Source organism: Strix uralensis, chromosome 27 (assembly GCF_047716275.1).
Source record: "Strix uralensis isolate ZFMK-TIS-50842 chromosome 27, bStrUra1, whole genome shotgun sequence".
NCBI classification, from domain to species: domain Eukaryota; kingdom Metazoa; phylum Chordata; class Aves; order Strigiformes; family Strigidae; genus Strix; species Strix uralensis.
Genome location: NC_133998.1, coordinates 2171020 through 2273167, shown reverse-complemented (window position 1 = coordinate 2273167; position 102148 = coordinate 2171020). Strand labels below are relative to the sequence as shown.

General features: G+C 53.2%; 4 protein-coding genes across 12 annotated transcripts; all 4 read left to right on the top strand.

The window, feature by feature from the left end:
* The first annotated feature begins 4641 nt into the window (after nucleotides 1-4641).
* LOC141935307 (AN1-type zinc finger protein 5-like) lies at nucleotides 4642-15433 on the top strand. The gene is made up of 7 exons (XM_074851413.1): nucleotides 4642-4782; nucleotides 5283-5564; nucleotides 6685-6858; nucleotides 8336-8429; nucleotides 9174-9292; nucleotides 10933-11043; nucleotides 12836-15433. The coding sequence occupies exons 3-7, from the start codon at nucleotides 6708-6710 to the stop codon at nucleotides 12982-12984; spliced, it is 624 nt and encodes a 207-aa protein (XP_074707514.1). The 5' UTR covers nucleotides 4642-4782; nucleotides 5283-5564; nucleotides 6685-6707; the 3' UTR covers nucleotides 12985-15433.
* Nucleotides 15434-16388: 955 nt separating this feature from the next.
* On the top strand, nucleotides 16389-23939 carry ABHD17A (abhydrolase domain containing 17A, depalmitoylase). Its single transcript, XM_074851559.1, has 5 exons — nucleotides 16389-16510; nucleotides 18605-19098; nucleotides 21011-21205; nucleotides 21853-22032; nucleotides 22954-23939. The coding sequence occupies exons 2-5, from the start codon at nucleotides 18785-18787 to the stop codon at nucleotides 23177-23179; spliced, it is 915 nt and encodes a 304-aa protein (XP_074707660.1). The 5' UTR covers nucleotides 16389-16510; nucleotides 18605-18784; the 3' UTR covers nucleotides 23180-23939.
* A 7116-nt stretch (nucleotides 23940-31055) lies between these two features.
* Nucleotides 31056-71973, top strand: REXO1 (RNA exonuclease 1 homolog). 9 transcript variants are annotated; one of them, XM_074851965.1, is made up of 20 exons: nucleotides 37306-37395; nucleotides 38320-38442; nucleotides 38904-39089; nucleotides 39426-39601; nucleotides 40169-40264; nucleotides 44385-46168; nucleotides 49445-49546; nucleotides 51932-52133; nucleotides 52802-52965; nucleotides 54855-54992; nucleotides 55984-56107; nucleotides 57195-57308; nucleotides 58482-58619; nucleotides 60492-60605; nucleotides 61237-61310; nucleotides 64730-64840; nucleotides 65218-65333; nucleotides 65506-65644; nucleotides 68209-68329; nucleotides 69033-71973. In XM_074851965.1, the coding sequence occupies exons 5-20, from the start codon at nucleotides 40246-40248 to the stop codon at nucleotides 69119-69121; spliced, it is 3549 nt and encodes a 1182-aa protein (XP_074708066.1). In that variant the 5' UTR covers nucleotides 37306-37395; nucleotides 38320-38442; nucleotides 38904-39089; nucleotides 39426-39601; nucleotides 40169-40245; the 3' UTR covers nucleotides 69122-71973. The 9 variants fall into 9 exon arrangements, 8 of the variants coding, with proteins under 8 accessions (XP_074708062.1, XP_074708063.1, XP_074708066.1 ...); XM_074851967.1 differs by lacking the exon at nucleotides 38904-39089; XM_074851968.1 differs by lacking the exon at nucleotides 39426-39601.
* Nucleotides 71974-81943: 9970 nt separating this feature from the next.
* On the top strand, nucleotides 81944-99741 carry ATP8B3 (ATPase phospholipid transporting 8B3). The gene is made up of 27 exons (XM_074851246.1): nucleotides 81944-81998; nucleotides 82619-82710; nucleotides 83277-83390; nucleotides 83872-83970; nucleotides 84442-84503; nucleotides 85123-85195; nucleotides 85301-85371; nucleotides 85940-86022; nucleotides 86637-86795; nucleotides 87319-87407; nucleotides 88259-88452; nucleotides 89121-89329; nucleotides 90648-90682; nucleotides 91103-91259; nucleotides 91688-91876; nucleotides 92300-92412; nucleotides 92791-92955; nucleotides 93255-93366; nucleotides 93684-93759; nucleotides 94225-94366; nucleotides 94823-95087; nucleotides 95569-95792; nucleotides 96324-96407; nucleotides 96712-96951; nucleotides 97161-97299; nucleotides 97573-97703; nucleotides 98354-99741. The coding sequence occupies exons 1-27, from the start codon at nucleotides 81944-81946 to the stop codon at nucleotides 98588-98590; spliced, it is 3609 nt and encodes a 1202-aa protein (XP_074707347.1). The 3' UTR covers nucleotides 98591-99741.
* The last annotated feature ends 2407 nt before the right edge of the window (nucleotides 99742-102148 follow it).

The following is a 102148-nucleotide window of genomic DNA, read 5'->3' as shown; positions in this document are numbered from 1 at the left end:
GCTGTCCTTCCATCAAAACAACAACAACAAAAATATCATTTTGTTCAGGAAATTAAGCAGTTTGCAACCAAATAGCAGCGTCTGAAAGGGCTCCCACGTCCGTTCTTTCCTCCTGGCTTCTGCGGCTGCATTGGGTTTGTCAGGAACATGCCCAGCGCCCCGGAGAGTCCTTTGTGTGCACCGGACAAGGAGAAGGTGGTAATTGCAAGGGGGTTTCTAACCCACTGAGCCTATTAAAAGGATTTTATGCCCCCCCTACACCTCTCTTCTTCCCCAGATGTGTGTCACGCAGGCAGGGAGCGCGGGGCACTGCAGCCTGGGGCTGGCGCAGCACTAGGTTAATGTGTTAGCTGTGCAAGGTTGGAGCAGAGCAGGGGGTGGGCGCTGGGGGAGAGGGAGGTGGTGATGGCCGTTGGGCAGGGCAGGGTGTTGGGGTTCAGGTCCTGCTCCTGCCCTGGGGAAGGGGCGATGCTCAGTGGTGAGAGCCAGCACAGGGCTCCCGAGTTGTGGGAGGAGAGTGGCTGGCTGGGTGGGGAGCACAGGGCTCCTGCCCTTGTCAGCTTCTGTGGTTTTCTGTTTAAACTCCCCCTCAGGCAATACGACCTGAGCCCAGACCTCTCCTTCCAGCCCACCGCTCTGGGAGCATCTCCTGGGGCGGCTGCTGGAGATGCTGCTCTCGAGCTCCAGCACAGCCCCGGGGACAAGGCTGGGATGGGGCTGATTTAGGGTCTGCTCAACTAGAGATTGATCCTGGGTTCGGGGTTGCCTTTGGGCATGGAGGCGTCTGCCCCTCCCGATGCTGGAAACCACACGTGAAGCTCCTGCCACATCTCAAGCCCCACACTGCAGGTATTGCCCGTTCGTAATCCACATTACCGCACTGGACCACAGCACACATTTTGTGCCGGGGGTCTGGTCCCTGCTGGCACCTTTGGTGCTCCCAAATGCTGCCTGCCAGCGATGGGATGGAAATAGTGTAATTCAGAGCTGTGTGACCCCAACGCTCATCCTGCAAGAGTGTAAGAAACCAAATACCCATAGGGCAAGAATCCAGCTGGCAGCTTAGGAGAGCCCTGGGGTGCAGCAGGGTTGGAGCCAGCCCTTGCATGTTGGGGCAGCAGGGAGGAGGAGGGAGAAGGAGGGATGGGCATATGGGGAGAAAACACTTTACGGAGAACCCTGAGGATGAGAAACGGGCCAAGTTCCTGCGGCTCCAGCTCCTCTTTGGGTGAGAGCCGCGGGCAGTGCTTTGCCAGCCATCCCCAGGGCCCTCCACCCTCCCTGGTCTCAGCAAGAGCCAGATGGAGACACATCTTGGCTGCACAGAAAAACGAGACAGTGAAGCGGGCTGGAGAGATTAACTCCGCAGGGAAAACAAGCTCAGCAGACGCTGGCAAGCTGAGGACGCCTGCGCAGCTGCGCGTGTGTGTTTGCACGCACATGTATGTGCTGCAAGCGCACACGGGCACGCGTGTGCAGACGTTAAGTACTTGCGTGCGTGCAGACGCGTGTGTTCAGCAGAGCTGATGAACCAGTGTCTTGCCTCGGAGGGGCAGGCAGGGTATTGGAAATGTGTCCTCATCCTTTAATTGCGCTGCTTTGATAACAGTGATAATTGGCTAGAAATCGATACTGTTTTGCTGCTGTTTCTCTCATCCTGTCTCACCCAGCCCTTCCCTCCCCGGACGCTTTGGTCGCTTTAGTGAGTGACATTTAATGTTCTGTCCTAGTCATTAGATAACCCAGGCAGAGAAGATGCTTGGGAGAGGGCTGATGCAGGCAGGCGGTGGGCAGAGATGGAGGCAGCTCCCCTCTCCGCTGCCACGGCTCAAGGGCAGATGGAGATGATGCTCCGGCAGCGTGTCCCGGTGCTCTGGGAGTGACAGCGGTGGGTGCCCGCAGCGGTTCTGGGCACGAGGGGAGAGCGGAACAGAGAAGGGACAAACCCAGGCTGTGTCAGCCCGGAGCTCCCTCCGGCTTTGGCTCTGAAAATTGTGCCACAGCATCACGGGAAAATGTGTATTAATAGCCCCGCTGCTCGGCCTGCCCTGCCCTCCGTGCCCCACCGCCGCCCTCGCCCCACGGCCTCATCTCCCAGCGAGGTGTCCCCTGCTCCTGCTGCGCTGCCGCAGCCACAGGCGGGATCTCAGAGCCTGCAAAGCCAGGGAGCTCCTGGTCTCCTTGCAACCGCCCTCGCAGAGCAGCCCCTGTGCTTCACCTGCCCAGCCAGGGCTGCTGGGGGCTCTGCCCCCCCAAAAGCCACCCTGACCCCCCCCCTCCCATCCTGCTGGTCTCTGTAAAGCCAAAGGGCCTGGTGAGCAGGAGGGTGCACGGAGAGCCCCCGGGGGCCAGGGGCACCCCAGGTGGTGCTGGTGACCCCAGGGCCCCCTCCGCATTAGCCGAGTGACTGTTGCTAGCCAAGTGACTCTCGCTAGCCAAGTGACCCTCATTAGCCAAGTGGGGCTCCAGTGCTGGAGAGAGACCCACTCTGCTCTGCGGGGCTGGTAGGAGTGTGGGGCTGGCGAGGGGTGCCCGGGAGGGTGCAGGGTACCAGGGTGAGGGGCCGCGTGGATGCGGGGGTACGCGGGTGCCCACCGTTCCGTGGGAGCCTGGTGCCACCTGGTGGCCACGGCCCGTGGCGAGCGGGTCTCGCCCGTGCTGGCCCCACGGCAACCGGCGCTGGGGTGGCTGGGGATGCTCGGGCAGCGACCTGCCCAGCCCCTCGGCTGAGTTTATTTCCCATGCCGGCCAGTGCGAATAAATCAAACTGCACGAAAATGCCTCTGCGCTGGCCCTGAAAGGCGTCCCGAGAGCAGAGCTGTGCCTCTGCCACAACCCAAAGACAAGCAGAAGCCTCGCACTGACAGCCTGCCCGGGGCTTAGGGCTAACGCACAAAGATTTTTGTAGCCCCCCAGGCCAGGGAGACGGTGGGGAGACGCCTGATCAGGGCTTGGCAGGAGGGGTTTTACTCCTGTTTCCCAAGCCCCAGCACGGCTGGGTGACAGGCACTATCTGCCCCGGGCACCCTACGATCGCCGACTGGCGAGCGCGGTGGGAGGCCTGGACATGGGCACGGACACATCAGCTTGGAGGCAAATCAGCCCCGTGACGAGCTGGGTCATGACAACACCTGAGCAAAGCTTTGACTAAAAGAAATATATCATCTAGGGCTTGGAAAAGAGTAGCAGGAATGGTTTGCGGTCGGGAATCCCTTCCAGCTGGAGATCCCTGGAGCATCCCACCATCCCTTTCCGTTTGGGATGGCAACGCTGACCCGCGGGGTCAGCAGCGACGCCCCGTGGATGTTCGGGCTGCAGGGCAAGAGTCTGGGCTGAGGCTGAGAATGAGTGTGCGCTTGGGTCAATAATTCTGTATTGGAGCAGAAATGCCGGCTCACCCCGGCCCCGAGAGCTGTGGGTGGGTATTCCCAGCCCCTCTCCTATAGCTGGGGTAGAGGCAGCTGCATCTTGGACCCTATAGCTGGGGAGGGGGAAGACTGTTGCCCACCCTCTCCTCCAGCGGCTAGAGCTGGGGACATTCCCAGTCCTCTGCCCTATTGCTGGGGTCCAGCCAATGTCTCAGCCCCTATAGCTGGGGACAAAGGTCCCAGCTCTCTCCCCTATAGTCAAGGAATAACTATATGCCAGTCCCTATAGTTTGGGGGACAGGGGTGTCATCCCCCTTCCTACAACCTGGGTCTGACTGTCCCAGTCCCTATAGTGGGGGCTCCCACATCCCCTCTCTATAGTGGAGTCTGGCTGTGTCCCACCCCTTATACCCACAGGGGAGTCTCAGCCCCCTCAGCTATAGACAGGGCACACCTATGCTGCCCCTATAGCCAGGGGGATCACAAATCCCTCCCCTATAGCGGGGGCACACCTATACCCCAGCCCCTGTAGCTGGGAGGTGGGGTGACAGCCTATAGCCCCTATAGCTGGGGCTCACCCATACCCCAGCCCCTATAGCCAGAGGGGGTCACAGCCCCCTCCCCTATAGCCGGGGCTCACCTATACCCCAGCCCCTATAGCCAGAGGGGGTCACAGCCCCCTCCCCTATAGCGGGGCTCACCTATACCCCAGCCCCTATAGCTGGGGGGAGTCACAGCCCCCTCCCCTATAGCGGGGCTCACCTATAACCCAGCCCCTATAGCCAGAGGGGGTCACAGCCCCCTCCCCTATAGCAGGGCTCACCTATACCCCAGCCCCTATAGCCAGAGGGGGTCACAGCCCCCTCCCCTATAGCCGGGGCTCACCTATACCCCAGCCCCTATAGCTGGGGGGAGTCACAGCCCCCTCCCCTATAGCGGGGCTCACCTATACCCCAGCGCCTATAGCCAGAGGGGGTCACAGCCCCCTCCCCTATAGCGGGGCTCACCTATACCCCAGTGCCTATAGCCAGAGGGGGTGACAGCCCCCTCCCCTATAGCAGGGCTCACCTATACCCCAGCGCCTATAGCCAGAGGGGGTCACAGCCCCCTCCCCTATAGCGGGGCTCACCTATACCCCAGTGCCTATAGCCAGAGGGGGTGACAGCCCCCTCCCCTATAGCAGGGCTCACCTATACCCCAGCCCCTCTACTCAGGCCTCTCCGGCCGCGGCTGCAGGCGGCGGCCCCGTCCCGTCCCGCCCGGGCCGGGCCCTCCCCGGGGGAGGGCGCTCGGGGGCCGCGGTCCCGCCGGCAGCGCCCGCCATGTTTCCCGGCAGCCCGCCCTGTCCGCCGCCCGCCTGAGCCTCCCGGCGGCCGGCTCGGCCCGGCCCGGCGGCCGCCCGCCTCCGCCGCCGGTGAGTGGGGCCCGGCGCGGCCCAGCGGTCCGGCCCGGCCCGGCCCTGCCCGCCGCCGCGCAGGCCGCAAAGCCTCGGCCTCGATTTCCACCGCGGGCGGGGAGCGGGACGCGGGGCCCGGCCGCGGGATGGAGGGAAGGGGGGGGGCGGGAGCGGGCACGGGCACGGGCACGGGGAGACGTTCCCCCCGGGGCAACGCCGGCCTTCGAGCGGGCAGCGGCTTGGGGCAGCTCGGCCGGAGGGCGAGGGGGCGGGCGGGCGGCCTGCGGGTTTCCCTGGCCGAGGGGGGGGGTTACCGGGCTCGGCCCGGCCTGCCCCGGCTCGGGGTGCAGGAGAGCAGCGGGAGAGGCAGCGGTTCGGTTTCCCCCGCGGGTCATTTCAGCCGGTGTTGCGGTGAAGCCGAGTGCTGTGGGCTCCCACTGCAGCTCCCCCCTGGGCTGCTGGCTGAGGGAGAGCTCAACTCCTCCAAAGTTGCAGCAGTCGTCGCCTTCTCTCTGCAGGGACACTCAAAATCAGAAGCAACTCCTGGAAATTTGTCAGTGTGTGGCAGCGGTTACCCAGCCCGTTCCCTCCGCGGGGATTCAGCCTGCCAGGTCCACTCCCAGAGGGTCGAGATCGGTTTGGACTGGGAAGGACTCCTGGCCTGGTAATGGGAACACTGGTCTGAGCTCTGCAAGGGGAGCCTCGAGCGCAGAACGAGAGATTCATATCGCCCAGCTGAGGACAAGGAAGAATAAACCAGAGCTGATCCACTTCCATCCCACGGGAGTGCTCCTGGGAGGGTAATTATTTCATGTTCCCATTGTTTTATTCCTTCAGCGAAGCAAGTTTTGTAGGAGTGTGAAAGAAAGCGGCAGAGTGAGCTGTGAAGTGGGGGATACTCTGTGCATCTGCCATGCTGGGAGAAGGGAATCGCTGCTGGGCACTCCCAGTAGGAACGTCACGTCTTTGTGCCCGAGCTGGAGCCACCTGCACCGCGTGGTCCCACAAACGTCCTCTCCCCTTGTCCTCCACCGAAGCTGGACCGGCTGCGGCCGCGTTGTTCGCACACAAAATTGGTATTTGTTGTTGGGAGTTATTGCTTATGGTTCTGGTTTAAAGGGGTGCAGTGCAGTTTGGTAAATGCTCTACCACGGGTGGCTGGAAGGGGCCGGTTCCTGGGCGTGTGATGCAGAGAGAAATTATTAAGATTCATTTTAAAAGTAGGTTTCAGTGTGTCTGCTCTTTCCCCTGGGAAGGTGTTCCAGAATCGCAGGATAAGAAACCTTATCCATATTTCCGGCCTAACTATGGTAACGTTCCCCTTATACACCAGCATATGTCGGGAAATATATGAGTATGTCAAAACTGAGAGTCAGTGGAGGTTTTTTTTGCATCGCTTACATCATCTTCCTGAGAACTAAAAAAGTAAAACGGGCTTGAAATGAAAACAAATGCTGCTAAGTGCAAAATGTAACTAATTAGGCTGGCTGCTGGCTGTTTGAGTGGCATTCTTTGTTTCGGTGTTTGCAGGAGTCATTAGTTGTGCTACAATGGCACTTCTTGTTACCATTGGAGAGCGGATCATTCGGATCTTATGTGCTTGTCTTTCACCAGGAGTTTAGGGAGCCTCGTGGTGTGAGGAGGGAGGTCCGGGAGCTGGTTCCTGTCGGCTTTTCAGCCTGGTTCTGGGCAGCCTCTTGGCCGCTGAGCTCCGGATGGCTCAAGGCCCCAGGACCTGGATCCTGTGACTGCTTACGAGCCCTGGGTGTCCTGTGCTCAAGGGACTCGGATTGCGTTGTCGTGCACGTGCAGGAACCGGACTCTCTCGGGATCCTTTGTGCTCCTTCCCGATCAGCTGCAGCGTACAATGAACGAGCTCTCCGGCCCTAACAGCTGTCTCATTTTTATTCCTGTTTGTAGCTTGGCGCCTTGCAGGAGAGAGGATGGCCCAGGAGACAAACCAAACCCAGGTGCCTCTGTTGTGTACCACAGGCTGTGGATTTTATGGCAGCCCCCGGACCAACGGGATGTGCTCCGTTTGCTATAAGGAGTTTCTACAGAGACAGCAGAGCAGTGACCGGATAAGCCCCCCAGGTAGAGGATTTTTGTCTGAGAAATCTGTCTTAAATGGGTACCTGGATGCAAACTGTGTTAAGCAGCTGGGATAGAGCATGGTACTGGTACAGGCCGCCAGCATATTTACTGCCTCCTAGAAAACTCATGTCTTTCCCTTTTTGTGTAGACCCAAGCCTCTAAATCAAAGACCTGAGCCTTTGCACGCTTCTGTTCCCTGTAAGGGGGGCGGTTGTTTTCTTCCCAGTCCCAGATGTTTGTGAAGTCCCATCCCAGTCAGCACCTTCCAATGAGCTGTAAAACTGCATTTGCACTAACAGTGGCCCAGATTTTTAGCTATTACTTGCTCCCTGAGTTACGTGCTGACTGCTGGGAACCGCGACAAATCCCTGAAATGAAATTTTATTTGGGAAGAATTTGGCCTTTTGGGTTTGTATAATTTTCTTATCTTAACAGCATTGACAGTCAAAAGCAGTGACATAAAAGGTTTGTTTCTTGCAGCTAAACATAGCTGACATATCACTGATCTGGGAGGCAGCTAGGTGCACAGAAAGGGTGCTCTTCCCATCATTAGTAGGATTTTCTTTTGCTGAGAGTTTGTGCAGATGCCCTGTGTACAGACTTTGCAATATCAGTGAGAAACGCCTTCTAGAGATCTTCCGCAGTTTTGTTCCTGAGTCTAATAATGGCTTCCCTTGAATTACCCACCCAAAATCTATATTAGGAACACAGCTCTTCCTGACAAAGGGTTTTTCCTAAAGACCCCGACTTAGATCCTTGGCTGACATAAACCAACATGTTTCTATTGAAGCCAGTTCCTTTCAGCAGATGAGGATCTGGTTCTTGTACCTTGGAGAAGTTGCAAAGTAACATTGGGTTCAAGGTACGTTGGTAACTGCAGCACTTTCGTTTATACTGATAGGAGGATATTTATGCTGATGCAGAGTTTGCTTTGCAATGCTGAGGAAGAGAAGGAGAATCAAAGAATGATGGAGGTGTCATGGGTGGCTGAAGTCAGGTTTTACCAGATGTTAAAAAAACCACACAGTAATGGAAGGCATTCAGCACGTAACTCCTGCGAATAAACCCTCATCCCTCAAAATGGAGCTCGCAGATCCTGAGGAGCTGAACAGATCCATACACGAGGCCCGCAGTTCTCAGGAAGACGAGCAGCTGATTTCAGAGGGATGTTACGATCCTGATACAAGGACTCGTTCCTGATCTAATGTAAGAATAGCTGTACTGGGTCATGGGGAGATCCATCCAGCCCTGGTGTGTTATCCCCACGGAGACCTGTGCACAAATTCGGAGGGGAGAGTACAAGAATAGGGGAGCTGGGAGTGATCCCAACAGGGGTGCGCCCTCCCAGCTCCTGGTAGGGAGCAGGAGGTTAACACCTGCTAAAAGTGTTCATCCTGCGTTCACCTTGGCTGTCAAGCACTCAAGGAAGTTGTTGACCTTTTTAAGAGTTTACCAAGACTGTAATCTTGTTTCGTAGCACCCAGTGGTCCCAACAGCAGCCCCATGGCTTCAGATTCAATTGCAGGGCAGCGTGCAGAGGGAGACTCCACACCTGAGGATGCAAAAGCCAGGTAGGGGCATTGTCTGGGGGAGGAGATCTGCGGCCATGCTAAAAACCAGCTCTGCGACACAGGGGTCCCAGAGGGGACCAGAGACTCATCCTTCGTCTGGCCAGGGGGATCTGTAAAGTGGGCTGGATCAAACACTGTTCATTGTGACCCTGGTTTGTCTGGAAGATTGAGATGTCCCTGATGATGATGACTGATGCATAGAGTCAGGTACCAGAGGGTCAGAAATAAATTAAAACCTGTAGTAAATTCAATGGCATCCTGGTTCTCTTGGAGCCAGAGCTTGTCTGTCACTAGCTGTGTTAAACTGTTTGGTTTCAACTCAGTCCTAAGTGAAAGGACCTGGAGATGATCCAGTCTGGAAGCTGTGACAGCAGGATTAGGGACCTCGGTCATGTTTGATAGGAAGGAAGATAGTACTGCATTGAGCTCTACCATTGCATTACAGTCCTGACTCATAACTCCGTTTTCCTGTCCCTGGACTTGTTTGGATAGGCTCTTGCCTTGCCTTTGAGTTATAATTGGGTGGAAAAGGAAACTGAGATCACTACCGATTCATTCCATTTGTGTCTATAAAGAACTTTGATCCCAAATGTTAAGGGGAATTGGCCTGCTGTACTCCTGAGCTACCTCTGAGTATAATGAAATTAATTTTATGGGTTGAAGATCTCCCCCACATAACTGTTCAGCAAAAGAGAATACTTGTGTCTGCTCTATGATTTATTTGTTTGTTGCAAATGCCCCCAGTGCTCAGACTCCTGTGACCCATCAGATGACGGCCATGAGCATATCCCGAGAAGAAAACAGCAATGAGACAGAAGAATTCATCAAGACAGAAGAAGTTGCAACAGCATCTTCCTCATCAGGTAGACTGATTGGTTTGGCCTTTGCAGAAGTCTGAATGACACCCGTGTCGCCAGTCGGTTTGAGCAGCAAGTACAATGCTGGCCACTAACTCCAGGGGACAGTTGTTACCCCCCGGCAGTAAAGGTACACCTAGCAAAAGGAGAAAACAGTTTGTCTGTTTCTAAAACAGGGATGAGAGAAAATGCTGTGCCTGAGGGCAGGCCGATAGAGATTGCTTTGTGGGTTGAGGGCTGAGTAGCTGCCAGCCCTCGACTCGCTGGCAGGAGGATAATCTTCCATGACGCCTATCCTAGTGAATGGCAGAGAGCCCGGAGCGGCCCACAGCCTGCTGCACGGCTGTTGCTGCCTGCAGCTCCTGCCGTCTCTCGAGGGAGGAAAGACGGATCCAGTGTATTCTTGGGAGAGAGGAGACGTGTTTGTGATGCTGCCCCCGGGGCAGCTACTGGCCTGGTTGTTGCCCTCCGGTGTGATGGGGGGCATAGCTGCCCCTCGGAGGGGAGCGTTAGCGCTGTCGCTTTGTTTGCAAAGTGCTAAAGGAGCAGGGGTGTCGATGCCCAGCGGGGTACATCCTCCAGCTGATGAGCTACGGGGTGAGCCGCTGTGTTGCAGTGGAGCTGTAACCAAGTGACACTGCGTTTGAGACACTCGCCTTTAGTTCAACTGACAGTTTGCTTGCATTCAAAGCTAAAAAAACCCCAAGAGCCATTGGTTGTTAAAAAAACAGGCTCTAGGCACTGCACATGACTGTGCATTTTGGATTTGGTAATTCCTTGCCTGCAAGCCCAGGAGACAATTTACGACAGGCAGGTGAGAGACTGTTTGGTGAAAGAGAGGCTTGGAAGAGCCTGCCCCTTTCTCCTGACTGTGCGATTTTTAGAAAGTTGTTTAGGGTCAGATCTACAAAGCTCTCTCTGACTGTTTGTCTCCTTAGCCTGATTTTCAGTGGCCTGCATTGCAGGTGTGTATCTGCTAGCAGTTGGAGTTTCTACCTCCTGTTGACTTCTCTAACCTGCTTAGGTACTGTAGGAAATCCTGCTAAGCGTCAGTGACCTTTAACAATCTGGCTTTCAGAGCTCAGTTTTCCTTTTGGTAGATTAGAGACAGTGATGAGTATCTGTGTAAAGCATTCTGAGACCTACATACGAGGAACACTTACATAAGAGTCAGCAAAAATAATTAGTAGTACTTAAAAGGGGTTAACTTTTTTTTTTCCCCTGCAAAGATTAACTCCAGGCTCAGCTGTGCAGTTGAGTTACTGTACATCAGCTAAGCACTACCCAGATGCATGCTTAACCTATGGCAAGCACCAGGTAATTCTACTTAGTATTACCTTTTCTGAGCGGGAGCTAAATGGCATCACGGTACCTTACCTGTGCCTTAGCTAAATATCTCCTTGGTGTTTCTGAGCCTTGGACTTAAAGAATTTGAAACAGAGAGAAAACATGAGGCTGTGTGAGGTGTAGATCTCTGTGGAACGAGGCAAATCTCACAGTTTGGGGTGTGTCGGTGAGGGCAATGTGCACACAGAGGTGTCTGGCACAGACCCAGAATCGTTAGGGCCTTAAGCAGCTCCTGTAATAAAACGAATGTGTTGCTTGGTTAATCAAGAAGAGTAGCAAAACTCTTGCCTCTGTTTCAGGTACCCTGCTTGAAATATCCCAGAACACAGCTGAGGGCAAGACAGCTTCAGAAAAACCGAAACAGAAGAAGAATCGCTGCTTCACTTGCCGGAAGAAGATAGGGCTAACTGGTAAGACCCTGGCTGTGGGAAAGCTTGCCGGTGGCCTAAGCAGTCTGGTTTCATAGCCCTGTGAGCAGATCTGCTTGCGCTGCGGTACTGCCTGGGTTCAGAGGGTCGGCGTGGGGCAGCAGCTGGAGGTGCCCCTCCGAAAAGTACTTTACATCCACAAGACGGGGTGCTGCAGGGAAGGTGGGAGGGGAGCTCTGGCCTGTGAACAGCGCTGTCCGAGGCGTAGCCTGGGGAATCTGCCGCTCGCTGTCGGGGTCCCTGCCAGCCCTGGGGTGCAGGGTTGTGGAACTGGATGGAGCCTCTCGGGTTATTTCTGCTGCTTGGCAGAAGCTGCTTCTAGAAGCAAAGGCAGTGCTCACTGTGGATCTAATTCTGCTCCTATTCAAGTCAACAGTAGAGCTTTCATAATAGTGACATGAACCGAGTTAGACCCACGCTGAAAATCCCACTCCAAGACTCATCCCGTTTGTTAATGCTACTTGACTTCCACCAGTAGCTTCCTGAGAGCAGGATGGCTCTCAGCGTTCAGCCTGCAAAGCTGAAGAGAGAGGTACTGAGATGGTGTCAGGTGACTGGTATCAGTGGGAAAACTGCCCCTGGAAAGTGAAGCAATTAACTTGGCTGTGGTTTGTTAATAAAAACATTTAGTGTTTCCCTGGAAGAAGTTAACTCTGGAGAGGTGCAGGTCACGCTGTTCTAGCGGAGCGCTCGCCTCTTTGGCCTTCTCTGTGCGTTCAGCAGCCAGGGGCTGCACACACGCTTCTGTTTTCATCGATGTCAGCTGCTTTGGCAGAGTCTGGCCCGGGAGGTTTGCCCAGCACCTGGCACTGTGGGCCCCAAAGTTGCCTGGAGATTTGAGGGCGCTGTCCTAGAATAAATCTGGGTTTATAAACCCAAGACTGGTCAGGGTACTCTGTGCCCAGCCTTCAGATCTGCAGGGAGGATTGTTTTTCTGGATGAGTGTTTGCTTAAGAGCTTCAAACTGTGAGAAGTTTCCTCTCCTTTAGGAATTGACTTGTAGAGAGCTGTGAATTCAGGGCATTTAGGATAAAATGAGTTTTCTCAAATAGGAGTAAACTGACACCTCGTAGCAAGGTGTTTGTGGTCTGTACGGCCTGTAGTTGGAAAGAGTGTGATTCACTGGTGGGGAGCTGGTCTGCTGCCCTGCAGCAAACCCCCTCCCTGCCTCAGTTTCCCTGTGTGCTGGGATAACAGCAGCACTTCTGAACAGCATTGTCTCCAAGCGAAGTGACTAAATTATGAATTTTGAAGCCTAAATAGCTCAAAAGCGATCCTAACAAGGTGAAGGTTTTTCTGCTTTGCTGGCTTACTGCTGGTCAGCCCAGATGCTGCTGTGTGATGCGTGGGGAGCCAGGCTGGCTCGGAGGGCTCAGCTCCAGCTCAGGCTGCTTGCTCGCTGCCTGGGGAGCCTGGTCTGGATTAGCAATCTGGCACTCTGCAGTCCCCGGCATGTCCCTTGTCCCTGGGGAGCGTGGAGAGCAGCTGCTATGGGAGCATTTCCCACTGCCGTGACAGCTGGGGCTGCCCAGAGCACGCGTGCGCTCATGGGAGCTGCTAAGCCAGAGGAGAGCAAAGAGCCACTCGTGAGCTTTCCCCACCCTGAGACTCCCTTTTGCCTGTTGGGGACGGCAGCCCCCTCCCTCTGCTGACCCTCTTTCTGCAGTAGTGGAGTTTCCTGGCCTGGCAGGAAGGAGCGGGGGCCCTGCCGCCTTCCTGTCCGGCTGGACGGGGACTGACGCGGCTTTGTCTCTCTGCTCTTCCTCCCCTTCAGGCTTCGACTGCCGCTGCGGGAACCTGTTCTGTGCCATTCACCGGTACTCCGACATGCACGCCTGCCCCTACGACTACAAGGCAGAAGCTGCCGAGAAGATCCGTAAGGAGAACCCCATCGTTATCGCTGAGAAGATCCAGAAGTTGTGAAGGGGGCTGAGAAGCTCGAACTGCAGCCAGGTGGCCTGGTGCTCCTCCCCTTCCTCCCAGCCTTCCTCCTCTTCCTCCCAGCCCCATCGGTGGTGCGATGGGGACTCCAGCAGCACACACAAACCAGCACCCAGACACAGGGACTCCTCGCACTTCTTTGGCAGACAGTTGGCGTTCCGTCTCTCCCTCCCCTCCTGTCTGACAGCCACAGCTCAGCTGATCCGTTCTCAACCAGCTTCCCAAAGGAAAAGGGACCGTCCCACCCCGCTGCTCCAGTGTTAAGACCTTCAGACTTGTCTTCCGCCGGGGCGGTTTGCGTGGCGCAGGCAGCAGGGCTCTGCCGGGCAGCTTTTCCCTTCAGGCGGCAGCTCCCGAGTCCTGCAAACTGCCTGGGACTCATGGCTGGAGCCCGTGAGCAGCTGCTGGACTTTTTTCCCGTCTGTCCCACTGTCTCTTTGTGGTGGATGTAAAACTGGGAGCTGGGGAATCTGGGCAGCAATGCTGCCTTCTGCTCCCGGAGAGGTGTTTGCTCTCAGACGCAGAAAAGATGATTCTGTAGTTTTAACACCCCCAATAGCCCTCCCTTCCCTTTGAGATGCTGTTGTTGAAGCACCGGGATGGTCAAGCAGCAGAGTACCGGCACAGTGAAGTTATTTCGTGGCTTGCAGCGACGTAGACACGCTCCAGCCGCAGGTCAGGACCTTTGGGAAAGTACCGCTCGCTGCCTCGTGCCTCTCGCCGCAGGGAGGGAGCCAGCCTGCCAGGTGCTGCGCCCAGGGACGTGGCTGGGCTGCGGGACACCCTTGCACCAGCCTCCCATGCTTCAACACCCCCTGAATAACCACTGGCTGCTTCCCAAGCGAGGTTTGTTGTAACCCAGCGGTGCCTGCGCCTCTCCTCTCCCCTCTGCTCCCTGCCTTCTGCCTTACACGATTCTTTCTCATCAGGGTTGTGCAAAAACTCAGATCGCCAAACCTCTGCTTTCTTTCCTGTCCCTGCTCGCAGGCGGACGGGGGGGGGACCCTTCCTCCCCATGGGCTGCGCTAATACTCAGTGAGAACCTTCCTCCCCTAACGAGCACGTTGGCTCGGGAAAGCCACCCAACTGCTCTGCTCCCCCGCCTCGCTGCTTGTCCCTGTGGGACGAGAGGCAGGGCCAGATCCCCAGGAGACACTTGGAAAGCTGGACAGAGGGATCTGGGGCACAGGGAAAGGCACGTGGGGGGCTGCAGGGTACGTGAAAAGTCACAAGGAGGGTCCTGGGGTGCCCAGAAGCACAAGTGGGGGCTTTCAGAAAAGCCCACAGAGAGCCCTGGGGAGCAGGGAGAGGCACTTGGACGGCTCTGGGCCCACTGAAAGACTCTGGAGTTCTCAGGGGTGCTGGGAGACTCAGGGAGGGCTCCAGGGTGCAAGGAGGGGCAAAAGGAGAGCTTTGGGGTACAGTGAACATGCTCAGAGGACTCGAGCGCCCCAAAAGACACCTGGAAGGCTCTGGGGTGCACATAGACACGCTCGTGGAGGGCTCTGGGGTGCAGGGAAAGCCAAATGCTGGGCTCAGTGGTGCTCCAGAAAAAACCTGTGGAGGGCTCTGGGCTGTTAGAAAGGGAAACGCAGGGCTCGGGCGCACAGCGCAAGGCAGGCAGCAGCTCGTGGGGCGCCCCAAAAGCCACCTCTGCCCCACGCAGGGTCTGCGCCTGCCCCGGGGGTTCCCCTCCCTGGGAACAGCGGGAGCGGGGCTGCAGCCACAAGGCTCTCGGCGGTCTCACGAGCAGAGAAACCCAGATGAGTCCCGGGGGAAAAGCAGCAGCCTCTGCCCCACTTGTGGCTGTCCCACGCTTTGGAAGCGTTTCCCTCGGCATCGGCTCATCCAAGGGCGGCAGAGAGCAGAGCCGCAGGGGCCGAACCGGCAGCCGGGGGAAATCAGCAGCTGCTTCCAAGTGCCGAGTTCCTCCCCCGCTTATGGCAGTTCTGTCCCTGTGATTGCGGGGGGATCATGCCAAAGGTTTTGATTTTCCTATCCAATTTCAACAAAAGCAGTGCTCGCCCATCGCGGAGGGATTTTCCTCAGGTTTTTGCTTCTGGGTAATATCAGCGCCACGGCTGGAGCACGCGAGTGGCGGCACGTTTTAGTGCTAGGACACACCCGGGCAGTAAGAGCGATGCCGGTGGGGTGTGGCGAGGCTGGGTTTTACCATTGAGGTTTTGGCTGAGAATGAGCCGTCACTCTCGGGGCGGGGGGGGGGAGGAAGCTGTGAGAAATTGCAACCACCCCTTGCTTTGTGTTCACACGAAGGTCGTGAGCCCCAGGGGAGGGGAGGCAGCTCCCATGGATGCAGCGGGAAAGCCTGCGTGGCAAAGGGACAGCCGCCTGCTTCTCCACCACCTACCTGTTCCCTTTTATTTCCTTCCTCTTCATAAGTGTAAATATGAATACAGTCTAGTTTGCTGGATGCCGTGGGTGGTTTGTTATGGGCATGGATGTGTCACAGCGGCGCCAGCTCAGCTCTGGGCTCTTCTGGGGTGGCTGCGGGGCTCTGTGCCTCGGGTGCTCCATGGATAATAACTACCCGTGCCTGGTACGCCCCGCTCCTGGCACCCAGACTCCCGGTTTCTCTTCCCACACAGGCGGTAGCCTGGGGCTGTATCCGGTACCCCTAGACCCTGGAGGACCACAGAATCATCTCGGTTGGAAAAGCCCTTGAAGCTCCCCCAGTCCCACCATGAACCTCACCCTGACCGTTCCCAACTCCACCAGATCCCTCAGCGCTGGCTCAACCCGACTCTTCAACCCCTCCAGGGATGGGGACTCCCCCCCTGCCCTGGGCAGCCCATTCCAACGCCCAACAGCCCCTTCTGCAAAGAAATCCTTCCTAAGAGCCAGTCTGACCCTGCCCTGGCGCAGCTTGAGGCCATTCCCTCTTGTCCTGGCGCTGGTTCCTTGGCTCAAGAGACTCATCCCCCCTCTCTGCACCCTCCTTTCAGGGAGTTGTAGAGGGCCATGAGGTCTCCCCTCAGCCTCCTCTTCTCCAAACTGATTTCCCCAGGCCCCGGGAGGCTGGATTCCCCCTCGGTGGGGGAGCTGCTTTCTCCACCCGCGATTGCAGGGCTGGAGTGGGACCCCACAGCGCTTGTGACCCGGAGGGAGGCGGTGGGTCCTAGGCCCGGGCTGAAGCCGCCTCCCCCCCCCGTATCCATTCTGGGGCAGCCGGGCGGTGTTTGGCATCTGGATTTGGGAGGGGGAAGTATCGTGGCCAGGCGCGGCCTCCGTGCGTGGGCCCGTCCCGCCGCGTCCCTCGGCGCTGGCAGCCGGCGGCCATGACGGGAGCGCGGCCTCGCGGGAAGGCCGCGCCGTTCCCCTGGCAACGGGGGGGCGGGGCGATGGCGTCACTTCCGGGAGAGGCGAGGGCGGGGCAGGCGGGCCGCTGGGCAGCGCCGCCCCCGCCTCGGAGGTCCGCGGCGGCCGCGCGTCCCTTCGGCAGCCCCGAGCGCGGGGGGGCCCGGGCCGGGCTGCGGCGGAGCATGTCCAGGTACCGGGGGGGGGGACACACGGGTCTGCCTCGGCCGTGGCGGGGGGAGGGGGGAGGCACGAGCGGGTGGTCTGCGGGGGGGGAGGGCGTACACGGGTCAGTGTGGGGGAGGGGAACCCCCACCGGTCAGTGCGTGGGTGTGGGGGGGTCCGCAGCAGTGGGGGGGTCCCACCGGTCAGTGTGTGTTTGTGGGGGTCCCACCGTCCCACAGTGCGGGAGTGAGGCCCGCAGCAGTCGCGGGGGGGCCCACGCCGGTCAGCGTGTGTGTGGGGGAGGCCTGCAGCAGTGGCGGGGGGGCCCACACCGATCAGTGGACGTGGGGAGGGGGGTCCCATACCTGTCAGTGGGGTGGGAGGCCCACGCTGGTCAGCGAGGGTGGGGGCACTCACCGGTCAGTGCTGGGGTGCGGGGGGGGGTCCCCCACGGGTCAGTGTGTGTGTCTGGGTCCAACAGCAGGCAGTGGGGGGGCCCCCACATACCGGCCAGTGGTGGTGGGGGGCGATGCCCACACCAATCAGTGTGTGTGGAGTGGGGGGTCCTATGACTGTCAGTGGCGGGGGAAGGCCCGTGCTGGTCAGCGGGGGGGTCCCACACGGGTCAGTGTGTGTGTGGGGGGGGTCCTACAGCAGTGAGTGGGGGAGGGAGGCCCATAGTAGTCAGTTGTGGGGGGCCCACGCAGGTCAGTGGGGGGGGGGGCCCCCACACCAGGCAGTGGAAGGTGAGAGGCCCACCCTGGTCAGTGTGTGTGGGGTGGGGGGGGTCCCATGCCTGTCAGTGGAGGGGGAGGTCCACGATGGTCAGTGGGGGGGTCCCACACGGCTCCGTGGGTGTGGGGGGGTCCCACTCGGGTCAGTGAGTGGGCGCAGTGTGGATCCCCCACTCTGCCTGTGGGGTGTTTGTGTGTGTAGCGTGGATCCGGCCCCCACGCCGGGCAAGGGGTGAGTGGGTGTGTGGTCAGGGTGGGGGTGTGGTGCGGATCCGCCCCCCGTGCTGGCTGTGGGGCGAGGGCAGCGGGTGCCCAGGGGGGTGCGTGTCCCCAGCCGGTGCTGGGGTTCAGCCCGGCGTGAGCGTGACACACGGCGCGAGCGTGACACACAGCGCGTGCGCCGCCGGCAGCTCCTGCCTCCGCCTGCGTGGACCCACGCCCCGACGTGCCCGTGCAGGTGTGCGGTCACCGGACACCCCCATCCGCCGCGGGTACGCCTGGTCCGTGGGACCAAACCCCAGGGGAGGGAGGTGGCCAGGGCTGCCATGTGCCGGGTGCGACGCCGGCCCCGGCATTGCTGTGGGTGGCCACCGGCCCGAGGGAGACCCGAATTCAGCCCTGGGCCCCGACGCACAAGGCCTGCAGCAGGGCCGGGGCACGGTGCATCCCTTCACTCTGAATATTTCAGAATATTTCGGCATATTTCGGCGCCACATGCCTTCCCCTCCTGGCTGGGCGGGAGGCCTCCCTCTTCCACCCTTTCCTCCCCTTTCCCAGCCCTTCGGAAGCAGATGGAGCAAATTCCTTGGGGTGTGGGCTGGTTTGACATTCCTCAGTGCGAGCCTGTGCCTAAACTTGCAGAAAATAGTTGCTTTTTTTTTTTTTTTTTTTTCCTTTTCTCCCCCCTCCCCTTTTTCTTAAGGAGCTCGGCACTCCTGCCACATGCCTGTGCGGCCAGACCTGTGCCGGCATCCGGGGGGGTCCTGGAGGGGCTGTGTCCTTTGTACCACCGACCGTGCGGCTGTTGCGGAGTGTGTGTGTGTGTGTGTGTGTGTGTGTGATCCTGCGCCTGCCGTCCTCGCCTCCCCGGCGTGGGCCTGCGCGCAGGGGCTGCGCTGTGTGGTGTGGGGGTGTGTGGGCTGGGAAGTGTTGAAGGAGGCTTGTTTTTTGGGGGGGGGTTCAGCATGAGCGCGGGGGCTGTGAGAGGTGGGTGTGCGCTCTGTGTGTGTGTGTTCGAGGCGGGGACGGTGAGCCCCTTGGCTTGGAGGGACGTGGTGCATGTGTTCGCCGACACGTGGGTGTGGATTTGGGCAGGATTTGGGGACTGGGGGGCACCGGGACAGGATTTGGGGGTACAGAGCCCTCACTGCTGCCTGACCTGCCCGCAGGCCACCGCTGCTGCCCGCAGAGGGACGGATGGCGGCCGCCCCAGCCCCGACCAGCGCCCCGGCCCGTGGCGGACTGCCGGCGGCAGCCGTGCTGAGGGCCGGCTGAGGACGGGGCCTCTCCGGGGCCGTCTGTCTGATTTGGATACTCCTTCGCTCTGGGCCTTTCACCTCGCCGCCGTCATGAACGGGCTGTCGATCAGTCAACTCTGCTGCCTCTTCTGCTGCCCTCCCTGCCCCAGCCGCATCGCTGCCAAACTGGCCTTCCTGCCCCCAGAGCCCACCTACGCCGTGGTCCCCGAGCCCGAGCCCGTGGGCAGCACCAGCACCGGCTCTCTGCGCGGCGGTGCCGTGGGGCGGTGGAAGCTGCACTTGAAGGACCGGGCGGATTTCCAGTACTCCCAGCGGGAGCTGGACAACATCGAGGTGTTCGTCACCAAAAGCAGCCGAGGGAACCGCGTCGGCTGCATGTACGTCCGCTGCGTGCCAGGCGCCAGGTGAGTTGCTCGTCGATGTGCCGGCCTGGTGCTGCTGCCAGCAGTTTGACCCTGGTTGGCTCCGTGTTGGGCTAGTGCAGTGCTGGTGGGCACGGTGCCATCCTGTCCCGTCCCCTCTTTCAGCTGAGTGCCACCTCCATGCCCCGGCCTGACCTGGCGCCTTGCTGAAGGAGCTGGCCGTGCCACGGGGCTCTGGAGGCATCCTGCGGGGCGGGTGAGCTCAGCTCCCAGGACCGGTCTGGCTTGTGGCTGCAACTGGGAATGGGGTTAAACATGGAGCGGAGGCAAAGCTGGAGGCTGTAGGGATGTGGGGATTCCCTAGGCTGTCCTGCAGATCCCCCCCCCTCCCCCGATGTCACGCCGGTGACGTCACGCTCCGGTTGCGAACCGAGTGTCTGTGAGTGCCGGGGGATCTGTGCCGGCCACTCGCCCCGCGGTGACCACGTGGATGGGCGAGAGCCTGCACTGGCCAGGAGACGCCTGTAGCAACCCAGGTCTGCATGTTTAGTCTAATTCATGGGCACATTTGATTCTCGAAGAGGAGTGAGAAGAGCTAAAGCCAGGAGGGATTTAGACACAACCTGCTACTGGTCACCCGCATGGGTCTGTAAACTGGGAAGCTGGAGTGCGGGATGGAGACCCCCGCCCAGCTGCCAGTGCCTAGGCATGAGGGGATGGTGTGGGGACAGGAGGGGACTCGGCAGCCACTCCTTGAGCCAGTGGCACGACGTGGGGGTTCAGGTGTGGAGAGAGGTCAGGTGCTAAAGCCTGCAGCACCCCATACACACACCAGAATCCTCCCGGGAGCAAGGTGCCCTCCGAGGAACGGCGTCCGCAGAGATCTCTGTGCGGGGGAACGCAGCCCACGTCTGCCCTCAGCCGGGCGAGGGCTTCGAACCCACCAGGTGGGCTTGGGGCGAGGGGGGATGGCTCTCGTGGGGGTTGGAGAGCTGCGTTACAGGAGATCTCTGCGGGCTGCCCGGTGGGGACATCCGCTCCGACCCTGCCTGCGTCGTGTGTCCCCGGAGAGAGGAAACTGTCGGCAGGATTGCTCTGCCTGTGCATCTGCCTGCCCGCGCTCTGCCACCGTGAGGCTTGGCGCTGGCCCCGCTCCCAACCGGCCCCTGGGAGCGACTGTTTAGCCCAGGCTGTGGGGCTGGAGGGAAGGGCCCGGGCTGGGGGAATCTGGCCCTCCCAAACTCCCTGGGGTATCAGGTCTGTCCTCCCTGCAGCTCGTCCTGCCACCGCCTTAACTGCTGGGGCTTTCTGGGGCATCCGGGCTGGGACATGGTGGCTCAACCTGGCTGCAAACTTCTCGGACCAACTCTGGGGGCTCAGCAGGGAGCAGGTCCTGCTCCCTCCCTTCAGCAGAAGAGAGCCAAGCTTCCATCATTGTGCTATTAGTGTTAATTTTTATGATTAACATTGTTTTTCCCCTTATGGTGGAAATTTCTTGTGCCTTGTCACTCCCACAATTCACTTCTCTCCCAGCATCTGGTGTCTTGCCAGACTCAGGAGAGAAAAAAATCCGCTGTCAGAATTCTTACTTGAAATCCCCATTGGGCAAACGGCCCCAAATTCTGAGCTTTTTACCAAAAATAGACTCAAAAACTTGAACAGAATCATCCTACCTTCAGGCTGCCTGTTTCTGCTGGGAGCGAGCCCCTGGCCCTGGGTGACGAGGAGGGTCTGGGTATCCCAGGGTTGAACTGGGGGTGTCGCCAGGACCTTCCTTGGTGGCCAGAGGGGTGTTGGCTCTTCGTGTCCTGGGGTTTGGTTTTCGGCCTCCGAAGCAGATGGGTTGGTGCTGCCCAGGGCATCCCCGAGCTGCTGGCGGGGCCGGGCAGTGTGGTGGCACCCGCAGCCGAGTCCACGATTAACCCACCGTGCCCGTCTCTCCGCGGTGCTGCAGGTACACGGTGCTCTTCTCACACGGCAACGCCGTGGACCTGGGGCAGATGAGCAGCTTCTACATCGGGCTGGGCACCCGCATCAACTGCAACATCTTCTCCTATGACTACTCGGGCTACGGTGTGAGCACGGGCAAGCCCTCGGAGAGGAACCTCTACTCCGACATCGACGCCGCATGGCAGGCGCTGCGGACGCGGTGAGCAGGGCACCGGGCAGGGGGAAGGGAGGACATCCATGCTGCCGCCAGGAAAACCCTGCGGGCCGGCAGTCTGGAAAACAGGAAATCTCCCAGAGAGGGAACCCGGGCCACTCATAACGGGAAGGGGTGGCCGGAAGGCAGCCGCAGAGGGAGCGGGCTGGGGGCTGTGGAGGGGCAGGGATGCTGCAGGGGTATGACGGTGGCACAAGCTGTGCTCCCTGTCTCGCTGTCCCCAGGCTCTCCCCTGGCTGTGCCCAGCCCTGGTTCCCCAGCCCGTGACAGCTCTGCCTCTGCCCTGCCTGCAGCCAGGCCTGGCTCGTAGCGTGCCCCAGGAACTGGGGGCTGCCCCATGTAGCTGCGATCTGAGGTTCACAAACCCACCCGGAACCCTGCTCCTGGCGAGGGTGAGCCTCGACACCCCCCCAGCTCATCTGGCAGCTCAGCCCTGGCTGCTGCCTGGTCCTGCCAGGGGTGCAGGGCAGCTGCTTTGGGCACAGCTGCGAGGAGCAGGGGGGACAGAGCCCCATTTCCCCCCACCCCAGGAAGCCTTGCAGGGTGCTGTAGCCAGAGCAGGGTGACCGCCTGTGATCTCCTGGCGATGTGACTCCGGTGCTTGGGCGCTGACCTGCCCTCTCCTCTCCCAGGTATGGGATCAGCCCGGAGAACATTATTTTATACGGACAGAGCATCGGCACGGTGCCCACAGTTGATCTGGCCTCCCGCTACGAGTGCGCTGCCATCGTGCTCCACTCCCCACTCACCTCTGGCATGAGAGTCGCCTTCCCCGAGACCAAGAAGACCTACTGGTTCGACGCCTTCCCCAAGTGAGTGGCCTGAGAAGGGACCAGGGTCAGCTCTGGGGGAGCAGTGCCCAGACCAGCTCTGTCCTGGATGCCAGCCCTGGCCACGAGAGGGCTTGTGGTGAAAACTGTGGACCTGTTGCCCATAATAGGCTTAAACATGCCCATTGGCATCCTCTTGCCTCGCGTTCGGTCCCCTCCGAGGGGGTTGTAGCCCTCCCTGGGGTCACCGTGCCCCTTTCTGAAGACCATGCCATGTGTGCACCCCCATGTCCCTGGGTGGCATCACCTCCTGTCCCAGTGTCTTTGCCCGCCAGCTTTAGGTCTGTGCCACTGGCCCCTTGTCAGGTATCGCAAGCCCCGGGGGTCCCTGGGACACCTCTCTACCCCAAGGGTAATTTCTTGGGGTTTTTTTCCCCCTGGGCAGACAGCAGGGGCAGGGAAAGGCAGCGCTGGGGTGGGACAAGCTCTTGCTTCGCCTCTGCCCTGCAGCCAGGCCAGCAGGGCCCAAGGGACGGTCCCTGAGCCGGAAGCCGTGGCTGGGAGCCACCAGCCCACGCTCTGTCTCTCGATGGCCTCGTGCAGCCTTTGGGGCCGGGCTGAGAACGACCCTGCTTCCACTCTGCAAAGCCTGGCTCGGCTGATCCCGATGCGGGGGGGGGCCTGCGCTCGTGCTGTCCTACAGCGGTTTCCGTCAGCCCTGCCTGGTCCCTTGGGGCTGTTGTCACTGCTGTCCGGTCCTCGTCTGTCACGCTGGGGGAGGTCTTGTCCTGGAGCTCATCCTTGGCACAAGCTCCGTGTCCCCATGCTCTGCTGTGATCAAAGAGCGTTTCCTGGTCCCTCTCCCCAAGGGGATGTGTTTGGGGGGGCAGGAGGAATGGGAGTGCCTTGATCCCTGTACTTACCCCCCTCTTCTCATCTCTTCCCCACCCACCTTCTTGGCAGCATTGAGAAGATCTCCAAAATCACCTCTCCCGTCCTCATCATCCACGGCACGGAGGACGAAGTCATCGACTTCTCCCACGGCCTGGCGCTCTTTGAACGCTGCCCCAAGGCTGTGGAGCCGCTGTGGGTGGATGGGGCCGGGCACAATGACATTGAACTCTACAGCCAGTACCTCGAGCGCCTTCGGAAATTCATCTCCCAGGAGCTGGCCAGCCAGCGCAACTAGCTGCAGGGTGCGGGGACGGACAGGGGGTTCCTGCCTGTTTCTCCAGTTCTCCCAGTGTCCCTCCCCAGTCCCTGCTGCTGGAGGTGCAATGAGTTTGTACAGCCTCAGCTCCAGGCTTGGGAGAGAGCAGGAGGCCTTGGAGCGGACAGTGTGTTTCCTCCTGGACACGAGCACAACTCTCCTCCCTCCTGGTGTCAGTCCCGGCGCTGCTGGCACCACCGGCCGGGCTGGCAAGAGATGGCAGCTCCCTCCTTCCCCCTTCCCCAGAAAGATGAGAGCCCACCCTCTCGACGGCGTATCCTTGGCTTCGGACATGTCCTCGTCCCCTCTCCTAAAACAGTGAACTCCTGAGTTCCTCCTGGCTGCTCTGCTGCTCTGACTATAGCAATAAGGCGAGTTGGAGAGGGGCTGGGGGTCCAGCCCCCTCCCCGGCATCGCTGCGGGGCGGGACGGAGGAGGTGGCAGTTCCTGCTCTCGACGGAGCTTTCCTGGGATCGGCACCGGTGGTGACAGGGTGCCTGGTGTCCACCCCGTGGCTGGGGCAGAGCCGTGTCCCCAAGGGGAGTTTGGGGATACATGGAGGAGGTGCCCCCCCTGCCCTACACCCCCTTCTCCAGTCTGGCCCTGCTCTGCCTTCTCAGAGCCCTCCCCGTGTTCAGGTCACCCCTGGAAAACCTCCTCCATACCGCTCGCTTGCGGCGCGCTCAGCAAACGGGGCGAGGAAACCAGGCACCGAATAAAGAGCAGAGGTTTAACGTTTTACCTGTGTGCGCCCTTTCCCTGGCACCCAGCTGGGGGGGGACCAGTCCCAGCCCCCGTGGGGTCCAGTCCCTCGGCTTTCCCCGCTGGAATTTGCACTTGGCCAGATCCCCAACACTTGTCACCCTCCTCTGGGGGCCGGGCAGCCCCAAGGTACCAGCACGTGGGGAAGGAGCCCTTGGGGCCCCCCAGGACCAGGCTGCAAAGGTCTGTCACTTCGAATCAGGACATGGGGACAACGGGGACCCCGTTCCCTCACCAGCCCCTGTCCCATTTCATTAGGGGATCCCCTGGGATCGCGGGGGCAGAGGTTGGGGATGGCCTCAGTCCCCTCGGAGCTGGGGCATGGGGGGCTTGGGTGTGCCGCGGGGAGGGGCACACGTCCCCACGGCCTGTCGATGGACCAGGGCCAGCATCGTGAGGGACACGTCGTGGTCCCCAGCAGGCAGGGTGGCCTTGGGGGGAGCAAATCTTTTTTTTTGACCTGCTTTGCGCCCAGCTCTGCCCCCGGCTGCACGGGGACCTCTGCCATTCCTGGTGCATGCTGGCCACAGGGGCAGGCGTGTGGGGCATCCCGCAGGGACCCCTGCGAGGCTCCCAGGCACTGGCTCCCCCCTCCCTGTCACCCTCGTGTCCCCACCTCCCCCGTGCGAGGCCATGGGGCCCGGCAGGCTCATGTGAGGAGCGATAATCTCCTTAGGTGGCTCTTGGAGGGGCTCAGGGGCCTTGTGGTGGGGCCTCACCGCAGCCCCACGCTCAGAGCGCTCAAATGCGCCCATTGTTGAGGACTGGGAGACATGGGGGGGGCAAGGCAGGGGGCACGGGACCCCCTGGCCCCCACACATCCCTCACCTCCCTTCGGGACCAAAGCAGGGTGCTCCAGTGGACAAGGGGGGACCCTTCCTTGGCACTGGGGCTCTGCAGGAGCTAGAAGAGGATTTGGATGTTGGGGTTCTGCGTGGTCTCCCCCCTTTTCCAGGGGTCCAGGAGCCGGGATGTCTGGCTTCTCCCTGAGCATCCCCCCAGCCCTCCCCTCCCTTCCCCAGCTCACCGCACGCAGCTGCTGGGTGATTTTAGAGCCTTTAGCTCACACGTGTGCTGGAAGCCAAAGCCACCGCGGTCGCCCAGCCCTGTTCCCCTCTGGCCCTGGCCCCGATTAGCAGGGCTGGAGCAGCCCACGGTGCCCTAATCCTGACATAGAGACCTTTTGTTTGCACCAAGGGTATTTTTATCCTCTTACTGCTGCCTGTTTCCTGTTGAGCTGCGGATGCTTTAGAGCGGCTCTGCAATGCCGGCGGGATGTCTCAGAGCTTGGGTTGAGTTTGGGGGGATGTTGAGGTGGCCTGAGTTTGTATTTACTGTGCCTCTGTTTAAAAAAAAAAAAAACAACAAGGTGAAAGGACAGAACAGTTCAGCCTGATCCCCAAAATTTAGACCCAGCTCAAGTGCATGAGATCCAGGTGAGCTGAACATCGCTGGCTGCTGCCTCCATGGTGGGGAGCTGTGACTGTGACCCGTCCGTGTCAGGGATCAGGGCTTTTTGGGTCGGGATCCTCCTGGCCCAAGAGGGCTCAGGATCTGTCCTCACCTGGGCACGAGCAGCTGGAGTGAGGCAGGAGGGAGAAGCACTAACCCGTATGTGAGCTGCAGGATCCCCAAAAGGCATGAGCCAGACCTACCCCAGGGGTCCTGGGTGCAGCGTCCCCCACCAGTGGGGCCAAACTGGGCTGTGAGCCACTGGTCGGCTCTTCTGTCCCCACCACTGGTGCCACGGTTTGGGAGGACCAGGATGGGGAAGGAAAGGGGCTGGGCTGGGGCTGGACCTGGACAGGGTTTGGTGCCTGGAGGGGAAATCTGCCGAAACTGTGGTCTCAGCAGGGCGTGGAGGAGGGGAAAGGCAGAGTCAGGCCTCAGAGTGTCCCCAAAGTCCCTCCTGCAGTCACAGCAGAGAGGGGACAAGGCAGGCGTCCCCCTGGATCGTTTTAAAGTCCCCAGGCAGAGGAGTTGGACACAGGCAGCTCCTGCTGCCATCGCTGCAGAGTCACGGGCACAGGGCTGGGCTGCGGGGCGTCTGCGTGTGCCTGCGTGTGCCTGCGTGTAATGGCTGTGAAAGGGGACAACGTACTGGACATCTCCGGGGTCCCGCGGGGAAAGGACGGGATACCCGCTGCAATGAGCCCTCAGTAGAGGCGCGATGCCGGTGTGGACGGGGCTGCAGCCGAGGCTGGGCATGGGGGACATCGGGCTCACTGGGTGACCGGCCAAAAGGGGTTTAAGTCTCTTTTGGGGCATAAATGGGGCTTTTGATGGCTGGGGCCTGCGTGCCACAGTCATGAGACCCCATTCACAGGCCGAGCTCAGTCATGGGATCCAGGAAACTGAATTAAAGCGTCTTAAGGGGCTTTTTTCCGAGCTCTGCCCTGATTTTTCACGTGCTTGTCATATGAACAAAGACGGTATAAAAGGGCAGAGGGGAAGGATCCCATCCGTGGTCAGGCTGGGGAGAGGGGCGGGTGCTGGAGGAGGGATGCCAGGGCAAGGGGCTCTGCACGGCGCTGGCTAAGATGGAGGGAAGGGGCCAGGAAAGGACAAGGAGAGGAGAGGATGCGCTGGCAGCAGCCTCTGGCTCTGCCCTGCCAGGTGAGTGAGGCAGCGACCTGGGGCCAGGGCGGCCAGCGGGGGCCAGGGAGGGCGGCAGGTCTGGGGGAGCAGAGCCCCTCTGCCCCCGCTCCTCGAGCAGCACAGATGCTGGGAGCATCCCAGTGTGCCCGCAGCTGCACCCATACACCCACCAGCGCTTCCCTGGTGAGAGACAGCGAGTGTGGCATCACGACACGGGGAGGAGGGAGCGTGGGGTGCGGGGGGCACCCACCACCCTGCCCTGCTGGCTGCACTGGGGATGGGGGTGGTGGGTGCCTAGTGGGCCCTGGGGTCCCCCTGTGCCTGGGAAGGGTACCTGGGCCTGGCCTTTGTGGGTGGGCAATGGCGGGACAGACCCACGCAGCCCCATGCACACACGTGTGCACACACCCGCACGCGTGTATGTGCACACAGACGTGTGCAGGCAGACACGCACACGCATTCCCACTTACACAGGGACATCCGCTGTGCCCACGCACACACATGCGCGCACACACCCGGGCACACGTGGATGTGCAGACACACCCCCCCGTGCGCCCCCGCGCTGCCCCACACATCCACCTCCAGCCCCCCACAAAAGCCAGCGCTGTCCCAGCACGTGGCCCCGCTCGCACCCTGCGCACCCGCCATGTCCCAAACTGTCCCCGGGGTGGGGAAAAGCAGCGCCGGGGCCGGCGGGTCACACCGGGCTGATTCCGTGGGCTGGTTTTTACCCCCTGCAGATGCGGCGCAGGCTGGGGCCCCCTCGGGCTCCTGCCTCCTTCCCTCCCCTCCTGGCTCACATCTCTCCTCCGTCTGCAGGAGCGCTCGGCGGTGGGAGGAGTGCGGGGCCGCGGCCCCCCCTGCCCCCTGTGAGCTTCCCTTTGTCATCCTATGCCTGAGCGATGCCTGGAGGCTGGGACGGTGAAGGGAGGCCCACGGGCTGCCACAGCCCCGAAGCAACGACGCCTGGACAGCACATGCAGGACCACACACCCGGGGCCTGTCTTAGGGGGGCTGGAGCATCCCCTTGGGGGGTCAGGAACACCCTGGGGGGCTGGAGCATCCTCCCCATGCTGGCCAGTGCCCAGTGAGTTGGGGCTGGGCAATGTGGGATGCAGTGGCCAGGCCATTGCCCCAGGATGTGGATGGGGTTATGGGGTGTCATGGAGCACCCCTGGCCATGGGGGGCTGGGAGGCGAGCGGGATGTGCAGCAGGGCCAGGGAGGAGTCTCCCATGGGGGACACGGACCATGGTGGGATACCTGTGGGGTGGTACCAGGAGTACCGGGACGGGCATCACCCCACACACCGAATAGCCCATCCCTGCGAAGAGACGACCCTGCATGAGGACATTTGAGCAGCTCTGGGAAGCCCCTGTTCTCCCACCATCCCATTTCTTTCTCCAATTACAAAAACTCCTGGCTGACGCCTCGTGAAAGTTCCCGAATGGATGTAGAGAAAATCTGTAATCACCACTGTGGGGAGTGGAAACTTGTCCCGGGATGTGATTTTTTAGTGATGCAAAATAACAAGCAGGGAGCAGAGGTCTGCAAGGCAGGAGACTCCTGCCACATGAACATCTCTGCCTGGTTTACTTTTTTTTTGTCTCTTTTATCCTCAAAACTCAACCCAATTCACCTGGCTGCGTGTTTATTGCAGGGTGGGAACTGGCTGCAGGGAGGCAGGGACTCCCCACAGGAACTGCTTTGCCTGCAGCTGGGCCTGGGCTAGTGGGTGGGGGTAAGGTTTTGGGGACACTCCCAAGCCCCAGTCGCCCCAGGGCTGGCTCTGGCCTCCTGCCCCTGGGAGCCAACCAGGAGCATCCCCTGTGGCAGGTGTGGAGCCACGTTTCTGCGCTGCATCCCCCGTTCAGTCCCTGCTGTGTCGGGGAATCCCAGCACAGCGTGAGGTCCCCCCAGCACAGGGAGCAGGTCCCTGCTGTCACCCAGCAGCAGTAACTGCCTTCGGTGGGGATGGGTTTGGCCCAGATGTGGTGGCATCCCTCTGCCTGGCTCTACCCGGGGAGAAGAGGGGCCAAAATGCACAGGGACGTCCCTCTGTGCTGCCCTTGTCCCACGTGGGGACTCGGGGTGCTGTGACAACGCTGGCGTGTGCCCGAAACCTGCCCTGAGGTTGTTCCCCTCCTTAATTTAAATCGGGGCACGTGGCCGTTGGCTGTGAGCCGTGCTGGGAGGCAGAGTGAGCATCAGCTGGGCGTCCCAGGGACACACCGCTGGGGAAATCACCTCGTTTCTCTGCAGAGGGGTCGGGAGCTTTCGTGGGGGGAGATGAGGTCGATCTTGGGGATCCATTAGTCAATCTGGGAGGCTGCGATGGGGGGTTTTGGTCCTTGGCAGGGTTGGAGGGACTTTTTGGGGTGCTAAGCTGGGCAGGGCGGCTCAGATCCACCAGGCTGGGTGAATTTGGGGATCCCTGTTCTCAGAGAGGCTGCTTCACTGTGCACAGGGAACCTCGGGACCTTTTCTAATGCTGCTAACTGGGAGCTGAGTGGGCATCCCAGTTAACCAAGCTGCCCCTTCCCATGGGGGGAAGTGAAAGCGTAGCCAAGACCACCCTGAATCGATTTCAGGTAGTTTTTCCATGTGGGGTCCTCCAGGTCTGGACAGAAATGAATGATTTATTTTCTATTATTTTCTATTATTTTATTTTACCAGCTTGTGAGTTCAGTAAGCATGGGGCAAGAATTATAAGGAAGGGAAATAATGTTGCTCAGCATGTATCTGTGTGCATGGTCTTTCTACAGAATCCTCTCTATTACAGCTGAAGTTATATAAAATAGATTTATCTATATCATAAAAATAAATACGCTTTCTTTTTTTTGGGAAAGAATAGCTTGCTTTTCTAGCACTCGTGGGAGGCAGGGAGCTGGCTGGCAGGAGCGTGGGTGGCGATGCTTAGCGCGAGCCCTCCCTGGGTACCTTGCAAAGCACCCTGTGTCGGTTGCATGTTCCTGCTGGAGGGAAGGCTGTTGATTTCCTGGTGTTTCCTGCTTTTTAAATGCTTTTAATCAATTATTCAGGTCTCCCGGGGCCGGCAGCTGCTTGCCCCCAAACCTCAGCAGTGCTGGGGCACTGCTCTCCTGCTCGCTCCCCGCTGCGCGCTGGCCAGGCACGGTGGTGGGTTCCTCTCCCGACATCCTCAGCTCCTGGACTCGCTCTGCTGGGACGCCGTGGGGGAGCGATGGGTAGGGAGGAGGCAGCATCATCATCTTTTTGCGGTGCCATATTTGAAAATAAAGTGGCTTTTGTTTAAGACTACTATGAAACATGACTTTTGTGATCTTTCCCTTGGCCTTCCTTGGGGTCAAGGACAACTCCTCCTCGTGATCTTTCTCTACATCATCTCGTTGGCTCCCTGCACTGCCCCAGCGCTTTCCACCCTCTCTCCCATCTCTCCTCTCACAAGTGATGAGGCTTTCCTGGATCATCCCTTCTCTCTGGGCTGGGGCTTCTGGCTCCACTTAATGGGATTTCTCCTCAAAGGGCTCAGTCGCTCGCTGCTGTCCCAAAATGGCCTCATCTGCTGAAGGCGGGGACTCCCTCCTCTGAAAAGGTAGGGGCAGTGCCGGGTGATTCCCAGGAGCTGCAGACACCGACTCGGCCCAGACAAATCGCTGTTACCACATGCCTCAGTTTCCCCCCGGTAAACGCGGGTGTGACAATTGCCGAGGGAAAGGAGGGAGGGCCGGCTCCTCAGGGCAGGGGTAGCGCAGAGCCAGTTTGCTCCTCTCCGTGGCCTCAGGCCCCTCTGCCTAGACCTGGCGGGTGTTCTGCTGCTTTCTGGAAGGCCGAGGCCATGCTGGGGGCAGTGGGCCGTGCTGGGAGCCGTGGGCCGCAGCGCAAGGAGCCCGGGGCCGTCCCTTTGGCTGCAGCGGGAGGGACCTGGCGGTGTTCAGGTGGCGCAGAGAGGTCAGGACATGGTGGCCGCAGCGCTGGGCCCTGCACCCTCCTTCCCCGGCATCTCCCCTCGCTCTGCGGCCGGTCAGGGGGGAGCGGGTCCAGCGGTGTGCCCCAAACCAGCTGAGCTTGGGAGATATTCTCGACGACATCTCCTACAAACTGGTCACACGCCAGCTGTGGCTCCCGGAGAGTGACAGACGACTGACCTCCAACCGCAGGGGCTTGTCCCCCTGCAGCCCCCTGCGACTGTGGGGGCCCAGGGCCGCTCCAGGCTCCTTTCTGAGGGACACCCGCGCCGGGCTCCTCCCGCGGGCACGCCGGTGCTGCCAGGCCTGCAGCCGCCGGACAGAAGCCAGACAGTCCCCTGCAGCCCGAGCTGAGGGGAGCGGCAGAGCGGGGCGGCGGCCGGCGGGCCGGGCTCGCTTCAGCGCGGGCGCCTCCCCCTGGCCGCCATTTCCCTCACACTCCCGCCGTTTCCCCTCCCTTAGCCCCGCCCCCGGCCCCGCCCCGCGCTCCGCTCAGGCGCGCCGCGGGCAGCCCTGTGCGGGCAGCGGCGTCGCGGGGGCCTCGTCGCTGGGCCTGGTGGTTTCAAGATGGCGGCGGGGCCGGCGCCGGTGGTGTGAGGCGGGAGCGTGTCGCTGCCGGCCGCGCCTCCTCTGCCCCTCCCCGGCGTCCCGTGCCCCGGCCCCGCTCCCCGCCCCGCAGCCGGCGGGATGCTGAGATCCACCGGCTACTTCCGTGGTATCGACTGCCCTTTCCTCAGCGCCGGGGGGCCGGGGCCGGGGCCGGGCGGGGGTCCGCCCTGCCGCCGGCCCTACTGCCACTTCCGGCACCCCCCGGTGGCGGCGGCGGCGGCGACGCGGTGCGGAGCCTCCGGCGGCCCCGGCGTGGGGGTCGCGCTCGGCCACGGCGCAGGTACGGCCCCGGCCCGGCCCGCCGGGTCGCGGTACCTCCTTCCCCGTCTCTCCCCCTCCCCGGGCTGTGCTTGTTCCCGGCCCTGTCGCCCCCCACCCCGGCACTGCCCCCAGCAGCAGTGTGTCCTCCCCCTGGCAAGGACGGGCCCGTGCTCTTCCTCCTTCTCGTGCCTGCTCACCCTTCAGGGCCTGAATTTGCCTCTGACTCCTCTACATCCCACTTGCACCCAGGGCCCCAGGTATCGCCCTCTCAAGCCCCTCTCGAGTGGGATGTCCCCACGGGGGTCTGTCAGCATCATCCAGGCGGGGCAGGTGGGTCCCCCTTGCCCCTGAGCTATTGTGTCTGCTTCTGCTTGGCCCCGCCCGGGGTTTGGGCCCTCGTTTGTCACCTCTTGTTGCTTCTGAAGGAGGGTCTGAAGAGCCTTTTGTGCCCCACCGGGTGAGGGAGAGATGGGTGTCTCCTCATTGTCGTCGTTGGTGGGATCCCACAGTTGTCATCTGACCCAGCGGTGGTGGGGAGTAGCTCTCCAAAATGTCCGATTGCCTGAGGACAGCCTGTTTCTTGTCACCAGGATGAAGGCTGCAGAAGGGCAGCTCTGTTCTGATCCCTTTCTTTGTCCCTCCAGGCACCCCGGCTCACGTGGCAGTGAGGTGTCAGGGCTGTCAAGAGTTGCTGTGCTGTCACAGCCCTTCAGGAGGTGGATGGGTTTGGGAGCTGGAGGTGATGTGTTCTCTAGTCCAGTTGCTGCGAGGCAGGTGCTGCTGGTGGGGTGTCGCGGGGGGGCTGCGGTGAGCCAGGCCTCCCTCCTGCTGATGAGGGACTTGAGTAAGGCATGGAGTGCTGCCAGGTTTCTCAAATGAAACTTGGCTACAAAAAGCTAGTGGGCTATTGTTCTCCTCTGTTCTTCCAGCAACTCTTGTCGTTTTTCTTACGTTATTTACTGATCTGCTTATTTGGAGAGAAAGGCCTTCATTCTTCTCCTTAGAAGAGTGCTGCTTGCTTTCTTGTTAAAGCTTTGTTATTTCAGTTAGGTATACTTGCTAGTGCGTGTGGTCTCTAACGACCTGAAGCAGAAGTTGTCAAAATAAAGCACAACTTGTGTTTTTTCTGTGCTTGCTTAAGCTTGGGTTATTCACAAGTGTGGAAGACTATTAATTTTTCATGTCTCCTGGTTGCCAGGTCAACTTACGACTGTGTTTTAATTCAGAATAAAGGAAACATGTTCAGGGCTGTCACAGGCAGACACAGATACCGTATTAGAAAGACAAAAGTTTTTGCCTCTTTCAGTGTTCTTTTGAATTTGAAAAGCTCCCTAGAACCTTTTAGGGTGATCCTCTAGGTGCTTGATATGATAATTATCTTTCAGTGTACTATTCCTGTTTGTCTTTGAATATCTGTAGAGTGTCAGTTTTGGAACTAGATTTGCTCATTTTGGTCTGCCACCTGAAACAGATGCTGCTGCACTAAATAAAAACTGGTGCTGGTTTTGATTTTTGAAATGGGGAAGTGAAGGTTGGTCTTTAGTAAAACCTCCTGATGCACCTGGAAAGTGTGTGCAGCTTCTAATACTGGCTGAAAAGTGTTAATGTCAGAGCTGAGTGTGAATGACAAGAAAGAAATTGTCCCAATGTCTTGTTAGGCTTGGCTTGGATGTGTTAGTGACCCAGGAGAAAAAGCTTGCGTTTTGGGGAGTGAGAGTGGTTTACTTACTGTATTATGGCTCTTAGAGAAGCTCTGGCTTTTGAAAAACAAAAGCTGGAGTGTGGGTCTAATTTTCCTAGGTGAAGAGTCTGCCACTTGCGAAAGAAGCAGGATTGCGAGGCTTAACTTCCAGCCCGCTGCCTCCCACTCCCGCCAGCCGGCTCAGCGGGTGCTCCTGCCCTCTTTCCCAAACTCTTGGCATTTAATGCATGGCACGGCTGTCATAACCAACTGTAAATTCTGCCTCAGCTAGTGTTGGACTTCAGCCATTTTTTTCCATGTTGATTTTGATTTAGAAATAAAAAATGAGCGATGAACCTGCTGCAAAACGCTGTCTTTTAGAAAAGACTTTAGCAGGGTTGTGTAAGGTGCCTGATTTCTATAGGAGCACAAGATGCTTTGCAGTTCCTTTTTCAGCAGTGCTATGGCTTAGCTTCATCTGAAGGGTTCAGGCTGAAGTGCTCCTGTCTTTTCCTCTGTCTGTCTGAAGCTCCTCTAGCCTGGAAGGATGTATTTAAGATTTACACTAGAGGGTGTAGTAGTTTAGCTAGCAACCAGGCAACCATCTTCTTGAAAGCAGGTTCTCATCCAACCTAAGTTGCTCCCTGTCAGTGAAACTGCTTGTCTTGTTTTAAAGTAGCCTTGTAACAGTGCACTGGGGCATATTTGACCTATTTAATCACGTCACTCGATAAATAAGCTTTAAAATTATAATTTTTTCTTTTGCCAAAGCAGGTGGTATCTACACCAAGAGCTACAGTGCAGATCTGTGTTTTCTGGGATAGTGCCTAGAAAAAAGGATAACATCTGAAGAATCAGCCTGCTAAACATATTGATTCAAGGCTGAAGTTGACTTTGATGTTTTTGGATCACTGCAGGACTGGTGGTAACCCCAGAACTCTTAGTAGATATTCTGTAGCCTTGAAAGTAGCTTTTGAAAACTGAGAAGTGGAGCTGGCCTTGCCAGGCTGTGGTGGGAGGAGGCTATGGACATGTGCCAGATGGAGCAGAGAGGAGGTGAAAAGAGATTTTAGTGGGGCGTAGCACTGTTCTTCTTTTCTTCCCCCCCTGCCCCCCCCCCCCCCCCCCCCCACTGTTCCAGATTTCTTGAGGAGTGTAATGTTCAGATGTTCATAATAGATGATCCTTATTTTTCATACAATGCTCTATGGTCCCAACCACTGGGAGACAGTGGTGGAAAGGCCTCCATGCCTGTTAGGGGATCAGCAGCAGCAGCAGGAAGACTGAGTTTTCCCCTATCTGCTGCTGTTTGGCAGTGGCAGGTGTTCCCTCCTCATCCCCTCTGAAAGCAGCTCAGTAAATACAAACTTGTTGGGTGAGGAGGGAACCGGTGTGATGTGTCTGGTCCGTAGGGCACGTTTGAACTGAGCTCTGAAACGTGTGATACTTCATGTGGCAAATCTATAGCAGTGTCTTTGCTGCAAGTATCTGCCTGCATGGTAAAAGAGTGTGGCTACCTGGAGACTTGTGGAAATTCAAGGCTGGCTGAAAGCTGAGGAAGGTGCTGGGTGGTAGCATGCACCGATGTATTTCCACGGCAGTGTTGGTGGGCTGAGAAATAGGACGTGAGTCTTGCAGGACTGGGAATTTGGAGATTGCCAATTCGAATCCTGTCTTGGCTGAAGTGCTTTTTCCATCTACAAAATGACTAAAACCCACCTGCTTCAGAGCAGGATGAAAAGATTATTGAATGCATGTGAAGTGCTTTGAAAGCATGCTGTGTAAGTAGGAGGGAAAACTGCCTTCAGTCCTAAAAGCATCTCTTCAAGAGCTGTAGAGGAGAAAAATAGGTCTCTTTTTAAAGTCTAGGTCCTGAGTATGCTGAAAGACATAAAAGAAGTGTAATACATCTCTTTATAAATATCTTAAGGAAATCAGCTCTTTGGTTTAGTGGGTTTGATAGGAGCTGTCAGGAGATGCTTAAGAGTTGGATGTTTTCTGAACCCAGAGCAGAACGCTGCGTCCAGGTCTGGAGGTCTGGGTTCCTCTTTGTCTGCTCTAATCCTGGTAGTAGCGTGAGATGGGAAGAGCAAGGCTTTCAGCACCCTGCCTTGAACTACTTTATTCTAGAGTGGTGTGTACTGACAGTTGCTCTGCCGTTTTCTGGTATGGTCCAAAGTTTGTGGAGCAGTTTTCTTGCTGTGTGGATTTTCTATTTGAACGGGCAAGGCTTTGCAGATTAGATCAAGATTGTATCTTTGAAAGGTGGCTGGATGAGTTCATGTGGTACTGCCCAGTGATGAGTTTTTCACCTCTGTGTGATTTACACCACCCAGCCCACAAGTAAGCTGCTGTAACACCATTTGACTCTTGTTTGCTCAGGTCAGGTGCAGAGAAATCCTTGGGCTTATCTCCCCTACGTTAATTCTGTTGATCCTGTCACTGATGCAGGAAGACACTTCACCTCTCCCTTCTTCAAAGTCCAGCTGGAAAGCAACCACATGGGATGGCTGTGACTCGTATATAAAACACCGTGTAAAATGATACTTGGTGAAAGTAAAGCGGCTCTTTAAATGTTAAAACCCAACTTTAATCATCCTCAGCCCATGTGCCACCATAGGATCGAGGCTGTTATCTTCTTCACCTGTCAGCACTTTGCTGAGGGGCTGTGCATTAAACTCAGCGGTGTTTGGTGGCAGCAGCCTCCCTGCACTCTGGGATTGCCTTTGTATTACTTATACAGTGCTGGTTCACGCCATGTGTAGAAAGGGTGAAAAAAAAGTCTTTAACAGATGCGTTTTCCTTCCTGTAGTTGATGTTGTGCAAGATCAGCATCTTGTAGGAAAGAGCTTTTATTACTGTATTTGCTACGGGGAAATCGAATGAGCAGAAATGGAAATTTAGGAACTGCCTTCGGGATTTCTTCAACAAGAGAGGAAATCGGGTGGTTCAGTGTCAGTGCTCTAGTCCATGAACTGCATGTGGGGGGTGTTGCTAAGGCTGCTTTTTTTTTTTTTTTTCACATTTGTGTTTAGGACAGTAATTACCAAAATGTCACCAGTGGATGTTTTTTTTTAACTGAGTTTTGAAATGAAGAATAGAAAGCCCACCTGACGCTAAGGTTAGGATGTGTCTTTTCATGTAAATCAATGTCATGGCTTTCCAGTGGTTAGGGATTTCTTGTCATTTGACTAAATTGTCAGTTATGGCAGTTTTCCTGTGGGTGGGCAGGTGCAGCCGCTTTATGTGTTGGGATTTCAGTGTGGGCTGGCAGGGCACTTCCGATTCTTGGTCTTTCTGTAAGTGGGTGTGTGGCTGTGGGGAGGCTCGGCCCTGAGCTTGCACGTGGCTCTTCCTCGCTCCAGTTACAGGCTGTGAAAAGCAGGAGGTGAGAGAAAATTTCTGTCAAGCCCGAAGGATTGTGAAGGCCGAAGGTGAAGTGACCTGCGTGGGTAGCGGAGGCACTAACCTTGTGCTGGTGTTTGCGAGCTCCCTGGGCTCCCCTCTGTCCGCCACAGGAGCCCTTTGTCTGCCCTTACAGGTTTTCTCTCTCCAGTGTGAAGTATCTTACCTGACACTTAAACGCTTCCTCTGATATATTTTTTTTTTTCCTCTTGTCAGACACTGCAGTGCTGTGTTAGCACTGGAGAAGTGGGAAGCACAATTCACTAGCCTGGGGTTTTCCAAACCACTTTCCTGGGGGTTCCCTGTGCTGGGTGAGGCGGGTCGGAGGCGCCGGGGCGGCGTGTTGGCTCACGTAACACGGGAGAGGCTGCAGGCAGGCACCGACAGGCAGGGCCAGGCTGTCTGCCTGCCCTGCAGCCTCCTTCCCCGCTGGGTCTGAGCGTGGGCTGCGGGGCTGGAGGAGTCGGGTGGCATTGGGCTGCGCCTGGGGAACTGGCTGCTGGGGGCCCCCGTGGGATGAGGGGATCGCTGTTTGGGAAACCACTGTGCTTGCCAACGTGTGTTGCTCAAATCGAGCAAAAGCAACATGTACAATCGGGGAGCGGAGGAAGTAAGATGTCAAAAAATCCCCCAAGATGAGAGTAGTCGTTCTAAGAAAGGAAAAAAAAACCACAACGGTCAAAAAGCCCCTGTAGATACTTGAGTAAAACCCAATCCAACTTGGGAGTAAATGAGGGTGAAGGCGGGACTTTGGGTTGGTAAGTCCTGCCCTAATTATCTCTGCAGCCCAGAAAGTGCTGTGTCAGCACATGGTCAGCGGTGTTGTGCCATAAGCCTTTGCCGGAGTGTCTTAGCAGTACCAAGCAGATATTAAAAGCCTCAAGTACAGCATGAACAAATATCTGCAATATTTATTAACCGCGGGGAGCTCAGGTAATTCTTTGAAGTTTTTGCCTTACTGTGGAGTGAACTTGTGTTTTTGTGTGGGTTGCAGTACGTGAAGAAGCAGCGGCGAGAGAAGCGCCTTCTCCAGAGAGGCTTTCACGTGTTAGCCATTCATTTAACATGAGGCTTTGGTCCTCAGGGTTGCATCTGCCTCTGAAATATATGGACTATGCAAAAAAAGCTCTGCTTTGGAAGGTTTAGTTGCACAAGGATTTTCATTTCCCTGTGAGGTCTAACCTTTTTATTAAAGAGAGGATCTGTGCTGAGAATCGGGGAGTGCGTTGGGTTAGCTGATTAAAATACTCTGCGGAGCTGCAGGTGTCTGAGTTGTAAAGGAGCTGCGAAGTATTAATTCCTGCTTTTGAGTTAACTAAAGCCGGACATGTTTTAAAACCAGTTTAAGTCTTGGTTTTAGCCCTTCGTAAGTCACAGCTGAAGTTTTTAAATGTAATATAGCTTGAAAGGTGCTTTTCTTTAGTTTTAAACTTTGTTTTTCAAAGTGTCCAGTTGTAACTGTATTGAAATACTGTTGTGGGGTTTTTTTTCTTAAATAGGAATTCTTGAAATAGTTAAAGAAATAAGACAGGTGTTGAGAAGATAACTTATCTTGAGAAAGGCTGGAAAATTAAGGGACTGGTGGGTGAGAAGTAGTGTTACTGCTGTGACCATGCTGGTCAAAGTAAGTTTTCAAGGTGGAGTTGAATAAAGAGAAAAGAAGACACTAGAATACTTGAAGTATCTTTTTTTTTTCTTCTGCTTCTTTGAAAAGATTTGCTCTACTAATTAAGTTTGGGAGTATATCCTTAGTTTTACCTAATATTTATACAGGAGATGTGGAAATGTTTTCTGGTCTGTCTTTTTCTCAGAAACAGAAAAAATAAGTCTCCGTTAACATTTTTTTTTTCCAAACAGAATTTCAACTTTTCTTGTATATTGAGGAATAACTTTAAAGCTAAAATGAGAGAGGGAATGGAAAGATCTCCAAAGAATCCAAACACTGAATATCCAGATTAATGTATCATCGATTTTAAAACGGTGAGACACCTTCTAGCCTGCGTGATGACAGGCTGTGGGGTCGGGGTAGCAGCCTGGGGAGCAGTCATGATATTTTGGGTGCCAACCTTTGCTTTCTGCCCCTGTCCCTGGCAAATACACCAGTTAGGCTTCTTGCGTTCTTTTCAAGGTTGTGGGAGAAATGTACCAATGGTGTGATTTCCTCTTAGGAAAACATTGCATTTATCACAGATCTTGACATGCCTCTGATGCCCTTTGCCTGCTGCTGCTGTTTTAGCACCAGAGCGGGTGGGACTGTAAATTGCTGTGGTGAGAGAGGAATGTAAATGATGGCTTTTGCATGGGCCGGACTGTCTTATTCCAGCTTTTGCGTCCTTGGATTTAACTCGGATTTAATATTTAGTAGACTTGAGGACCTTTTAGATGCCTGTTCTGCTGTGCCAGAGGCAAAACTGCACCAAGTTGCGTTTTCTTGAATAAAGTTAGGAGGTGTGTACTGCTTCCCTGGATGGTGCTGTCTGAGCTGCTTTGAGGGGTGTGCCCTAACGTCCTCCTGTCAAAGTGAGTTTCCTACCCAAGTGAGTGGTTCCCCGATAACGCTGCCTGCTCGGGAGTGACACGACCCACGTTGGAGCTGCTCCCTTGCTGGACTGGACACACTCAGGCAGGTCCGTGTCTCCTCTCTGGCCACGGCGTGTCAGGAGTCTCGGGCGGCTGAGCTGAGAAAACGGTTTATGGCTTGTGGGATGATGTCCGGCTGCTCTTGTCCCTCGGTGTGATCCACCTGTCCCTATGCTGGTTGTGACACCCTCAACCAGTTCAGCCCACCAAGACAGTCCTTCGCTGGCACCGAGCGCTTACCTTGGCTCACAACACCTGGTGAAACCGTACCCCGGGTTTGTCACAGCATGTTTAAAAATACCGCAGTGTGACGGGTGACTGAACTTTTTTTAGCCTTCCTAATATAAGACTTTCTTTTCTCGTATTTGCTTCCTTTTTTCCAGTAAAGAAATGACCATATTGGTTCATGATGTACTTTGATGCTGTGGTGTGGCATCAAATACCTCTCATGGAGTAACAACTGCGAGGAGTGGGGTGCGTAAGGAGGGGCCAGCTTGGACTAGACTGGCTGTAATACCTCTCAAACCTTACTTCCCTGATGTTCTTAGACCAGCACGAGGTTATCTATGCTTTTAATACTTCATTTTAATAATTAAATTTACTATTTTAAAAGAGAAAGAAGGAGCAAAAATAAATCATTAGGACAAGGGTTGTATTTGAAATTGAATAAACATTTCTCTTAGCTCCTCTTACCTGCTCTCCTAACCCCATTTACTTTGGATAATTATTTGAAATGTACTATTTTAAATCTCAGTGTTAATTATTTCCAAGTGGTTGGATATTATTGTTAAATTAATTATTGGAAATTTGCTGTGGGTACTCACAAATGGGGTCTGCGTCAAAAACTGCCATTTCTTTTGTGCTGTTTAATTCTGAAGAGTAGCAAAACTCAGCCTGCTGGTAAAGCCTTTTTGAAACATTTTGTTCTTGAGAAACCACTGTCTCTTCTGTGAAGCATTAAATGAAAAGCTTAAAATAATTTTCCAATGGTGATAATTTTTCTGTAATCGCAAGGTTGTCCGTTTGCTAAGTACTGACACTGTAAACACAGGCAAGCTGTTAAGCTAATAAAGCAGTTCTGATGACGTTAAAATCAAAATGCCTTTTTTTTTTTTTTCCTCCAAAGAGGTCCCCCAACAGCTTTCACCTTCCCCATCTCCTGATGAATGCACCTTTGTTGCCAGCTCCAGGTGACCCGGGAAAATGGGTGACTTCAGCAGTGGTAGGTCTTGAAAATATTCGCTGTTTTCTGGCCTGTGCTGGTCCCTCTGCAGCTTGGCCAGCAAACCCTTCCCTTATGAGATCCTAATTGCCATAAATTTGAAAGTTTCTAATTTTTGCCTCCCTTTTGTTTAGCAGCAGCTACTGCTGCTTAGCGACTCTGTTATATCTGGAAGGAAGGTAGTTGTCATCCGTGTCCCACATGGGTGCAAGAGCTTGACTCCTCTTCCAAAACCTGCAGATTTACAACGGCCGGTACCTGTTATGTGTTTGGGCTTTTCTGTGTTGGAAGCATCTGAAGTATGTGTTCTGGTAGGGTACTTTTAAAAAAAAGACATCTTTTTCTCCAGAATGATTCACTGTAAAGTAAGTTTTAACATTAAACAGGTGAGCTTGTACTCCCATTATTCATTTAATGTCAGCTTTTGTTTACTGCTTTTGCCTGTTGCACAAACTAGAAGGACCAGTGTACAGCAAGGAGTCATTAGCTTATAGAAGCTCTGTAATAAAACAGCTCCACCTGTTTCTCAGAACCAACATGACTGTAACCAGGAAAAGAAAGTCAACCTTGGTTTTTTGGACGAACGTTGTTTTACGCTTCTGCTGAAATGGCTCATTTAAGTGCAGTTCATTTTGGTATATTCTAAAGCAGTTCTAGGTTAAGTAAATTGATCACTGAGATCCTATGTGAATTTTTAATAACTTGTTTTGTATAGTGTTGATGTTAACTTCACCTTTCTGTGTCTCGGGAGGACACTGAGGTACGTTAATTTATTAAAATAGTTTGTATTTTAAAAAGTGTCCTGATAGCAGTTTAGTTCATAATCCTATAAGGAGTTGTCATCTCGAGTCTCATTATCTCGTGATTCTCAAAGGACAGCGTAGACTCTCAATTTTACATCCATCCAAAAAGAGTTATTTCACTATGTGGTGCCTCTCATTTTGCTTCAGCGGAAATCCTGCGGACATCTCGTGTATCTGAACAGCAAAACCAGTGTAGTTCATCTTGTAGTAATCTCTCTTTACAGCATGGGTGTTCGTATTAGTGTTTGAAATGCAAAAGCTGAAGATGACTCCTTTGAATCTTGTATCCAGGTTGTAAGAAGGGGTGTGTGGGGGTAGCTGGGTGCCTGTCTGCATGGCAGTGGGCTCAGTGGCCCACAGATCCTTTCCTCTCCTCGGTTCCTAGGAGTGTAATTAGGCATCAGAAAAGGCAGTCTGATTTCAGAGAGCATATTTAATTTCTCTGACTTTGGGGACTTGTGTGTATACGGCTCTCCATACATATGTGTGTGTGTGTATATATATATATATATAGTTGTATATAAAATCCCCTTCTGCTTGTGTTTCCACTACATTATCTGCAAATGCATCATGGCCAAAGGTGACAGTCCTGATTAGTATCGTGGAGCCCACTTACACAAGTGTCTTTCATGGAAAGGTAGCCTTTGATCAGCGGCGCTTGGGTAATCCATCAGGCCTCCTACATGCCTACAAAAGAGCTCTTTCATGACGATAACTCGAAGTCTGCTGGTGTTCTCAGGGTTTATAATGTATTTTTACATCTGGTCATTCCATTGAAAGAAAATGTGCAAATTGGTTTTATACTGTAGATGAACATCAGAGAATCAGACACCAGGTCTGTGCTTAGGTTGTCTTCTACTTTCTCTGTATCCTGATATATTTAAAATAGTTTCCTTTTTTGCATGGACAAGATGTCTTTTGTGTAGTTTGGGGCTGTTTTTTTTGGTGTGTAAGTCGATTTTTTTTATTTTGGCAAGTCTTTAGATCCAGACTCTGTGTTCTTGCCTCTGTTTGTTTATGGGCCACCTGATACTTATCTCTGCAGAAATTACCAGGCTTTCAGCTGTTCCCTTAACAATGCTTGTGCTAAATTTTAGGTCTCCATCTTGAGTTAGAAGGTAATAGCTGACTCCTCTAGAATTCACTGCACTGGTCTTCTCTACCACTATAGAGTTGATATTTCACAAAGTGGTGAGAAAAGAGGTGGTGAGTACAGAGGGCTCTCTGTTCTTTATCAGCTGTTAGGCTAATATTTATACTTAATTATTTTGATAATCTGTTTACATATACTAGCCTTGATGGCGATGCTGTTTGCATCTAGGTTTGTTCCTGTTTTTTCCTTGTTACCTGCATTTCTTTGTGGTTTCTTTTTCTGACTGGGCTCTGGGTATCAGTCTGTCTGGCGTACGTCATCAGCTGAGGTGTTCTGGTTTGCCACCTTCTCCTTCCCTCTCTCCCCCAGGGTGAGAGCTGTGCTGGCTGTTTTAAGGGGGAAGAGCAGATGCTCTTTGTGTCTTGGTTGTAAAGCACCTTGCACGAGGTGGAGGGGGAGCTAGTTATAGAAATATATCACCTTGTTCCTTTTCCCCACATTTCTGGTCCTGAGCACAGCTCAGGCTGTCCTTTGGAAGATGGTGACATCATACTGCCATTGCCCAGAGTCCCTGCTCAATCAGGAGCTAATTGGTTTAGAAAGAAACTTTGCAAACCCAAGGGGGTGAAAAGTGTTTTATGAAATCACTGCCTTTATTTTAACCCAGTCTCTATTATTCTGCTTCCTTGGAGGCTAGTTCTGCCAACTGCTAACAGATTTGTTTCTTATTACCAAAGGGAGCTGTGCATTCATGGATCCTCTCAAGAAAAAAAAAAAAAAAAAAAAAAATCAGAGAAAAAAGTCAATCTTGTGAGAATGGTAGAAACGGCTCCTGTAAACATTGTTACTTTCTGGCTGTTGCAAGAAATTCTCTCATCCCTCTTAGACCTGAGAGGGTTTTTTATTCCTATCTTTTATCTCGCTGCTTATTGTTTTGATCTTCTACGTATACATGTTGGAAAGCCAGTTTTACTACTAGCAAAGAACAAAAAGTTCCTCTGGAATAGCAGCATCCAGAGACACTGATAAAACAAGGATTGAAAACTGGTCAAAGTCAAAACAGCAGCCATTAACTTACCTGTAGCTCCTGCTAGCTTGCTAAATGCAGTTGTCTTTATTGCTGGGTTCCTCCATTACTAGTTTAATTTTTCAAGGTGAAGTTATTTTGCTGCCTGTTCTCTGGCACTTTGTCACTGCACACGCGTGTGAATGAGATCCTTTTCCCTTTTCACCACGAGTTGGAAAGGTAGGTACGAGAGTTTGGGATACCATGGCAGAAAGTAGAGCGCGTTTATGCTTGTGACAACTGCTCCGATGTCCTTCTTAAGGTGCATGTTATGAGATGAGCTTTAAGACTCTCCAGTTGTAAGTTGTCCCTTGGGCAGGTTACTTTGGCATTTCCATCCAAGTTCCATGGGGAACCATCACTCTCCAGAAGCTCTCCTGTAGAGCTGTGGTTGGCAGAGCTGTGCAGCGTGCTCAGAGCGTATCCTCTGTAGCCCTAGAAATGCCTGGTAAGGGAGGCCACCCAAGGGGCTTGTCTGGAAAGACAAATGTCAGAAAAGAGAAATGTTCTGGGTGTTTCATGTTCATTTCTTGGTGGTTGTTCTGTGTTGGTTGAGTTGTGTTGCCTCTGTACTCGTAGTTTTTTTCTTACTAGCAGCGCTCAGTTTGTCAGTCCAAGTAAGACTGGTTTTCCTGCAGCTGCCGTGAGAAGTACTGAGCTTTGAGGAATATCGGAGGCTTTCAGTGGGCTTTAGGCGTTGGCCTCAATAAGTGAGAACCTAATCCACAGTTTTTGTACTGGAATCCTCTTTCCTCCCTCGGTCGCTTCGTTGAATTAAGCAGATAATTCTGCACATACTCAGCTCCTCTTGGTCCTAATACAGTGATTACTCTTTGGTGCCCCGAAGAATATTTAATTTATAGAGCTTTCCATGAGTAATAAAAGCACTTTGTTAATAGATGTTTAGTCCTTAAGACCCAGGAGCAGTGTGTAAAATCTAGTCTAGTCCCACACCTGGTGCTGGCCAGAGAACGTCACTGGTGGCTTTTGGTATCAAATGCTTATTCTGTGGTGACAAGAGCATGACTTTTGGTAGTGTCTTTCAGTATTGGGTTTTGATGAGAGCAGACCTTAAAAAGATCTTGTTTTAAATTCTACTCCAAAGAAAATTTTACCTAAATCACTGGTGGTAAATTATTTTTTCTTTCTCTTTTACAGAGCGAGGCTATGATCCCTACAATCCAGAGCTTCCGAGGCCCTCGCTGGAGGCAGAGGATGGCACTTTGGCTGACATTACAGATGTGACACCCGGTATTCTGGAGCTGGAGCTGGTCAACAAGGCCATTGAGGCAGTCAAAAATGAAGTTGAGAGAGAACAGAAAAAGTATGAGGAACTGCTAGAAACAACAAAGGAGTTCAGTGCTTCAGAGGCCTCCTCTCTCATTTCAAATACACCCGTGCCAGCTGCTGGGGCACAAAATGATTCATTTACCTCCTTAGAGTATAATCCAGGTAGCTACAACTTTAATAATAACTCAGACTACAACCCTACTCCTCTTGCTGCTGCTAGCCGGTCAAGTAAATACACTTTGGATACTTCCCGATCTAAAGGTAGCTCACTGGAATATGTTCCCAAGGCTGTAGTACAGAATAAAAAATACAGTAGCACTGTCACTAACAATAAATATGTGATTGATGACTCTAAGCCTTCTACAGACTTGGAATATGACCCACTTTCAAATTACTCAGCCAGGCTTTTGAGCAAAGCCACAACAAAGGAGCCAAAGGGGTCTAAAAGGGGTAGGGTGTCTAGTTATGAGGAGTCTTACTCTCCTTCACGAAAGAAGCTCTGTGAAGTACCTGATGATTATGAAGTGTATGCCAGGTTCTCTTCCTCTGAAGATGAGGCTGATGTGGAATATAAGCCAACTTCTGTTAGTTCACAGTCAAAAGCTGGTTCTGAAAGCGAGTCAAATGATGGGTTATCTAACAAAGAGCAGAGCACCAAACTGGATGACTTTGCTTCCCAGGATAGCAAAGAAGCGACAGCGCAGTACGGCATGGAAGACCTTCAAGGTTCACAGAAGAATCTTGCCAAAAACTTACCAGACAAGAATGCAAAAGCAGTGAAATTGTGTTCTGGTAAGAATGACCAGGAAATTGAAAATAAAAACAAAGACTCAAAAGACAAAACAAAAAGGAAGAAATCAGATGTTAGTAAAACACCTGGCCTCAGTGAGGCTGGTAAGAAGGAGAAAAGTAAAAATACAGAAAAAGACAAAGTGATCAAGAAAGAAGAAAAATTAAAAACCAAGAGTGAAGAGAAAAACTGCAGAGATAAAAGTGTCAAAGTGAAAACTGATGGGAATTTAAAGAAACCTGAAAAACAAAAGTCAGAAAAAGTGGATGGGCTTAAGAAAGAAAAATCCAAGTCCGCCAGCAGTAGTTCAGGGAAAAGCAAGAGTGAGGGTCTCGTCAAGGGCTCTAGCACAGAGAAGCTGGGCAGCAGCAAGAAAGACTCCAAGCTGAAAACAGCTGATGTGAAAAATGGTAAGGAAACCTCTGGTCGTAAAAACAAAGAGAAAGGGACTAAGACTCCAGCACTGGAGCGAAAGAAAGAAAAGGTCAGTTCTACAGAAAAAGGAGATCCAAAGAAGGGCCGGAAGCAGCAGAGTTTGAGTCATGTTGATCTGTTTGGCGATGAGAGTGGAGATGACGATGACAAAGGCCGGCCTTTGCCATCCACGTTACTTGACGTGAGCTCGGACTCAGATGGTGATGACTGTGGTTCAGACTCTGAGAGTGAAAATGAAGGGACAAAGAAAGTGAAGCGCTCTAAATTGTCAAAGTCGTCGTCGTCTTCCTCAACATCTGATGACATTGATTATTCCATCCTTGAGAAGGACTTGGACTTTGAGTCAGATCCAATGGAAGAGTGTCTCAGGATTTTTAACGAATCTACTGATGTGAAAACTGAAGACAAGGGAAGGCTGGGGAAACAGGTAATGCTGGTTTGGGTTGGTTGGTTCTCTCACCTCTAAATGTGAAAGGATTCTGGTTTAGTGGTGTTGCTTATTTCAAGTAGCTGAAGAGGGGTATGGAGGGAGAGTCCATATGTTGGAAGAATCTCATCCTTGTCGTGACTGAGTGCTTTGAAGAGTTTGCACCTGAATTTACTTGCTGGATTGAAAACTGCTGGGAAATGTAAGGATTCAGTGACCTTTTGTGTGGAAGGCCTTTAGCTTTCAGGGTTCTCAGTTACTTCTGTCTCCATCTGGCCTAAGAACTGTGGTGGCCTGGATGGCTGGAGAAAAGGCTTCAGAGAGTATGTTGTGGGTGTTTCAAAGCTAATCCAAGTTTACTAATCTGGGCAATGCCTTCTTGTTGCAGCATAGTTTGAGGGATGTAGTAGTAGGTAGAACCAGGACAATGTGTTGGTGCAAGCAAGGCGATGTAGTTGGCACTGGACACTTTGGAAACTCCCCAAATTACTGTTAACTTTTTTAAAAGCATACTACAGATATCTTATGAGGATCTCTGGATACCTTGTAGGTGGTGCAAATAAGAAACGGGAGGGTAAAATTTCTTCAAAAGGTACAAGGGGTTTCAGAATAAGGAGGTAAAAAGACAGCATTTACATAAAAAGGCTTCAGCCAGTGACTGTGAGTTGGTCCCCAGAGGATGCAAGACCCTCGTTTTTGAAGATTGAAACAGAACAGAGCAAGTGTAAAAGGCTAGAAAGCAGCTGCTGGCAGTGATACTCTAACAGCATTTGAGGCAGGGAAATAGGAACAGACAAAACTCATCCTTCATCTGCTGACATCCGAGCTCAACTGGGCAGCAAGAGCAAACCCTCGATGCTGGGAGCGGCTGCCTGTGCACGGGCAGGATTGTTTGACTTGCTGTCAAACCCAGCACACCCGGGTTTTCTGGTTGGGATGATTTTACTTGTGTACAGAGCAGGTGTTCAGGGAATTGGACTGGAAAGAGCTTTAAAAGCGAAAAAGGTGACAAATTTGGCAACGTTGAGAAAACACCCCAAACTTGTATCTAGCGTTATCCATCTGGCACATCTGACCGCAGTGCAGAGGTATCAGCGTTGCTGAGTCAGCTGTATTACCTGGGAGGCTTAATGAGGCACAGTGACAAAATCAGGTGCCCTCTGTGAGCTGGGGGAGAGGGGCTACCAAGGGATGCGTGTCTATCCAAGGAATTACTGAGCGGCTTCAGCTGCAGCTATCCTGCATCCAAAAGATAATGGAGGTACTGGGACGCCATCAGGGCTTCCAGCATGTTCTGGTTTAGAGCCCTTCAAACACAGCAAGAGTCCCTTTGGGATTATTGATCTGAAGGAGGGGCAGGGCGAGCGCAGCAGGAGCCGTGCAACTGCATGGTGGGAAGGCAGTTTCTCCTGGTATGACCAATTGTTGACTTTTATTCTAAAACCAGCGTCAGAAATCGGTGCTGGTTTTCAGGCTTTTGTTAGTTGGGTGGGTGAAGTGGCCGTGAACAAAATTCTTCCATTCATGACCATCTGTATGCGGAGGACAAAGTGAGCCGGGATCTGCAGCGTGGGGAGCAGAGCTCATCTTTTGAAAAGAATAGCTGGACTATTAAAGCTTTTTGCTGAACTCTCTGTTGCAGTAACGTCCCCAATCTGTTCGGAGAGAAGTCTGTGTTGCTGACCAGTAAAGACCTTTTTTACGCTCGTATGAAATGCCTTGGTAGAAGAAAGTGGTTCAGTGTAATGATTTTCTTCTGAACTATTAAGCATTACTTGATTTTGCTTGTTTAAAATTCAGCTGTTCTTTCTTCAGTGTTTAGTATAATTCCCAGTGAGGAAGGAGCACTTTATTTTTGGCTTTGTTTCTCCAAATTGCCAAATTTAAGTGAAAATAGTTTAAGGGCACGCAATACTAATCCATTTAGAGCTTTCTATATATACAGGGTGATTCAAAATGGGCTGAATTCAGAAAGTGCTGAACCAGGGGCTACCACTCACTGCAAACAGTTAATTCTGGTGTGGAGTGGCAGTGTTCAGCTGTCAGCAGCCACGTGTGTTTCTTTTGCACGTGCTTTACCTTATATCCCCGAACTGAAATTTAATTTCGCCCCTGTTTTGGAAAGGGAGGAACAAGCATTGCAGCACAGGGGTCCTTCTTTGAGAGATGGGTGTTTGTAAGTAGGTGTCTGCTTCCTCGCTGCGTTTCTGGCTGGTGGGATTGGTCACGGGGGATTTTTTTTTTTATAGAATAATTTTTTAGATGGAGTCTGTGTTGTTTGATCTCAGTAATGTGCTAGTCCAGAGGAAAGGTACATGTGGGCAGTGTGGTACTTTTCCACCAGGAAGGATCACTTTGTGAGAGAGTTTATTGGGGATGTAACTGAATTAACAGACTTACCGAGTTCCTAGACAGCGAAGTGATTCAGTGTGAAGTGCTCATCCAGAATGCCCTTGTGGTGATGAACACAAGCTCAGCCTAAGTGGAGTCTGAGCTCATCCCCAAATCCAGCCTTCAGTTCTGTCACTGAATTTCGAAGAGATTGTCAGGCTCGTCTCTGCTCAGAGCTTGGCCAGGGGTTGTGCTGGGAAGCTGAAGGCAAGATTGACTGAAGAGCAGCTAGAGTTCTGAAAAATAAACTTGTGTGGTGTGTTTTGTATAAATGAACAGCTGAGTCAAATTCAAAGAAGATTTTAAAGTGGTTCTCCTGGGCCCCCGGGAGCAGGTCTGAGATGTTAGCTCAGAAGTAGCTTTAGCTGGAGAGGTGCTGTTACTTCCTCCTGGGTTTCTGGCCATACAAGCGTGTGACCTGGGAATTTGTCACCTCAGTCTTTCTACGGATACGGCTGTATCCAGTTACTGGATAAAACTGCAGAGAACGCTTCCCTAGATGTGGAGTGGGGGCACTGTGGTGTGGTGTTGAGCAGCTTTTCAGGACCTGCTCTGGCAGCACGTTATACAAAGGCAGGAATGAGTCAGCTCCCAAGTTCTTCCCAAAAAAACCCCAAAACCCCCTGGGTTTTAAGAATGCCCTGAAAGGTGAGGTGTGTGAGTGACTGCTTGGGTGGCAGCTGTAATGCTGCTGTTTGTTGGCTTCGTTGGTGGCTTTTAGGTTCAAAACAAGGTTTGTTTTGGTAGTTCAGCAGCTGACCACATGTTGTTCTCACCTGCCACCTGCAAGGACTTTCTGTTAACCTAAAAGGAGACTTTTCAGATCTCATTGAGAGGGATCTTCAAGTCTGTTCAATTTTGGAAGCTTGTTCTTTTGTTTTCCAGCTGTCCAAAGAGGAAGGAAATGAAGAAAAGGCAGAAGATAACTTAACTACCTTGTTTCCTGGCCAAAAAAGGAGGATCTCTCATCTTGTCAAACAAGGAAATGTAAGTGCAGCTTTTAAAAGCGACAGTTTAGATATTTTTTTTTTTGAAGTGAGGATTTTCTGTCCTGTTACAACACTGGAAAGCGGTGCAGTCCCAGGTTCAGGCAGCAGCGTGTGAGTTCTTTGTGCTGGAATCCGTCTGTGTCAGATTTCTTTCCTCCCCTTCCTGATTTCTGAAAAATGTGGTTAGGCATTTGTTACAAGTGGCAGCAAAACTCCAATAAAACCAAGGGTAAGCTGTGGAAGAGTAAATGGATTCTGCACCTTGTAACTCACTGGGATAGATGGAGAATTTCATTTTCTACCATATAGCTTCATTCAATCAGTTAAAAATTAGTTGGACACAAGGTCAGTCTGTGTCTGATGGTACTTTTCTTTGTCTTGAGGACCTAAAAGATAGCTGTAGGAATTCTGTCAGATGTTTAAAACCATTACCTTATCTGTTCTGAATCAGCCAAGGTATCAACAGTATCTTGTTTGGTACTTTGCTTTCACAATTGTGAAAATACTTTCAATACAGAGGAGAAGAATAAAAAAACGACAAGGAAGACATCCTGATTTTTGTATTTCTTTCTCACTGGGATTTTAATTCATATGTTCTCTGAGGGTTTAATGTGTTTCCCTCCAGGTGCTGAGCACAGATTAGTGAGTTTTATGTTCCAGCAGGGTAAGAGTGGAGACTTATGCACTGATTTGAGCTGGGTAGTCCAAATTAATTGTTCTTCCTTTCCTCTCTGCCTGGAAAAGGCTTCTTTGCTTTTAATAATTTGAAGCCCTGAGGTCAATACAATGTGTTTTATTTAACTACATATCTTCAGCCAGTTCATGTGTTTTGATAAGGGCCCTTTCTTCCAAAGTGAAGAGATAAGAGACTGAAGCAAATGGGTTGGAAATTCATTAACTCAAATATTTATTGTAAATAGGTGCCTTTTAGACATGTACAAATCTTTAAATACATTTTCTTGATGTGACAGCTGATCCCAAAATGCTCTCCAAAGTTGTGAGCCCCAGCACAGCCATTGCATGGGCAAACAGAGCCGATCTGGTGTGCTCAGCAGCAGCTGCTGTGAGCACGCACCGGGACGTGCGTTCCCTGGAGTACCTCAGCTCTGTGCTGCTGCCAGCTCTGGTCAGGAGGTGCCGTAAGACCTGAACTGCTGCTTTTATGCACAGAGTTGAGACCTGTGTCCCTCCAAGTCGAATATTTGCTCAGTCTTGCTTGTGATTTATAGCTCGAGGACTGAGCAAGCAGAAGAGGAGAGAGCTGAGTTCTAGTTTAGTTGCCGGGGGAAATGGTGGGCCAAAGGAATTGAAGGTGAGGCAGAAAATGAGTGTCCTGTCCTGCTCGGAAGTCTGTAATTATAATGTCTGACTGCACTCAGTTTGGTATCCAGAAGCTGGTGTCAGCATCAGAGACAAGGAATGCAGGAGGTGCCAGCTTGCCCCCAATTTGCGGTCTCAGAAACGCCGTGTTACACATGGGCCGTGTGAGCGCACCCTTCTCTGAAGAAATTTCAGGAGGGAAGGCCTGTTTCTCAGATTTCAAAGGTTATTAAGTAGTGTGGAGAAGTTTGTACTACTGCTGCTTGTCTTGTAGTTCTGCTAGAAAACTTCTCTCTTTGCTGACATAATTTCTGGCACCTTTCCTGCAACCTAAATTTGGACATCAAAGAAAATGCATGTGTAACTTGTTTGTGCTAGTAACAGCTGAAGCAGTAAAATGCCTTCAGAAGTAGGCAGGGGCAGAGCCTGTTTAAAATTCAGAGCCTAGTTTATGTAATGCTCTAGTCCCATAAATATGTATATGTGAGACTTTTAAGTAGCTACAGACCTGAAGCAAGGCTGCTGAGAGATGGGGAGCTGCTGTAATGCAAGAGTAGATGGCATCTGGTTCTTCGGTGTGGGAAAGACAGAGGGAGAGAGCTGTAAAACTCAGTAGCAAAGGGGAATGGAGGATAGTTGGTCACTTTTTCATTGCAATATAAACCAAAGAAGCATGCAGTAGGCAGCACGGAGCTAGATTCATTTTCTAGTGCAAGACCGTAGAGCTGAGAATATTGACAGAGTCCAGAAGTGGGTTAGACACGGTGATGGGGAACATCATGCCATTGAATAAGCAGTTCAAATACCACCTACCAATTTAGGAACATGCCAGAGTGCTGGGAGGCCTTGCCAGAGGGTGAATCATTAATGTCATGGTTTTTGGTGGGTCACTCTAAATATTTTCTTTTTTTTTTTTTCTGGAAGACGGCTGGGATCTTCTCTCAAACACCTTTGCTGACGGAGAGGTGTTGAGGAAAAGAGACCTTTCTTGGGTGAATGGAAGCCAGAGGGTGGGGATTGAGCAGGTGAATGTGCTGGCTCTCAAACCTTTTTGTCTGTGCAGGCAGAGGTCCCGAGCAAGCCCGTAATCCGGCCGTACCGTCCCCCCACCGCTCAGGAGGTCTGTTACCAGAGGATCCAGCTGGCTCAGCAGCAGGCGGCACAGCTGGCTGTGGCCGTTCAAAAGGCCTCTCTTTCTTTGCCGGGAGAAAAGAGGAGGATTGCTCATGTGCCAAATGTAGCCCTTTCTGCAGCAGCCAAACAAAGTAAGCCAGCAGCGTTATTTGTGATCTCTCTCCTGTCCTCCCCCCTGTTAAAAGATACTGCCTTCTGTTTAGATTGCTCCTGAGCAGATGTGAAACTACCAGGAGATGTGTAGCATTGGCCGTGACTTGAAGCTTTGCTGATAGTGACCAGTGGAAGGTCTTGCCCTTGAAAAGTTCCATCCTGTTCTGAAAAGCAACAGATTAGACGTACAACCTCGATCCCCTATCTGTCTCACCCAGCCTCCCTCACTTCAGCTTGTTCTTTTTCTGTTTCTTCCTGGGAGCATGTTTACTCCTCATTTGCTCTTCCATTTAAGCCTTCGGAGGCGGCAGGAACAGGAGGGAAGTACTAATTAATGCTCATTGTTATCCCTTTGTACTAGAGCTGACGTCATGGGCACTTAGTGCACTGTAGCTGACAGGGTTACCTCTTTAAACTCTGCTGACTCAGTTACCCCAAAACAAACAGAAATGAGGCACGTTTCCTGGTAGAAGGTTCCTTCATCCTTGCCTGGAAGGTGGTAAAATTACCCAATTTGTATCCCTTTGGAGGCTTCCATTCGAAAAAATCACATCTTGCAGCATGGGCCTTTTATAGTAAGTTCATTTTGGCAACTTGAAGCTCAGTTGTAGGATTTCTACCTAAATATGTTTTCTGTTTCTTGCAGACCTCATGAGTAGCAAGACGACTGTTGCTGGCAGGAGTGTCACACCTTCCAATGACTCTGAAGCACCCACCCTTTCTCTGAAGGCTTGCACCTTAGCTGGGATGGCTTCAAAAACCACCAGCACCATCGTGCCCAAAAGGATAGCACATGTTCCCTCCTTACAGGTAAGAGAAGTTTGGAATCTTTCTGGTCATTGCCCATTGAGGGTGGTATGTTTAACCATGCTGCTCCAAACTTAGCACTCTCTGAAGAGTGGTGTTTTGATTAGGTTGATTAAATGGGTTTGTTTCTTCCTGTGGTTTTCCTTGATAGCATTGTATAAAAAATTAAACACTTGAGGTGTAGGAGCTTAAAAAGATAGAAATACTTAAGGGCTTCTCTGATCTCTTTGAATATTGATCACTCATCTTCTGTTTGAGTCTTCTGTCGTGCTGTCTGACTAGGTGTGTCACTGTTTGTGTCAGGGACTTGGAGCCTCTCGTGTTCAAAAGGCACGGCTGGATTAATGGCCTTCCCAGGCTTTGTGGGCCGTACTGACGAAGGTGGTTATGAATAATGTCCCACAGTGACCTACATAGTTAAAATGTGATCATTCAAACCTCGTGCTGCTGTTAATGTTTGAGGGGAAAAAAAACCTCTTTTTTTTTGGTTTGTTTTTTTCTCTCTCCCCTGGGATACCTGCCTAGGCTTTGGGTACTTTTGCTATGAGTTCCTTAGCAAAGAAGTCTCTCCTTTCCCCATGAGCACTGGGAACACGCTACTCAAAGACAATTCAAAATAGAGTTCCTCGTGTAGCAGCGTGTGGATGGCATAAGAAGCTGGTTGTTGGAGTGGATGGCAAGGAATGTGGTTAGTGTTAGGACTTGATTAAAGATAGCTTTATTGATGATATCTTGTGTCAAGATATGTCATGACATACTCTGATTATTTCTATAGGAGTGTAAAGTCATCTTCTTCCTTCCCCACCCAAAAAGCCACCATAGTAACATATAACTTGAAGCTGATTAAAAATAACAGAAACAACTGAAAGGATAAAATATTTACCAGTGTTACAGAGGTTCTTAAGGGTTGCATATTGGAAGTTGAGGAAAAAATATATATGTAATGAAAAGGACCAAATCCCCCTGAACAGGACATCAAAGTGGAAGTCTCATGAGGAAAATGGGTCCTCTCTCATCGAGACAGGACCAGTTGCTCCCCGTTGAATGTGATCATATCTTCCGTAGAGCTGTTTTTATTACAGATTGCAGCAGATGGTTTGGTTTATGGATATCTCTTGGGTGGGATGGAGAAAGAATGACAAACAATTGGGTGCTTTAGAGGTGAGCGTACAGTTTCCTCTCTGAAAAAGAGGCAAATCATGTGATTTGGGGGATAAACTGGTGTTAAATGGAAAACTGCAGTGGTAGGTCATAACTTGGTCCAACATGTGGGTTTTACCCCTGAAGAACATGTCATTCAATTTAAGGGGGAAATCCTTTCAGGAGCATCCCGATCAGCATTAAAAAAGGAAGAAGAAACCCAATGCAGTAAAGCTACAGGAATCCCACAGTCAGTGTGATGCTATAGCTGGCTGCCAGCCTGGCAGGAGTGGGCCTCCCATTCTCTCTTCACAGCCAGAGTACCAAAAAGAAAGCCATGTCTGTTGTGCACAGAAGTGGTGTCATGTGTTCATGTCTCCAATTCAAAGTGTGGTGCTTGGTACCATCCTAATCTTGAATCTCTGAATGTAAGTGTCGTCATTTTCATGGTGTGGAACGCTTGTATGTGTAAATGTAGTGTTGTGACTAACGTCACTGGGAGTCCTTGGCTGCTGGATGAGTGGCGTAATGAACTATGGTTGGTTTTGAAGTAGTTCAGATACTGAAGGTGGCACAAAAGCTTCAAGTGGTGTTTTTAGTACCAAAACCGATGCATGTTATGTTTAGCTTTGAGCAGATTTTCAGAAGGGAAGTCATACCACTATTAATAACATAGGAAATGAGAGTCTCAAAGCAACATACTACTTAAACCCTGAATAGCCTCTTTCTCTCTCTCTCTGTCTCATCTCTAGAGCGCCAGCTTACAGAGGCCTGTTATTCCCACAGAATTTGGTGCTAAAGTCCCAACAAACATTCGTCAAAGATATCTCAATCTCTTCATTGATGAGTGCCTCAAATTCTGCTCCTCCTCCCAGGAAGCGTTTGACAAGGTCTGTACTGATGCTTGCTTCTTATGAATAAAGTCTGCAGCAGAGAATAACATCCTCTGCCTTGGCTAAGACCTTCTGAAATTGCAGCAAACCCAGACAACTCTCCATACACATGCAGTTCTGTAGAGGAGACTGGCATTAAATAATTCCAGACTAGACAACAGAAAGTGTAATTCCAGTGGGGGTTTCCAGTAGGAAATCCCATCTTTCCCTTCATTTGGAAAGCAGGCACAATCTTTTTAATAACCCCAGAAGAGGGACGTAGAGGAATGTGCCTTACGTCAAGCTGGACAAAAAGGCCTTTCACTCTGGTAGAGCAGCAAACACCTCCCGGAATCTAAGTGTTCATCAGAGGTAAGTATTTGAGATAGATGTAATTGGTAAAACTTGCTGCTTATGAACTGTGAGGCTTTTAAGGAGCCTTCTAGCAGTAGGGAATAGTATAGTAGGATTTCCAAAAGTAGAGTTGAGAAGGTAATGTGTTTTATTGGAAAACTTTGTCCATTAATGTTAGTTGGGTAAATGTGGGACATCGTGTGGTGTGTTTTGTAACCAAAGCAGATGCCACAAGGATTTCGTTTGTGGGATTTCACCTTCACAGCTCCCTAGGGAGAATGTTCCTGTTGTATCCAAGGAGTTCAGTCGTCCTTTTCTTGCCAGTTAAGATCTTGCACTGCCACTGAAGTGGGGAAAACAGCCTTTCCCAGGCGGTTCCAGAACTGCTTTGTTAATCTGTCAGGGAAGGTTTCACATGAAAAAGCTTCTTCCAGCACTTTGTTTAACATACAGTTCATTTTTTTTTTTTTTTTCTCTTACTCACCTAAGCAGGCCCCAGAAGCAGTATGTATTTATGCCATGTTCCACTTTATTACTTGATAGGCAATTTTTTGGCTATCATACTTAGATTCTGTATTTTAAGAGCCAAACATTTATTTTCTCCAAAAGCAGTAGAGGAAAGAGAGCATGTAGTAATGAATTGCATTGTTTGCAGGCTCTGTCAGAAGAGAAGGTGGCTTATGAACGTAGCACCAGTCGCAACATCTACCTGAATGTGGCAGTGAACACCTTAAAGAAGCTCCGAAGCCTAGTGCCCAATTCCCCGTCCAGTACGAACAGTACGTACCACGTTTGTGGTTTAATAATCGGAGCCCTGCTTGGATTAGAAGCCACGGAGAGAAACTTGTTGAAAAGACAGACCCATTTCTCAGAAGCATTATGCTGAAAGGCAAACAGCTCCAGTTAGCTTTTTATAGTCTGGCAAGCTTTAATGGGCCTTCAAGAGGCAAGTCCTGCAATGCTTTGTTGGCTGTCTGAACCTAAATGGAGATAATGCCACATGGATTTTTTTTTTTAGCACAAGTTCTTTAAAATGAAAAGCCCCGCTAATGGAGTAACTTTCACATGATGCCTTCAAAGTGATAGACTCGTCCATCACCGCAGAAATCTGTTACACACATTAAGCTTCAAGAGAGAAACGAAGAGGGTTAAGACATTTCATTATTGGCTCTCGAGAGGGTACATTAAACAATCAATTTGTGCTGTTCTTGTGAATTTTTTTTTCCTGGTCTCTTCCCTTTTCTCCCCTCTGTCTTCATTACCTTCATGGCCATTAGTCAGAGCGGCTGAACTTGGGAGGCTGGCCTCTAGGAGAGGGCTGCCAGTTAATGATTAGTAAAAAGCACCTATCTGCCATTATCTGATGTGCTGAGCATATTCTAGAGCTCTGAAGCTCCTTTCTAAAAGAAGTTGAAAGATTCTGCGTGGGAGGCTGGTCTGCAGGGACCTGACAACAAAGCTGCTCGCTGTGGGTGGGTGATGCCACCGTGCAGCACATGACTGGGTCGAGTTGCTTCGGTGCTTAGTCCTCTCTTGGTTTTGGTCAGTAGGAGGGCTTGCTATGTGGAGTAAGCAGGGAGAGCTACCAGAGTTTCCAGAGGAACTGTAAAAATGTCCTTGCTGCCCTTAAAAAAAAGTTGCGGTGGGCTGACAGTGCAAACAGAAAACTCCTTATAGTGCTGGAATGAAAATGCTAGGCCACCACCTTACACGTGCCAATTTCTGGAGCAGACCAAGAATTCAAGAGGATAAATGCAGTCCTCCTTTTGCCGATGTGTAGTGCCCCAAACTCTAGGACTGAAGTCACTTACTCAGCTGGGTAACTGATCTCTGTCCTGTTTTGCTTCTTCCCTCTTCTCACTGCAGAGACAAGCAACAAGAAAGTGGTGTCCCATGAAGCTGTGCTGGGAGGCAAGCTTGCTGCTAAGACAAGCTTTACTCTAAACCGGTCAGGGAGCTTGAGAGCAGAGGATTTAACAGGTAAGATGCTGCTCCTGCGAGGCTGTAACCTGTAAATTATAGCTGGAGGTACAATGCTGTGACTGGGGAGAGCAGGATCTGGCTGATGCGTGAAGTGCTGTGATTTATCTGTGGGCCAGTGTTTTGAGTTATCACCTAACTGCAGCACTGTGCTGCAGAGGTGCTCGGTGAACGGTGCAACAGCCACGGAGCAGCTTCCCTGCTTTGGGCTGTGAGCTTACTGATGTAGTCTGCGTGGCTTTGATGTAGCATCAGTAACTCATCAGTAACTGTTCAGAGCTGCCTCTTGTGTTTTGGGTATTACTGACTTTTGGGCTTTTATTTCTGTCTGGATTTTACTTCAACTTTCTTGCCCTGAAGCACTACTTTATAATGTGCCCATCAGATTAAAAGGCAAACTTACAAATATCTCTATCTGCTCTGCAGGGCTAAATTTCACCTTTATGAATGTCATAGTAAGGTCATATTGTAGCCAAAGGGTTGTGCCACAAGCGTTATTCATGTTGGCTGAAATCAGTTATGGGTATTTTGGTTGCCAGGAGATGTAGGCAAATTGTTGAGGAGATCAGAGGAGAGACAGGGAGGCCACAGAGCAGAAGGAATTGACATGGAGAAAGCTTAAAAGGGCCTGTATAGCTCAGCTAAGCAACATCAAAGGGTACACAGCAATATTGGAAGGGTTTAACATAGCAGCGAAAGAATAGATATTGAGCAGAGTGCAAGAAGTTATAATTATTCTGTAAAATGAAATGAGCAGCCTGAAGTCAACAGCAGGAAGAAAGCTTCGGATAATGAATTTTTTTAGCTAGCTGTGGGTGGCCTTTGAGGGGTATTCTTTGGGCTGTGTTACAAATTATCAGTTAAAGCATTTAAAACATTAAAATGGGAGAAGTCTCACATTGGTAACAAAAAGACCTTTGGAGGAATTGTGTTTCGGCTGTTTTCCAGACTTAATGCTGGTTATTGAAGAGGTTAAAATGAGCTTGTGCACTAAGGACTAGATTTTTAAAAATACTGCCCTGTTACCTGTTTCCCTGTCAATCCTGAACAAAGGCAGTGGAACCAAGTTCAAAATAGTGGGAGTCCCTGCCAGGAGGCTTGATAAAGCAAAAAACAGTAAGAGAAACAGCCCCTACTTAAGTGATCTGGCTTCAGCATTGTCTTTGTGTGCAGGAGCTGCCTTGTACCGGCGACTGAAAGAGTATCTCATGACTGAGGAGCAGCTAAAGGAAAATGGTTACCCAATGCCTCACCCGGAGAAGCCTGGCCGCGCTGTCCTCTTCACTGCAGAGGAGAAGAAAACGATTGACTGTAAGCTCTGCTGGCCCTTTTATTCTGCAAGGTTTGCGAGATACATTACAACTGGAGATGCCTGTCCTGCTTGCAACTGGCCTTTTTGCTTAAAGATGTTCTTTGTTTCTACATGGAGCTGTTTGCTCCTGTTTGTGATGGGTCTCTTTGGCTGTGACCTCTAGACAGGCCAGCCAGTCACGGAGGAGAGGAGTGTGGCTGCAGAAGTCTGATGTGTTTCTAGAGGACGATATTCTTCAGCTTGCATGTCACAAGAATGTTGGTTTTTGACACAAGGTTTATACTTTGTGGCACGTGGAGCTGTGAGGCTGAGTGAGCTTTCTAGTTGCTGCCAAAGAATATGAATTGGTCAGGTTGCCTTCCTGGCCCAGCTGCCTTTGGTCACCCCCTGTGAGGGCACATGTTTTGCACTTGCTCACTCAGGTGCAGGTTTTGAGTTGCACTAACTTGGAGGCTGCCTGCTGCTGTTGCAAGGGAAATGGTTGGAGAGAGGCTCCTGTTCAGCATCTGATGACACTCCCCTCTTCCCTTTTTGTGTCTCTGTGCATATGAACTGCTGTTACGGTGGGATATGGACCGACATTGGGCCAGGCTGGTTTTGCAGTGGGTCCTGCCTTGCTGGTTTGGACTGCACAGTTTTCTGCTTGGATCTCTTGACAGAGCTGGGCCAAGTAGTTCCCAAAATCCCTTTTTGCAACTGGACAAAATAATCCCCCAGGTTTCCTCAGGACAGGATGGAGTCGTCCTCTGTCTGAGTTTTCTGAACTCCTGTAGCAGGATTTATGCTTCTCAAATGCTGATTAGAGCAGGCTGTGGTGCAGCAGGGATAAAACACATACTTAGGATATATTTTGAGGTGCCTTGCCACACTCCTCTGAGCATCTCTTTGGAGAGACCTTGTTAAAGTGTGTTAAGTGCTCATCCATGTTAACACCTTGTGTCTACATTTGTCCTGTGGTTACTGAAGCAACCTGTACGAAAGCTCCCTTGCATTAACACTGTCAAGTACTGTATTTGTTAGAGCCCTTTTCTCCAGTTAACGCCAGCTCCTTTATACAGTTCTGAGATCATGTTTCTGGTTCTGTAGTTTCCTGCAGATGTTTCAGGATCTTTGAATATGTTCTTGGTTAACTAAGGCTATTGCTGGCATTAACAAATGCTGCGACCGTGGTCAGTGGACAAAAATGGTCTAGACTGGCGTTCTGCAGAGCTGGGAATGTGCTAGCAGCTTAAATGCTCACACGAGAACTCAGGGAATTGCATGGAGATCAGAAGCAACTCCTTTACTGTAGCTTTTTGCATCTCCCTTCCCTGAATTGCGGGCAGTACAAGCACAGATGACAGGAGGGAGGAGTCTGTAATTGCCCCCTCGGTGGGCCAAGCTGTGCTGTAAGTGTTCTTGTTTTTAGATGCTGGAGAATCTTTAGCTGTGCCTAGGAAGAACTCAAATGTCATTTGGAAGTGACAAGTCACAGATCCCCTGGAAACCAGGCTTGATTAGCTGTGATGCCCAAAGAATGACTTATCCTGTTTCTTAAAATAACTGTGTTAGAGTACAACGTAATTTGCTGTGGATGGAGAAACAATGCAGCAAATGTTGATGTGAACTGTGTTGAAGCTGATACTGTGCACCAAAACCACGAGGGAGTCTTGTGTTTGCTGTGTTTGGGGGGAAAACGCTACAGCACTACATTTTCAGAGGGATCGCTGTGTCTTTATGGGAGTTTGAAACCACACTTGGAATCCTTTTTAACAGGGGAAGTTTCACTGGTGTTTGGGGCTTGAGTGATTCTGAGTTACTTGTGCTTTGGCCGAGTTTAACAGGTGAAGGATTTCTAGTGACCTGATTCTTGCTTCTCTCTTCTCTTAAAGCCTCCTGCAGGATTTGTTGTCGCTGTGGCACTGAGTACATGGTCTCAGCCTCTGGAAACTGCATTCGCAAAGAGGAGTGTGTCCATCACTGGGGAAGGCTCCGCAAGCAGAGAGGTACAGCTCTTCGGAGAGGGCTTAGTCCCACGCTGGCTGTGCTCTAGCTCTGAATGCAGTCTGCCTCGGGTTTGAGTTGCTGTGGAACATTTTGGGGCTTGTCACGCTCACAGGTTGTGACAGTTCCGAGTTTTGTCACTGGGTGGCCCTGCTGCTGCTGAAATAGCTTTGCAAAGAGCTGCTGGGAAGTAGTGGTACAGTCCCGAACATGTGACACTGGGGCTGGAGCAGAGGTGGTTCATCTTTCAGTTTAAAAAAAGTAGAAGAAAAAACAAACCTTCCTGTGCCTTTTGAAAAAAAATCAGTGTTTTTAGGAGGCTGACTTGGGAGCATGTCTGTCACTGCCCAGGAGAGTTTACTGGTCTTGGTTGAATGAATTTGCATCAAGACACTAACCTAGTCTGAGCTCTGCTGTGGTTTTCCATCAGAGCATCCAGATGGCTTCTGGAGTTTGGCTGAGTATGAGAGACTTAAACTCTTTAGATTGCTGCGTGCAAATCCCTACTGATTTTTCCCCTTTGTTTGACGCGTGGTTGCTCTGCTCATCCAGGATATCTCTGCATGCGAGAGCTAAAGTTTAGCTTGCTTGTTAACAGGACTTCTCTTTGACTCTTATCTCTTGCTCTTTCAGTGCCAGGTGGATGGGAAACTCATTACAGCTGCTGCTCAGGAGCTGTGGGTTCACCAGGCTGCCAGGTTGCTAAAGTAAGTTATTGAGCAACACCTTTTTATTCTCGATGCCATTTGTCCTCTGCTTACAGTGGTGATGGCTGTGTAATCGTGGCTTAAGCCTTTAGAAGAATGGTGGCTTCCCTTAAGGGGGGAAAACAAGTACTTCTGAAATATCTTCTGCTATGCAAAGGTAGGAAAATTCAGTGTTTGGCAGGAAGGAGGAGACTCAGCTGTCTGGAGTGAAGTGGTTCCATTTGTTCTAAGCAAATGCTAGTGAATTCAGCTGCCCAGCAAAAGCTCATATATAGACTTTTTTAGGGAAGCATTGAAGAGGTGAAAAATAAGGGATTTCCTTCTAATGAGCAGGCTTGGGGCCTTGATAACAGTGTGCCAAAACCTTTTTCCCATTTTTTTTTTCCTTTCCCAGATGCCCATGCTAAGGTAACTTTCTGCTGTAGGCCAAATCTTCTCTTAGTTTTGTTTACTGCATGCCCTTTGTTGTATTAAGGGGAGGAACCTTCCCAAAGAGCCTGTTCTAACTCGTAAGTATTACTTCTCTTGAGGAGGGACTAGGGGAAGGGATCCCAGCACTAGAAAGCAAAATGAAAAACCTGCTCAGGAATGGAGTTTTGGCCCTTTGATACAGAGCTGAACGCTGTTTGGGATACCTTTGCACAGGTTCTTTTTTTTTTTTTTTTCTTTTTTTCCCTTAGGCAAGAGAAAAATTGTCTTCCCAGCCTGGCATCACAGGTCCTCTTGGATTGTTGACTGAAGGGAACAATATGTCTTTTGCCTCTTCCTCAGGGCTTTGGGGATGCTCCTTGTCACTGGTTTCAGTGGCATTTTTATATTTGGCAGCTGCCACGCAGGGGCATGATGCAGAACCAAGCGAGAGGGGATCTAAAAGGGTCATGTGCAGTGGAAGGAGCTCCCAGAGCATATCTGTTATAAGGGATGTTCTTATCCCACTGTTTGAAAGACCTCAAGTGATAAAGGGCCAGCAAGGCTGGCTGCAAGTTATTCTGACCAAAAGACAGAGCTGGGAAGTGAATGCTGGGGCAAAATTCAAGACTTATTTTAATAAGAAGAATTGTCTGTATGGGCACCCTAAAAGCCCGCCCTGTTCAATCTGAAGCACAGATGGGATCAGGCAGGCTGCTACTTCTCCTATTTCTTTTTCATGTGAAATGAGGATGTCTTTTTAATTAGCGTTCCAAAAAACATCTAGCAGGGAAGTCTGGAGAAATTGATGGGGCTATAAAAACATGACTTCTCCGCATGTTTTTGCATGGCTGTTGTAGACCGTAAAACCTCATGGCCTTTTAAGAAACATACAATCTCTCTAATAGTCTCCTACTCAATGAAGCATGCTGCCAGTGCTCCAGGGCTCAGGCATCCTTTTGCATCTGCCTCCTAGTTGTTGTGGTGCCGCAGATCTCTGTGTTCTGGCTTTCTTGATTTTTCTCATCCAAGTGAGTGAGTTTCACAGCATCCTTTGGTAGATTTGAGTCCGCAGCCTGCTCGGGACGAGAGTACGCAATTAGATATTGGGATGTTTGGGCTGCTGGAAGCACAGTGTCTTTCAGCTTTGAAGGAGAGCATTGAAAACGGCAAATATTGGCAGTAAGAAACTGTTCTAAGTAACTAGATCCGTAGCTGGTTTGAAAGGCACGTCTGTGTCTCTTCCGAATACATTCGAGATGTGCCTGTCTGGATTATGCTGCAGTTAGCCAGTGTGGCAGGAGATGGCAGGATGGAGCTGTGCCCGCACCTACCGCTCCCCAGTCTGGAGCTGCTGTTCTTTGTGATAACTGAGTCTGCTTCTTTGGTCTGAAAAACAGAAGCAACTTTTCTGCCCTCCTCTCAGCAAGGAGGAGTTGGACAGTTGCAGAACATCGACGAGTGTAGAAAAACACCTCAAGTGTGTTGGGGTTTTTTTTTTCTTTCCCTCACTGCCCAGTTACACTGTATTACAGAGGGAGGGAGGGAATTAAGCTGCAAGGGAGAGGAACATTTACTCTCTGTTGGCCTGGTAATCTGCTCTACCCCTTTCTTTAGGAAAACAGTCAGATTCATGGGCATAGATGCAGAATGGACAAGTGTGGCTTCTTGCTCCTGGGAAACAACAAACCGTGCAGCCTTTGAGCAGTGCTGGCTGTGGATCCAGGGAGAGATTGGACTCAGTGTTGGCACAGCTGCCTCTTAACTTCCGATAATTCAGTTCTCTGTACTCTGGCTGCACCTGTAACCTGTGCAGGACAATATGCAAATCCTTGCTTTGGTTATCCCTCTGCCTACAGGTTTTAGCTTTACAAGTGCTTCAGTTCTTTATCCCTCCAGCCTTTCTATCTTGAGACAAACAAGGACAGGTTGATTCCTTGTAGGGTGAGATCTGCGAGAAGCACAGTGAGAGAGGCTGCACGCAGGTGTAAATATATTGAGATGTAGGGATAGACAGAACTTAAACAGAACAACCCCAGTGGGGAATACGGGAGAGAGCGGCACCTCTGGGTGTGGTGCTGCAGTTTAATTTGACCTAAAACCGTGTTAGTGGGCAAAAGGGCAGTCGCAGCCTCTTCCTTGCCCTCGATTACGTGTTCCTGCTTCCCCAGTGGTGCAGGGAACCGGATCAGTGAAGAAGTCTTTCAGGCTGACTGATAGGGTGGGATCTGGGGCTGCAGAGGAAGGGAGAGTGGGAGTGCCCATTGCAACAGCGGCTCAGTTTTGCATTGGCTTAAACCACTTGTGAAATTGCTCCCTGAGTTTTTCTGATAGCTCAGGGAGTTCTTCTGTGCTGGATCTTGTTGACCCTAGAGCTGGGGATAATGAAGAGTGGTTGGAAATACTCTCCATTTATTTCCTCAAGTGCTGGTAGGCAGTAGCTCCTGTTTGTCTGCAAACTATCTGGTTTTGGAATATGGTAGCTTTTATTTGTATGCAGACACTGACGTTTTCTGGTACTTCATTACTCCAGTTTCTCGTGCTGTCTCTGGGCTATGATACACCTGATGCTAATGCTCAAACAGGGATGTCTGGGATTAGAATCCTGCACCTGGGCATGTCTTGGCCACAAGCTAAATCAGGAATCAGCAGCTGGAGTTAGATCAGTGACCTTTTCAATTTGGAGTAGAATTACTCAGAAAATTGAAAGCTGCTTGTTCCTAGATGTGTGATGTCTTGCTCCTACGTGAGCTGTCAGTATGGTGCCACTAGCCCTGATCTGGCTTTGGAATCAGGGTTGTGCGTGGCTGTGTTTGCTGTTGTGGTGAACTTCTCAGACCAACCGGTGGGCAAAACTTATTCCTCATTAACCTTTAGAAATTATAAACCCAATCTTTTTGTTTAAGTGGGAGGTTCTGTCAAAGTGCACTTTTTGGATTCTTGCTTCTACCATCAACAATTGTCCCCTTTTTTGTTTTTTTTTTTTTAATTTATTTTTTTCTTTCTTTAAGCAACATGTTCATGATGGGCGCAAGGAGAGCCTTGATGGCTTTGTGAAGACTTTTGAGAAGTTGCCTACGACTGATGGCTACCCTGGAATCTACGCATTAGACTGTGAAATGGTGGGTCCCTGATGATGGGAACGTAAGCAAAATAAAGCTTTTTGGGGAAGGCCAAGGGTGTGGTACAAGTGGCTGAAGGAAGGCTCTGTTTCCTTACCACCTTCTTTCCTTTCTCTGAGGACTCTAAATGATATTAGTCCTGTACATTTAAATTAGCTCTTATTAATTAGTTTTAGCACTGTGTGTTTCATTTGGGAGCTGCGTGCACCCTTGAAAAGCTGTAGCTAGCTGGCCGATACGGAGCAGCGTTTGTGGACTGGCCTTGCTACACGAGATGTGCTGCGTTTTGGGAGCTGCAGCGCTTCGGCGAATGGCTCCACTGACACCGTGCTGTGGTTGGCAGGCACTTCTCTTCATGTCTGCTCTGTTGCTTGCAGTGCTACACTAAGCAAGGATTGGAGCTGACAAGAGTAACTGTGATCAACTCTGACCTGAAAGTGGTATATGACACCTTTGTCAAACCGGACACCAAGGTGGTGGACTATAACACCAGGTAAGGGCGGTCTTCCTTGGGTCAGAGGGCTGTGCTCGGAATCAGGAACTTAAGGGGAATGGCTGGGAGCACTTGTTGAAACTCCACTGAGCACCAGTTCCTAATGGCTGAGACACTTTGGGCCTTGAGGTGTTCCTTTAGTGAAGGAAGCCCTTTCTGCTCTTGTCTGCAGATTCTCAGGTGTGACAGAAGAGGACCTGGAGAACACTAGTATCACCCTGCGGGATGTCCAAGCCGTCCTACTGAACATGTTCAGTGCAGATACCATATTGATAGGGCACAGCTTGGAAAGCGACTTATTTGCACTAAAGGTAACGTGCGTGTCTTGCGTTTACATCTCCTCTGGTTCTTTCCCGCCCTGGTGTGTGTTATATGTCTCCTTTAAATGTAGGAACTGTTTATTTCCAAGAACCAGGAGGATGCAGATCATGTCTTGTCTCTGAGCCAGTGGGAAGCTGGCTGTGGTGGAAGAGCAAAGGGAGTGGGTCATGTGTGTCACCAGTGGTGTCACCCCAGCTTTTAGTGACTGGTGCTGCCCAGGGTGACAGACCTCTCTGGAGTTGACTGGGGAGGGTGAATGGAGCGGGGCTGGTTGGAAGGACTGATCTCAAATCACTCGCTTTTCCCCCCTGCTGTATAGTCAAGAATCCTCCACTGGTGTCACCATCCTTTGATTGGCCTGAAGATGTGCTCAGCCAGGGCCAGGGCATGAACAGGGGAGTCTCTGGAGTCCCCTGTGCCTTCTGGATGTCCACAGTAACCATTTTAGAAACAGCACAAGCCTCTTTGTTGCCTCTGCGACTGGAGATAATTCTTATGGTTTCTCCTCTAATGTTAAAACGTCTGTTTTCTCTGAGGGAGGCTCTCTGCCTGGTTTGCTGTGATTTGTGGTGTTACTTTGATCAAGCTGTTTTGACCTTTTATGTGTCTTGTTTCCTGCCTGGCCCTCGTCAGTCTGCCCTGCACATCTCGGCCATCTCCGCTGTCCTGCGAGGGAGGGCTGTCCTCTCCCCTTGCACTCTGAACATAGATCCCCAGGGGCCTGTCCAGGGTCACCACGAAAGCATGCAGCAGGCAGGAACTGAGTCTTTAGTCCATGCTCACAAGCCAGAGCTTCCTCCAGCCATTCTTTATCACACTTCATTGAAGAAGCTGTGGCTGCCAACTCGTGGTGATGGTTTGGAAGCAGGAGGTTTTAATGCCTGCAAAGCGCTTTACCTCTCCATGGCACCCCTTATCCCAGCCTCTCAGAGTTCATCATCATCATCAAAAAATTATTTAGAGTTTTATCAGCACGAGATGACTGTGTTGGCCTCTTAGAGGCATGATTTTCTCTTAGCATCACAGACACTGCCAAGAGAACGAACCCGAGAGCAATATAGCAGAGCGTGACAGGCGGTGGCATGTCAAGTCGTAATGTCTGAAGGCTGTGGCAGTAAAGTTGACATCTCGCTAATGGCCATGGCAAGCTCCAAATGGTGATAGCATTTCAATTTTTATTTAAAGCTATATTATCCTGTTTCCTCAGTCTTCCTGATCTACATAAGTAATTATCATTGTGCCTGGGTGGATGCCAAACTTGACTGCAGTCTAGGAGAGATTATCCATAATGTTGGCAGTTTTATACTCCAAAGAGTGTAGCAGGTTGTTTCTGTTAAACTGCAGCTGTTCTCAGGCATTTACAGAGCTGGGCTATGAAACTATTAATGACGAAGTTACGGATTGTCATGCAACGTTAGCTGGTGCCTAGGAAGAGTCGAGGCAGATGAGGAGACTGGATTATCAGGGTCCTACCTGAGTCATCCTGTGCCGAGACTTGCAGAGCTGTCTTTTGGTCAGGCATACAGGTTTATCTCTTAGACCTTGCATTTTACTCCTGTACTCAAGATGTGGGACTGCCTGCATCCACGTTCCTTCATCCACGTATTCTTGGCAACAGAGGATTAATCTTGTCTTAGCCCGAGAGTAATAAATCAGTATTGAAAAAAAAGCCAGCTTACCCTATGTTTATTGTTTATGGACTCTGTCAGATGTGGCCTTTTGGTCCACCCCAGGGCCCCTTGGTGCAGGGTAGGTGGTAGTTGACCTGTTCAGCATCCTCAGTGGCTCCAGCGTGATGACACTTCATACCTAGAGAACAGCAAACCTCTCCTGTGTGCCCAGGCACTTTGACCCAGACATGGGACCAGTCAGGGCCTCCCTCCCACCCACTGTGTAGTTCCTTATGCCCAGAGTACAAAATCTCCTTGTCCTGTTTCATCCTTGCTAAGCCGGTGCTGGTTAAAAACTTCCTGTTGACTCATTGCTGACAGACGGGAGGTTTTCAGGGTGGTTTGCACCTTGAAGGTCAGGCCTTTTCTGTAGAAGCGGTGTGATGTACAGTGGGTTAGGTACAGCTTTGACTTGCACGTCCTTCCCACTTCTGTCCACATCTTGAGAAGCAGTTGAAAGGCTGTTACAGGCTTTGTGGGGTCACCTGGTTCCTTGGCTTAGGTTTTCATTGTGAAAGACACTCAGAGGTATGCCACCTTCTCCAGGGTGTTAAGGATTACCTCTCCTGTCATTTGAGTTATACAAACTGAATTAGCCCTGAATTTCTGCTGCTTTGAATGTGCAGCTGGGCAGGGCTTTGGGGGCAGGTGTGTTGGCTGGCAGAGCACCGGGAAGCCTGTGTGCACGCACCCTTCAAGGGGGAGTCATCTTTGATTCAGCCAGAGCCTCTTGCAAGACTGGTTGGGTTGGAGCTTGGTGACAGCATCACACAGAGCCTGAGAGGCTGACCAGAAGATTGCTTTAGCATGGTTAATCCTAAGGAGTGTCCGTCCCCATGGAAGAGGGAAAATAAGCATGTTCCTTTCCTGCTTCCTCCCTCCAGCTTATCCATGGCACAGTGGTGGATACCGCAATCGTCTTTCCCCACCGGCTGGGTTTGCCTTACAAACGGGCTCTCCGAACGCTGATGGCAGACTACCTCAAGCGCATCATCCAGGACAATGGTGAGACCAAGGAGGAGCTGAGAGTGAGGGTCTTGTGTCCCATCCCAGCTGGATAGGGGCTCCTTGGACCTGCCTTCCTCTGCTCTCCCCAAGCCCACTCCTCTTGCTCCTAATCTTTTTTTTTTTTGCCGCATAGTGTCTGGCAGTAGCTGTGAATGGGCCAGCATATGAAGTCTCTGCACAGTTTCAGTGTGAACTCTGCTCTGAGTGAGGGCCAGCAGCACTTGCATCTTCCCTCTCTGTGCCCAGTGGGGGCCAGAGGAGTGGTGTGGGAAGGCCAGAGGTAGCTCTGTCAAGGCAGTGTCATGCCCTCCCTTCTCTCTCTGACAAACTGAGATTGACATGTTCCTTTTTGTCTTCCTTGAGCACATTGTAAACATGCTGCTGGAGAAATGGAGGCCTCTCTGACCTGCTACTCCACAGCCTGAGGGCTTACAGACTAGCAGGACTTTGGCCCTTAATTTAAACAAGGGAATGGTGTCAGGCTGAAGTCCAGCAAAAAATGTGTTTAGTGGAAATTCTTCCACTTTAAAACAGCCGCTGTGCTTCAGGGTGATCCCAGATGTGTCTGTGGTCGCTGTGGCAGAGGGCAGTGAGCAGTGGGGCCGGCAGTGTCGGGCAGGCCCTCGTCTGGAAGCCTTCCCCCGGGTCTGCGCTGTGGGTGCCAGGGTGGTGACTGCCCTCCTTGTCTTTCTGTCCCCAGTGGAAGGACACGACTCCAGTGAGGATGCCAGAGCTTGCATGGAGCTGATGGTCTGGAAGATCAAAGAAGATGCTAAAGTGAAACGATGACTTGCGCTTTTCTCTCTCCTGTTCCTCCTCCACCTCTTTGAAGCAGTGCAATAAATGCTCAGAGTAACACTGTCCACCCGTACGCAGCAGCATGCTACCCCAGGCTCCCCGTGCACTCGCAGGTATCTATGGGACTTACAGAACTGCTGCTGGCGCAGCTGAACGGCACCAGCTCACTGCTTGCAGGTCCCTGTGTCCAGATAGTGGCTCTCAGATCCTCTTTACTCCACCTGAGGGATACTCTGTGGTACAACAATTGCCTTGTAGGCATGGCAAGGTGGTTTTGAGTAGTGCAACCAGAGAGAACTTCTTGGTTCCTAGGAGAAGCTATTAGAGGTAGGTTGGATACGTGCAGAAGGATATTTCTGGTTCAGTTAAAGGTAGATCTTTTTCTCTTTTTTTTTTTTTAAATGTGACTGAAATTGCCTCTGTACTCCAATACTGCTTGATTCCTGCAGTGTTTGGAGATGGGGGAAATGGAAGAAGGTTGGGCGGGAAGCTGTAAAGTGAGTGGATTTGCATAGCTGGTGTGTGAATGGCGAGCAAGGGGTGGTGAGAGCCGAGGATCAAGCCATCCAGGAGGAGATCCTGGTGCAGTCCCACTGTGGAGGAGAAAGCCAGAGCTGCAAGAGAGGGAAGCTGTCTCTGAGAGCGTGTGGTGGGAGCAGCAGGTTGGAGAGGAATGAGATGGGGTCAGGGGAATTGCTGCCTGCTGTGACCCAGGCGATCTCTTCAGTGAGGGCTGGCGTCCTGGCTCTGCAGTTGCTGCAAAAGGAGGAAACCAGAAGTGTCAGACCTTGCCCAGACCTCGGAGAGCTGTGTGTGTAGGAGTGAGGCAAGGGACAGCGGGGCTGCGGCAAATTGGGCTCCCAGAGCCAGGCAGCAACCTGCAGCCCTCCAGGGGAGGAGCCGTGTTGGGGAGGGCAGTGGTAAGAGCAGGCATCGTGTCTTTGCGGGTTAGGACAAGCTGTCCTTCCCCTGACCCTGAGCTTCCAGCATGTCTCCGGCAAGCTTGTATGTAGGGATCAAGATTTTTTGGGGGACCTAGGTGCAGCTAAGATTGCACCTAAGGGTGGCCCCGAGCTGTCTGCAGGACTCCCCACCAGTCTGTCCCTGAGAGCAGGGACTCGATGCAGACAAGAGCAAAAGCAATAGGTAAAAATTATTCTTTTAAACTAGTTTACATGTTGGGTGTTTTAAGGAGAGCAGAATGCCCAGTTATTGTCTGTCTGGCCCCCTGGACAAAATTAATTGTCGAGACCGTGTCTGTCACACTTGGGGTGACTGGGGCAGGAGCGCAGGCAGACTGGGTGGCTCTGGTGGCCTCTCTCTGCCCAGGCTCTGCTGCTGTCGGGGGAACAGCAGAGCTGATGGAAATAGTCCCTGGTAGATGAGGTTTTTTAGCTGAGGTCCAGGCAGCAGCTCAGCCCCGTTACTGGCGTTGCTTCCCCGCAGTGGCCGGTGGGGTGCTGGCCCCTGCGTCCCTGGCACGGGCTGGCTGTGTTGCTCTGGTGGCAGCGGGGCAGGGGAGCTGCTGGGTTTTGGTTCCTGCTGGAGCTGGGTCTAGCTCATTCCTTTGTACCACCGCTGGCGGTGCTGGGCTCAGAGTTTGGGGACGTGCTGCGTGTCCCCTGGCATGTCCTGCTGACCTGTTCCACCTCTGTGGCGGCGGGGAGGTGCGTGGGGCTGGGCTGTGTGCCGTGGGCAGGGGTGTCCTCCTCGGCGTGGGCCGGAGGGTGCTGGGACATGCACAAGCCCTGGGAGTCTTTCCCTGTCCCACTGCTGTCCTCGGAGGTGGGATGTGGCTTCCAGTGCCAGACCTCTGCCAGGTGCTGCTGAAGCCATGGGGGGAGCAGGGCCTGTAGAGGCTCCTGCTCTTGCTGAGCCCTTCTGCATTTCCTCTGGCGGGCAGTGGCGCAGGCTCCCAGCCTGTTGGTTACCCCAAACTTTGGGCCGTGCAGCTCCCTGGCGCTCGCCCAGCGCTCCGCAGGGCACGTCTCATCCCGCTCTCCTCGCAGCCCCCCCTTGCCAAGCGTGGCAGCCGCCTCCTTCCCTGCCGTGGGGCTTCCACGTGAAGCAGCCTCAGGACACCTTGTCCCCCTCTCCCATCGCCTGTGGGGAACGGGGTGCTGTTCCTGCCCAGGCCGTGGGAGAGACGGAGAGAAAGTTCAGTGCTTCCGAACCAGGGAGGGAAGGTTTGTTCCCGCTTCTGCCTGTTTCCCATGTTTATCCCCCCATTTATCTTCACGCCTGGCTGCAGCGACGCAATGTACCAGGAGCAGCCGATCTACAGCGCAGCCACGTTCGATTTCAGAGCTGGCTCTTGCCTCGAGGTTCCCCCATTACTCGACAGGCAGCCCCAGCTCCCCGGCCCTCTCCCGCCGCAGCTGCCTTCCCTGGAAAAGCCGACACGTTTCCAACGTGGACGCGGCGTGTGGGGTCCTGCTTGGGGAGCTGGTTGCTTGGCTTGACCCCACCGCCTGGGCTTGGGGAAGCAGAACATCACTGCAGAACGTGCTCCTCCAGGCATGAGTCTGCCAGGCCAGGGGACCTCGGTCATTTCCCATTCCTTTTCCCACTGAGACCCCCTAAAATGAGGCTTTTGGAGTTGGGGGGGGAGATTGCCTGTCTCGTGGGATGTTAGTGGGGAGGCAGCCCGCTTCCCCTGCGCTGGCGGCGTGGGTCAGGGCAGGCGTCAGCCACCCAGGCTGCCCTCGCCTCCGCCCCCGGGCACAGTAACACTGTAAAACCCAGAGGTTTGTGGCTGGTAAGAGGTTTTTGGGTTGTATATAACTATTGTAACCTGTAACTTTTTGTAATTGTTTTTAATAAAAGAGTGTTGACTAGACGCACGCTCCTGAGTCTGGCTCTGCTCTGCTTGGGGCCGGGCTGGGAGGGCGGGTGCTGGAGCCGTCCTGGAGGCGGGGAGGGCCTGGGCAGGCTCTGGAGCATCCCATCAACTCGCAGCCGCTGTTATTTCCTCGTGTCCTCACAAAGTAGAGCCCAGTCTCTTCACAGCTCTCAAGGGTCTGTGCCTCTCCGTGGCACATCATCCTGCTGGAGCGAAACCAGTGTGACTCGTCCAGCCCAACCCGCTGGGACTGCGAGATGAGGCGATGCTGCGGCGCCCGGGCCCTGTCCCTGTCCTTGCTCTGTGCAAACCCCTCTCGCCCCCCAGGCCGTGCCCTGAGCCCCTGGGCAGCAGCGGGGCAGGTCCTGGCTCCTCTTGTCTCCAGCCTGGAGCTGGGGCGAAAGCCCAGGAGCGCTGGCACCCGCCTCGGCGTCCTCCCACCGCCTGGCCGGGCTCCCCAGGAGAGCCCGTATCAATCTCGCAAATGGGGCAGGAATTAAAGTGCCAAGTGAAGGAGCTGATTCAGCACGGAGGAAGAGGTGAAGGTAAAAAGTTCAAATAAAAAAATAATAGGCTATTAGATGACCTCACTGGCAATGTGTTTTATTTAACGTGCTGGTGATGGCGTGGTGATGGCAGCGGTTACTTAGAATGCTATAAAAGTCACGGCTGGCGTGTGTTCTCGGCCACCTCTGGGGCCTTTGAGGGGCCCGGTGTGCTGAGCTCTGGCATAACCTGCCCGGTGCCACCCCTTCCCCTGCGGGGGCCCCTCTCCTCCCACCACGTCCCCCTCTTGCAGGTTACCTGCTGTCAGGCCGGCAGGTGTTGAGGGTTTGAAGAGCCCAGGTCGCAGGTGAACACCGCTCACCCAGCCTCGGGTGTGCAGATGGACACACGGATGGACAGACGGACCCAGGTGTGTGTTCAGCGTCTGTCTTGGAGGTCTGAGACTCATTTTTCGCTGGGAAAACCTCATCTCCCAGAGGTGCTGCCGGCACTGGGGCATCACCAACAGAAACGGCAGCCAGGGGCTTTCTGAAACCTTTGCTCCTTTGGGATCCTTCGCCTCTGACTCAAAGCGCAGCCCCTGGGCTTGGTGCTGCCTGTTCCCCACCACCAGCTCGGCTTTTGGAGGCTGGAGCTGAAGTGGGGGAAGCAAATGAGCAGGGAGACCCCCGTGCTGTAACACGGGACCCTCACCTCCTGAACCCCCTCAGGGAGGCCGCGCGGGCACAGCCAGCTCCTTCAGGGCGAGCTGGAATTCGGAGAGGTGACACAAAAGTCAAAGGCTGGGAAAAAAGGCTCGATTTCCACCCCAGCTCAGAGGTGCTGGGGTGTTACAAATCCCTCCGCCTTGTCCCCTCCCTTGCCAAGGGGTCCAGCCCCCATCCCCACACATTGTGCCTGTATCGATCTGCGGAAACAGCCTCTGGCCCCTGTCCCAGTCTAAGCCCTTTGCCAGCGAATTGGTGCCACTGGGCTGGCCGTGTCCTCGCAGCTGTGACCTGCTGGCTCCCTGACGGCACTGTCAGAGCTTGTTTCAGCTGCGGGAGGAGGGTCCCTGCCCTGCTCCTGCCTCTGTTGCACTGGTTGCAGCTCAGCTTTTCCATGGCTGCTGCTCTCCCTGCCCACAGCTTTGCTTTCCCAGGCAGGGAGGGAATTTCCAAACCCAAATCAAAGCAGCCTCCTGCCTCCTTGCAAGGTGGGGGAGAGGTTATGGGCAGCCCAGGGGACTGGCTGGGCACATGGGGTCACAGAATCATTCAGGTTGGAAAAGACCCTCGGGATCATCGAGTCCAACCATCAGCCCGACTCTACAAAGTTCTCCCCTACCCCACATCCCCCCACAGCTCATCCAAACGACCCTTAAACACACCCAGGGATGGGGACTCCACCCCCTCCCTGGGCAGCCTATTCCACTCTCTGACCACTCTGAAGAATTTTTTTCCCAATGTCCAGGCCATTACATGGTCATTTTCTGCAGCTGCAGCTGAGACTGGACAGCTCATCACACGCAGCCCTGCGTTTGCAGATGCTACCAGGGTTTGCGTCAGGCCCCATCTCATCCTGCAGCATCGTCCCCCATCAAGGGGCATCTGTGTGTCACCCCCTGCCACCGAACCACCCGGCGCAGGTCAGAGGTGACTGCGGTCATCGATCCTCTCTTTAAAAACCTTTTTACCGCAGTTTGTCCAGAACCTCCAGGCAGGCGAGGGCTGGGCCGAGGCGGGGGGGGGAGTAGCCATCATGTGTTGGGGGTCCCATGGCTTCTGTGTGCAGGCAGGAAAGCTCCTTATGCAGGGACATTGGTGCAGTGAAGCCCTTTCTGCCACAGTCGATGGGGACAGGGACCTCGTGGCAGCCCCCGCACATCCCTTCCCTCCTCACTCCTCCTTGCTCCAGCCTTTTGCTTGGCCAGACCCAGGGTCGATGCCCTGAGCCCAGGTACCTCAGCTGCTCCGCTCCGTGCCTCAGTTTCCCCCGGGGTGGCAGCGAGGGATGCCTGTGCCCCCGCCATGGCCCTGCAGTGCAGTGCAGGGGAGCTGCATGGCTCTGCAGACATGGGGGTCCCTGTTCCCTGCCCTAAACCTGCAGCAGGGAGAGGGGGTGACACTGGTGTCACTGCAGGGACCAGGGTCCTCCTGCACCCTCCAACCACCAGTGAGAGAAGGGAACTGGCCAGACTGGGGACCAGGGGCTGGCAGTGGGTGAGAAACAGTCCTCACCAGTGACCCGCCCTGTCCCCTTCCCAGCACTGTCCCCTGGCCTGAGGTGGCTGCACAGTGGCTGGGAACAGAGGAGGAGGAAGAGGAGGGTGCAGGTGCTGAGCAGGAAGGAGGGCAGCACCCAACTGGCTGTGCAGAGTTGGGGGGGAATGAGTTTTTGGGTGTTGCATGCGAGTTCTGGGTGCTGAGGGCAGCACTGGCTCCTGCCACAGCCTCTGCGTGGGGCAGTTCTGGTCCGGGGGCTCACAGGAGGCAGCAGCCATGCCTGGAGGCAGCCACGGACGCTGCCTGTCCATCGCCCCGTGACGGCCCCGCCATCGTGTCTGCTGGCAGCTGAGCTGGGACCAAAGTTTGGGGCATTAATGGGAGCCCAGGGAGGTGCCGGCTCGAGGCTGGGGGCTGCCCGTGGGGCTGCTCCCAGGCTGAGAAACAACCCCTGTCCCACAGGGAAACATTGCTAAATTATTATTATTATTTTCTCCAAACAAATGGGGCTTTGTAGCTGCTCGGCCGGTTGGAACAGGGCACCTGGAGCTGCTCGGTCCACAAGCAAAGGTAAAAAACCAGCCTCAAAGGTTTAACTCTTCCCTGCAAACACAAGAGGCTGCAACAGGATCTGTCGCTGCCACCGGGCAGCCCCCACCAGGGTCTTCTGCGCCCGGAGAGGGGGACACGCTGGGACGGGCACTGCGGCGCCCGGAGGAGCATCCTCTGCCCCGGTGCTGGGCTGCGCGCGGCCTCCCAGCGCTCACTTAATTGCACCGGGGGGGGTTCAGCTAATTGCAGGGGGCGATTGATTGATAAAAATGTCATTTTCGCTGGCTGCAGTTGCCAGGGTCACCCCGGCTGTTCTCTGCCAGCCGAGGTTATTGGTTCCCGAGTGCCCAAAGCCACATGTCCCTGCAGGGGAGACACCGGGGCGGGTGTGGAAATCCTTTTCCTTCCTCCGGAACTGGCCCGCTGCTGCTGGAGGCAGCGAGCGGCTGCGAAAACCGAGGGGACACGGAGTTTTGGGGCCAGGGCCTGTCTCTGCCATGCCCATGTGGCCGCTGGCCCTTCCCGGCGGTGCCGGTGCCGCCGTCTGAGGGTCTTCGCGGGGCCCAGCGCTGCGCCTGCTGCCGGGGCAGAGGGAGTGGGTAGGGGATGGCAGGTGAGGGCAGAACGGCGGAATTTCCTCGTGGATGCTGCTCCAGCACCGTGGCGGTGGCGGAGGAGCTGCCGCGGGAGAGCAGGTGTGAAAGGCTCCAGGAGCGGGAAGGGAGAAACGCCACTTGTGTTTGGAGAGAGGGGTTGGGTTAATGTTAACGGTCATGATCCGGGGCTGCGAAAATGCAACAAATTGCTCCCAGCAGGACTGGCCGGACCCCACCACGGTTGAGAACAGAGACTCCTCGGTCCCGGCCCTGCTCCAGCGCCCGCCCCGCTCCCACCACTGGCATTTGCTCAGACCGTGTAACGAAACGTCCTGCCCTTCCCGCTGTGACCCAGAGCTCTCCCTTCGAGCTGAAACCCTCTTGGCAGCCACTGCTTTTTATTTCAAAATGACACATGCTGCTGTTCACCAGCTTTGCATGACAATTAACAATAACTCATTAATTTGGCTTCTCTCACAGCACCAGCCCCTTAGGCAAGGGTTGGGTGAGGTTTTCCCCTCCCTGTTCAGGAGGGGAGGAGCAGCCCCGGGATGGGGGATGCACCCAAGTCCGCACCCCACCACCGTGGGTCAGGTGCTGGCCAGTATCACCCAGCGCCCCGTGGGGACACGGGGGTGTGGGGACACGGTGCAGCTGTGTTGTTTATGGACCTCGAACGAGTTATTCATGACTGCGCAGTAAATGCTTTATGGACTGTCGGGCCAGCGCTTGGTTAATTGCCTCCGGGTTTCTGTGGTTAATTGCAGCGAGCAATTAATCTAATGACGACTAACGCAGGACCACTACAGTGGGGCCTTTGCGGGCGTGCAGCATGAGCGCGGGGTGGGATGGGAGAGCAGGGAGACACGGGGCTGGCTCTCATCTCGTTAGCTGCTGTCACTAACGAGGCGGCCTCTGTCCCCAGCTGGGTTTGCCGTCCCAGCGCTGTCACCTCGGGGCTGCTCAGAGGTGGCACGGTTCGCTTGTGCCTTCGGCCTCCTCTTCTTCAGCTGGCCCCTGCTCCCACCTTCCTTGGTTTTCAAGGTACAGCCTGAGCCCCACTGAGCTGCTGCCAGACCCTGAGGGCTCCGGGGGGGGACTGGGCACTCCCCAGTGAAACCAGTTCAGCCCTGGTGTAGCCCAATGCCCTCGCTACCCAAATCTGCCTGCCCTCTGCCTAAACACTGCCCCGGAGATGCTCGTGCCCACCCGATGCCCTCAGACCCAGTTTGGGACCACCTGCCTCTCCACTGGGACAATGGTGGGGACGCCCTGGCCATGACACCGTATCCCCATCCCCTGGCAGATCCCACAAGAACAGCTCCTGCAGCAGCAGCTCTGGGTTGTTTTGAATCAAGCCAGGCCAAGATGATAAATCAGGGCAGGTTTTGAGCCGTGCCCAGCAAGGAGGGGGAGCGCTGGGGGGTGCCCAGCGAGGGTGCCCTGGCAGCAGGCAGGGAGAGGCAGGCAGCCAGGATGGGAGGCGGGCAGGGCAGGCAGGTCCCTGCGGAGGCCAGGGCTGGAGGTGTGGCATGGGCTGTCCCCACGGTCCCTGCGTGGGGCAGGACGGGTGGCAGCAGTCCCCCTCCGTGCTGTGGTGGCAGGAGCTCGGCGGCTGCCCGGGGCTGTCGGCAGGGCCACAGGCAGGATCGGTGCAGGTACGGGGACCCAGGGGGGAGGATGGCACGGTGGCACCCCCTCCCTCAGGGCAGCAGGTCCCAAGAGCTGCCATCCTCCTCCTCCCGCTCGTTTCAGGGCACCCATGGGTGCTGAGTGGGACCTGAGCGGGCAGTGGGTGCGGTGGGGGGCTCATTGCCAGCGGGTCCTTCAGGGCTCTCCCAGGAGCTGCATCTCTCCCTGTGGACCCCAGGGAGAAGGGGGGAGCCCACGGCAGCACCCCTCTAACAAAGCTGCCATTGGATGCTGGGCACGGAGGAGCCTTTTGGGATGGGGGAGCTGCCTTTTCACCTGGAGCCCCATCAAAGCAGGTGGAAAAATAGGGTGAGCGGAGGGAAACTCATGGCCCGGGCATGTGGCTGGAGCTGGGCAAAATACCCCAAGAGGCTTTAATGAGCCGTGATCCACCCGGCCGGTGCGCGGGGGTGTTTCCGGCGTGACGAGGGCAGGAGGAGGCATGAACCAGCTGCTGTCGAACGCACCCACCCACCCACTCGTCACCCGTCCTTGGGCTGGTGCCACCGACCGCTGTCGCGATGGGGCTGAGTCTGGGGTGACACTGGAGCTGCAGCAACTGGGGGGTTGGCGGCGGGGGGGTCCCCGGGGTGGTGGGGTGCTGGCTGATAGTCAGGGACGCTGCAGTCAGGTAAACAACAGCAGCACTCACAAGGCTGGTTACAGCAACACACACCAGCCCCGGGCAGGGGACCGCGGCGGGGGTCAGGCTGGTCCCGTCCCCCCCTTTTTTTTTTGTCTGGGAGGGAGCAGGAGGGGCAGAAAGGCGACCAGAAAGCCCTGGCTGCAGGTGGTGGCTGTGTTGGCTCTGGTAGGTGCTCCCAGGGAACCCAACATGTCTCACACTAATTCCTGTACTGAGCAACATTTCAACATTTATCCGGAGATTTCAGAAACAAAAACCGTCACAGAAACCCCGCACCAGCGGGTCGGATCAGCGACCGACATAAATCTCCACGTGTTTCACTAACCCGGGCCAAACCCTTGTGGCGCGGTGCCTGTTCCTGCTTAAAACTGGTTTATTTGTGTTCAGCCACACAAACTAGCCTAAAATTGTGGTTTTTGGGTGAGAAAGCTCCGCTTTGGATCTTGTTAGCACCCAGCAGCACCACGTGGGTGCTTTACAGCCCAAGCCCTCAGGGACCATCGGGACGGGACGTTCCCCGCTGGGACGGGTGGACCAGCCGGTTCATCCCAGGCACTGAGTTGGAGGAACATCCTGTGGGTTAATAAATCATTGCTGGGCTAGATGGGGGGTGGAGCAGTGGTCAGAGGATGTCTTGTGCCTTTGACAATCGCTGGCCCTTTTTGGCCCCGGGAAGCTCCAGGCTGGGGCCGGTGCAGGGTTTGGCCGCCCGCCCGGGGCTGGCAGGGCGCCCGGCACCCACTTCCAGCCACTTCCCGCCTACTCCAAGTGCAATTTTTATTTCTAATGAGGCGATGAGAGAGGTTTGTCAAGAGTTTTCTTGGACCCAAGGTTTCTTGGATGCCTCCTTGGAAGTATTTCTCTAGTGCTCTCTTTTTTTATTCTCCTTTTTTTCCCTTTTCCCCCTGCTCCTGGGCTCTGTCAAGAGGCTGTTTTCCCGGCTGCCTTTGTGCGGCACTCAGCTCCACAGAGTGTCCCACATTTGCCAACTGCAGGTGCTTAATTAGCTGTACATTCGTTTGGCATCAGCCGGGAACAGGGGAGCTTTGGAGCCAATGAGCGGTGCACGGAGGGGCTGATGGTGATCGTCACTGAGTACAGCGGGGCTCAGAGATGACAGACACAGTGGGGACATGATGGACAGTCAACTTCAGGCCTGATCCCAAGCACAAGAAGGACCTTCTGAAAGGGTGACCACAGACAAAACTAAGGTCTTCTAGTGCATCTTGGTGAGACTCGGGGCAGGGCAGGGTTGGACCCTTTGATTAAAGCGATCGTACCGTTTGCTGGTTTGGAAGAGGTGAGCCCAGGCAAACATCTTGGCACTCATCGCTGTCAGCCTCAGCTTTAATACTGATGTCCTGGAGCAAGGAGCAAGGTCAGAAGATGCTTTGAGCAATGGGTCAGGACCTCGAGGGCACTAACAGGTGTTAATGGCCCTAAGCAGCCTCCCCTGGTACCTCTCCACACCCGCCCATGGGCTCTAGTTAAGCTCAGCCCTGGGGTTCAGTCCTAGCCCAAGCTTTGTTGCAGGTGGGTGTGTCTCCAGCTTGGCCACATGCCTGTGCCTGGCCATGGACCCAGCCCTCTACCCTTTACTTTCTGGCCTGGCCTTGGAGCTGGTCTTGTCCCAGTGGACCCGCCCAGCAATCACTGAGCTCTGTCTCACCTTGGCCTGTGTCACCAGACCTGATCCTGACCTGTGTGTTGACTTCCTAGCTTGAATCTGGACCTAATTCATCATAAACTTGACTGGAGATCTGGGCTCAGGGTTGACCCCAGCTGCCACCCCTAGATGCTCATGGTTGGGGACTGCAGGATGGACAGGGGCTGGTGGGGCCCTGTGGTGCCCTGGCCCAGTGTTGGGGATGGGGTCACGGCAGGGATGGTTACCTCCACCAGACAAACCAAGGGGCACCAGCTGGCTTAGAGGGGTGTGAGCAGGTGGCTCAGATTTCCCCATTCTGGATACCCTGAGGTTCATCTTGTCTCCTGTTAGATGTTCTCTGAGGTGCAGGTGTCTCCATTGAACCTGTATCGCTTGGCCCATTATGAGGAAGAGTGGTCCACCTGTGTGGTCCCCAACCTTCTGTTAGGAGGAGGCAGGGAACCGTACCTGCTAGGAGCAGATGGGGGGGCAGTTTGGTGTCCCCCCTTTGTCTCTCTGCAACCATATGCAGCCCAGAGCTGGCTGGCTGCAGGGAAAGATGTCCCAAGCTGACAGCTTCACCAGGCCAAGGACACGAGTGGGGTCACAGCAGGAGATGGGAGACTTGCATTTCTCTGTGTTAAGCCCTTTGCCACCCTATTTTGCCCAAACAAAGTGGGAGCAGCCAGTCTGGGATCCAAGGTTCTTCTGTTCAGCTGGGTATGGAAGAAGTCTCATCCCTCCAGGTAACCCAGCTCTTCCTGCTCCCTTATCTGTGTGACAAATGGTAATTGGAGCCGTGAGATGTAGCACAAGTGTCCCACCATGCACAGCAGCTCCCTGCAACCCTTCCTTCCTTCTCAGCCGTGCTGTGAAAATAAAGATGGGCCCCAAATGTGCTGAGTTCATGGGTGTCATTTAGGATGCAAGTGCCATGACAAATGCTGAGTCCTTAGAGGTAAAGAAGGATGATGTTGTGGAGCAAATCTTTTTTTTGGGGGGGGCAAGCTCTTGGACACAGGTGCTGCCCATGTTGCTGTTCAGGGTCTCTTTGACCTGGGATGAGGTGACCAGCTCGGGCCCAGCTGGTGGCATCCGTGAGCATCTCAGGGCAGCGTCGTGTGTTGGAGCAAACCAATATCAAATTTGTCTTGTAACAGGAGGAGGAGTAGGGACAGAAGTAAATACTTCAGTGAAAGAATGGGAAAAAAAAAAGTGATCAAAGGAGTGAGATAAAAAATAATGGCAAGGATAGACTTCTGTGTGGGATTATTTAATAATAAGTTAATTAATGCTTTATAGTTCACTGACTCCTTTCATGTAAGGATCACAAAGCGCTTCACAAACATTAATTAATCTTCTCTAACATCCCTGCAGGGAAGGTCACTGAGCTACTGAGCGTAAGGGAAATCTTGTCATTGATGAAGGTGGCTGCTCTCTAGGCATGACGGATGCTCGCGTGTGATGGCAGGATGGGGAGAGTTTCTATTCCTTGTTGATGACTTCAAATGATTTCCCATAACTTCCTCAGAGAGGAAAAATGTCTTTGAGTTGTCATGGGCAGCTGGGACTGGGCGAAGGTGGGCCTGAAAGATGACCCATGCCAAAGCCATTGAGCATCCCCGAGGACACTGGGAAGGCAGGGGATCTATCCAGGCAACCCCCAGCGCCAATGCCCACACAAGGTTTGAGTAAGTGTCAGACACCCGTGAAGGGCAAATCTGTTGGAAAAAAAATGCCCAAGTGAAGTGGATTTCAATCCAGATCTGAGCTGTGGCTGGTCCTGCAGAAGGCAGGGCAAAGAACATCAGGTGTTAAAGGGAGAAAGATGTTTTCTGATAACAAATATTCAGCCTGAAGTCACTGATCTATGATGTTCCGATGGCTACAGAGGACTGTGTGTCAATGTGGGGCTTTATATCTCCAGGGTAGTAAAAAGGTCTAAGATAGTTTGCAGCTCTGGGGAAGCCACCAATCCCCAGCTGTGCTCAGAAGAGTGTCCCTTCTCCACCTTGGAGAGGTGAAGGGCCCAGCTTTGGGGTGTTGGAGCATCTGGTGGGATCGTGCTGTCATTGCTCAAATATCTGTGGTTGTCCTTGTTCCTAGGTCCTGGCAGCGGTGCCAGCATGGCTGAGCAGGACGCGGCCTCAGGCTCCTTGCATGGAAAGAAGCAGCTGCCAGGTCAGTGTGCAATAAGTGTGTTCTGGGGTTTTTTTCTTTTTTTTAGACAGTTCATGAGAAAGGTGATGGTGGGGCAGGGCTGTGAGATGGGGAAGAAGCAGATTTGGGGTGGAATGGTCTAGGAAGATGGACCATCAGCTGGGATGCAGGACTTGGGGAACACGGCTGGGATGTCCCTTGCTTGGCAGTATCTGCGCTGGGATAGCAAAAATGAAGTCAAGAGAGGAACGACCAGTCTTCAGAATAGCAAAGACTGTGCTTGGAGGAGTCGTCCTTCACCTGGCCTGATTATACTGTTAAACCAAAACCTGAGCCCAAATGGTTAGCCTGAGGCTCAGAGGGGAAGTGTGTGCTGCAGTCCTACATCTCTGGAAGCTTCTGGCCTCCTGCCCCCTCTGTCCACTCTGTAACCCAGCTAACCCCAAAGATCCAGCTCTCTCCCAGTTGTGCCTCCAGCAGCTCTCAAGGTGTAGGTGCGCTATGGAAAGCCCGTCTCACCAGCAGTGGGTCACCATGAGCCCAGTGGCACCATCACTGGTCCTTGTGTACTTGGAGACCAGAGGCTGATGGCCAGGGCCTGACCCTGATGAGAACTCGTGGATATCCACTTGCTTTTCCAGCTTTCACCTGGGAGGTGAGGGCCAACGACCGAAACTACCACATGCAATTCAAGAAGAAATTTGCCTTCTGTCTGACCAAAAAGAAGTATGCGGTGAGTCAGCCTGGGCCAGTCCTGGGCCATTTGTTTACCCAGCCCCTGATTCCTGAGCTGGTAGTGGTTGGGGGTGACATGACAGAGATGCTGCAGTGATTTCCAGTGGGATGGAGAGTCACATACGTAATCCTCAATGAAGAGGAAGGGCCGCTCCCTGCCTGGTGCCCCAGATGTCCTCTGAAACTGTCAGACAAGGAGCAGAACTGTATGAAGGATACTTTAGTCTGAGGGTCAAATCAAAAGAAATATTTTTTTTTTAAGTTTTGATCAAAAAAACCCAGATTTTTTTCCCCAGCTAAATAGTGACCATCTAGCTGGGGGTCAGTTAGGTATGCTTTAGATGATCAGGAACAAATGATTTTGTTTCAATTTTATATGTCCCTTTGCTCTAATAAATGTCTTCTTTTCCTTATGGCTTTGGTAAATTTTTAAAGGCATCTCTTATGCCATGAAAAGTTATAAAGTCCTAAAAACACCAAAATGTTTTGCGCATTTTCAAAACACATCCTTGATTTCCCGTGGCTGAACTCCCACGGTGGCTTTGACCTGCCTTTCTTCTGCAGGGCAATGCCATTAAGACAGCCAAGTACAACGTCTTTACCTTCGTGCCACTGAACCTCTATGAGCAGTTCCACCGAATGGCCAACGTCTACTTCGTCTTTGTCATCCTCTTACAGGTGAGATGGACACCAAGGTAAGAGCAAGTGTGTGCGAGACTTTCTAGCAGAGGAGGGTTGTCTGGTGTTTAGAGTAGGGGACTCTGGTCTAAAATGGTGTCAAGGATGCTGCATTTTAGTGGTGTTCATTGTCTTTCCTGAACTCTGAGGGATTTAACCTACGTTAAGTTTGGTAACTTTAAACTGATTTGGTTTAGATGCATGCGAAGCTCATGTAGACCACACCTAAACAGAAATCTTACCCTCCAAATTCAGGGACCCACGTGCGCTTCACACATCCACTTTAAAAAGAGGTGGAAATTCAACAAAACAGTTCTCTGTAGACAGAGATGTTGGTTTGATTCTTCTTAGAGAGATTCCTGCCGTCCTCAGGCACTGGCTGGGGACGGGAGCTGGGAGCGAGGGGGAGATACTCAATCACCTCAAGTGTCCCAAAGTGGGATGAAAGTGGTGTCAGTGGTGTGAAATTCTCCTTCTCTAGACCTTCCCTGAGATCTCCACGCTGCCCTGGTACACTCTGCTGTTCCCCCTGAGCTGCCTTCTCACCATCCGGGGTCTACGAGACCTGATCGATGACATTGTGAGTATGGGTTGGAGTGAAAGCCTGTGAGTGTTGGGTGTAGGTCCTGGGGGGGGGGGATGGTCATCAGAAAGGGCCCCTTTGCTGTGGGGTGAACTGAAAAGCTTGGGAGTTGCTGTCATTCGTCATTCCTAAGATACCATCAAGTCTTCCATGTCCAAAATGCTTCATATTTTCCCTTGGGAAGGATGTGACCAGCCAGATGCTTTCCTTGGGGTCTAGAACCCCATCTCTGACATCTTTAATATCTTAACCAATGGCTATATTCCCAGGTTAGCCCCCAGAAATACCCAGGGGGCATTTGGCCTCTTTATTCATCAGAATACATCTTCCAATTTCTTCAGAAAGCAGATCTCGCCCTGGGGCTGAGCATACAGACTGTAGCATCAAGAAGGATGTTTTCATGGGACAAAGAAGTCTGGCATGGCCCATCCCTTTCTTTTGGCCTCTTTTTATCTCTCCTCTGTGCAGGGTCGTCACCAAAGTGACAGAAACATCAACAGCAGGCCATGTGAAATCCTGTCTGGGAAGAGGTGAGGGGCTTTGGGAAGCTGTACCCGTGTTTTCCAGGCCTGTGTGGAACGAAGGATTGTCTCAAGTGCTGAGCATCCTTGAGCAGAGCAGCTGAGAAGGGTTTTGGAGGGACTGTACCTGGCTCTGCAAACTCCCATCGCTTCCCAAAATCTGCTGCAGGTCCAGCTGTTCACCTGTAGGGATGATTGTATTCCAGTCACAGACGACAGCTCTAAAAAAGCTCTAATTTGCTGTGATATGCTGGGAGGAAGGTTTCCTTGGCCACATAAGTTCCTCCATATCTTCGTATCTAACCCACAGAGTCATAGCACTGCTAAACACTGGTTCAGGGAAGGACCAACATTTCCCACCTGTGGCCAAGGGGCTGAAAATCCCTGCCACCCATAGGTACAGGAGATAGGGATGTGACAAATGCGTCCTGTGCCATCCTCAGTGCTCAGCCATCCTTCGGTCACGCAGATGGGAGGCCACTACAGTGGCAGAGGAATCAACAATCTGGAGACCCCATTCATGCAAGAAGCAGGGACAGACACAGGCTGGTCCAGAGGACAGAAACAGCTACAGCCCCATTCCCACCGCTCTACGAGGATAAAAATTTTTCCCCTAATTCTCCTGCAGCTTCCGCTGGCAGAAATGGCGTGACATCTGTGTTGGGGACATCATCCGCCTGCGTAAGGAGAATTTCGTCCCGGTGAGTGGTGCCCCAGAGCTGGCTGCACACCAGGAGCAGTGGGGGGGGAGTTTCAGCGAGGAGGGGCTCAGCCAGGTGCTCTCTTCCCCCTTTTTGTTCTTCAAGGCCGACATGCTCTTGCTGTGCAGCTCGGAGCCCAGCAGCCTGTGCTACGTGGAGACTGCTGACATCGATGGGTGAGGAGAGGGGCAGGGGACCGCTATTGCCATGGGGGGAGAGGGGCAGAGACACCCCAGCCAATGGCTGAAGCCTCCAGTCTTGAGGACCCCCGGCACTGGGGGATCAGGCATGCTGGGAGGGCTGCAAGTTCAGCAGAAACCATGGGATGTGGGGATCGTCTGAAAGTTAAACCTACAGACACCCCAGAAATGGAATTTGAGCCCCAAATTTTGAAAATGGGAGCCCAAAACCACTTTTGAGGCTTCCACAGCACAGCTTGTGACCTTGGGCATCTCTCTCCATTTCTTGGCTTCCTCCCAGCCAGGCGGAGGACAGCGGTTGCCCATCCCTCCACCCCCGTCTGCAGGATGATTTAATGGCAGGGTCTCCAGGCCAGGGCTCTCTCCCTGCATGAGTGCTCGATGTTTGGCATGATAGGTCCCTATCTCACTTTTCATTGCCATCACTCATGTAATCACCCAATAATTAATGGCCGTCTCTGTCCCATGGGTCTGATAGCAGAATTAACAGCTCTGTCTCCCCATAGGGTTGTTTTATTTTTCCCTCCCTGGCTCTTGTTCACAGGGAAACAAACCTGAAGTTCAGACAAGCCCTTCTGGCCACCCACCAGGAGCTGGTGAGCGAGGAGAGCATGGCTGCCTTTGATGGTGAGTCTCCCAGACAGGCAAGGATGCGGCCATCTCACCAGGATGGGATGGGTTCAGCCTCGGGAAGTCTCTGTCCCCTCAGGCACCAAGTGCCATCAGTCCAACGGGAAGTTGCACTTGCTCCTGCCTGCAAGGAACCAAAGACCTTGCATGAAGGCCCTTCCCCAGCAGAGTGGCTCTGCGATGGGTCCATCAGGGTTGTGCACCTTCCCCCTACCCTGGATCTTGATTTTCCCACAGAAATCAAGTGCTTGGCTCCCAAACCTGAGCTCAGACCCTGGATTTTTTCCCCTTTGGTCCTCCATAGGATACAGAGTCCTCTCTCAGAGGCTCTGGGGATGAAGGGGGTTGTGTTTGTACCTTCTCCAGTTTTACAACCCAGTGTGGTTCCTGGGCTGAGCATCCTCCCAGCATTTCAGGGTGCCCCCCCAGCTTAGCCTTAATTTGGAGCATCCATATCCCAACTGCGTCTGGAGATGCCCTGACAAAACCTGAATCTCCCCGAGAAGCCCCCTGCACACCTCTTGGGAGGGGGCAGGCATGGGGGGTGAGGGAAGGGGAAGGCCCTCTCGTTTCCCCCAGAGCCATCACCTGAATTGTGCCCTCTGCTCAAGGGAGAGTGATCTGCGAGGAGCCCAACAGCCGCATGCACAGCTTCACCGGCACGCTGGAGTGGAGGGGCGAGACCTACTCACTTGACAGTGAAAGGATCTTGCTGCGAGGCTGCAAGCTTCGCAACACCGATGTTTGCTACGGCTTGGTTATCTACGCAGGTGAGTGCTTGGGTCCGGATCAGGAAGGGCAGGAAACACCCAGGTCCCCAGGGATTTTAAGCTGCCCAAGCACTTCTGGCATCAGCAGGTCCCATTCTCGACTGATGCAAAGTGGGAGGACCTGCTGCTGTAACCAACCGCCCAGAAGTTTGTCGTAAGCTCTGCTGGTGTTTGGCTCGCCGGCAGAGAGATGATGTGGTGGTACCAAACCTCTACTCATCCCAGGTTATATTTCACCTGCATCACATCCTGGATCTACTCCACTTTGTGGCCTCTTGCACTTTGTGGCTCAGTACAGCTGAGGGCTTGGCCATGAGCAGCTGTGGGTAGAGGGGAGGGGTAAGAGCTGGTGTAAGCAGCACTTCTTTGAGTGTGCAACCACAGCTTGATTAACCACTGACCAAGGGATGAGGTTTTCAGAAGTGGGGAGATGTTATGGAGGAAACCAGCATCACTTAGCTGCAAGTCAACCTTCTGGGGACTGTGGACTTGTGTTTTTACTTCTAAAATGTTTCTCGTCCAGGATTTGATTCCAAAATTATGAGGAACTGTGGAAAGATCAAGCGGAAGAAAACCAAGCTGGACTGCATGATGGACCGGCTGGTGATCATAGTGAGTGTGGTGCAAACACCTCCTGCCCTGGTCCACTTGACCTGGGGTTGCTCACAAGTCTTCTCCTAAAATGCTGCTTGCTTGGATGATGCTGATTTTCTTAAGCTTGCAATATTTCGCTCAAAATTTCTTGGGTTTAACATGTTATGCTCAAATACCAACTGATGTTCCCAGGAAGTGGTAGTTGCTGGGTCTGGAGCAATCTGCGCCATGGTTGTGTTGCTTAAACCCTGAACCCTGGCAGCTCTGACTCCTCAGCTGTAGAGCAGCCCCTTGGACCAGGGAGCTGGAGTATTCAGGATCTCCAACCCCTCCTGGCCTGCTTTATTAATCCATTACTGTGCAGGTCCAAGGAGGTGGCTTGTTCTGAGGGACCTGCAGGCTGTGGCTCAGCATGGAGTAGATGGAGGATGGGAGAAGGAGGAGCCTTTTCTCTGTGGGAAGCAAAGCAGCCTGGTCATAGGAACTGGATAGCTCTTAGTTCTGTTCCTGGTGGTTGATTGTCACCACTTCTCAGACTGGCCACCAGCATTCCTGTTTGCCGGTACTTCAACGGGAAGGCTGCAGGACACCCCTTGCCCAGGGAGATGGCATCTGAGGTGATTAGGAGGGTGGGAAAGTTGTTTTTTGCTGTGTGTGTGTGTGTGTTGTGGATGTGTCGAGCTGAAATACATGCTGCAATCCTTCATCTCGGCCCAGGATGAGCTCTGAGAACCAGCCTCAGACACAAGGACACCTTTCCACAGGTTTACAGCTAAATGAAACAGTCTGGAAGGGACAATGGTTGGTCCTAGAAAAGAGTCTGTGGGCTCTGTGTGATGGGAAATTCTTATCCTGGCTTCCCATCTCAGATCTTCCTGGTGCTGTTGGTCACGTCGCTGTGCCTTGCTGTTGCCTCTGGGTTCTGGGCGAGGATGTTCCAGGAGAAGCACAGCTACCTCTCTGCTCTCTACAAGCACACAACTCCTGCCCAGCAGGCCTTCTTCAACTTCTGGGGCTTCACGATCCTCCTGAGCATCATCATACCCATGTCCATGTATATAACGTAAGAACAACAGAGCTTGGAAGGGATCAGAGATCAGTACCCCCTGTCCTTGGCCATCACCTGGCACCTTGGTTTACAGCCCCAAAATGGGGCTGCACAAAAGATCCAGCTGTGACCCAAGTCATTCCCATGTGTTCCCCTAGCCCTAATGGATGGGGTGTGTATCTTACAAACGTTGATGATGTGCTTTGAGGGGAAAGCCAGAAAAGAGATGCAGAGACATGTACTGATGTAGGAAATTGTGGGCAGGCTGAGGATGAGACTGATGAAGGTGGTGTTTCCCCACTGAGCAGCAGCAGGGTGGGGAAGAGAAGGGCACAGCCATTGTGAGCGGGCAATAATCACAATTTGTGCTGGAAGAAGCAGTTTCCAAACTTTTCAGCCCTTCACTGAATCTCCAGATCTATGAATTTCTGTTGTCAAGGGCCAGGTTTCCAGAGGGGAGCCCAGTAGCCTGGGACCCAGTGAGCTCTCAGTCTGGTGTGATGAGCCTTCTGGAAAACTGGCCAGTGAAAACCCTCTTGCTTCTCCCAAGCTCAGAGCAGTAGGATCCAGGTTGGGAGTTCCCCTCTGCCCTTTCTTCCTGTGTCAGATCCCCAAATGCCCCTGGGATGCGAATAATGCGATCTCCTTTCCCAGCATAATTTTTCTTCTATCTGACCCCCTAGGTTTGAATTCATCTATCTGGTGAACAGCTTTTTTATCAACTGGGATCTGGAAATGTATTACGCTGTCAAGGACATTCCAGCAAAAGCCAGGAGCACCAGCCTCAATGATCAGCTTGGCCAGATCGAATACATCTTCTCGGATAAGACTGGCACCTTAACACAAAATGTTATGAGCTTCAAGAAATGCTGCATCAATGGGACCATCTATGGTAACTTTTGGTGGACACAAGTTTGTAGAGACTCATGAGTGAGGTGAACCTTGAATTTAGGCCACTTTGGTTCTTTCCACTCCTCCTGGCTTGCTAGGAAGCTTGAGGCATGTGGATTGATCTTGGTGGTCCAGCAGAGGCTGTAGGAATTCAGCTTGTTCTCATCTCCCATGTTATCGGTGCTTTGCAGGGGCCACCACACCTGTGGTCACATCTGTCTCGTGCTCCCAGTGCGTGGAGTCAGGGCACAGTTCTGCTTTCCTAAAGTGGGTGCCTACCTTTCAGGAGATGTATCACGCCCCAAACTCAGCTGAAATCAGCTAGGTCTTCCCTGATACAAAAGAGAGCCTGGGGTTAGGAGCTCAGCACAGCTACATGGCAAACAGTCTGAGTGAGGGGGATCCCACCTGGAATATCTGGCTGATGCTAGCTCAGGTGTCCAGGACAGGGCAGGCAGAGGAGCCAGGGGGTGATGGGCCAGTGGAGCCCATGGATTTTAATTTTCTTTGAAGGTCCTGAAGAGAAAAAGGAGATTGTGCTTTTCTACTTTGCATCATTTTCTGGTGGATCTCCAGCTTGGTTTCCAAATCTGGGCACTTTGAGGCTTTCAGGTTGCCTGTGGAGGAGGCAAAGAAATTAACATTTCCCTTATGTTGTTTCTTTACAGCGAATGCATGTAATTTCTCTTTGCTTCTTTTTACGATTGTTTGGTTTTTCGATTGTTTCTAACCTGAGAATTGCCAAGTCCTTCCTTTTCTTATTACTATACTTACTCGAGCTCTCAGCTGGCTTTTGGGAGCTTAATTAGAGAAATTTAGCAAGTGGGGTGGGCCAGAGTTTTAGCATGGAACTCCTTTTTCCTGAGATAAGTATCAGGCACTTGAGGCAAATGAGCAGTGATAAAAGCAAAACGGAGGGGAAAAAAAATCCAGCAAAGGTTTTAAGCAGGAATAAAACCAATTTTCCCCTGCCTGATGTATCGTGTTGCACCTCTGTGATAGCAGCATCGCCATTATTCCACCAGTCTCTGGCCAACTGCAGAGTCTCCCAGGAAATGTGGATGAAGGCTAGACCTGAATTTTTAACATTAAAAACATGTAGAAATTCTGGAACAGTCCAAGAGCCAAATAAGTCAAACCCAGACATCCTAACAGAGCCTGGCTCATGACCAACACCGAGCAGATGCTGGAAACCTGTCCCTTCTTGCCAGTCTTTTGGGCAGCAAAAGCAGCAGTTCCATCTAGAGGAACTGCTCGAAGCCCCCGCTAGTGATGCCCCTGCCAGCTCTCTATTAATTGAATAATTTTTATTTTGACAGGTACAGGCACAGGCCGTGAGAACAAGAAGCCATCGGTGCGTAACTCTCCTCTCCCATGTAGTGTGGGGCCAGACGCTGCTCCTCATCGGGGCCAAAGCTGTAGCAGTTATTGATTACACCGGCAGCAGGACCAGCCTTTTGTTTTGGAGCACAACTTGCTTACAGTGGGGTCCCATGCTGTAACAGAGAGGAATGTGCTCCCTCGGGCTGGCGAGTTTGCCAGTTCTCAGCTACCAGTTAAGACAGGGGAACCAGATTATAAAAATGCAGTTCCAAATTATTTTTTTTAATTCCCAATCTTTTTATACTCACCCTCTTGGTGTAGGCAATGCGGAGCTCGGCTTACCGACTCTGACCTGGGTTGGGCTGTGCCAGCACAGCGTTGCTGTGTTGCAGCAGAGCCCCGTGCTCGCTCTCTCCCTCGGGCCCCTGCAGCCTGCCCGTGCCTCTTGCAGGGGTCGGGGTTGACCTGGAGCCACCATGGGGAGAAGAAGTTGGACTCTTGTGACGCGACGCTGCTGGAAGCTGCCCGGCGGAACAGCGACCCCGTGCTGAGGGAGTTCCTGAGGCTGCTGGCCCTCTGCCACACTGTCATGGTGGAGGAGAAAGGCGGTGGGTTGGCCGCGGTGGTTGACATGCTCGGAGTGAGGTCGAGCAGCTGTTCAAGGCATTGAGGCCGCGATGGCTTTTTCCATCACCCAGCAAAGCTCTGCTGTGGGGTTGCAGGTGGCGTGAGAGCCTGGGGATGCTTTGGGCCACTGGCCCACCATCACAGACGTGTATGTTTGGGTTTGTTTTAAAGCTAATTAGTTGGAACAGAAGCAAAGGGGGGATAATCCACCCATGTCTGGGCACTTGTCCTGCCTGGGGCAATGAGCAGAAGAGATGAGACAAGCAGGACTGAGTTTCCCTAGCCTGGTGGCTTGAACTTTAGGGTCTCCATACACAATGTTGATGCTGGGCAAGAACAAGGTGTTTCAGATGTCCAAGAGTTGCTTGGTTGGGAGTCTCCTTGTCTAACCCCTACTCCTCTTCTGCAGACCAGCTGGTTTATCAGGCAGCTTCACCAGATGAAGAAGCACTGGTGTTGGCAGCCAAGAACCTGGGGTATGTCTTTCTGGCCCGAACGCAAGACACCATCACCATCAGTGAGCTGGGGTTGAAGAGGACGTACAAAGTGCTGGCCATGTTGGACTTCAACAGCGATCGCAAGAGGATGTCTGTCCTGGGTGAGTGGGACGGCGTGTCTGAGGGAGGCCGCCCTCCAGGAACACTGAGGGTCCCTTCCATACCCAGCCCTACAAGGGGTGGCACTGGGATGGCTGTGATTAACCGCAACTGGCACAGGGGACTCCTAAGGATTGTCCTGGTCATCTCTGCAGTTTTGTTCACCCTGATACCTTGGTGAAGGGTTTGAGCAGTCAAGAGAGAGCACGTAAATCAGGGGCTCAGAGGAGGTGGGTGAGGAACTGACAGTCCTCAAGGCCTGATCCTGCCTCATGGTGGTGTAGATCCAGGGACAATCCTGTGCTTCCTATGACCATGAGCAGAAAAGCACTAGTGTCCCCTGTGGTGCCTTCTGCAGCACAGGGACAGCGATGAGTGGGAGCTGTCTCTCTGGGTACCTAAACTGTCGTTCCCTTCTCTCCCAGTGCGAGACCCCCAGGGCACGATCCGACTCTACACCAAGGGGGCTGACACGGTCATCCTGGAGAGACTGCAGAGACGAGGGCCCAATGAGACCTTCACTGAGATGGCACTGGATGTGAGTCCCACACCAGCCTGGGGTGGAGAGGGCTGGTCTCCCTGATACTGGCTTTGGGCTGGATGTCCTGGAGTCACCTGCTGCTCTTTCTCCCTCTGGCTTCAGGGCTTTGGTCCTTCTTTCTTCCTTCTGGGACAGGGGCTAAGAGGGCATCAAATCCACCTTTGGTGTTCTGCATGGACCAGTTGCATTGCAAGGACACTCATGCGGATGCTGTAGGATGGGGGAGGGAGTCAGAGCCCAGATGGAGACCCTCAGATCCTAGAGGGTCTCTGGATCTGCCCATGGGAGCATCCTGGCTGTGTGGCACGATGCCCTGGTCCACCATAAGAGTCATCCTGGTTAAGGGAAGGGAGACCTGATGTCTCGTCTCTGCAGAGCTTTGCAGAGGAGACACTGAGGACTTTATGCCTGGCCAGCAAGGAGGTGAGCGAGGTCGAGTACAGCGTGTGGAGCAGGAGGCACCACGAGGCCAGTGTCCTGCTGCAGGACCGCGCGCGGGAGCTGGACAAGCTGTACGAGGAGATGGAGCAGAACCTGCAGGTGCGATGAGGCTGGGGTTTAGGAGGAACCGGCTGCGCTGGTCCCACGGAGGGCAGGAGTGTGGGGTTTGGCTCTCTGGGATGAGGGAGTGAAGTGTCCAACCCAACACCCATCCCCTGGGTGGGATGGCAGGTGGAGTTCCTCCCCAGGGGTGACTGTGAAATACCAGTAGACTGGGTTAGAGATCTGTCAGGTCATGGCCACCCATGAGCAAGGACCTCTGGTTGGTTCCAGAGGCAATTCTCACCTCTGCATCTTGCTCTGCCCCATGTCACAACACTCACTTACCCTCCTTCCAGCTGCTTGGGGCCACGGCCATTGAGGACAAGTTGCAAGACGGAGTCCCTGAGACCATCCAGCTGCTGAAACTGGGCAACATTAAAGTGTGGGTGCTAACGGGAGACAAACAAGGTCAGTGGAGGCAACTCCAGGCCCCACCAACACATTTCAGATTCTCCCCTAACCAGGAAGAGATATGAGACCCTGGACATGGGCAACAACCAGGTTCTGCTGTTCCCTCTAATATAAGTAATAGCACATCCCACAGATCACGTCACCCATGAGGAAACTGAGGCAGGGGAAGCCATCTGCACGATGGCACAGAGCTGGAGCAGAACCCCCAGCAGCTGGAGCCCATCAAGGGCTGTAGGACCCAAGAGCTGGGGGCTGCCCTGGGATGGGGGGCCAGCACCACATGGCCATCGGCCACTGACACCTGCGTGTTGCAGAGACTGCAATGAACATTGGCTACGCATGCAAGCTGCTCACGGACGACATGGAGATCCTGGAGGAGAAGGAGATCAGGTGAGGAATCATGACCTCCTGGTTCAGGACATTGTTTTTCCCTCTGAAGACACCTGAGGGCGTAGGAACCTGTGCAGGCTGGGCAGCGCTTGACTCTGCCAGAGATGCTTCTCCTTCCCTGTCCTAGCCTAGATGTCCATGTCCCTGTCCCAGCCTTCATCTGCTGATGCTTTTCCAGGCCTCCTCATCTGTTTCTGCCCCTACGTCGCTTTTCCCTGGCAGGCTTTGACCAGAAAGTGCTTAAGTTGCATCTCCAGCCTCTAGACCACAGGGTCAGAGGCTGATTTCTGATATCAGTGAGCCCTTGGGGCCCCCGCTTTTCCCCCCTGTTCCCACCACTGGGTACCAGCTCCCCCTCCATGGAGCTGGCTCTGAGATGGCAAAGACCAACTGTAGGTCTCAGTCGAAGCCAGACAGTGTGCCCAGTGTCCCCAGCTCATCTTCAACCACCCCTTCCTCGCACAGCGAGATCCTCAAGGCTTACTGGGTGAGCAACAACAACCTCAGCAGCAGCGAGGAAGCCCTGTGCAGCGGCCACCTCTCCCAGCAGTGCCCAGAGGCTTCATGCCACAAGAAGAGAGCTCTGATCATCAGTGGGGACTTCCTGGTAAGGTGGCACTTGGATGCTCTTCTCTGCTCCCTGCCTGCGCTGGCAGATTTCTGCTTCTGCCCTGGTGCTGTCAAAGTCCTGGGTGGCACCAGCACACAGAGGAGGTGATGCCCCTCCTGCCCAAGGGGTGGGAAAAACCCATTTTGGGCTCAGGAATGAAAAGTGAAGAGGGGGATGACCTCACACTGATCATTTGGTGTTGGGGGTCTTCAACCACACCTGCCCCAACTGGTCTTCTGGGATGACGCAGGCTGGCAGGTAATCACATGCTCTTCTGGTCATACTGGGACAAACTGGTCTCATGGTCACAGTGCCTGCTGCATGATGAACTTGGAGAAAACAGGTTGCTTTTTTGTAGCAGCTACAAGATTTAAGAGCATTGTTGAGGCGCTGGGGGCCCTCATGCTCTGAAGGTTATGGGTGAGGTCCCAACTGCGTGTGCTCTCCCCTAAGGACAAAATCCTCCACACGGGAGAGGTGCTGAAGGAGAAGGGGCAGCTGTGGCAGCGGCTGGCTTGTTGCAAGGCTACAGGCTCGCAGGACCGGGGCAGTCTGGTGGAGAAGGCCTTTGTGGACTTGGCCACCAGCTGCCAGGCAGTGATCTGCTGCAGGGTGACTCCCAAGCAGAAAGCCCTCATCGTGCAGCTGGTGAAGAAGCACAAGAAGGCCATCACGCTGGCCATTGGGGATGGCGCCAACGATGTCAACATGATCAAAAGTGAGGTTCGGGGCAGGGGAGAGTGTGGGTTTCAGCTGGCGCATCCCGCTGGTGGGGAGTGGTGGTACCCCATCTGCCATCTCCACCACTTCACAATCTCCTTTGAGGTGAGGAGCTGGCAGGGAAACCCCCAGACAAGTTCCCCACGTTGCTGTGCCAGAAGGGGAGCAAGAGGCACAGGACCAGGACCAGCCTGGGACAAGAGCAGGGTGGACCATTTGCCCCAACCTGGGCAGCTGGCAGAGACATCCCTGCCCCTCTCCAGCAGCCCTGCCATGGGGCTGTGCTCTTCACACACCCAACCATGCCTGACATGTCACTCCTGCAGCTGTGACATGTGATAGAGGGGACTTGTTCCCTTTGCCCATCACTCTGGGATTCACCCTTTGCCCATCAGCCTGGGAGCAATCCACAGGGAAATCAAGCACCCGTTCCCTGAAAACCTCCCCACCTGCATTTCACACCCTCCTGTCCTCTGCAGCCGCTGACATCGGGGTGGGCATCAGCGGGCTGGAGGGCATGCAAGCCGTGCAGTGCAGCGACTACGCCCTGGCGCAGTTCTCCTACCTCCAGCGCCTCCTGCTCGTCCATGGCCGCTGGGCCTACCTCCGCATCTGCAAGTTCCTCCGCTACTTCTTCTACAAGACCTTTGCTGGCCTCATGGCTCAGGTCTGGTTTGCTTTCCACAGCGGATTCACAGCTCAGGTGAGGGATGCTGCCATTAGCAGGGGTCACATCCATCCCGTGGAGTTCTGCACACCGATGTTTCAACCCCCCCAACTGAGGATCCCATGCAGGTCTTGTGCCTGGTACCGCCTGATGGGCATGTGTCCTCATCACTGCCTGGCTGAGATGCAACTGGTTATCTGCTTTTCACCTGGCTGGATTGGGAAAAGCACCCTGGGGAGATTTGGGATGTCCTTGTGTGCTGCAGCTCAGTCTTGGACAGACACAGGGAAAGATCTCATGTGCATTAAGCTGGTTTCCTCCAAAATGGGATCTTCTATCCTGAGGGCCATCAGTGCGACTTGACCATCACTGTGTGGCTCCAGCACGGCCCCGCAGCCCACTGATCGCTGCAGATAATGCAGGGCTGATGCAGAGCCTGGCACAAGTCCATGGGGATTTCCCAGAGTTTGGATGTGAGTCTTTTAGACTCACCCCTGCTGCCTGGGCATCCTTTCTGAGTCCTTCCAAAGCATCACTGAGCTCACAACTGCTTTCTTCTCCCTCTAGCCTCTGTACGAGGGCTGGTTCCTTGCACTCTACAACATTTTCTACACCGCCTACCCCGTGCTGTCCGTGGGCCTTCTGGAGCAGGTATGGGTTCACCGGGCTGCATCCAGCCCCTGTGCCTGGAGGCTGCATCCTCGGCTGGTGTGAATCAGCCCAGCAGTCATTGTGCCTCATCTGCATGGCTCTTTGTGCTGGGATGGGGTTCCAAGCAGCTCCATGGGCATTTGGAACTCACCACTGATCCTAGGGTGCCTCTGTTCCCCGTCACCCCAGAGCAAGCAGGTGGAGGAACTCATTGTAGCTCTCCAAAAGGGTGTGTTGGGTGGGGTGGCCCAATCCTTCTCCCCAGTGTGGGTGGGGAGGGTGATGCTGGGTGCCCTCCTGGCAGGATGTGAGTGCCAAGAAGAGTCTGGAGTTCCCTGAGCTCTACGTGATTGGGCAGCAAGATGAGCTCTTCAACTACCGCATTTTTGGTGTCACCCTCCTGCACGGGGTCAGCACCTCACTCGCCAGCTTCTACATCGCATTCTGGGCCTTTGAGGACCATGTTGGCAGCAAGGCTGTCGGCGACTATGAGTCCTTTGCTGTCACAGTGGCCACGTCGTCGCTGCTGTCGGTCCTGGTGGAGGTGAGCACTGATCTGCCCTTCCCCATCCTGGCCCAGCAGCAGATGTTTAGGGACTGCAGCCCTGGGCTCTCTGACACCATCCCCAGCAGCTTTGTGGCTGGGGGATGATCTCCCTTGGGGTGGGAGAGGAATTCATGACAAGCTGCTGAATGGAAGAGGGTCCCCACAGCCTTCATGAGACGCTGTGTGCTCTGCCCTTGTCCCTGCAGATCATCCTGGACACCAAGTTCTGGACGGCATTGTCCTTCCTGATGGTCACAGCCAGTCTGCTGCTCTTCTGCCTCTTCTCCTTCCTGACCCAAAGCATCGACGCCTTCAGGATAGCCCCTGCCATCTTCTGCTTCCCAGGTGAGATGCCTCAGGGATCCCCATGGTCCTTCCCTGCCCCAGACAGGGAAGCCCAGCCTGGGCTTGGTGCTACAAGCTGTTTCCTGCCTTGTAGATCATCTCTTCATCACCACTTCTCGATCTTGCTGTCTTGATTTTTGACTCCAATTTAGGTGCCATCTCCTCTTTAGATCCCTCAACACCTTCACGGGTGGGGGCCTGTCCCCCGACAGTTGTTCCCTCTCTTCTCTCCACCTTCCCTCCTTAAAAACACCGACTTTCTTGCGTTGACAGATGCCAGCCTGAATGCCTTGACTGACCCCTACGTCTTGCTCGTGGTCCTGCTGTCCCTGGTGGTGAACACCATCCCCTCGCTCACCATCCACTTGTACCACACCATCATGGGCAAAACCACCACCCAGCAGGTGAGGGCTGTGCAGGGGCTGGCACGGCAGGGGTCTGCCTCCTGCCAGCATCGGTGTCCGGGGCTGGTCAGGGCACTACTGGTGAGGGGAAGGGTGAGGTTCCCCAGGGAAGCCGCTGCCTGGACTGTAGTGGTGGGCCATGTCACCTCTCCTTAGTGGCAGCACTCAGCTGGTGGTGGACTCTCATGACACTAGTGCCCAAGTCGCTCCAGGGCACTCTCCCCAAATTGGTTCATGGCTTGACAAGGCGCTGGGGCAAGAGACCTGCTCCAGCTCTTGGAGAGGATCTGCTTTTGGCTGCAGTAAGGAGCTGGCCTCCAGGACTCCCTGGACCTGACACTTAGAAGGCACTGAGGTCCAGTGCAGGTCTTGGTAGAGCTCATCCCCATCTGGGTTGTGGGTTGTATCTTCCTGGTGGTGCAAAGAGGTCCCAGATGAGAGCAGAGGTTGAGATTGTACTCCAGAGCTCCGGGAGCTTTGAAGACCCCCAGAAGGGTCCACACATTACACATCCCATCATAACGACTCAGGTCATGGTGGAGCTGGGACCCAAACCATGTGTCAGTGGAGGGTGTCCCTGTGTATCCCAACTTGGGGTGAGGGCTTGCCTGGGAGGTGGTCACAGCCCTGATCTCCCCATCTCCTTGCAGAAGATCCGCTTGAAGGCCAAGCGGCAGCCGGAGCCCTCGGTGGAGCTGCGTGCTCATGTCCCTCGCGGCTCCTTCCACCGCCACTCCAGCTACGCCTTCTCCCACCAGGAAGGCTACGCCGGCCTCATCACCCGCGGGGACAGCTTGCGTGCTGGGGCCACCCACAGCACCGGCCCAGGTCTCCTGCACCCAGAGATGACCCCGGCTTTGTCCTCCCTCCCCAGCGCCTCTGCATAGCTGCCCTGGCTGGCATCAACCTCCCACCATGCTGGGACAGGGGAGATGCCATCAAGGCACAGAACTGGGTGGCTCCCTCCTTTTATGGGCATTTTTAAAATCTTATTCGGATGGTTTTAAAGCATGGGAAGTCCTTGTGGCTGCAGAGAGGCTGACCCAGCTTGGAGGGCTGCTGCTCCGGGTGTGGAGCCCTGGGACATGTCCCGACAGCAGTGTGTGTGTGGGTTTTGCAGGAGCCTGTAAAGCTGCGAAAACCCCCAACCTCTGTCACCATGCTTGGCCCCTTGCCCCGCAACTCCCCAGCTGGTACCCCAGGTGCCTTCCCTCTGCTGAGCCCCCTTGGAGCCAGCGCTTCCTCCCACCCAAGGCTGATCCTGCTTCATGCTGGACCCACAAACAGCAGCTCTGCTGCCCCAGGCTTATTATCCCACCTCTGAATTAATAAAATGCCCTGATGCAAGACCAGCAGTGGGGCTGGGTGGTGGGTGCAGCCCCTCACCCCCAGCTCACTCCCTCCCCAGGGGCTGAGCTGCAGCGGCTGCATGAAGACCCTCATCTTGTTTTCCCACAGCTGCAAGGAGAGCAGTGCAGAGCCAGTCGCCCTCCCCATGCAGGGCTGGATCCGGTACCCATGGCTTTCACATGCGTCAACCCAACAGATCAGACTCCAGTGGCGTAATTTTAAAATGATGCCCCCTATTTTCTGGAGGAGGACCTACATATCATTGATTACCTGCAGTTTTTCTTCTCCAGCCAAATCAGCCTGGCTTCTCACAGCCTCTCCTCAGCGCTCCCCACCATCTACCTCCTTGCCTTTGCCATCCCTGCACAAGGTGCACATGGCGGTGGTGTCTACTATGTGCCATGCCCCATCTCCCCAGCAGCTGTGTCCCACTTGCCCCAGGGCTGATGTCCACATCTTTGGGGACAGTTTGTTTGCTGCAAAGCCCTGAAAAGTACTTTTGGGGGGAGAGAAAAGCATTGGGGTGACATACGTCAGCTCAGCCCAGCGGGCACAGGAGCACGTCCTGCAGAGCCACGTTTTGTGGAGATCAGCAGCAGCTGCTGGAGAAGTTGTGTGTGAACAACAGACTGGTGATGGGATCACCCTTTTTATTGTTTTTATTTTTTAATAAAAAGGACTTTAGCTTTTCTCTCCTCTCCTGCAAATCTCTGCTATGCCACCAAGGGAGAAAGCTGCACAGAAAAGTCCTGTCGTCCCTCGGTGTGTGCCACCAGCTCTGTGCCACCTGCCAGGACTTGTGCCATGGGAAAATGCACGGTAGGACAAGATATTTGGGTAAAAAGGTAAATAAATAAATCAGGCATGAGGGCTTGTCCTGCCTGCAGCACACACCACTGATCAGTTTGTTTAACAAGTGCTTTGGCCTCATCTACACTGAGTTTGTGAGAATTAAAGTGTTTTATTTGGGCTCTGGCCAGAAGGGTGCTGGATGGTGCCAAGAAATAAAAGTATGAGGCTTCCTCTGGGAAAACTCTCACCTCTGCAATGACCAGGTTGAAAACAGGGGGAAGAAACCTCTCCCAGCTGCCTGGCCATGATCCCCAAATCTACCCCCTGATGCTCTCAGGCCAGGTCTAAGGGAGAGGACTTGAGATGGTTAAAATGGGGCTACTCCTCCCCAGCAGCTCTTGCCCTGCCTGAGCAGCTCCTGGAGCAGTGGAGCTGCATCAGGAGAGAACTGAACCCCGAGCATCAACATGGGACACACACACACCCCAGGATGAATGACTAGAAAATAATTTATTGAAGAAACAGAAAGCTGCAGAAATACAACACAGTCATGACCAGTAAAGGATGAACAAATAGAGATTAATTTTTTTTTCTCTTTTAAAACCTGTTGACAGGCTGGAGTTAAGTTTCCTGGTAACTTCCCCTGCATGAGTCATTGCAAAGAACAAGAAACAAACTCCAGAGCACACAGCACAGTTTGGATAAAGTGCCTGACACATAAGACTCTTTTTAATTTTTTTTTTCTTTTTTAACGTTTGTAAATAGCTTAAACAAATATAGTTGCAAGACACAGAGGAGTAACAATTGCATTTCGCTGTAGAGTAAAACCTATCCCATGAGAGTAACAATGAAGCAGCAGAAAAAAAAATAAAATTCAATTTAATTAGAAGGAAAAAGTCATTTAAAAACTCATAGATGCGGCCCTCAGACCGTGTGGGATGAGGGCGAGCGTCGCCTATTGCTATACAGAAAAATGAGCAATGTTTTATGGAGGTGGTTGGACTGGCAAACCCAAGGCTGCGGGTTCTTCCTGGCTGGGATTAATTCTGTCTGACTTCTTTTTTTCCTTTAGAAATTTAAGGGCAAAAAGAAAAAACAAAAAAACAAAAAACCCCTTTATTTTGTTCTTTGCATTTTTAATTTCCTCTCTTTAAAAACCCCAAACAAAGAAAGACGTTAAGAAGAACCGGATTCTGCGTGGCAGCGTCTGCAGGTCCAGCCCCATCGCCGGCTGCCAACGCCACCTCGGCTGCGGGTGTCCTCTGAGACAAGGGAAAAGGAGCCGATGAAATGCGGGGAGCACGCGGTGGTGATGAGGCTGGCTGGCCAGCGAAGTGCCGGCAGCCAGCTCAGCCCAGCGGCAGATTCACAGTGCCCAAGGCAGGTTGGGGAGAGAGGTAATGATGAGCCAAGCGATCATCTTCCCCACCCAAACTCCAGACGTTCAGGAAAAGGGATGGGTGGTGATTTTTTTGGCAAAGCTGTTTCTTGGCACAGAGAAACACCAGCTCCTGGCCCACTCTGTGCTGATGTCCCATCAGCAGAGCTGTTGTTAGAGCAGGAGAAGCTCAGCTCTGGCTGTGCCATCGCTGGGTGACAATGGCTAAAACCCAGCTGGGTGTCCCTGGGAGCTCGTGCTCCTCCTGCTCGCCCAGCAGGATGGGGACAGCGCTGCCCTGCTGCCAATGGTGGGTCTTCAAAGCACAAAAGCCATCGGTGGAAAACTTCCACCCAAGGTAGTGCCAGAGTACCTGGGGGACATCATGGGTAATGAAATGACCCAAATCCCTGAAAATTTCCACAACTGAAGTAGAACACGGTGACCAGGCTGAACCAGCAGGTCTCAGTGGGAGATCCCAGGTTCCCTCCTCTTCCTCACCCTCCAACTGTCCACTCTCCATCGCCCTCAGAAGTGCCCCTGGGGCCCCGGTTTTGTTCCTGCTCACCACAGCACAAAAACACCCTTCAGGGGCAACCCTGGTCGAGAGAATTGTCTTTAGGACAGAGCTCGGATTGTCATTACCTGCAGGAAAAAAAAAATATCTTTGGTATCGTGGCAAGTTGCTCCTCAAGGCATTTTGGTTGATGTGGGCAGCAGGCATGGCCAGATCCGGTGTGGGGCAGGGCTCAACCTGCCTGTGGTTGATCCAGTGAGTCCTGGTGGGCTAAAGGACAGGGGACAGCGCTCGGCTCTTGGCTTCTCCAGGGTTTCCCAAGCCACTCGATTCACACCCTGTGATGGAAACCAGCTGGTCTCTGTAAGGTTGAAGGACTTGTGACTGTGGGATGCATCCAAGCCTGGT

Bases quoted from the DNA above. Each gene is read 5' to 3' on its own strand.
- ABHD17A (XM_074851559.1), top strand. From the start codon at position 18,785: ATGAACGGGCTGTCGATCAGTCAACTCTGCTGCCTCTTCTGCTGCCCT. The intron at 19,099-21,010 runs GTGAGTTGCTCG...GCGGTGCTGCAG, and splicing joins CGCTGCGTGCCAGGCGCCAG to GTACACGGTGCTCTTCTCAC. The intron at 21,206-21,852 runs GTGAGCAGGGCA...CTCCTCTCCCAG, and splicing joins TGGCAGGCGCTGCGGACGCG to GTATGGGATCAGCCCGGAGA.
- LOC141935307 (XM_074851413.1), top strand. From the start codon at position 6,708: ATGGCCCAGGAGACAAACCAAACCCAGGTGCCTCTGTTGTGTACCACA. The intron at 6,859-8,335 runs GTAGAGGATTTT...CTTGTTTCGTAG, and splicing joins TGACCGGATAAGCCCCCCAG to CACCCAGTGGTCCCAACAGC. The intron at 9,293-10,932 runs GTAGACTGATTG...CCTCTGTTTCAG, and splicing joins AACAGCATCTTCCTCATCAG to GTACCCTGCTTGAAATATCC.
- REXO1 (XM_074851961.1), top strand. From the start codon at position 31,194: ATGCTGAGATCCACCGGCTACTTCCGTGGTATCGACTGCCCTTTCCTC. The intron at 65,334-65,505 runs GTAAGGGCGGTC...TCTTGTCTGCAG, and splicing joins GTGGTGGACTATAACACCAG to ATTCTCAGGTGTGACAGAAG. The intron at 65,645-68,208 runs GTAACGTGCGTG...TCCTCCCTCCAG, and splicing joins GCGACTTATTTGCACTAAAG to CTTATCCATGGCACAGTGGT.
- ATP8B3 (XM_074851246.1), top strand. From the start codon at position 81,944: ATGGCTGAGCAGGACGCGGCCTCAGGCTCCTTGCATGGAAAGAAGCAG. The intron at 91,877-92,299 runs GTGAGTGGGACG...CTTCTCTCCCAG, and splicing joins CAAGAGGATGTCTGTCCTGG to TGCGAGACCCCCAGGGCACG. The intron at 97,704-98,353 runs GTGAGGGCTGTG...ATCTCCTTGCAG, and splicing joins GCAAAACCACCACCCAGCAG to AAGATCCGCTTGAAGGCCAA.